This window comes from Crotalus tigris, unplaced genomic scaffold, assembly GCF_016545835.1.
Source record: "Crotalus tigris isolate CLP2741 ecotype Arizona unplaced genomic scaffold, ASM1654583v1 scf7180000023827.205595, whole genome shotgun sequence".
Classification (NCBI taxonomy): Eukaryota; Metazoa; Chordata; class Lepidosauria; order Squamata; family Viperidae; genus Crotalus; species Crotalus tigris.
Genome location: NW_024100212.1, coordinates 383 through 130,203, shown reverse-complemented (window position 1 = coordinate 130,203; position 129,821 = coordinate 383). Strand labels below are relative to the sequence as shown.

The 129,821-nt window shown below is 40.3% G+C and overlaps 5 protein-coding genes and 3 long non-coding RNA genes across 8 annotated transcripts; 2 read left to right on the top strand and 6 right to left on the bottom strand.

Moving 5' to 3' along the window:
* Nucleotides 1–10,372: 10,372 nt before the first annotated feature.
* Nucleotides 10,373–13,753, bottom strand: LOC120298253. Its single transcript, XM_039321769.1, has 9 exons — nt 13,712–13,753; nt 12,226–12,265; nt 11,957–12,120; nt 11,758–11,851; nt 11,561–11,646; nt 11,353–11,466; nt 11,211–11,257; nt 11,012–11,095; nt 10,373–10,481 (listed from the first exon to the last, which is right to left on the bottom strand). Exons 1-8 carry the CDS (start codon nt 13,751–13,753, stop codon nt 11,068–11,070), a joined length of 615 nt encoding a protein of 204 aa, XP_039177703.1. The 3' UTR covers nt 10,373–10,481; nt 11,012–11,067.
* Nucleotides 13,754–17,877: 4,124 nt separating this feature from the next.
* On the bottom strand, nt 17,878–19,460 carry LOC120298256. Its single transcript, XR_005554019.1, has 3 exons — nt 19,375–19,460; nt 19,176–19,259; nt 17,878–18,645 (listed from the first exon to the last, which is right to left on the bottom strand). It is a non-coding gene; the product is annotated as an uncharacterized LOC120298256 (long non-coding RNA).
* Nucleotides 19,461–19,470: 10 nt separating this feature from the next.
* Nucleotides 19,471–20,134, bottom strand: LOC120298255. The gene is made up of 3 exons (XR_005554018.1): nt 19,923–20,134; nt 19,725–19,810; nt 19,471–19,630 (listed from the first exon to the last, which is right to left on the bottom strand). It is a non-coding gene; the product is annotated as an uncharacterized LOC120298255 (long non-coding RNA).
* Nucleotides 20,135–26,439: 6,305 nt separating this feature from the next.
* On the bottom strand, nt 26,440–27,624 carry LOC120298257. Its single transcript, XR_005554020.1, has 3 exons — nt 27,539–27,624; nt 27,340–27,423; nt 26,440–26,809 (listed from the first exon to the last, which is right to left on the bottom strand). It is a non-coding gene; the product is annotated as an uncharacterized LOC120298257 (long non-coding RNA).
* A 5-nt stretch (nt 27,625–27,629) lies between these two features.
* Nucleotides 27,630–35,780, bottom strand: LOC120298252 (rho-associated protein kinase 2-like). Its single transcript, XM_039321768.1, has 6 exons — nt 35,707–35,780; nt 31,301–31,368; nt 28,285–28,358; nt 28,086–28,179; nt 27,889–27,974; nt 27,630–27,794 (listed from the first exon to the last, which is right to left on the bottom strand). Exons 1-6 carry the CDS (start codon nt 35,778–35,780, stop codon nt 27,630–27,632), a joined length of 561 nt encoding a protein of 186 aa, XP_039177702.1.
* Nucleotides 35,781–47,100: 11,320 nt separating this feature from the next.
* SERPINE3 (serpin family E member 3) lies at nt 47,101–88,705 on the bottom strand. The gene is made up of 9 exons (XM_039321764.1): nt 88,649–88,705; nt 59,915–60,208; nt 58,187–58,420; nt 56,874–57,065; nt 54,461–54,659; nt 53,862–53,962; nt 52,611–52,697; nt 50,604–50,687; nt 47,101–47,639 (listed from the first exon to the last, which is right to left on the bottom strand). Exons 2-9 carry the CDS (start codon nt 60,171–60,173, stop codon nt 47,596–47,598), a joined length of 1,200 nt encoding a protein of 399 aa, XP_039177698.1. The 5' UTR covers nt 60,174–60,208; nt 88,649–88,705; the 3' UTR covers nt 47,101–47,595.
* On the top strand, nt 67,208–72,256 carry CUNH13orf42 (chromosome unknown C13orf42 homolog). Its single transcript, XM_039321765.1, has 3 exons — nt 67,208–68,014; nt 69,682–69,826; nt 71,347–72,256. The coding sequence occupies exons 1-3, from the start codon at nt 67,601–67,603 to the stop codon at nt 71,589–71,591; spliced, it is 804 nt and encodes a 267-aa protein (XP_039177699.1). The 5' UTR covers nt 67,208–67,600; the 3' UTR covers nt 71,592–72,256.
* Nucleotides 75,387–98,231, top strand: LOC120298251 (guanylate cyclase soluble subunit beta-2-like). The gene is made up of 15 exons (XM_039321766.1): nt 75,387–75,470; nt 75,968–76,041; nt 76,643–76,737; nt 78,239–78,399; nt 79,394–79,490; nt 80,999–81,198; nt 81,341–81,434; nt 88,633–88,736; nt 89,829–90,045; nt 91,109–91,429; nt 92,202–92,350; nt 93,617–93,763; nt 94,966–95,120; nt 95,330–95,490; nt 98,113–98,231. The coding sequence occupies exons 1-15, from the start codon at nt 75,387–75,389 to the stop codon at nt 98,229–98,231; spliced, it is 2,178 nt and encodes a 725-aa protein (XP_039177700.1).
* The last annotated feature ends 31,590 nt before the right edge of the window (nt 98,232–129,821 follow it).

The window sequence follows — 129,821 nt, the reverse complement described above, 5'->3', positions numbered from 1 at the left end:
GCACCCAAAGCCTGTCAGAGATTTAAAAAGACTCCCGGTGTTTGGATCAAGGTATCACCAAGCGCTCAGTCCCAGACTCATCAGTCAAATATGGTCAGGCACAGATCATAGTTCAGATCACTCCACAAGTAACATGTCATGATACAGTATGTGCACCCTTAGGGATTGAAACAGTGTTGTTTGCGAAACATGCATTTCTTAAAATATTCTGTGGTACACTCACTGTTCAGAAGAAACAAACCAAACATGAAAGTAAAGTTTCATGCTGTGACACGAAACTAAAAATTAACCAAAACAAAAGTATATTTAAATATTTAAGCTATGAAATGCACTTTTAGATCCATTTATAGGTGTATGACGCTCCCGCTCATTACCTTCTTTTGTCAAAGTTGCTGGTGGCGTTTCTCTGCAAAAGCTGAACAAGGGCAGATTCTTCATGAATCCCCATCACTTCGATCCCTTTTGAGTCTTTGTGGAAAGACTTTGAGGGTAGTCCTTTTTCCTCCCAGTGTTTAAAAAGGGTTTTATTTCAAGAAGTCTGTGAGTCAGACATCCCTGCAAATTTTGAGTTTTGGTCTGTAGAGCAACAGTGTTGTTCACCAGAAGAAGTTAGATTTCACATACTGCCCAAAGATGGGCATGGGGTGTGTTAGAAAAAGGAACAAGCCAGGAGTATTACATTTTTCATGGCAACACAAAGATGTACATCTTTCTCTTACAAGAGAAGACAGCAGAAGGGAAAGGGGAGAAAAACACAGCAGACATCACATTAGCTCAGGCTCAATATAGCAACAAGAGAGAGTAGACAGTGTAATCAAACCCATGGTTTTTAATAAGTAGTTGGACATAACAAGAGACTTAGAGAATACAGAATAACAGAGTTGGAAGAGACCCTGGAGATCTTCCAGTCCGACCTACTGTTTGAGCAGAAGACCCTATAACAAATGGCTGTCCAATCTTTTGTTAAAAACCTCCAGGGATGGAGCCCAACAATTTCCAGAGGCAAGCCTTTCCACTGATTCATTGTTCTCACTATCAGGAAATTTCTCCATTCACTTGACTGTAGCCAATTCCAAAGTTGCAGCATTATGCCATTTGTTAAGAAGGTCACGTGCTCCTGCCCGATTTTACGAATGTGCAAAATGGTTTACAAGCCTGAAGAAGTTGCTTGGACCCAGTTTATTCATCCATTCATCCATTCATTCACTTTGTATAGCCTGTTGTTTCTCTGCATCATAGTTAAAAGGTCACCGATTGAAATTTGGGAGACAGCGCTGTACTCTTCCATCTGAACAGATTAAGGAATCGATGTGCCACTTGGAAAGCCATGGAAAGCAATATAGAGCTTCCTTTCTCAGCTGAGGTGCACTTGTAAGTGAGAACGTTCTGTTGAGTTGTATTTGCATATACTCTCATGATTCCGATAGATGAAACCCATCAAAAGAACTTCAAGGCAAGAATTCTTCCTTAAAGAACATTTTGTTCAGGAAACAAAGTATTGGCACTACATAGTTCAACCCAAAACCAGATTCCCTTCCCCCCGATACAACGTAACAAATTGCAATTCCCACCCCCATGAAGCAGTCATTAATCACATTCTCCAATTAGCCTGAGGCAAGCCTTTCCACTGATTCATTATTCTCACTATCAGGAAATTTATCCATCATTCTAGGTTGGATCCCTCCATGATGATTTTCAGTTGGTTACTTCTTATCCTGTTCCAGATGCTTTGGAGAATAGGCCATCCCCCTTTTCTCTCTGGCAGCCCCTCAACTATTGGCAGACAGCTATCATGACACTCCTACTCCTTTTCTTGGTTAGGCTAGACACGCCTAGTTCAATCGTCGTAAGACTTAGCCTCCAGATCCCGAATCATCTTTTACTTCATCATCAATGGATGGGTGGACATTTGGGCAGATGGAAGGTATCAACTTGGCTGGCAAGGCCATTGGCCAAAGCACGCTTGATGTCTTTCCCTTGGGCGCTCTTGAGGTGTTCTTTCTTAACATGCCAGGTACTCAGGGCAGAAACTTGCAGGGCACGATCATCCTGTGTGACATTCAAATTTCTGGAAGCATTTTCCTGACTTTGACCCCCAGACAAGAAATGGATGCCAAAAGCAATTTCTTCAGGAGCGTATTTGGTGGTGAAGGAGAATGTTCATAATACAGGTAGTCATCATGTTACGACTTCAGTTGGGACCAATTGCCATGGTCTTGGTTAAGGGAAGAGGTGTAAAAAGTGATGTATGTCACTTGACTGCATCTCTGAGCCACAGCTGGTCCTGGTTTTTCCTGGTTGAGTTAAGACGGGAGAAGAGGGAGTCCCAAAAAGAGGGACAGGTGTCTTTGAATTCACTGAAACAGATTAAAAACAAGTAGGTTAGAATGGAAGTCATGTTAGTGCAATCCTGTATTTGAAGATTGTATTTGAAGAAAAACCAGATCTTATTTTGAAACACAGATAAGAATTTCAATAAAAAATAACTAACACATTAAATTACACATCAAACAGCATTTTTGTCTAATGCAAACTAGCCAGTTGAAAGAGACAATAGTTAATCTGATGAATAACTTCTCAGCAAAAATTAGCAGGTAGAATATTAGCAAATTTTTAAATTACATTTGCCTTTGGAACAATGCAACCCAGCACATCAAGAAAAGCCATCTAAGCTCTATTTCTAATGGCATAAGAGAGGGCATTCTGTCTAAAATCTCCTAGTTCGTGGCTGAATGTTATAGCCTAACCTGAATGTGAAAATTTCAGGATAATTCATGGAAACATTCAAACAAAAAAATTCTTCTTTTTTTTTGCATGACTCCTACCGTATTTGCCCGAAAATATTGACCATATTCAGAATGAAACAGAAACATATCCGATCACTTACTCCATCTCTACTACAATCTGCGGTTGGGAACCCACATGTTCTTGACCGCGATAGAGTCATCTGTTTTCACTTGACCCCGAGCTACTGTAAAAAAATAAAAATTGTGTTGCAAAATTGATTTGATTTTTACTACCAAATGTTGTATGATAACTTTTCTATGGAAAAAAACATGTAATGTCTTAAAAATGGTGTCATTTACCTTCTTGACGCATTCAGATATTTTTTTCTGTTTGCTTCTTGCAGAGGCTGAAAATTGTTAAACAAATATTTTAGAATGGGGTAGAGAGTCATCAATTGAAATATGTCTATTTCTCTCCCAGAAGCAGAAGGACAAAGCTCACCGACAATCTTCTCTCCGAATAAGGGATAGACAGTAGCTGGGAGCAGATGGCATCGATTGCCCGGTCCCGCGCTCTCATGAGGTCTCTTCTCCTCTCCCTCTCTCTTGAGACCTCCTGTTAAAAGAAATTGAGCAAGTACAGTTAGTACATTATAAAATCTGGCTTACAGAGGTTGTTCTAATTTCTTACTATCATGTAAGATACTTACAGCGGTGAGTCGGCTGATTGCCTTCTGCTCCATTTCCAATTTTTTCTTCAATATTGCAACCTCCAACTCCTTTCTGTCAGCCTCTCCTGGCAAAAAAAAGTAACAAAAAATTAGAACTCGTACAGCCAAGATGAATAAATCACTTTTGTTTTTAAAATGAAAACAATTAAAATGTTCTTAAGTTAAAATAAGACTCACTTTCTGGATCAAGATTTGTTAAGTGCTTGAGTTCCTCATTCCGCTCTAAAAGATGGGCCAGTTCGCTGGCTAACGTCTTGTTCTCCTCTTCCAACTAAGATGCGGAAATTAAAGGAAGCATGCATCAGTCATCGGATATAGATACGCAGACAAAAAGAGGGGGCTTAAATCAGGATTGTGAGGGAAATGAATGACTTACAGCTCTTATGGTGGCATCTTTTTCTGCCAGCTCCTTCTCCTGTGAGGATGTCACCTAGTCTATCTGCTTCTGTTCTGTATTTTTATGGAAAAACACTTGTGTTGTTAAACAATATTCCCAAAAGACATTACGTATTAACCCGCCAACAAGACTAACATTTAAGACTGGTCATTAAATAGGAAGGGTCAGGTGTGGTGCAGAGGGAGGGTTGCCTTTGTATCCCCACTCCTGCCATAGGTTCCACACAAACAAAAGAGTTGGTTACTCACTTTGTTCTCTTTGGTGGTCTCTGTATTTCTGCAGACAGACCTGCCAAAAGAAGACATTTTGAACAGCTCAGGACAAATCAACTGGAGGAGGCGAATTTACTAAGTATTATAAATCATAGTGTGGATACAATCGCAGTAGCACATATCAATGCTTGGCCAATGTCGTGCTTCAGATTTTTTTCTTTTTTGAAAAAAATAGAAAAGAAAAAATGAATTTATGGGAAATTATACTTCCAAGGCTTTTTCTTCAGATGGTCTTTTGCTATTGGAGTCAAAGAAAGTCAACTCAGTCTGGAAAGAAGGGATCCTAGACTCAGAAGGCCAACTGGGTTTTTTAAAAAAATACAAATATGGTAGAACTTCCCACTTATGAAAAAGGATTAACAGGAACAAAAGTTCCACTGGATCCCGTATGCTAATTTTGTTTAGAGAGTTGGAGTGAATCAAATCAGCTAGTTCATCCTCCTGCCCCTCTAACCATAGCATGAAGACCCTCACTAGCCATTGTTAAGTAACAACCCTCATGGCATCACCTGAATTTCACCTCCAGCCAGCTGCAGGGACAGCTAAAGCTGCCCTTTAGTTGCTCTGCAGTTCAAGTGATGTTTTAATGGCCCTCTTCTTCCAATATAAACCTGGCTGTACAAACAATTGACAGTGCTGATGACAACATGGTCAGAAGCTAGGATCTTCCCATCTCTAGTTTAGTGTAGGGTGACTCTGGGCCTCGTGATTACTAGTTGTATGGATTTTAGGCAGCTGTTTGTAAATTGTGAAGAGTTGCTATGGAGTCATCCGTATAAAAATACTATTAAATCAGTCAGCCCGTGCCAGCTTTTCTCCATCTTTCCTCCGACCCAGTTCTGGGCTGATAATCAGAGAAGACATTGCTACATGTACTGTTCAGGTTCCACTGTTGTGTATAGTGAGGGAGCAGTCAGTGATATAAGCAAGTGGGTTGATTGTCATGGGAACAGGTATTTGGGGAAGGGGACCACATCCATGCATTGCAGCAGTTGTCTCCATCTGTCACAGCCAAACACAGTAGGAAGGGGTGGGGGGCTCTCTCCCCTCCCTCGTTACACCTGATGAATTGAAATAGGGATCAATGTCACTCTGAACCTTTCCCAGTGCTAAAAAGGGACAAGGGACAGGGTTAGGGTTAGGGTTAACCAGGACTAATGGCCAATGCAGTTTAGCACGCAGAAGACTAGAACACACACTATTTATTTGTTTATTTATCATATTTAAGAACTGCCCATTTCCCTCAGTCTAGGTACTATACAAATGCAATATTAAAAACACGAGCATCGTATATAAAATTTAAAAGAGGCAAGTGATGTTAAAAATTAATTAGAAGGAGGGATTTTATTATGATGATTATTATTTATGCTACATGTCATGCTACCTCTTTGAATCTTGAACTCATCCTAGAGTTACGCAGTTGACAAGTAAATAAATAAATAAACAAAAAAGAGGGCCTTACCTCAAACAGGAGTTTCCCTGCATAGTATAAGAATGTCTCCATCCTTAATGCCCTAAACTAAACTAATCCTAAACTAACTAAATATATTAAATATAATAAATAGATAAATAAATAAATAGATAAATAAATAAATTGAGAAATAAATAGATAAATAAATTGATAAATAGGTAAATAGATAAATAAATGAATAAATAAATAGATAAATAAACAGATAAATAAATAGAAATAAACAAATGTATTAAATAAGATAAATAATGCCTTAATGCCCTAAACTAAACTAATCCTAACCTAAATAAATAAATATATTAAATATAATAAATAGATAAATAGATATATAAATAGGTAAATAGATAAATAGATATAGATAAATAAATAGATAAATATGCAAATAGATAAATAAATGGATAAATAAATAAATAGATAAATAGATAAATAAATAGATAAATGAATAGATAAATATGCAAATAGATAAATAAATGGATAAATAAATAAATAGATAAATAGATAAATAAATAGATAAATGAATAGATAAATATGCAAATAGATAAATAAATAGATAAATAGGTAAATTATAAATAAATAGATAAATAAATGTAAATAAACAAATGTGATAAATAAACAAAGATAAATAAGCAGGAAAATAAATACCGAAAAAGAAACAAAAGCTAAGCTATTAAAACGCTGTGAAATAAAAGCAAAACCTGACTACGCCACCACTACTCAAAACCCACAAGAGCTTTCATTCAGCCCACCAGAAGTTTTATTTACTTCTCCTTTGTGAGCTCATCTACCTGTCGCCACCATCATGAAGCATGACCTCACAAAGGAAAAGCAAAGCAAAGTGATGGGCTGTTTGGATGCTACTCAGAGATTTATTCCTTTTTGCAATATTTCAGTATTTTTCAATATTGGGAAAAATGTAATTACAAAATCCCGTTGATGCGTTTGGTGGAATCAGAGGCTGAAGTAAGAAGAAAAACACCTTAGAAAAATTAGTGCCACTGAAGAAAGCAGGGAGATTGTTGGAGAAATATGCACAATTTAAACTGACAAAGTGGTGCAGAGGTGAGAGAGCAGAATTGGAGATATTCTTGCTCTTGCAAGAAGCAACTTTCCGTTTCTCCAACCCCCCTTTTCTCTAGCTATTAATTGTTACTTTTGTATTTTAATCCTACTTTGGACATTATTAACTCATATCTCTTTGGATCATGTTAATTGTTATTATTACTAGTAAAACAAGTTCCCCCGTACGCTTTTCCATTCATACAGAGTCAGTAATTGAAATCTGAGAATAAAGAATATTTTCCCCAAACTTCCGCCATTAGAGCTTGACATAGCAGCAGCTTTCCTCTCTCTCACCCACTTCCAGACCAGGTCAGGGCTACAAAAAATAATATGAAAATGTCGAATATAACACAGCAATTAAATTTGCAGCATATTGTCAACAATAACATCAGTGGGACTTCTTGATTTTGGTTTGGCTTTTTACTTCCTAATAGTCATCTCCCATAATTCTCTGGTTTCCAGAGTACAAGGTATCGGTCTGCTTCTCCTCAACTTTGAGGATGCAAAGAGAAGTCAGAGAAGTCTGTCATGCCCAGTTGCAAGTGTGCATGTGTAAAATTTCCCAGGCCTAACAAATACAATCCTCAGGCACCTGCTAGCCATTGTAATCACTGGTAAGAGATGGGAATGTCCACCGAGGGAGACGCTGCTGGCATTCCTGGGCTCTCAACTTCACCCCACTTTTCTGCCATGTTCTACCAGGAGCCTCAGTGATTTACCTATCCTTCACCTACACTCGTATGTGGCCCTTCGGTCATGGCTGGTGCTGTCTCGTGGTACCGGCAGTCTTCGGGAGGGATGGGGGTTTTCAGCATGTGTGGAAAAGTGGGACCGTGGCAGATATGGAGTTTGGCACTTCGAAATATGATGTCATTGTGATCGGGGGCCTTGGATGATGCTGCAGAAAGAGCCGTTCATCTTTCTCTGTGGTGCAAAGCCAACTTGCCCTCCTGCGATGCATCTTGGAGAGCGCACAAGCATTTCCTATAACAGGGCTGGTATCTTGGCAAGCGAAACTACTACTCTGCAATAGCATTGTGGTCTCCTGGCTACTGTAACAATGCCATATGATAACAACAACAACAACAACTAACCTTTCTGAGGGGATAGCCTGTTGCATGTCCTTCTGATTAGCTACAGTGCCTGGGACATACCTCCTTCCCCCCACCAGTTGGACACTTCTCTGGCAGCCAGGTTATCCTAAGCTCTTGTGTTTTGCGTTGGTCAGCAGCTGCCATTTTTTATTATCTTATGCATATAAATCTTGTGGTGGATAACGATAGCCCGTTAGACCAATGGCCCTGCATCAACCAATGTTTTATCACCTGCTCCAGAGGTTCAACCCGTACTTTTCCCTGGGGCCACCTTTTTAATTTCTCCCCAGGCTGGATGAAGCATGCTCCTATTGGTGTTTCTGATAAAGAATTATCTTTATGAGTATTTTGTAACTTGGTTTAAAAATAAATTATTCAGAATAAAATTTGGGTTAAGTTTGTGTAATATATTTCTCGGTTTTTAACAATTATTTTTGTAACTGTTTCTAATATCTCTTGTTGCATTGGGTACCAGTTTGTTTTCCGGTCCAATTTAAAATCCTTCATGGCACGGGATCAGTTTACTTAAGTAAGCGCCTTGTCCCAGGCCGTCCCATCCAGTTAGGCGGAAAGAGTATGTTACAGACCCTATCAGTTAAAGAATGTCCACTGGCGGGATCTAAGAAGAGACATTCTCTGCCATTGCCCCCCACCTCCTGGATCATCTTGCCTCCAGAGGTGAGATTGGTCCTCACTCTCCCGGCCTTCCAAAGAGCATGAAGACCTGGCTCTGCCAATTCATGTGGGGACCAAAGAGCAGCGTGCCATTTTGGGAGGGCCTGGTGTGAGCCTGAGAGAAAGTCCCTCCTCCTCATTCAGTTTTCATTCTGTTTCAATTCTTATCTTTTATTGCACTGAAGGGTCCTTTCTCCAAAAATATGGAAATCGTACTCATTGCAGTGTATTTTTGGCTGACCCTGAAATGCCTGAGATAGCTTCTTTGTTGGGTCTTCTGGCATTAATGTTGTTCCTCATAAGAGAAAATACTTAACACAGTTAAGGTCAGGCATTCCCAATGACACAAAAGTGAGGAATAAATGAACATATTAGCCGTATCCCTCTTAAATTAGATCCTGGGAGAGGGAGGGAGGGAGAGAATTTAAATAAGTCAGGGTTAAATTAGATTTTATAAAGGTGATGTAGGTTTGTCTTCTTATTTAGGGTTCATGAGTCTGTAGTATGTGCTATAAATCATGTAGTGCCTGTAAGTGCCCTCCTTTGCAGGCCATTGAATAAAAACGAATGAAGCATTAGATTACCTCTCCTGCTCTTTCAAAGATAGCTGTTTGAATATATTTCTTCATTAAATATAATATATTTTATTTTAAAATGTATTTTACTTCATGATCAATAATGGAGATGGAATGTTTTGTACAAGAAAACAAATACAGAAAATAAGGCTATAAAAATTATGTTCTGCATTAGGTTGACATTCATTATAATACAGGTAGTTCTCGATTTATGATTGTAGCCAATTCCAAAGTTGCAGCATTATGCCATTTGTTAAGCAGGTCACGTGCTGCTGCCCGATTTTACGAATGTGCAAAATGGTTTACAAGCCTGAAGAAATTGCTTGGACCCAGTTCATCCATTCATCCATTCATCCACTTTGTATAGCCTGTTGTTTCTCTGCATCATAGTTAAAAGGTCACCGATTGAAATTTGGGAGACAGCGCTGTACTCTTCCATCTGAACAGATTAAGGAATCGATGTGCCACTTGGAAAGCCATGGAAAGCAATATAGAGCTTCCTTTCTCAGCTGAGGTGCACTTGTAAGTGAGAACGTTCTGTTGAGTTGTATTTGCATATACTCTCATGATTCCGATAGATGAAACCCATCAAAAGAACTTCAAGGCAAGAATTCTTCCTTAAAGAACATTTTGTTCAGGAAACAAAGTATTGGCACTACATAGTTCAACCCAAAACCAGATTCCCTTCCCCCAGATACAACGTAACAAATTGCAATTCCCACCCCCATGAAGCAGTCATTAATCACATTCTCCAATTAGCCTGAGGCAAGCCTTTCCACTGATTCATTGTTCTCACTATCAGGAAATTTATCCATCATTCTAGCTTGGATCCCTCCATGATGATTTTCGGTTGGTTACTTCTTATCCTGTTCCAGATGCTTTGGAGAATAGGCCATCCCCCTTTTCTCTCTGGCAGCCCCTCAACTATTGGCAGACAGCTATCATGACACTCCTAATCCTTTTCTTGGTTAGGCTAGACACGCCTAGTTCAATCGTCGTAAGACTTAGCCTCCAGATCCCGAATCATCTTTTACTTCATCATCAATGGATGGGTGGACATTTGGGCAGATGGAAGGTATCAACTTGGCTGGCAAGGCCGTTGGCCAAAGCACGCTTGATGTCTTTCCCCTGGGCGCTCTTGAGGTGTTCTTTCTTAACATGCCAGGTACTCAGGGCAGAAACTTGCAGGGCACGATCATCCTGCGTGACATTCAAATTTCTGGAAGCATTTTCCTGACTTTGACCCCCAGACAAGAAATGGACGCCAAAAGCAATTTCTTCAGGAGCGTATTTGGTGGTGAAGGAGAATGTTCATAATACAGGTAGTCATCATGTTACGACTTCAGTTGGGTTGGGACCAATTGCCAAAGTGTGTATGTCACTTGACTGCATCTCTGAGCCACAGCTGGTCCTGGTTGTTCCTGGTTGAGTTAAGACGGGAGAAGAGGGAGTCCCAAAAAGAGGGACAGGTGTCTTTGAATTCACTGAAACAGATTAAAAACAAGTAGGTTAGAATGGAAGTCATGTTAGTGCAATCCTGTATTTGAAGATTGTATTTGAAGAAAAACCAGATCTTATTTTGAAACACAGATAAGAATTTCAATAAAAAATAACTAACACATTAAATTACACATCAAACAGCATTTTTGTCTAATGCAAACTAGCCAGTTGAAAGAGACAATAGTTAATCTGATGAATAACTTCTCAGCAAAAATTAGCAGGTAGAATATTAGCAAATTTTTAAATTACATTTGCCTTTGGAACAATGCAACCCAGCACATCAAGAAAAGCCATCTAAGCTCTATTTCTAATGGCATAAGAGAGGGCATTCTGTCTAAAATCTCCTATTTCGTGGCTGAATGTTATAGCCTAACCTGAATGTGAAAATTTCAGGATAATTCATGGAAACATTCAAACAAAAAAATTCTTCTTTTTTTTTGCATGACTCCTACCGTATTTGCCCGAAAATATTGACCATATTCAGAATGAAACAGAAACATATCCGATCACTTACTCCATCTCTACTACAATCTGCGGTTGGGAACCCACATGTTCTTGACCGCGATAGAGTCATCTGTTTTCACTTGACCCCGAGCTACTGTAAAAAAATAAAAATTGTGTTGCAAAATTGATTTGATTTTTACTACCAAATGTTGTATGATAACTTTTCTATGGAAAAAAACATGTAATGTCTTAAAAATGGTATCATTTACCTTCTTGACGCATTCAGATATTTTTTTCTATTTGCTTCTTGCAGAGGCTGAAAATTGTTAAACAAATATTTTAGAATGGGGTAGAGAGTCATCAATTGAAATATGTCTCTTTCTCTCCCAGAAGCAGAAGGACAAAGCTCACCGACAATCTTCTCTCCGAATAAGGGATAGACAGTAGCTGGGAGCAGATGGCATCGATTGCCCGGTCCCGCGCTCTCATGAGGTCTCTTCTCCTCTCCCTCTCTCTTGAGACCTCCTGTTAAAAGAAATTGAGCAAGTACAGTTAGTACATTATAAAATCTGGCTTACAGAGGTTGTTCTAATTTCTTACTATCATGTAAGATACTTACAGCGGTGAGTCGGCTGATTGCCTTCTGCTCCATTTCCAATTTTTTCTTCAATATTGCAACCTCCAACTCCTTTCTGTCAGCCTCTCCTGGCAAAAAAAGTAACAAAAAATTAGAACTCGTACAGCCAAGATGAATAAATCACTTTGGTTTTTAAAATGAAAACAATTAAAATGTTCTTAAGTTAAAATAAGACTCACTTTCTGGATCAAGATTTGTTAAGTGCTTGAGTTCCTCATTCCGCTCCAGAAGATGGGCCAGTTCGCTGGCTAACGTCTTGTTCTCCTCTTCCAACTAAGATGCGGAAATTAAAGGAAGCATGCATCAGTCATCGGATATAGATACGCAGACAAAAAGAGGGGGCTTAAATCAGGATTGTGAGGGAAATGAATGACTTACAGCTCTTATGGTGGCATCTTTTTCTGCCAGCTCCTTCTCCCGTGAGGATGTCACCTTGTCTATCTGCTTCTGTTCTGTATTTTTATGGAAAAACACTTGTGTTGTTAAACAATATTCCCAAAAGACATTACGTATTAACCCGCCAACAAGACTAACATTTAAGACTGGTCATTAAATAGGAAGAGTCAGGTGTGGTGCAGAGGGAGGGTTGCCTTTGTGTCCCCACTCCTGCCACAGGTTCCACACAAACAAAAGAGTTGGTTACTCACTTTGTTCTCTTTGGTGGTCTCTGTATTTCTGCAGACAGACCTGCCAAAAGAAGACATTTTGAACAGCTCAGGACAAATCAGCTGGAGGAGGCGAATTTACTAAGTATTATAAATCATAGTGTGGATACGATCGCAGTAGCACATATCAATGCTTGGCCAATGTCGTGCTTCAGATTTTTTTCTTTTTTGAAAAAAATAGAAAAGAAAAAATGAATTTATGGGAAATTATACTTCCAAGGCTTTTTCTTCAGATGGTCTTTTGCTATTGGAGTCAAAGAAAGTCAACTCAGTCTGGAAAGAAGGGATCCTAGACTCAGAAGGCCAACTGGGTTTTTTAAAAAAATACAAATATGGTAGAACTTCCCACTTATGAAAAAGGATTAACAGGAACAAAAGTTCCACTGGATCCCGTATGCTAATTTTGTTTAGAGAGTTGGAGTGAATCAAATCAGCTAGTTCATCCTCCTGCCCCTCTAACCATAGCATGAAGACCCTCACTAGCCATTGTTAAGTAACAACCCTCATGGCATCACCTGAATTTCACCTCCAGCCAGCTGCAGGGACAGCTAAAGCTGCCCTTTAGTTGCTCTGCAGTTAAAGTGATGTTTTAATGGCCCTCTTCTTCCAATATAAACCTGGCTGTACAAACAATTGACAGTGCTGATGACAACATGGTCAGAAGCTAGGATCTTCCCATCTCTAGTTTAGTGTAGGGTGACTCTGGGCCTCGTGATTACTAGTTGTATGGATTTTAGGCAGCTGTTTGTAAATTGTGAAGAGTTGCTATGGAGTCATCCGTATAAAAATACTATTAAATCAGTCAGCCCGTGCCAGCTTTTCTCCATCTTTCCTCCGACCCAGTTCTGGGCTGATAATCAGAGAAGACATTGCTACATGTACTGTTCAGGTTCCACTGTTGTGTATAGTGAGGGAGCAGTCAGTGATATAAGCAAGTGGGTTGATTGTCATGGGAACAGGTATTTGGGGAAGGGGACCACATCCATGCATTGCAGCAGTTGTCTCCATCTGTCACAGCCAAACACAGTAGGAAGGGGTGGGGGGCTCTCTCCCCTCCCTCGTTACACCTGATGAATTGAAATAGGGATCAATGTCACTCTGAACCTTTCCCAGTGCTAAAAAGGGACAAGGGACAGGGTTAGGGTTAGGGTTAACCAGGACTAATGGCCAATGCAGTTTAGCACGCAGAAGACTAGAACACACACTATTTATTTGTTTATTTATCATATTTAAGAACTGCCCATTTCCCTCAGTCTAGGTACTATACAAATGCAATATTAAAAACACGAGCATCGTATATAAAATTTAAAAGAGGCAAGTGATGTTAAAAATTAATTAGAAGGAGGGATTTTATTATGATGATTATTATTTATGCTACATGTCATGCTACCTCTTTGAATCTTGAACTCATCCTAGAGTTACGCAGTTGACAAGTAAATAAATAAATAAACAAAAAAGAGGGCCTTACCTCAAACAGGAGTTTCCCTGCATAGTATAAGAATGTCTCCATCCTTAATGCCCTAAACTAAACTAATCCTAAACTAACTAAATATATTAAATATAATAAATAGATAAATAAATAAATAGATAAATAAATAAATTGAGAAATAAATAGATAAATAAATTGATAAATAGGTAAATAGATAAATAAATGAATAAATAAATAGATAAATAAACAGATAAATAAATAGAAATAAACAAATGTATTAAATAAGATAAATAATGCCTTAATGCCCTAAACTAAACTAATCCTAACCTAAATAAATAAATATATTAAATATAATAAATAGATAAATAGATATATAAATAGGTAAATAGATAAATAGATATAGATAAATAAATAGATAAATAAATAGATAAATATGCAAATAGATAAATAAATGGATAAATAAATAAATAGATAAATAAATAGATAAATGAATAGATAAATATGCAAATAGATAAATAAATGGATAAATAAATAAATAGATAAATAGATAAATAAATAGATAAATGAATAGATAAATATGCAAATAGATAAATAAATAGATAAATAGGTAAATTATAAATAAATAGATAAATAAATGTAAATAAACAAATGTGATAAATAAACAAAGATAAATAAGCAGGAAAATAAATACCGAAAAAGAAACAAAAGCTAAGCTATTAAAACGCTGTGAAATAAAAGCAAAACCTGACTACGCCACCACTACTCAAAACCCACAAGAGCTTTCATTCAGCCCACCAGAAGTTTTATTTACTTCTCCTTTGTGAGCTCATCTACCTGTCGCCACCATCATGAAGCATGACCTCACAAAGGAAAAGCAAAGCAAAGTGATGGGCTGTTTGGATGCTACTCAGAGATTTATTCCTTTTTGCAATATTTCAGTATTTTTCAATATTGGGAAAAATGTAATTACAAAATCCCGTTGATGCGTTTGGTGGAATCAGAGGCTGAAGTAAGAAGAAAAACACCTTAGAAAAATTAGTGCCACTGAAGAAAGCAGGGAGATTGTTGGAGAAATATGCACAATTTAAACTGACAAAGTGGTGCAGAGGTGAGAGAGCAGAATTGGAGATATTCTTGCTCTTGCAAGAAGCACCTTTCCCTTTCTCCAACCCCCCTTTTCTCTAGCTATTAATTGTTACTTTTGTATTTTAATCCTACTTTGGACATTATTAACTCATATCTCTTTGGATCATGTTAATTGTTATTATTACTAGTAAAACAAGTTCCCCCGTACGCTTTTCCATTCATACAGAGTCAGTAATTGAAATCTGAGAATAAAGAATATTTTCCCCAAACTTCCGCCATTAGAGCTTGACATAGCAGCAGCTTTCCTCTCTCTCACCCACTTCCAGACCAGTTCAGGGCTACAAAAAATAATATGAAAATGTCGAATATAACACAGCAATTAAATTTGCAGCATATTGTCAACAATAACATCAGTGGGACTTCTTGATTTTGGTTTGGCTTTTTACTTCCTAATAGTCATCTCCCATAATTCTCTGGTTTCCAGAGTACAAGGTATCGGTCTGCTTCTCCTCAACTTTGAGGATGCAAAGAGAAGTCAGAGAAGTCTGTCATGCCCAGTTGCAAGTGTGCATGTGTAAAATTTCCCAGGCCTAACAAATACAATCCTCAGGCACCTGCTAGCCATTGTAATCACTGGTAAGAGATGGGAATGTCCACCGAGGGAGACGCTGCTGGCATTCCTGGGCTCTCAACTTCACCCCACTTTTCTGCCATGTTCTACCAGGAGCCTCAGTGATTTACCTATCCTTCACCTACACTCGGATGTGGCCCTTCGGTCATGGCTGGTGCTGCCTCGTGGTACCGGCAGTCTTCGGGAGGGATGGGGGTTTTCAGCATGTGTGGAAAAGTGGGACCGTGGCAGATATGGAGTTTGGCACTTCGAAATATGATGTCATTGTGATCGGGGGCCTTGGGTGATGCTGCAGAAAGAGCCGTTCATCTTTCTCTGTGGTGCAAAGCCAACTTGCCTCCTGCGATGCATCTTGGGAAGCGCACAAGCATTTCCTATAACAGGGCTGGTATCTTGGCAAGCGAAACTACTACTCTGCAATAGCATTGTGGTCTCCTGGCTACTGTAACAATGCCATATGATAACAACAACAACAACAACTAACCTTTCTGAGGGGATAGCCTGTTGCATGTCCTTCTGATTAGCTACAGTGCCTGGGACATACCTCCTTCCCCCCACCAGTTGGACACTTCTCTGGCAGCCAGGGTATCCTAAGCTCTTGTGTTTTGCGTTGGTCAGCAGCTGCCATTTTTTATTATCTTATGCATATAAATCTTGTGGTGGATAACGATAGCCCGTTAGACCAATGGCCCTGCATCAACCCATGTTTTATCACCTGCTCCAGAGGTTCAACCCGTACTTTTCCCTGGGGCCACCTTTTTAATTTCTCCCCAGGCTGGATGAAGCATGCTCCTATTGGGATTTCTGATAAAGAATTATCTTTATGAGTATTTTGTAACTTGGTTTAAAAATAAATTATTCAGAATAAAATTTGGGTTAAGTTTGTGTTATATATTTCTCGGTTTTTAAAAATTATTTTTGTAACTGTTTCTAATATCTCTTGTTGCATTGGGTGCCAGTTTGTTTTCCGGTCCAATTTAAAATCCTTCATGGCACGGGATCAGTTTACTTAAGTAAGCGCCTTGTCCCAGGCCGTCCCATCCAGTTAGGCAGAAAGAGTATGTTACAGACTCTATCAGTTAAAGAATGTCTACTGGCGGGATCTAAGAAGAGACATTCTCTGCCATTGCCCCCCACCTCCTGGATCATCTTGCCTCCAGAGGTGAGATTGGTCCTCACTCTCCCGGCCTTCCAAAGAGCATGAAGACCTGGCTCTGCCAATTCATGTGGGGACCAAAGAGCAGCATGCCATTTTGGGAGGGCCTGGTGTGAGCCTGAGAGAAAGTCCCTCCTCCTCATTCAGTTTTCATTCTGTTTCAATTCTTATCTTTTATTGCACGGAAGGGTCCTTTCTCCAAAAATATGGAAATCGTACTCATTGCAGTGTATTTTTGGCTGACCCTGAAATGCCTGAGATAGCTTCTTTGTTGGGTCTTCTGGCATTAACGTTGTTCCTCATAAGAGAAAATACTTAACACAGTTAAGGTCAGGCATTCCCAATGACACAAAAGTGAAGAATAAATGAACATATTAGCCATATCCCTCTTAGATTAGATCCTGGGAGAGGGAGGGAGGGAGGGAGGGAGGGAGAGAGAGAATTTAAATAAGTTAGGGTTAAATTAGATTTTATAAAGGTGATGTAGGTTTGTCTTCTTATGTAGGGTTCATGAGTCTGTAGTATGTGCTATAAATCATGTAGTGCCTGTAAGTACCCTCCTTTGCAGGCCATTGAATAAAAACGAATTAAGTATTAGATTACCTCTCCTGCTCTTTCAAAGATAGCTGTTTGAATATATTTCTTCATTAAATATAATATATTTTATTTTAAAATGTATTTTACTTCATGATCAATAATGGAGATGGAATGTTTTGTACAAGAAAACAAATACAGAAAATAAGGCTATAAAAATTATGTTCTGCATTAGGTTGACATTCATTATAATACAGGTAGTTCTCGATTTATGATTGTAGCCAATTCCAAAGTTGCAGCATTATGCCATTTGTTAAGCAGGTCACGTGCTGCTGCCCGATTTTACGAATGTGCAAAATGGTTTACAAGCCTGAAGAAATTGCTTGGACCCAGTTTCCATTCATCCATTCATCCACTTTGTATAGCCTGTTGTTTCTCTGCATCATAGTTAAAAGGTCACCGATTGAAATTTGGGAGACAGCGCTGTACTCTTCCATCTGAACAGATTAAGGAATCGATGTGCCACTTGGAAAGCCATGGAAAGCAATATAGAGCTTCCTTTCTCAGCTGAGGTGCACTTGTAAGTGAGAACGTTCTGTTGAGTTGTATTTGCATATACTCTCATGATTCCGATAGATGAAACCCATCAAAAGAACTTCAAGGCAAGAATTCTTCCTTAAAGAACATTTTGTTCAGGAAACAAAGTATTGGCACTACATAGTTCAACCCAAAACCAGATTCCCTTCCCCCAGATACAACGTAACAAATTGCAATTCCCACCCCCATGAAGCAGTCATTAATCACATTCTCCAATTAGCCTGAGGCAAGCCTTTCCACTGATTCATTGTTCTCACTATCAGGAAATTTATCCATCATTCTAGCTTGGATCCCTCCATGATGATTTTCGGTTGGTTACTTCTTATCCTGTTCCAGATGCTTTGGAGAATAGGCCATCCCCCTTTTCTCTCTGGCAGCCCCTCAACTATTGGCAGACAGCTATCATGACACTCCTAATCCTTTTCTTGGTTAGGCTAGACACGCCTAGTTCAATCGTCGTAAGACTTAGCCTCCAGATCCCGAATCATCTTTTACTTCATCATCAATGGATGGGTGGACATTTGGGCAGATGGAAGGTATCAACTTGGCTGGCAAGGCCGTTGGCCAAAGCACGCTTGATGTCTTTCCCCTGGGCGCTCTTGAGGTGTTCTTTCTTAACATGCCAGGTACTCAGGGCAGAAACTTGCAGGGCACGATCATCCTGCGTGACATTCAAATTTCTGGAAGCATTTTCCTGACTTTGACCCCCAGACAAGAAATGGACGCCAAAAGCAATTTCTTCAGGAGCGTATTTGGTGGTGAAGGAGAATGTTCATAATACAGGTAGTCATCATGTTACGACTTCAGTTGGGACCAATTGCCATGGTCTTGGTTAAGGGAAGAGGTGTAAAAAGTGATGTATGTCACTTGACTGCATCTCTGAGCCACAGCTGGTCCTGGTTTTTCCTGGTTGAGTTAAGACGGGAGAAGAGGGAGTCCCAAAAAGAGGGACAGGTGTCTTTGAATTCACTGAAACAGATTAAAAACAAGTAGGTTAGAATGGAAGTCATGTTAGTGCAATCCTGTATTTGAAGATTGTATTTGAAGAAAAACCAGATCTTATTTTGAAACACAGATAAGAATTTCAATAAAAAATAACTAACACATTAAATTACACATCAAACAGCATTTTTGTCTAATGCAAACTAGCCAGTTGAAAGAGACAATAGTTAATCTGATGAATAACTTCTCAGCAAAAATTAGCAGGTAGAATATTAGCAAATTTTTAAATTACATTTGCCTTTGGAACAATGCAACCCAGCACATCAAGAAAAGCCATCTAAGCTCTATTTCTAATGGCATAAGAGAGGGCATTCTGTCTAAAATCTCCTATTTCGTGGCTGAATGTTATAGCCTAACCTGAATGTGAAAATTTCAGGATAATTCATGGAAACATTCAAACAAAAAAATTCTTCTTTTTTTTTGCATGACTCCTACCGTATTTGCCCGAAAATATTGACCATATTCAGAATGAAACAGAAACATATCAGATCACTTACTCCATCTCTACTACAATCTGCGGTTGGGAACCCACATGTTCTTGACCGCGATAGAGTCATCTGTTTTCACTTGACCCCGAGCTACTGTAAAAAAATAAAAATTGTGTTGCAAAATTGATTTGATTTTTACTACCAAATGTTGTATGATAACTTTTCTATGGAAAAAAACATGTAATGTCTTAAAAATGGTATCATTTACCTTCTTGACGCATTCAGATATTTTTTTCTATTTGCTTCTTGCAGAGGCTGAAAATTGTTAAACAAATATTTTAGAATGGGGTAGAGAGTCATCAATTGAAATATGTCTCTTTCTCTCCCAGAAGCAGAAGGACAAAGCTCACCGACAATCTTCTCTCCGAATAAGGGATAGACAGTAGCTGGGAGCAGATGGCATCGATTGCCCGGTCCCGCGCTCTCATGAGGTCTCTTCTCCTCTCCCTCTCTCTTGAGACCTCCTGTTAAAAGAAATTGAGCAAGTACAGTTAGTACATTATAAAATCTGGCTTACAGAGGTTGTTCTAATTTCTTACTATCATGTAAGATACTTACAGCGGTGAGTCGGCTGATTGCCTTCTGCTCCATTTCCAATTTTTTCTTCAATATTGCAACCTCCAACTCCTTTCTGTCAGCCTCTCCTGGCAAAAAAAAGTAACAAAAAATTAGAACTCGTACAGCCAAGATGAATAAATCACTTTTGTTTTTAAAATGAAAACAATTAAAATGTTCTTAAGTTAAAATAAGACTCACTTTCTGGATCAAGATTTGTTAAGTGCTTGAGTTCCTCATTCCGCTCCAGAAGATGGGCCAGTTCGCTGGCTAACGTCTTGTTCTCCTCTTCCAACTAAGATGCGGAAATTAAAGGAAGCATGCATCAGTCATCGGATATAGATACGCAGACAAAAAGAGGGGGCTTAAATCAGGATTGTGAGGGAAATGAATGACTTACAGCTCTTATGGTGGCATCTTTTTCTGCCAGCTCCTTCTCCCGTGAGGATGTCACCTCGTCTGTCTGCTTCTGTTCTGTATTTTTATGGAAAAACACTTGTGTTGTTAAACAATATTCCCAAAAGACATTACGTATTAACCCGCCAACAAGACTAACATTTAAGACTGGTCATTAAATAGGAAGGGTCAGGTGTGGTGCAGAGGGAGGGTTGCCTTTGTATCCCCACTCCTGCCACAGGTTCCACACAAACAAAAGAGTTGGTTACTCACTTTGTTCTCTTTGGTGGTCTCTGTATTTCTGCAGACAGACCTGCCAAAAGAAGACATTTTGAACAGCTCAGGACAAATCAGCTGGAGGAGGCGAATTTACTAAGTATTATAAATCATAGTGTGGATACGATCGCAGTAGCACATATCAATGCTTGGCCAATGTCGTGCTTCAGATTTTTTTCTTTTTTGAAAAAAATAGAAAAGAAAAAATGAATTTATGGGAAATTATACTTCCAAGGCTTTTTCTTCAGATGGTCTTTTGCTATTGGAGTCAAAGAAAGTCAACTCAGTCTGGAAAGAAGGGATCCTAGACTCAGAAGGCCAACTGGGTTTTTTAAAAAAATACAAATATGGTAGAACTTCCCACTTATGAAAAAGGATTAACAGGAACAAAAGTTCCACTGGATCCCGTATGCTAATTTTGTTTAGAGAGTTGGAGTGAATCAAATCAGCTAGTTCATCCTCCTGCCCCTCTAACCATAGCATGAAGACCCTCACTAGCCATTGTTAAGTAACAACCCTCATGGCATCACCTGAATTTCACCTCCAGCCAGCTGCAGGGACAGCTAAAGCTGCCCTTTAGTTGCTCTGCAGTTAAAGTGATGTTTTAATGGCCCTCTTCTTCCAATATAAACCTGGCTGTACAAACAATTGACAGTGCTGATGACAACATGGTCAGAAGCTAGGATCTTCCCATCTCTAGTTTAGTGTAGGGTGACTCTGGGCCTCGTGATTACTAGTTGTGTGGATTTTAGGCAGCTGTTTGTAAATTGTGAAGAGTTGCTATGGAGTCATCCGTATAAAAATACTATTAAATCAGTCAGCCCGTGCCAGCTTTTCTCCATCTTTCCTCCGACACAGTTCTGGGCTGATAATCAGAGAAGACATTGCTACATGTACTGTTCAGGTTCCACTGTTGTGTATAGTGAGGGAGCAGTCAGTGATATAAGCAAGTGGGTTGATTGTCATGGGAACAGGTATTTGGGGAAGGGGACCACATCCATGCATTGCAGCAGTTGTCTCCATCTGTCACAGCCAAACACAGTAGGAAGGGGTGGGGGGCTCTCTCCCCTCCCTCGTTACACCTGATGAATTGAAATAGGGATCAATGTCACTCTGAACCTTTCCCAGTGCTAAAAAGGGACAAGGGACAGGGTTAGGGTTAGGGTTAACCAGGACTAATGGCCAATGCAGTTTAGCACGCAGAAGACTAGAACACACACTATTTATTTGTTTATTTATCATATTTAAGAACTGCCCATTTCCCTCAGTCTAGGTACTATACAAATGCAATATTAAAAACACGAGCATCGTATATAAAATTTAAAAGAGGCAAGCAATGTTAAAAATTAATTAGAAAGAGGGATTTTATTATTATGATTATTACTGTATTTATGCTACATGTCATGCTACCTCTTTGAATCTTGAACTCATCCTAGAGTTACGCAGTTGACAAGTAAATAAATAAATAAACAAAAAAGAGGGCCTTACCTGAAACAGGAGTTTCCCTGCATAGTATAAGAATGTCTCCATCCTTAATGCCCTAAGCTAAACTAATCCTAAACTAACTAAATATATTAAATATAATAAATAGATAAATAAATAAATAGATAAATAAATAAATTGAGAAATAAATAGATAAATAAATTGATAAATAGGTAAATAGATAAATAAATGAACAAATAAATAGATAAATAAACAGATAAATAAATAGAAATAAACAAATGTATTAAATAAGATAAATAATGCCTTAATGCCCTAAACTAAACTAATCCTAACCTAAATAAATAAATATATTAAATATAATAAATAGATAAATAGATATATAAATAGGTAAATAGATAAATAGATATAGATAAATAAATAGATAAATAAATAGATAAATATGCAAATAGATAAATAAATGGATAAATAAATAAATAGATAAATAGATAAATAAATAGATAAATGAATAGATAAATATGCAAATAGATAAATAAATGGATAAATAAATAAATAGATAAATAGATAAATAAATAGATAAATGAATAGATAAATATGCAAATAGATAAATAAATAGATAAATAGGTAAATTATAAATAAATAGATAAATAAATGTAAATAAACAAATGTGATAAATAAACAAAGATAAATAAGCAGGAAAATAAATACCGAAAAAGAAACAAAAGCTAAGCTATTAAAACGCTGTGAAATAAAAGCAAAACCTGACTACGCCACCACTACTCAAAACCCACAAGAGCTTTCATTCAGCCCACCAGAAGTTTTATTTACTTCTCCTTTGTGAGCTCATCTACCTGTCGCCACCATCATGAAGCATGACCTCACAAAGGAAAAGCAAAGCAAAGTGATGGGCTGTTTGGATGCTACTCAGAGATTTATTCCTTTTTGCAATATTTCAGTATTTTTCAATATTGGGAAAAATGTAATTACAAAATCCCGTTGATGCGTTTGGTGGAATCAGAGGCTGAAGTAAGAAGAAAAACACCTTAGAAAAATTAGTGCCACTGAAGAAAGCAGGGAGATTGTTGGAGAAATATGCACAATTTAAACTGACAAAGTGGTGCAGAGGTGAGAGAGCAGAATTGGAGATATTCTTGCTCTTGCAAGAAGCAACTTTCCGTTTCTCCAACCCCCCTTTTCTCTAGCTATTAATTGTTACTTTTGTATTTTAATCCTACTTTGGACATTATTAACTCATATCTCTTTGGATCATGTTAATTGTTATTATTACTAGTAAAACAAGTTCCCCCGTACGCTTTTCCATTCATACAGAGTCAGTAATTGAAATCTGAGAATAAAGAATATTTTCCCCAAACTTCCGCCATTAGAGCTTGACATAGCAGCAGCTTTCCTCTCTCTCACCCACTTCCAGACCAGTTCAGGGCTACAAAAAATAATATGAAAATGTCGAATATAACACAGCAATTAAATTTGCAGCATATTGTCAACAATAACATCAGTGGGACTTCTTGATTTTGGTTTGGCTTTTTACTTCCTAATAGTCATCTCCCATAATTCTCTGGTTTCCAGAGCACAAGGTATCGGTCTGCTTCTCCTCAATTTTGAGGATGCAAAGACGTCAGAGAAGTCTGTCATGCCCAGTTGCAAGTGTGCATGTGTAAAATTTCCCAGGCCTAACAAATATAATCCTCAGGCACCTGCTAGCCATTGGATGGGAATGTCCACCGAGGGAGACGCTGCTGGCATTCCTGGGCTCTCAACTTCACCCCACTTTTCTGCCATGTTCTACCAGGAGCCTCAGTGATTTACCTATCCTTCACCTACACTCGGATGTGGCCCTTCGGTCATGGCTGGTGCTGCCTCGTGGTACCGGCAGTCTTCGGGAGGGATGGGGGTTTTCAGCATGTGTGGAAAAGTGGGACCGTGGCAGATATGGAGTTTGGCACTTCGAAATATGATGTCATTGTGATCGGGGGCCTTGGGTGATGCTGCAGAAAGAGCCGCTCATCTTTCTCTGTGGTGCAAAGCCAACTTGCCCTCCTGCGATGCATCTTGGGAAGCGCACAAGCATTTCCTATAACAGGGCTGGTATCTTGGCAAGCGAAACTACTACTCTGCAATAGCATTGTGGTCTCCTGGCTACTGTAACAATGCCATATGATAACAACAACAACAACAACTAACCTTTCTGAGGGGATAGCCTGTTGCATGTCCTTCTGATTAGCTACAGTGCCTGGGACATACCTCCTTCCCCCCACCAGTTGGACACTTCTCTGGCAGCCAGGTTATCCTAAGCTCTTGTGTTTTGCGTTGGTCAGCAGCTGCCATTTTTTATTATCTTATGCATATAAATCTTGTGGTGGATAACGATAGCCCATTAGACCAATGGCCCTGCATCAACCAATGTTTTATCACCTGCTCCAGAGGTTCAACCCGTACTTTTCCCTGGGGCCACCTTTTTAATTTCTCCCCAGGCTGGATGAAGCATGCTCCTATTGGTGTTTCTGATAAAGAATTATCTTTATGAGTATTTTGTAACTTGGTTTAAAAATAAATTATTCAGAATAAAATTTGGGTTAAGTTTGTGTAATATATTTCTCGGTTTTTAAAAATTATTTTTGTAACTGTTTCTAATATCTCTTGTTGCATTGGGTGCCAGTTTGTTTTCCGGTCCAATTTAAAATCCTTCATGGCACGGGATCAGTTTACTTAAGTAAGCGCCTTGTCCCAGGCCGTCCCATCCAGTTAGGCGGAAAGAGTATGTTACAGACCCTATCAGTTAAAGAATGTCCACTGGCGGGATCTAAGAAGAGACATTCTCTGCCATTGCCCCCCACCTCCTGGATCATCTTGCCTCCAGAGGTGAGATTGGTCCTCACTCTCCCGGCCTTCCAAAGAGCATGAAGACCTGGCTCTGCCAATTCATGTGGGGACCAAAGAGCAGCGTGCCATTTTGGGAGGGCCTGGTGTGAGCCTGAGAGAAAGTCCCTCCTCCTCATTCAGTTTTCATTCTGTTTCAATTCTTATCTTTTATTGCACGGAAGGGTCCTTTCTCCAAAAATATGGAAATCGTACTCATTGCAGTGTATTTTTGGCTGACCCTGAAATGCCTGAGATAGCTTCTTTGTTGGGTCTTCTGGCATTAACGTTGTTCCTCATAAGAGAAAATACTTAACACAGTTAAGGTCAGGCATTCCCAATGACACAAAAGTGAAGAATAAATGAACATATTAGCCATATCCCTCTTAGATTAGATCCTGGGAGAGGGAGGGAGGGAGGGAGGGAGGGAGGGAGAGAGAGAATTTAAATAAGTTAGGGTTAAATTAGATTTTATAAAGGTGATGTAGGTTTGTCTTCTTATGTAGGGTTCATGAGTCTGTAGTATGTGCTATAAATCATGTAGTGCCTGTAAGTACCCTCCTTTGCAGGCCATTGAATAAAAACGAATGAAGCATTAGATTACCTCTCCTGCTCTTTCAAAGATAGCTGTTTGAATATATTTCTTCATTAAATATAATATATTTTATTTTAAAATGTATTTTACTTCATGATCAATAATGGAGATGGAATGTTTTGTACAAGAAAACAAATACAGAAAATAAGGCTATAAAAATTATGTTCTGCATTAGGTTGACATTCATTATAATACAGGTAGTTCTCGATTTATGATTGTAGCCAATTCCAAAGTTGCAGCATTATGCCATTTGTTAAGCAGGTCACGTGCTGCTGCCCGATTTTACGAATGTGCAAAATGGTTTACAAGCCTGAAGAAATTGCTTGGACCCAGTTTATTCATCCATTCATCCACTTTGTATAGCCTGTTGTTTCTCTGCATCATAGTTAAAAGGTCACCGATTGAAATTTGGGAGACAGCGCTGTACTCTTCCATCTGAACAGATTAAGGAATCGATGTGCCACTTGGAAAGCCATGGAAAGCAATATAGAGCTTCCTTTCTCAGCTGAGGTGCACTTGTAAGTGAGAACGTTCTGTTGAGTTGTATTTGCATATACTCTCATGATTCCGATAGATGAAACCCATCAAAAGAACTTCAAGGCAAGAATTCTTCCTTAAAGAACATTTTGTTCAGGAAACAAAGTATTGGCACTACATAGTTCAACCCAAAACCAGATTCCCTTCCCCCAGATACAACGTAACAAATTGCAATTCCCACCCCCATGAAGCAGTCATTAATCACATTCTCCAATTAGCCTGAGGCAAGCCTTTCCACTGATTCATTGTTCTCACTATCAGGAAATTTATCCATCATTCTAGCTTGGATCCCTCCATGATGATTTTCGGTTGGTTACTTCTTATCCTGTTCCAGATGCTTTGGAGAATAGGCCATCCCCCTTTTCTCTCTGGCAGCCCCTCAACTATTGGCAGACAGCTATCATGACACTCCTAATCCTTTTCTTGGTTAGGCTAGACACGCCTAGTTCAATCGTCGTAAGACTTAGCCTCCAGATCCCGAATCATCTTTTACTTCATCATCAATGGATGGGTGGATATTTGGGCAGATGGAAGGTATCAACTTGGCTGGCAAGGCCGTTGGCCAAAGCACGCTTGATGTCTTTCCCCTGGGCGCTCTTGAGGTGTTCTTTCTTAACATGCCAGGTACTCAGGGCAGAAACTTGCAGGGCACGATCATCCTGCGTGACATTCAAATTTCTGGAAGCATTTTCCTGACTTTGACCCCCAGACAAGAAATGGACGCCAAAAGCAATTTCTTCAGGAGCGTATTTGGTGGTGAAGGAGAATGTTCATAATACAGGTAGTCATCATGTTACGACTTCAGTTGGGACCAATTGCCATGGTCTTGGTTAAGGGAAGAGGTGTAAAAAGTGATGTATGTCACTTGACTGCATCTCTGAGCCACAGCTGGTCCTGGTTGTTCCTGGTTGAGTTAAGACGGGAGAAGAGGGAGTCCCAAAAAGAGGGACAGGTGTCTTTGAATTCACTGAAACAGATTAAAACCAAGTAGGTTAGAATGGAAGTCATGTTAGTGCAATCCTGTATTTGAAGATTGTATTTGAAGAAAAACCAGATCTTATTTTGAAACACAGATAAGAATTTCAATAAAAAATAACTAACACATTAAATTACACATCAAACAGCATTTTTGTCTAATGCAAACTAGCCAATTGAAAGAGACAATAGTTAATCTGATGAATAACTTCTCAGCAAAAATTAGCAGGTAGAATATTAGCAAATTTTTAAATTACATTTGCCTTTGGAACAATGCAACCCAGCACATCAAGAAAAGCCATCTAAGCTCTATTTCTAATGGCATAAGAGAGGGCATTCTGTCTAAAATCTCCTATTTCGTGGCTGAATGTTATAGCCTAACCTGAATGTGAAAATTTCAGGATAATTCATGGAAACATTCAAACAAAAAAATTCTTCTTTTTTTTTGCATGACTCCTACCGTATTTGCCCGAAAATATTGACCATATTCAGAATGAAACAGAAACATATCAGATCACTTACTCCATCTCTACTACAATCTGCGGTTGGGAACCCACATGTTCTTGACCGCGATAGAGTCATCTGTTTTCACTTGACCCCGAGCTACTGTAAAAAAATAAAAATTGTGTTGCAAAATTGATTTGATTTTTACTACCAAATGTTGTATGATAACTTTTCTATGGAAAAAAACATGTAATGTCTTAAAAATGGTATCATTTACCTTCTTGACGCATTCAGATATTTTTTTCTATTTGCTTCTTGCAGAGGCTGAAAATTGTTAAACAAATATTTTAGAATGGGGTAGAGAGTCATCAATTGAAATATGTCTCTTTCTCTCCCAGAAGCAGAAGGACAAAGCTCACCGACAATCTTCTCTCCGAATAAGGGATAGACAGTAGCTGGGAGCAGATGGCATCGATTGCCCGGTCCCGCGCTCTCATGAGGTCTCTTCTCCTCTCCCTCTCTCTTGAGACCTCCTGTTAAAAGAAATTGAGCAAGTACAGTTAGTACATTATAAAATCTGGCTTACAGAGGTTGTTCTAATTTCTTACTATCATGTAAGATACTTACAGCGGTGAGTCGGCTGATTGCCTTCTGCTCCATTTCCAATTTTTTCTTCAATATTGCAACCTCCAACTCCTTTCTGTCAGCCTCTCCTGGCAAAAAAAGTAACAAAAAATTAGAACTCGTACAGCCAAGATGAATAAATCACTTTGGTTTTTAAAATGAAAACAATTAAAATGTTCTTAAGTTAAAATAAGACTCACTTTCTGGATCAAGATTTGTTAAGTGCTTGAGTTCCTCATTCCGCTCCAGAAGATGGGCCAGTTCGCTGGCTAACGTCTTGTTCTCCTCTTCCAACTAAGATGCGGAAATTAAAGGAAGCATGCATCAGTCATCGGATATAGATACGCAGACAAAAAGAGGGGGCTTAAATCAGGATTGTGAGGGAAATGAATGACTTACAGCTCTTATGGTGGCATCTTTTTCTGCCAGCTCCTTCTCCTGTGAGGATGTCACCTCGTCTGTCTGCTTCTGTTCTGTATTTTTATGGAAAAACACTTGTGTTGTTAAACAATATTCCCAAAAGACATTACGTATTAACCCACCAACAACACTAACATTTAAGACTGGTCATTAAATAGGAAGAGTCAGGTGTGGTGCAGAGGGAGGGTTGCCTTTGTGTCCCCACTCCTGCCACAGGTTCCACACAAACAAAAGAGTTGGTTACTCACTTTGTTCTCTTTGGTGGTCTCTGTATTTCTGCAGACAGACCTGCCAAAAGAAGACATTTTGAACAGCTCAGGACAAATCAGCTGGAGGAGGCGAATTTACTAAGTATTATAAATCATAGTGTGGATACGATCGCAGTAGCACATATCAATGCTTGGCCAATGTCGTGCTTCAGATTTTTTTCTTTTTTGAAAAAAATAGAAAAGAAAAAATGAATTTATGGGAAATTATACTTCCAAGGCTTTTTCTTCAGATGGTCTTTTGCTATTGGAGTCAAAGAAAGTCAACTCAGTCTGGAAAGAAGGGATCCTAGACTCAGAAGGCCAACTGGGTTTTTTAAAAAAATACAAATATGGTAGAACTTCCCACTTATGAAAAAGGATTAACAGGAACAAAAGTTCCACTGGATCCCGTATGCTAATTTTGTTTAGAGAGTTGGAGTGAATCAAATCAGCTAGTTCATCCTCCTGCCCCTCTAACCATAGCATGAAGACCCTCACTAGCCATTGTTAAGTAACAACCCTCATGGCATCACCTGAATTTCACCTCCAGCCAGCTGCAGGGACAGCTAAAGCTGCCCTTTAGTTGCTCTGCAGTTAAAGTGATGTTTTAATGGCCCTCTTCTTCCAATATAAACCTGGCTGTACAAACAATTGACAGTGCTGATGACAACATGGTCAGAAGCTAGGATCTTCCCATCTCTAGTTTAGTGTAGGGTGACTCTGGGCCTCGTGATTACTAGTTGTGTGGATTTTAGGCAGCTATTTGTAAATTGTGAAGAGTTGCTATGGAGTCATCCGTATAAAAATACTATTAAATCAGTCAGCCCGTGCCAGCTTTTCTCCATCTTTCCTCCGACCCAGTTCTGGGCTGATAATCAGAGAAGACATTGCTACATGTACTGTTCAGGTTCCACTGTTGTGTATAGTGAGGGAGCAGTCAGTGATATAAGCAAGTGGGTTGATTGTCATGGGAACAGGTATTTGGGGAAGGGGACCACATCCATGCATTGCAGCAGTTGTCTCCATCTGTCACAGCCAAACACAGTAGGAAGGGGTGGGGGCTCTCTCCCCTCCCTCGTTACACCTGATGAATTGAAATAGGGATCAATGTCACTCTGAACCTTTCCCAGTGCTAAAAAGGGACAAGGGACAGGGTTAGGGTTAGGGTTAACCAGGACTAATGGCCAATGCAGTTTAGCACGCAGAAGACTAGAACACACACTATTTATTTGTTTATTTATCATATTTAAGAACTGCCCATTTCCCTCAGTCTAGGTACTATACAAATGCAATATTAAAAACACGAGCATCGTATATAAAATTTAAAAGAGGCAAGCAATGTTAAAAATTAATTAGAAAGAGGGATTTTATTATTATGATTATTACTGTATTTATGCTACATGTCATGCTACCTCTTTGAATATTGAACTCATCCTAGAGTTACGCAGTTGACAAGTAAATAAATAAATAAACAAAAAAGAGGGCCTTACCTGAAACAGGAGTTTCCCTGCATAGTATAAGAATGTCTCCATCCTTAATGCCCTAAGCTAAACTAATCCTAAACTAACTAAATATATTAAATATAATAAATAGATAAATAAATAAATAAATAAATAGATAAATAAATAAATTGAGAAATAAATAGATAAATAAATTGATAAATAGGTAAATAGATAAATAAATGAACAAATAAATAGATAAACAAACAGATAAATAAATAGAAATAAACAAATGTATTAAATAAGATAAATAATGCCTTAATGCCCTAAACTAAACTAATCCTAACCTAAATAAATAAATATATTAAATATAATAAATAGAGAAATAGATATATAAATAGGTAAATAGATAAATAGATATAGATAAATAAATAGATAAATAAATAGATAAATATGCAAATAGATAAATAAATGGATAAATAAATAAATAGATAAATAGATAAATAAATAGATAAATGAATAGATAAATATGGAAATAGATAAATAAATAGATAAATAGGTAAATTATAAATAAATAGATAAATAAATGTAAATAAACAAATGTGATAAATAAACAAAGATAAATAAGCAGGAAAATAAATACCGAAAAAGAAACAAAAGCTAAGCTATTAAAACGCTGTGAAATAAAAGCAAAACCTGACTACGCCACCACTACTCAAAACCCACAAGAGCTTTCATTCAGCCCACCAGAAGTTTTATTTACTTCTCCTTTGTGAGCTCATCTACCTGTCGCCACCATTATGAAGCATGACCTCAAAAAGGAAAAGCAAAGCAAAGTGATGGGCTGTTTGGATGCTACTCAGAGATTTATTCCTTTTTGCAATATTTCAGTATTTTTCAATATTGGGAAAAATGTAATTACAAAATCCCGTTGATGCGTTTGGTGGAATCAGAGGCTGAAGTAAGAAGAAAAACACCTTAGAAAAATTAGTGCCACTGAAGAAAGCAGGGAGATTGTTGGAGAAATATGCACAATTTAAACTGACAAAGTGGTGCAGAGGTGAGAGAGCAGAATTGGAGATATTCTTGCTCTTGCAAGAAGCAACTTTCCCTTTCTCCAACCCCCCTTTTCTCTAGCTATTAATTGTTACTTTTGTATTTTAATCCTACTTTGGACATTATTAACTCATATCTCTTTGGATCATGTTAATTGTTATTATTACTAGTAAAACAAGTTCCCCCGTACGCTTTTCCATTCATACAGAGTCAGTAATTGAAATCTGAGAATAAAGAATATTTTCCCCAAACTTCCGCCATTAGAGCTTGACATAGCAGCAGCTTTCCTCTCTCTCACCCACTTCCAGACCCGTTCAGGGCTACAAAAAATAATATGAAAATGTCGAATATAACACAGCAATTAAATTTGCAGCATATTGTCAACAATAACATCAGTGGGACTTCTTGATTTTGGTTTGGCTTTTTACTTCCTAATAGTCATCTCCCATAATTCTCTGGTTTCCAGAGCACAAGGTATCGGTCTACTTCTCCTCAATTTTGAGGATGCAAAGACGTCAGAGAAGTCTGTCATGCCCAGTTGCAAGTGTGCATGTGTAAAATTTCCCAGGCCTAACAAATATAATCCTCAGGCACCTGCTAGCCATTGGATGGGAATGTCCACCGAGGGAGACGCTGCTGGCATTCCTGGGCTCTCAACTTCACCCCACTTTTCTGCCATGTTCTACCAGGAGCCTCAGTGATTTACCTATCCTTCACCTACACTCGGATGTGGCCCTTCGGTCATGGCTGGTGCTGCCTCGTGGTACCGGCAGTCTTCGGGAGGGATGGGGGTTTTCAGCATGTGTAGAAAAGTGGGACCGTGGCAGATATGGAGTTTGGCACTTCGAAATATGATGTCATTGTGATCGGGGGCCTTGGGTGATGCTGCAGAAAGAGCCGCTCATCTTTCTCTGTGGTGCAAAGCCAACTTGTCCTCCTGCGATGCATCTTGGGAAACGCACAAGCATTTCCTATAACAGGGCTGGTATCTTGGCAAGCGAAACTACTACTCTGCAATAGCATTGTGGTCTTCTGGCTACTGTAACAATGCCATATGATAACAACAACAACAACAACAACAACAACTAATCTTTCTGAGGGGATAGCCTGTTGCATGTCCTTCTGATTAGCTACAGTGCCTGGGACATACCTCCTTCCCCCCACCAGTTGGACACTTCTCTGGCAGCCAGGTTATCCTAACCTCTTGTGTTTTGTGTTGGTCAGCAGCTGCCATTTTTTATTATCTTATGCATATAAATCTTGTGGTGGATAACGATAGCCCGTTAGACCAATGGCCCTGCATCAACCAATGTTTTATCACCTGCTCCAGAGGTTCAACCCGTACTTTTCCCTGGGGCCACCTTTTTAATTTCTCCCCAGGCTGGATGAAGCATGCTCCTATTGGTGTTTCTGATAAAGAATTATCTTTATGAGTATTTTGTAACTTGGTTTAAAAATAAATTATTCAGAATAAAATTTGGGTTAAGTTTGTGTTATATATTTCTCGGTTTTTAAAAATTATTTTTGTAACTGTTTCTAATATCTCTTGTTGCATTGGGTGCCAGTTTGTTTTCCGGTCCAATTTAAAATCCTTCATGGCACGGGATCAGTTTACTTAAGTAAGCGCCTTGTCCCAGGCCGTCCCATCCAGTTAGGCGGAAAGAGTATGTTACAGACCCTATCAGTTAAAGAATGTCTACTGGCGGGATCTAAGAAGAGACATTCTCTGCCATTGCCCCCCACCTCCTGGATCATCTTGCCTCCAGAGGTGAGATTGGTCCTCACTCTCCCGGCCTTCCAAAGAGCATGAAGACCTGGCTCTGCCAATTCATGTGGGGACCAAAGAGCAGCATGCCATTTTGGGAGGGCCTGGTGTGAGCCTGAGAGAAAGTCCCTCCTCCTCATTCAGTTTTCATTCTGTTTCAATTCTTATCTTTTATTGCACGGAAGGGTCCTTTCTCCAAAAATATGGAAATCGTACTCATTGCAGTGTATTTTTGGCTGACCCTGAAATGCCTGAGATAGCTTCTTTGTTGGGTCTTCTGGCATTAATGTTGTTCCTCATAAGAGAAAATACTTAACACAGTTAAGGTCAGGCATTCCCAATGACACAAAAGTGAAGAATAAATGAACATATTAGCCGTATCCCTCTTAGATTAGATCCTGGGAGAGGGAGGGAGGGAGGGAGGGAGGGAGGGAGGGAGAGAATTTCAATAAGTCAGGGTTAAATTAGATTTTATAAAGGTGATGTAGGTTTGTCTTCTTATGTAGGGTTCATGAGTCTGTAGTATGTGCTATAAATCATGTAGTGCCTGTAAGTGCCCTCCTTTGCAGGCCATTGAATAAAAACGAATGAAGCATTAGATTACCTCTCCTGCTCTTTCAAAGATAGCTGTTTGAATATATTTCTTCATTAAATATAATATATTTTATTTTAAAATGTATTTTACTTCATGATCAATAATGGAGATGGAATGTTTTGTACAAGAAAACAAATACAGAAAATAAGGCTATAAAAATTATGTTCTGCATTAAGTTGACATTCATTATAATACAGGTAGTCCTCGATTTATGACTGTAGCCAATTCCAAAGTTGCAGCCTTATGCCATTTGTTAAGCAGGTCACGTGCTCCTGCCTGATTTTACGAATGTGCAAAATGGTTTACAAGCCTGAAGAAATTGCTTGGACCCAGTTTCTTCATCCATTCATCCATTCATCCACTTTGTATAGCCTGTTGTTTCTCTGCATCATAGTTAAAAGGTCACCGATTGAAATTTGGGAGACAGCGCTGTACTCTTCCATCTGAACAGATTAAGGAATCGATGTGCCACTTGGAAAGCCATGGAAAGCAATATAGAGCTTCCTTTCTCAGCTGAGGTGCACTTGTAAGTGAGAACGTTCTGTTGAGTTGTATTTGCATATACTCTCATGATTCCGATAGATGAAACCCATCAAAAGAACTTCAAGGCAAGAATTCTTCCTTAAAGAACATTTTGTTCAGGAAACAAAGTATTGGCACTACATAGTTCAACCCAAAACCAGATTCCCTTCCCCCAGATACAACGTAACAAATTGCAATTCCCACCCCCATGAAGCAGTCATTAATCACATTCTCCAATTAGCCTGAGGCAAGCCTTTCCACTGATTCATTGTTCTTACTATCAGGATATTTATCCATCATTCTAGCTTGGATCCCTCCATGATGATTTTCGGTTGGTTACTTCTTATCCTGTTCCAGATGCTTTGGAGAACAGGCCATCCCCCTTTTCTCTCTGGCAGCCCCTCAACTATTGGCAGACAGCTATCATGACACTCCTAATCCTTTTCTTGGTTAGGCTAGACACGCCTAGTTCAATCGTCGTAAGACTTAGCCTCCAGATCCCGAATCATCTTTTACTTCATCATCAATGGATGGGTGGACATTTGGGCAGATGGAAGGTATCAACTTGGCTGGCAACTTGATGTCTTTCCCCTGGGCGCTCTTGAGGTGTTCTTTCTTAACATGTCAGGTACTCAGGCATTCCCAATGACACAAAAGTGCAGAATAAATGAACATATTAGCCATATCCCTCTTAGATTAGATTGTGGGAGAGGGAGGGAGGGAGGGAGGGAGGGAGGGAGGGAGGGAGGGAGGGAGGGAGAGAGAGAATTTAAATAAGTTAGGGTTAAATTAGATTTTATAAAGTTGATGTAGGTTTGTCTGTATTGGCACTACATAGTTCAACCCAAAACTAGATTCCCTTCCCCCAGATACAACATAACAAATTGCAATTCCCACCCCCATGAAGCAGTCATTAATCACATTCTCCAATTAGCCTGAAGTGTGGGCTCTTTCCCCAACTCCTCAGCCCACCAAAACGTTATCAATTCGTGTCCTTGAGTTCCCATGGAGCTGCATTATTATTATTATGGCTAGCTGAGTTCAAGAGTTCACCCCATCCCCCCTTCTACATCTAATTTTTAAACAGAAGAAAAAGTATATTAAAAGCAAAGCAAAAATGGCTGCAATTTCCATCAGTTGTCAGAGCGGGAACATCCATTGTTACAGCATTGACATCTACTGTAGCTGACGTATAAACTGGAGCAGGCATTTATTTACGTTTTTCATGCTACGCTTTGTTAAAAAAGGAATCCAGTCATCTTCAAGATCAACACAGTCTGCAATAGATCCCCTTGGGTTTATTGGAATTTCTTTCAGGCACGCATTGCAAGCAGCACTCCTGAGGTTCTGAAGACAATCACTAGTTTTCCCTAAGATTAAAACTCTCCTTGCAGCTGCTCTTGCACCCAAAGCCTGTCAGAGATTTAAAAAGACTCCCGGTGTTTGGATCAAGGTATCACCAAGCGCTCAGTCCGAGACTCATCAGTCAAATATGGTCAGGCACAGATCATAGTTCAGATCACCCCACAAGTAACATGTCATGATACAGTATGTGCACCCTTAGGGATTGAAACAGTGTTGTTTGCAAAACATGCATTTCTTAAAATATTCTGTGGTACACTCACTGTTCAGAAGAAGCAAACCAAACATGAAAGTAAAGTTTCATGCTGTGACACGAAACTAAAAATTAACCAAAACAAACGTATATTTAAATATTTAAGCTATGAAATGCACTTTTAGATCCATTTATAGGTGTATGACGCTCCCACTCATTACCTTCTTTTGTCAAAGTTGCTGGTGGCGTTTCTCTGCAAAAGCTGAACAAGGGCAGATTCTTCATGAATCCCCATCACTTCGATCCCTTTTGAGTCTTTGTGGAAAGACTTTGATGGTAGTCCTTTTTCCTCCCAGTGTTTAAAAAGGGTTTTATTTCAAGAATTCTGTGAGTCAGACATGCCTGCAAATTTTGAGCTTTGGGCCGTAGAGCAAGAGTGTTGTTCACCAGAAGAGGTTAGATTTCACATACTACCCAAAGATGGGCATGGGGTGTGTTAGAAAAAGGAACAAGCCAGGACTATTACGTTTTTCATGGCAACACAAAGATGTACATCTTTCTCTTACAAGAGAAGACAGCAGAAGGGAAAGGGGAGAAAAAGACAGCAGACATCACATTAGCTCAGGCTCAATAGAGCAACAAGAGAGAGTAGACAATGTAATCAAACCCATGGTGTTTAATAAGTAGTTGGACATAACAAGAGACTTAGAGAATACAGAATAACAGAGTTGGAAGAGACCCTGGAGATCTTCCAGTTCAACCTAGTGAGTAGAACACACACTATTTATTTGTTTATTTATCATATTTAAGAACTGCCCATCTCCCTCAGTCTAGGTACTATACAAATGCAATATTAAAAACACGAGCATCGTATATAAAATTTAAAAGAGGCAAGCGATGTTAAAAATTAATTAGAAAGAGGGATTTTATTATTATGATTATTACTGTATTTATGCTACATGTCATGCTACCTCTTTGAATCTTGAACTCATCCTAGAGTTACGCAGTTGACAAGTAAATAAATAAATAAACAAAAAAGAGGACCTTACCTCAAACAGGAGTTTCCCTGCATAGTATAAGAATGTCTCCATCCCTGAACCTGCATCAACCAATGTTTTATCACCTGCTCCAGAAGTTCAACCCACACTTTTCCCTGGGGCTACCTTTTTAATTTCTCCCCAGGCGGGATGAAGCATGCTCCTATTGGTGTTTCTGATAAAGAATTATCTTTATTGAGCATTTTGTAATTTGGTTTAAAAATAAATTGTTCAGAATAAAATTTGGGTTAAGATTGTATAATGTATTTCTCGTTTTTTTTAAAAATATATTTTATTAGATTTTATATGGGTAGGGAAAAGTAGGATCAGTGCGGGTACAGGAAAATTGGGATAAAAGGGACAGTTTGTGGATAAATACAGTAATAAGTAATTCAGCAAACAAGCTGTCTTCCGGGTCTTCATAATAAGTATTATTGCTTATATAATACTAGACAGTTATAAGAATAAATCAGTATAGTTACAACTGACATTTGGTAAAACACTAATATTCCTTTAAATAATTAACATAGTTGGTAGCATAACAACTATTTCCAATCATCAACCTTAATGCTTAATATAATAAAACTCTAAAACCTCTTCTTATTCTAATGTGTTTCAACCCACTGATAAAATTTTCCCCAAGTTTTCTAAAAGATTGAGTCTTCTTTCTCCTTCATCTCTAACGTTAATTTGTCCATTTCTGCACAATCTAAGATTTTCAAAATTATAATCTGGTCTGATGGTAGATTTTCATTTTTCCAAAATTGGGCAAATACTATTCTTACAGTTGTTAATACATGTAATATTAAATAATCATTTTCTTTACCATAGTTAGGTCTTAATATTCCTAAGAGAAACAGTTCCAGTTTAAATTCTATCTGCATTTTCGTCATCTTTTCTAACCATCTATGAATCTTAGACCAATATGTTTTTGCGACAGAGCATGTCCAACAAGCATGATAATAAGTACCCGGTTTTTGCTTACATTTCCAACATGTATCCGATAAATTTTTAAACATTTTCACTAATCGAACTGGTGTCATATGCCATTTATAAAACATTTTATATAAATTTTCTTTGTATGTTACTGCTTTAGTAAGTTTAATATTTTTATCCCACAGTTTTTGCCAGTCTTCTAATTCTATAGAATATCCATACTATCATTGTCTCTTTTACATGTTCTTCTTCCATCTTCCAATTTAATAAGTATTTATAAAGTTTGTTAATCAAATGTTCATTTGTTTTGAAAAGTATTTTATCAAGTGGAGTCAGTTCTTTGTAAAATCCCATTATTTTTATGTCTTTTTCATATCTTGTTTGAATTTGCAAATAGGACCACCATGTTAAGTCAATACCTTGTTGTTGAAGGGCTTGCCTGTCTTTGAGTTTTCCGTCCTTGTCCAAAATGTCTTTGTAACTAACAAGTTTATCATAATTAATCAAATTTGGGTAAGCAAATGCTTCCATCGTTGAAAGCCACTCAGGAATTTTCATATACATTTTGTGTCTAACTTTCTCCCATTCAGTAAGTAAAACATTTCTTATAGTATGGTTTTGAAAATACTTATGTGTTTTAGCTTTCTCATACCATAAAAAGGCATGCCAGCTTAGTTGAAGGTCATATCCCTCTAAATAGAGAATTTGCTTATTTCTCAGAGTAATCCATTTTTTAAGCCAAAGCAAAATAGCTGCTTGATAATAAAGTCTCCAATCCGGAAGTCCAAAACCCCCTCTCTCTTTCGAGTCTTGTAGAAGTTTACATTTATTTCTCGGTTTTTTAAAATTATTTTTGTAACTGTTTTTAATATCTCTTGTTGCATGGGGTAATTTTTAAGTTTTACTCCTATGCTATTAATACTTTGCAAGAGTGAATTCAGCAATTGTGATTTATTTAACAGATTGCAGTAAAATGTGAACTGCATTGGGTGCCAGTTTGTTTACCGGTCCAATTCAATGTGCTGGTTATCACCTTTAAAATCCTTCATAGCACGGGATCATTTTACATAAGGAAGCGCTTTGTCCCAGCCCGTCCCACCCAGTTAGGCGGAAAGGGTATGTTACGGACGCTGTCAGTTAAAGAATTCCTACTGGTGGGATCTAAGAAGAGAGCATTCTCTGCCATTGCCCCACACCCCCTGGATCATCTTGCCTCCAGAGGTGAGGTTGGCCCCCACTCTCCCGGCCTTCCAAAGAGCATGAAGACCTGGCTCTGCCAATCCGTATGGGGATCAAAGAACAGTGTGCCATTTTAGGAGGGCCTGGTGTGAGCCTGAGAGAAAGTCCCTCCTTCTCATTCAGTTTTCATTCTGTTTCAATTCTTATCTTTTATACTGTATGATTTTATGACTTTTTATCTGTAAACTGCCCAGAGTCACTTAGATGGGCAATGTTTAAATTTGATAAATAAAATGTTAAATTAAGTAATAAATAGTTATTAAATAAAAAATATCATATTGTCATACTTCTGTGAATTTGTCCACAGCATCCCTTTCCAGCTCACCCAACAGATATAAAAGCCGTACTAAATTCTTGTTATATTGTTGAAATGGTAAATACTTTAGTCTTAAAGTAATGGACAGATGGCAAAGTTACACACATATGATGAAACAAATCACCACTTAATATTAGGGGATGGATGTTCGATACATATCTACAAAAAGCTGCCATGAGATTCTTATGTTAATGATGTTTATTGTGTTAGAAGCTCCTTTGGCAATAAGGGTAGGAATAGCCTGCAGTATATTTTTGACAACATCTTAATTTAAAAAGTCTGTAAGCCTCTAACGATTCAAAAGCTGGGGAGAAATTTCCATAATTGCAGTTGTACGTAGAAACTTGCATATAGACTTGGCAACTCTTCCATTAACAGCCCACTCACACAGGCTCTATTTACATTGCTTTTTTTCTCTCTCTCTTGCAGAGAACCGAGCCAAAAAGGGACTGGTGAGAAACATTTTCCCTACCAAAGCTGATTATCTCAGCAGATAATATTGCCAAACTGCCATCATTAGCAGAAGAAAAACACCATGTATTTGTGTTTTATATGGTTTCCAGGAGTGAATGTGCTCCCAAGTTTACTAATAATTTTTCTCATCAAGAGGGGGTCCTGTGAACATTTTTTTGGCAAAACCCCACCAATCCCACATAGATTTAAATGTGAATACAAGTGAGAAGCTTTGCTATTTTATCCCACAATGGGCTTTGCCCGGCTATCTCAAATCCACTAGAGTGCATGGAGCTGAAATTTACTGTGAACAAAGCAGTCTAAAAGATGACATCTGTACCCAAAATAATCCTTCCTGCTGGCCCAGTTACATGCATGCATGATCGTCATATAGATTACAAGGTGGTTATTTTGATATAGGAAGGAAGGAAGGAAGGAAGGAAGGAAGGAAGGAAGGAAGGAAGGAAGGAAGGAAGGAAGGAAGGAAGGAAGGAAGAGTGGTTTTCTGTTAATAACAATAGTAAAGACTGTTAACTAAGAGCTCGGATCAGTCTCCTTGGAGTACAGCATTATCTCCATCCAATTCAGTATTCGGAGTTTGACTGGGAATATCACAGACATTGGTGTTTCACAAAAAGCTATTTTTTATCTGCTATGTGAAATCTTATTTCAGCAAGTACCATTACAATATCAGGTAACTTTGCAATATATAATGCTATTATAACCTTATAGTCCTATTACAATATCACAATATTCCACACTGGACAGATATTTTATCTCATAAAGTAAATTGAGATTCATCACAATTCTTGTTAATATGAATCTACAATAGTTTGCAGAATTAATAATGTTAATTTTAATGTTGGTCTTGTATTCTTCTCATCTTTGGAGCAGTCTAATCAGAACCAGAAGCAGAGGTTTATGGATAAGCTACTGAAAATGCCACTTGTGAGGATATGATCTGGGCTTCTTTGCTCAGTTGTGTTTTATGGTTCGAAAAAACCCCTACTGGCGATAGGAAAGGAAGGTCAGAAACCCCTTCCGGCTGATTGTTTGGCTGGATTCCTTCAACAATCAGCAAAACAGCTAAGAGGGCACATAGTTATTTTTTTAAAAAACCACCACAATTTAGCAAGCAAGCACGCCAACTTTGAGTTACAAAGAAATCACTGACAGAATGCTGAGGTCAGTCCAACTCTTAAATATTTTATTCAGAAGTAGTTCTGTTGAGTTCAATGGATTCCCCCCCCCCAAATAAACAGCAATAAGATATCAGAATTATTACAAACTCACATTGGCCCAATCAGGGTAACTCAAAAATAAGTCTATAATGCACTATCATCAAAATCTGTTCAAATAGTAGACTTTATATACAAATACCAGCAGTAACAATCCATATAATACAAACATTTGAGAGTAAACCTGTAGCTAGGAGTATGAAACTTTTTTTTCCAAATAGACAACAACATTTCCTCTTCAACAAATACTGGCAGCCTCACTCCATAAGAACCATACAGAGCCACAAAGGTCCCAAAAAAAAAAAAAACTCCGAATGAAAACCCATCACCAACTCTTTCCTTAAAAAACTTCTACAAATCTACCCCTAAAAATAGTTTTTAGCCATGACTCCAATTAGACCTAACCCTAGATTCATTTTCATTGGCAATGGGAGTTTCTCATGTGTTTTACTGGGGCTAACAAATAACTCCAAAGGAAAAACTGTCAGCATCCTTTTTCTTAGAAAAATCTCTGTGACTCTATTCTTAGCATTCATTTTTGGCTATGAAAATGGATAGATTCAGACCAAACCAAAATTGTCCTGAATATACATATTTAGTTAAAAATAATCAAATGCAATTATTACTTCCAATGCTTTGTCCTAACTTCATACATTTACAATGTGGTAGAAACTTTGGGGAAAATTCTGTATTTTATGTCCAAGTTTTGGAGATGCAGACTTTAGAGATATCAAATACCTAGCATATGTTTCTTCAACTCTATGCCTTCTGCATCTGTGGAATTGTTCCTGCTGTTTGACTGAGATACAATCTCAAGACAGTAAAAGCTGTTCCCCCCCCCCCCAGTGGTTCTTCCTCAGCATTGTACCACCAAATGCATAGTGGCTGAAATGATGTGTGTGTGTGTGTGTGTGTGTGTGTGTGTGTGTGTGAGAGAGAGAGAGAGAGAGAGAGAGAGAGAGAGAAGACACCTGGCTGAGAAGTAGTGGCCCAGCCATTACTATATCTAATACCTGTACTTCAGTTTTTCCTCACTCACACTGTTATGTCCCGAGCCTTGCAAACGGCTTGGGCGTTTGCAGGCAGTCCCGGGCAGGTGCAAAGCTGCCCGGGACCAGACAGGCTGTCGCCAGCGCCGTGCGCATGCGCGGGTGCTGGCGCGGGGAAAGTAACCCATTTACCCGGGAGTTGCCTATATAAGAGGCTGCGAGGCGTTTGGGCGAAGCTGAAGCCATCTTCCTGTAAGCTGAACGCTGAATAAATGAAACTGAGAACTCCAGCTGCTTCTCGTGTCTGTTTTCCCGCCACGGACTCAACACTGGCGACGAGGATGGGATGCCTTGCACTACCTGGAAAGGAAGAAGTGTAAGCTTACCCAAGGAGTCCTGAGCGGCGAAAGAGGAACGGCGTCGACTCGGCAGCTGCCCGCCAATCCGGTGCGCATTCGGGGGTAGGCTGGCTGATAGACCCGTCTCCTGAAGATCCGAAGATGGCGAAAATCGGAAGGCTTTCGGAATTCGACGTCTCACATCCAGAGCGGTGGGAGTCCTACGTATCCAGAATGGAGAACTACTTCAAGGCAAACCAAGTGAGGGAAGATAGCTTGAAGGCGGCCACCCTGCTTTGCGTTTGCGGCCAAGACGCCTTCGAAATCGCAGAAAACCTTGCAGCACCTGTCCCAGTAGAGTCTGTAAGCTACGCAGACCTGAAGAAGCTGCTGAAGGAGCACTTCCACCCCAAGGTGTCCGTTATCTCATGGCGCCACACCTTCGAACAAAGGGATCAACGGTCCGGTGAGTCAGCCAAGGAATACATCGCCGCGTTACGGAAGGCCGCCAAGCCCTGCGAGTTCAAGGACCTCGAGGAACGACTGAGGGACCGATTCGTGTGCGGGTTAAGGCATCGCGAGCTACAACAGAGACTTTTCGCAAAGGAAGAATTATCCTTCCAAGACGCCTTAAGGGAAGTCACCGCAGAAGAAGCAGCAGGCGGCGCCGTCAAAAACATGCGGCCGATCAGAAACAGTGCAGAGGGTGCGTCCGTGCACCAGGAAGACGTCCGACGAAACTCCGAGGAGGATCCGGACGAGGAAGTCGACCGTCTACACCCCGCGAAGGAAGAGAACCAGAAGGGAAGCTCTTCGGCTCCGCTCAAGTGCATCGGCTGTGGAGGTCGCTACAGGAGAACCGACTGCAAGTTCCGCTCCGCTACCTGCCGGGCATGCGGTAAACAAGGGCACATTGCAGCTGTGTGCCTGGGCCGACGAAAGGCACAACCCCAAGAAGAATGCCTGAAGGGTACCAGATTCCCCAGCCAGAATAGGGTAGGTTTTTGCGCTTCGCGAAGAAGCATCTGTAGAACAGGCACACACAAGCCCATGAAGAAAAAGCTGTCACTCAACGTGAAGCTACAAGGGGTTCCATTATCTATGGAACTAGACACAGGGTCTGCCCTGTCCATCATTTCATTGCATACATTTAGGAAGATTTGTTCCAGAAGTGGGTCTAAGGCCAAGTTAAGGCCTTCTGATATTGTATTAACAGATTTTCAGAACTCAAGAGTGTGTGTTAAGGGGGAGGCCACCCTTAACGTGCAATACAAGAGTTTTGAAGGTCCACTAGACTTATTAGTAGTAGGGGGTGAACGAACGAGTCTCATAGGACTCGATTGGTTTGAGGCCCTGGGGATACACGTCACAGGACTCAATAGCTTACAAACACTCGACCTACAGGAAGTCTGCAAAGAATTTGCAGATGTTTTCAGCCCCCAGCTGGGCACATTCAAAGGACCACCTGTGTCCTTAAAGCTAGACCCCACTGTCACTCCCATTAGGATTAAAGCAAGAAGGGTCCCTTTTGCTTTAAAAAGTAAGATTGACACTGAACTAGACAAACTAATCCAACAGGGAATCCTAGAACCTGTTGATTCCAGCCCGTGGGAGACCCCCATTGTCACGCCTCTAAAGGCAAATGGGGACATTCGCATTTGTGCTGATTACAAATGCACACTCAATAAGGCATTGCAGCAACATGCCTATCCTGTTCCTGTGGTCAGTCACATCCTGGCCTCTCTCAAGGGGGGGCGTGTTTTTGCAAAGCTTGACCTAGCTCAAGCATATCAACAGCTGCCTGTTGATGATGATGCTGCCATAGCTCAGACCATTGTGACCCACAGGGGAGCCTTTAAAGTAAAAAGGCTACAGTTTGGAGTGAATGTCGCTCCTGGGATTTTCCAAAGCGTTATGGAAAACACACTACGAGGTATACCAGGGGTCTGCCCCTACTTTGACGATGTCTTGATTGCAGGAGACTCCACACACATTCTAGCTGAAAGGCTTAGGGCTGTCCTGTTAAGATTCAGGAAATCAGGCCTCAAGCTCAGAAAAGACAAATGCCAGATTGGGGTGCCTTCTACTGAATTTCTGGGATTCAAAATTGATGCTGCTGGGATTCATCCTGCTGAATCCAAACTAACTGCTATTTTAGATGCACCCAGGCCAAAGTCTAAGGCCGAACTTCAGGCCTTCCTAGGCCTCCTGAATTTCTACAATTCTTTTCTTCCACATAAAGCTAGTGTAGCTGAGCCTCTTCACAGGCTACTAGACAAACAGGCTGTGTGGCTGTGGTCACAAGCGCATGAGGCTTGCTTTAAAGAAGTCAAGGCCTTGCTCACTTCTAACAGTGTTCTTGCACATTTCAACGAGTCTCTCCCTGTGTGCATCGCTTGTGATGCGTCCCCCTACGGGGTTGGAGCTGTCCTGAGTCACCTCAGGTCTGATGGAACTCAGGTTCCTATTGCATACTACTCCAGAACACTGTCTTCTGCCGAGCGCAACTACGCTCAGATAGACAGGGAGGCTCTGGCTGTTGTTGCTGGAATTAAAAAATTCCACGATTTTCTATATGGCAGGCATTTCACGGTCTTCACTGACCATAAGCCTCTGCTGGGACTGTTTACCACACGTAAGCAGACTCCCCACATCATTTCCCTAGAATGCTTAGGTGGTCTATTTTCTTGTCTGCATATGATTTTTCATTACTCCACAAGCCTGGGAAAGAAATGGGCCATGCTGATGGCCTCAGTAGGTTGCCTCTGCCAGTAGTAGAAGCTGACCCCGCGCCAGCTGTCAACATTCTATCAATCCAAGCCTTGCCCGAGCTCCCTCTTAGTGCCAGGGATGTTACCGCTGAAACGGGTACAGATCACACACTTTCACGTGTCCGCTCCTGGGTCCTGTCCGGGTGGCCTGAGCACTGCCCTAGTCCTGAGTTTCAGAGTTTCTGGTCCAAAAGGAACGAACTGTCCCTTTCTCAGGGTTGTCTGCTTTGGGGAAACAGAGTTGTCATTCCCACCTCAATGAGGACTAGGGTCTTAGAATCCCTCCACGAGGGTCATCCTGGCATTGTTCGTATGAAGGCTCTTGCACGCAGCCACTTGTGGTGGCCTGGTTTAGATAAAGATATTGAGGCTAAGGTACACGCATGCCACCTGTGCCAACGATCTCGCCCAGAGATGCCCCAAGCTCCTGTGCATAGATGGGAGGAAACACAGTCCCCATGGTCTAGGGTGCACATTGACTACGCTGGGCCCTTTCAGGGCCAGTTCTTCTTGGTCCTTGTTGACAGCCATTCAAAATGGCTTGAGGTTGTGCCTGTCTCATCCACCACCACTGCAAAGACTATTCAGGTACTGAGGGGGATTTTTGCTGCACACGGGCTGCCAGATGTCATTGTGTCCGACAACGGCCCTCAATTCACCTCCTCCGAATTCCAAGCTTTCTTACAGGCAAACCTGATTCGTCATGCCACATCTGCACCTTTTCACCCATCCACCAACGGTATGGCTGAACGCATGGTGCGCATCGCAAAGGACGCCTTGAAGAGACTCACCTACGGGGACTGGCATCACAGGTTGGCTGACTTTCTCCTTTCTTATCGCACCACACCGTCCACTTCTACAGGGAGAAGTCCAGCTGAACTTCGTTGGGGGCGCCAACTTACTACTAGACTTGACCGGTTGCATCCGGACAGACTGCCTTCATCTACCTCACATCCTAGGGCACCTAGACAACTACTTGTGGGTGCCCCGGTTTGGGCTCGCAATTACGGGCCTGGTCATACATGGGTCCCCGCTTCTGTGTCCAGGATCACAGGTCCTCTCTCCTACGAGGTTGCCCTGGACAACGGTCGTGTCCTGCGTCGGCACATCGACCAACTTCGCTCTAGGCGAGACTTTTCTGCTGAGACTCCTGGGTCTTTTCCAGGGGGGGAGGGGGACCCTTTGGAGCAAAGGGAAGGGCAAGAGCTACTGCCCATCTCCACTGAGGGAGCCACAAACGGCTCGTCCCAAGGTTCTGCAATTGCTCCGAAAAGAAAGTCATGGAGCTTACCCACACAACAGGCACTCACGCCTACTCCAGCCAGGGAGTCACCCCGGGGGCATACTCACTTTCCACACACATCACACAGCACTCCAGCAACGGAGGATACCCGGGGGCATCCCAACAAATCATTCCCCGCAAGAGAGCTGGCACACAATTCCCAAGGTTGGCCTGACCTTACCCCAAATCCCCAAACATACACAGAGTTAGTCGAGGAACCAAGTCCCGACTACAACAACCCTAGCACAAATCAGGGAACACCTGAGTTTTGGGAAAGTACAGAAACCCACACGAGCCCGAACACAGAATGGGGTTCAGGGAATGGACAGCCTCCTGACAGGTCTTGGACTGACCTAGGAGGTTCTACAGAGACGCCCAGCAGCGGCTATCACTTCAAGGGGCCTGAGGGTCTACAGCTAGGTAGGTCAACCAGGTCACAAAGCAACAGAAGCCCTGGCCTGACGAGCCCGGTGGGCAAGCAAGCAGGCCAGGCATCGGGGCACAGTCCTTGGAAGACACCAGGGCACAATAGAGAGAACAGGCTCACGCCTCCCTCCAGTCAGGGGACTTATGCCAGTAACCCAGAGCTAAGAAGGTCACAGAGAGCAAAGAAATCTCCTAAGTATCTAGAAGATTACATAACATTGCTGGCAAGGCAAAAGCCAGTAATCAGTGGGAGCACTGGGGAGCAAAATGTCATATAAAATAAATGTTGTATGTTGGTAGTAGTTTTAGCCCGGGGGAAAGGGGTGTTATGTCCCGAGCCTTGCAAACGGCTCGGGCGTTTGCAGGCAGTCCCGGGCAGGTGCAAAGCTGCCCGGGACCAGACAGGCTGTCGCCAGCGCCGTGCGCATGCGCGGGTGCTGGCGCGGGAAAAGTAACCCATTTACCCGGGAGTTGCCTATATAAGAGGCTGCGAGGCGTTTGGGCGAAGCTGAAGCCATCTTCCTGTAAGCTGAACGCTGAATAAATGAAACTGAGAACTCCAGCTGCTTCTCGTGTCTGTTTTCCCGCCACGGACTCAACACACACCATTTATTTAATATGTTTGAATTAAAGTTGGTAGCATCACAGGTCATCTTTTCCTTATTTTCTTGGACACTGAAGCTAGCTACCTCCTTCCACTCCCCCACAAAAAATCTACTACCAGTATGATTTATAGTTCCCATAATTTCCTCTGGATATTCCAAGGTGAAATGTGAGCGGTGGTGGCCTAGAAGTGGAGCCCTTGTCTCAAAATCAGGAGACTGTGCCGTTTGATCCTAGGTAGCTGTAGGTATTTCTCTCTGGGCCCAGTGAGTAATTGTCTGCTGTGAACTTTGCATAGGCGTCAGGAAGGGCATCTGGCCAGAATATGCTCAAGCTCTGTTCAATCACCCCGATTCCACTCTGATGGATTACAGGGTCATTAAAAGAGAAAAATGATCCCAGATCAAATGTGCTACTTAGATATGTATAGTAATGCCTCAGTGCTTTGGAAAAGTAGACAAGTAGATGGATTAATTTTAAGTTTACTGTGTAGGATTTGTAAATTTTCCTATGAACAGAATTGAACCTGTAAAAAAAAAAAAAGATTCAGTTCAGCCTCAGTTTAGACATATTACTTATAGCAGAAGTCCTCAACCTTTCTGGTGCTGTGGACTGGCAGTGGTGGGGAGGGAGGAGGGTTCATGCATAAGTCTGCTACTTGTGCAAATGGAGCTTCACTGCCCGGTTCCCAATGGGCCATGGACTGGGGATTGGGACCCCTGGCTTATAGTAAAGTAAGAACTTTAATGGTTCTTCTATAGTCTTCTATAGTCTTTGCTAACTTGTTGGCTTGGTTAAGCAATATAGCCCCAACATCTGTGGAAGACAGCAAGTTGAGAAAGGCCTTTGGATAAAACAGAATGATCTTGTCTAAGCAATTAGGCAACCTTAGCAACTGCCTGGAGAATTCTGGGAGTTGAGAACCATGTATCTTAAAAGTTCCTATGGTTGAGAAACAGCAAATTAGGGAGCCACATACACCGCAAGCTGTTGGAAATTAATAATATTGGAAGTTGAAAAATAAGATGTCTACAACTTTGATAAATGAATGCTATTCTAACACAGCTAAAAGAAAACAACCACCAGGCAAGGTAGGAGAAAGAGAGAGGGGGGGGGGGAAACAAGGCACTTCAAAAATGAAATGAAATTTTAAAATATCTCAGATTTGTTATCCCAGGCACTAAGATACTTTATCTGGCCTTGAATAGGGTGAACCATTTGTTTTGGAGCATAAGATACACAGTTTTGGATAATTGTGGCTAAAAGCAACATTCTGAATGTGAACATTTTGATTGAGAAACCTGTAATGTAAGAGAAAGCAATCTGCAGATTCTGTTTCTGATATACCACTGTATTGATTTTAAAAGACTCAATTTAACATTCTGCTGATAAACATTCATGCTTAGCTGTGTAATACCTTCTATATTTATAACATAATGTCACAGAGCAAAGGTGTGGGTTTTATCACATGTATATAGCATATGCAATTAGCATGCCATTTCAGCTGTGGAAGAACAGAAAGAGGATATGGCCATATGAAAAAGTCACTTTTGCTTGAGGACTGTTTGGGCTTTTTTTTTAAAGCAGGCGGTTGCAAAGATGTATTTGCGAGGACCTAAATAACTTCTAAAACCATTTTGCTGACAATCAAAATAGCTCAAAAAGCCAAGCGCAAGCAGGAAGGAGTGGTCTGGTTGCCCTGCAAAGCAACTGCCACATCCCCTGCTTCCCGGCAGCTGAGGCCATTGTCTGCCCCATCTGGCGTCCTCTCTGTATGTCACATCCATGGAAAGGCAGAAGCCCACCCCTTGGTGCATGAATTGGCTGCCAGGATGCGTAGCTAGTTGTCCTACATGGTGAATCAGTCATGGCAATTTGTCTCATGTCAAATTGCCTGGGGTGAGACAGTGTGGGAGGAGCGGAAGGGGAGGAATGGCAGGGAAGAGATGCCCACAGTGGATTGGCTGGGATGGGGGGCAGGGTGAAGGGGGGCAGGGCCAGGCAGCCATGGCCAATTGTCTCTTTCTGCCCCACACACTTCTGCTTAAGTCTTAAACTGTGCAGAGATGAAAGTTTGTTCAAAACTGCACAGTTACAGAGTGTGTAAAAATAGATAGTATTTTTTCTTCTTGCAGATCCCTTCCCTCTGCTTGAGGTCAATGGGGGAAAATGGGAGTCATGTTGCAAAGCAAGTTCTGAAATTTGAAACACTTACAAGGGTTTGAATGGAACAGTCAGAACTCACAATTACTAAAAAAAAAAAAAAGTCATAAAAATATCCTGAGGGGAAAAAACGCAATGCAGAGGAAGGAATGTCAGAAAAATGTGTGCCGTATGGATGAGCTAGACATCATAATAACAAAGACAAATTCTGATTTTGTTTGGCCTTTGATCTTTGGTGTACTGATATTTTCAACAGAACTGTTCTTTCCATTCATCCCCTTGTAGTAAAGGTTCACTGAGAAGACAGTGGCAAGTACCTTTCTGATGGTATGAAGCAAATCTCAAGCACTTTACTTAATTAGAAGGCAATGCATGAGTAATATTGCAGTAGAAAGTATAGCCCCCTTGTATCTGTTTCCTTTCTAACTGAATCATGTCAGTGCCATTTTAAGAAAATAACACCTCATTGTCTATGAATTGGTGCATCTCAACAGAATGAATAAGGTGAAAGTGCTTGGATGCCTATAGATTAAAAGTAAAATAATGGAATTCAGGTAAGCATGCTAAAAAATACAATGACCACTAGGTATCTGTAAAGAAAACAATAAAAAATTGTATTGTTGTCATTCCCTAGTGGTCATTTGCAGTTTTGCCATCCAAATTGATAAACTTAATGCATTAAAATTAGCCTAAATCAGGGGTGTCCAATCTTGACAACTTTAAGACCTATGGACTTCAACTCCCATGCTGGTGGGGATTCTGGGAATTGAAGTCCACAGGTCTTAAAGTTGCTAAGGTTGGATACTCATGGTTTAGATGCTGCTTCTCTAAGGTTTTGGGACCCATCAGCGAGAGAGTGCCATCAGTGGGACCCAGGAAGAGAGCTGTTCCTCACAAACGAAGGCAAATTTGTGAGACAGAGCTGTTTCTGTCATGGCAGCTGTTCTCTGGAACATCATCTCCCTGCAAATCAAACTCACCCTACCCTGCTAGCTTTTTGCAAGACCGTCACAACCTTTTTTCACCATTAATCCTGAGGTCCTGGAAGTACAGGTGAACCCATTTCATGGTTACATTGATTGGAGATGACTATTAGTGTTGATGCTCAGCTGCTCTTTTATTTATAATTTTGCTGACTGTTTTTATTTTGTTTTTAATTGTTAGTTGCCCAGAACCAAATATTTAAGATGAGCCCATATAAATTTAACAAATACATTAAAAAAAGAGATCTTTGCTTTATGAAATGTCAAACTACTAACCTATCAAAAAAGCAGCAATATTTTGCGATCATAATAATGTTTTTATGGCTAAAATAACCCATGTTTACCTGTTTTGGCTTGGCTTAGAATGAAATTAAAAGGTCTGTCAGCTTTGAAGACAGGAGCTCTGGATCTTTTTAACAACAACATAGCTGTGATATAAAACAGTTGGTGAATATCTGGCATTATTTACATTTGTTCAATTTCAAATATCTCATAGAAAGTAAAACTAAATGCAGATAGTCCTCAACCTATGGCCACCATTGAGCACAAAATGTATGTTGCTAAGTGAGACATTTGTTAAGTGAGTTTTGCCCCATTTTACGATCTTTCTTGCCACAGTTGTCAAGTGAATCATTGCAATTGTTAAGTCAGTAACACTTGTTCTTAAGTGAGTCTGGTTTACCCATTAACTTTGCTTGTCAGAAGGTTGCAAAAGATGATCATATGATCCCAGGACACTGCATATTCATCATAAATAGGAACCAGTTGCTAAGCACCTCAGTTTTGATCATGTGACCAGGGAGATGTTGCAACAGTCATAAGTGTGAAAAATGGTCATAAGTCTCTTTTTTCAGTGCCATTGTAACTTTGAACAGTCACTAAATGACCTGTTGTAAGTCGAGGACTACCTTTACTACAGAATTGGAATATCTCAGTAATGGAATGTTGCAACCCAAGACATCCTTATTGATCTTTCCAAGCCAGACCCTACATCACCCTGCCTCCCATTCCACCCATCTAATTTCACTCCAGGACTTCTTACAGCACATGCTAAATCATGGTTGGATTAATTTGAGGGTTTCCTCCCCCCTCCATACATACACCATTTTGTCTTATCTGGTCTTCCCACAAACATTGTTTTCCCAAATCCTGCTGATAGGGTTTGAGAAACTGTCATGAGCATGAATGGCCATATCCTAGCAATATATTATGAGGAATAACGCTGAAACACAAATAGTATTTAGAATTATAAGATACAATATAACACTATATCTTGTTAAGTCTGTCCATATCCATTTTTTAAAATTAGTTTTATGTCTGTCCACATGCATTGCTCCTTTTTATAATCATAAAGATACAAAGTCACACCACTGAATGTGAATTGCTCCCTTTAGAAGGTCATACTGTAGGAAGGAATAATAGTGGCTTGTACAATCTTACTCTTCTCCCTATAGCCTTCTGATTTCCCTGCTTTTTTGCCCCCAGAGCATTGTAGCAATCCTACAAATGAAGGAGTTGAATTGGAGCCAAGAGAAGATGCTAGAAAAGTGTATTGCACAACTAGCCAAGAACTGTTTTGGAAACAATTAGATGACTGTTAGCCAATAAATACTATTACTGGTCCTTTTTGGTTCAAATGTCAATAGTATATATAATGAGGTCAGAATAAGTGTCACTGGTGATCTCCCAATCTATTGGATTGGGATTTGCTGCAGCCCATTTCTGAATGATTGAAATTATTAGGTGCAACCTTTAACATGGTTTTCCCCATTTTGCTTCCCTCCAGAGTACAACTTCCTGAAATCCGCAAATTTGACCATGCTGACTGGGAATTCTTTTCTTGTTCTTCTTGGAATTGTTATAATTATGTCTATATTGTTTCTTACTGTAGAAATTCTGAAGTGTACATCACAGCAATTATTCAAACAACATTATAAAATTATAGCAGATAAAACAACAGAAAAGGTTAATGCCTAGGGAAAGTCAACATGAAAAATATTTTTTTTTAAAGAGGTCCCATACTTGTCAGAGATGAAATTTGATGTAAGAGGGGAAGCTTTTCTGTAGGGCTGAAAGCTTGCTTCCTGTTTGCCGCCAGGCAGCAAACTGCAAACCATGATATGACATGGAAAACCGGATTTGTTCTCAATATCATAGGTGCATGGTTGATAATAACATTTGATGGGGCTCCAATTGGGTTAAGCTGTTTTAAAACGTGGGCAAACAGATTGCCCCAAGGAGCTGTATTTATTGAATTATATAAAAAAGATATTTGTGTTAGAAGTGCTGTTTAAATAATAAACCATTTGTTTGTTTTCCAGATTCATCATTTCCAATTCTCTCTAGTTTACCTGTAATGCCTGAGGCTCTTGTACCATCTTCTGTCACTTCAATCTTTGCTTTATGAAAGACCTCTGAGATATAAAGACCTCCTTGTTCTAGCAAACAAAAGCAGTTATTATTTGCCAGCGTAAAGCCAAAAGAACTTATTCAAAGAAAAACTGCTCAGGAGAGAGTTTCTTCCAGAAATTATAAAATTAATTTACTAAGTATCCTCAATGAAGTGGAGACATCCATTAATGAACACACGAATTGCAATGAGAACTGAGTCAACATTTTCACCCCTAACTCTTCTAACATCAAATATGACTGAAAAAGTCCCCTGGTACAAAACTATCCTTATTAAAAAGTTCATCCTTACCCTTACCTTATCCTTACCCCCCCCCCAAAAAAAGATCTTTATCCAAAATACCTTTGTCTATTTTACTTATTCTTTCTCTTTATATTAAAGATCTACCTAGGGCTTTTCAACTGAAGGATTTTCATTTTAGCAGCAATATTGTAGCTTTTGAATGAGCAGCATGATGGCCTAGAAGTGAAGACACTTGCCTCACACTCGTACACTTTCAAGAGTTCAGTTCTAGGCAGTGGCAGATGTTTCTCTATTAGGGCACAATGAGAACATATCTGCTGCAACTCTGAGTAGGCATCAGAAAGGCATCCGGTCAGTAAATGCTCAGCTCCATTCAATCACCCCAAATCTACCCTGATAAAAAGGGATTATAGGGTTGTAAAAACAAAAAAAATGTAGCTTTTGAGTACTTCTAGCATAAGTTAGCCATGATAAATGAACTGATTTGTAAGCTTCATGGTGAAACATATTAAGTGACAGAGGCTCAAATTAAGCATTGTGTGAAATGGACAGAGTACAAGGTACATTCTTGCTCCTGAAATAATCAATGTCCACCCGTGATTAGAAAGCTTACTGTTTTATAGACCCAAAACTTCAATTAGAAGATCTTTTGTGATGAATCACTGCCACAGAGCAGAATTTATAATCTGAGTCCTTAGTTCAATATAATGTACATATGGTTCCTAAGATCTTCCAAAAGTTTCCATTGAATTGTAATTTACAATATCACAGAAGAGGGAAAACTTTAAATATATAAGAGATTGTTGTATTATATTATTTCACTTTAAATTAAATTTAGGTGCTTTTTCCTTTCTTTATTCTGATCCTGTCTACTTTTTAGACTGTGGCTCCTAAGCCCTCAAAGTTGCATATGGCATTTGTCCTGAAAAAGTTGTATAGGCTAGCTTACCTGAAATGCCTTTAAAATTAGCTTCAGTTTGGTCAAACATGTCTGTAATTCCTAATGCGGGTAAAATCCACTTTAAATCCAAATGATTTTGAATTTTGAACCTGGAAAGTTGATAGATGAACACTATAAATATACTATGTTGGTTTTTCAGTGTAATTCCTCTATGGGCAAGGTGACATATGGCCTCTCCGGGGCTTAGTGAACTTCACCTCCCAACAGCCTACTTAGCAAGGAAAAGAATGAGATACGACTGGAATTGCAATCCAGCAATATTTCAAGAGCACACAATCCATCCTGCATATTGCATATTTATCAGAAGAAGTTGTGTGTTCTCATTCTGTGTTTCTAGGGCTTAAAGCATGCACTTGTAATCATTTCTGTATAGTTTTTCCAAGGTCTTATCCTTGGATTTCTACACTTAAGATTTTAGGCAGCACAGGTGCAAGATGCTATAGCTGTGCCCTCTCCTCTTTCCAACCATATTTCATATCCATAATCCTGGCCTTTTGTCCACAGTCAAGTTTGTACCTTTTACACATGCAGCAAACATGAGCAGAGATCCAAATGTTGAAGCAACTGAATGTACATTGATTCTTTACCTAGGGAGAACGATATCCATTGCTGTTCTTCTCAAGGTGCTGGACCATAGAGATAAGGTTTGAGCAGAGAAGTAAGTCTCAATCCTGGCTAGAGAGGTTCTCCTGTTGGATGGAAGCACCACAAACATGCTAACCTTCTCCTCCAGATAAGGTATTTCAACCACACTGATCTTATCCAGAGAGCTCAGTAGAAATTCACCTGCAAGTCAAAAAAACCAGTTGTATACTATTAACAAACATACCAGGATTTTCAGTAATTGCAGTAAGACCTTTTGAGAGGTGATACTTCAGCTCCATAACACTATTCACCAAGGACCTAATGAGCTCTACTTGTTTAGTTCTGAGCATTTGGAAAAGCCTTTTTTTTTGCCAGATCCTTGATAAATAATTACATCTAGGTTATCAAGCAGACTGAAAGCCTTTCCCTCAAATCTTTCTTGTCATTGACCATTATTTGCATATTTTATAGCATTTTAAAATAATACTTCATATATTTGATCCATCTGAAAAAAAATATTTATTTTGCATTTTATGTTTATGGACATATACCAAACAGAAATGTGCTGGGTGATAATCTTTAAAAAGCATCAGCTATATTTAATTGGATGGCACTTTTTGCACTAGCAGTAAAATATTGCTGTATTGTAGTAGTAAAAAATCCTGATTAGAGTCCTATAAATTCAGTAAAAATATTTCCCCTATTGCAAAGGGAATGAATTGAAAGAGAGTGATATATCAAAGGTGGCCAACTGAATTCACAGTAGAAATGAAGCTGGAATCAAGAACTTTCTGCTTTACAGCACAATTTCTTAATCACTATGTTACACTAATTTAGGTTTTAGGTAGTGCCAATCATAGATGTTGCATACATGAATATATTAAATAAAATACCTCAGAGGACCACTCAAAGGCAAATCTGATCTAAGCAGGATTTTGGATATGTTTTCACTTCTACAGAAGGTTTAAGGGCAGGATGAAAATCAGAACGCACATCAAACTTATAATTTCCACCACACAACTGTGTCTTCTCCTGCACTATATTATTATTATTATTATTATTAATAATAATAATAATAATAATAATAAAAAAATTGGAAGGGACCTTGGAGGTCATAGAGTCCAACTCCCTGCTCAGGCAGGAACCCTACACCATTTCAGACAAATGGCTATCCCGTCTCTTCTTAAAAACTTCCAGTGTTGGAGCATTCACCACTTCTGGAGTCAGGTTGTTCCACTGGTTAATTGTTCTAACTGTCAGGAAGTTTCTCCTTAGTTCTAAGTTGCTTCTCTCCTTGACCAGTTTCCCTCCATTGCTTCTCGTCCTGCCTTCAGGCGCCTTGGAGAATAGCTTGACTCCCTCTTTTTGGGGCAGCCCCTGAGATATTGGAACACTGCTATCATGTCCCCCCTTGTCCTTCTCTTCGTTAAACTAGACATAACCAATTCCAGCAACCGTTCCTCATATGTTTTAGCTTCCAGTCCCCTAATCATCTTTGTTGTTTGTTTGTTTGAAGTCTGTGGAACACACTCTCATGGTGCTCATTGTATCAGTGTTTAGATCAGTTTTTCTCAACCTCAGCAACTTTTAAGCTCTGCTGACATCAACTTCCAGAATTCCCCAGCCAGAATTCTGATAGTTGAAATCCACACATCTTAAAGTTGTTGTGGTTGAGAAACATTGGTTTAAATAATCTGTAAAAATATATTTTGATTCGCCAAGGTTTTAATAGTTAACTGGATTTACCATCTATTTAATATTTTTGTGTTTTATTTTACAATGTCATTGGTCACCCCGAGTGCTCTGATGAGCAGAATGTGGGAGATGATTGTCAGCTATTCACTAAAAATGTGTTAAAGGGCAACTGGCAAGAGAAGACTGGAAGCTATACAAAAAGTGCTGACGAGCAAGGCTGTGGGCTGTACGCCTCTTTGAAAACAGAAAACACTATGCCACTCTCCACTTTTTCTTACAGGACATTTTAACAGTTTAGGACTATTTCACTAGCTGCAAATATAGTTGCTAGGCTCCCCTTTCCAAGCGCAGAGAATTCAGACATCGGAGTCATTTCTTTGACTACTGCATATTCTCTGAGGTTCCTTGTTTACTCGTCTTTATGTTTGTTGGATTTATAACGTGCATTCTTTCAGGAGTTTGAAGCAGTGAACACAATGCTTCCTCTCCCATCATTCCACGGAACAACAACCTAGTGAGTTTGGTTGGGCTGAGAGAGAGAGTGACTGGCTCAAAATCACCTAGTGAGCTTCCTTGATTGTGGGTGGACTTGAACCTGAGTCTTCCTTGTTCCTTAATACTATGCTGGTTCTCTTTTTCTTCTAGTTTCTTTCTCTCTGTCGGTGCAGGAATAGATGGAAACTTGTCTGCATAGAAAAAGTCCATTCCTATTATCCTTACCGTAATTGACTTCCGCTCTGAGATACATGGCAGGCACTTTCAAGGTGATGCCATCTGGAGTGGTAAAGGACAAAGCTTGTGTATGCGTGAAACTGAATTTCCTTTGCCATGTGCTTCTGAAGTGTATGGTGCTTACCACGGCTATCTGGTTAAGGGGAGACTCAATCGTGTCCAAGGATAGGCAGCTTGTTTCTGTATTGTTGAAGGACAGAAAACAAAAGAGTGAAATCTACTAACAGAGATGAGTGTAACACATTTGTTCTCTGTTTGAAACGTTAACTCGGAAACAGTAACAACTTCATCTGCTTTTAGGACTTAACAAAGAAGAATTTGATGGCAAATTAATGGCATCTTAGTTGCAATCTGGGGGAAAAAAACCCCTTACTATTCAGATGCACTGGACTGCTGGTACTGTAAGTGCAAAATCTAGCAGAACCAAGCAAAGTCATGAAGTCAGATAGCAGAAAAAGAATCTAATCTTTATCTTGATATTTCTGGAGAGCTGTCAAACCCCCGATTCTTCTATAATCAATTCTCCAAAGAGAAGGTTCAGCAAACAATTAGGTTTATATAGGATGCTCTATCTCATAATTTTCTCCAGATGTTTTTAGCTGAAGATAGCAGGGACCAGACCTGAAGTGCTGTGTATATATATTTATATACCATCACTGATTTAGTTTTGGAAGCAATCCCGGTCATCAGGTCCAGGACATAAGTGATGTTGGCCCTGAGGAAATGTACAATAAATAAGGGACAATGTTCTTCTTGTTTTCCAAACATAAATGGAATATTGTACTGGAAATTAGGACCAATCGGTATCATTTGTGCTCCTGCCTGGCAGTCTGGGGCTGAAACAACTCTATGATAATCCCACTTTGTGAGCCACGTACTTCACTTTAGACTGTATTGAAGCTAGTTCTCATTGGAAACCTTGCTTGACTTGGATGTTACTACCTTGTCTGTGAAGTTCAGCTACCAGCTGAATTATATGAACCCAGGCTGCAGAGAAGATCACACTGTTGCTTGCAGAATTTATGGCCTGCACATTTTGAGTTTCTTGGTTCAGAATGAGACACCCAGGGCACAGCAATAGAATCTTTTGATACCTTTCTTTCCTAGGGCTCATGCCAGTCTTTGCTAGCCTCAGCAGGTTACATCCCAAAGAGATCATGGGAGACAGTTGGCAAGCAAACTCAAACGTTGCTTGCTTACACATTGCTACACTGTGCTTGAGTAAAGTCTCAAAAGAGCTGGTGCAAATTAGGTGTATTGCAAAGGGACAAAAGAGAACAATAGGGTTACCAAATGCTTACCTCCTGTATTCTGGGTAATCCATTCCCTAATTTGTGCTTTGGTCCTGTTAGGATCACTGAAGTTACTTTGCTGCACTGTGTTATTTCCCCACCATGCAGCCTGCTGAACAAATTGAGGTGAAAGCTGTATCCCAGCTTGAACAAAAAGGGTACATGCCAAGTGCACTATAATACTTTGGTTGGAATTAATTCCTTCTTTGTAGGCTGTGTGCAAGAAGTTCTGGACGTTCTCATCTAAGAACAAGAGATGTCCTTGTATTAATGTAGTCAAGGGGGAGAAATCATAATGATACAAAGTCACACCACTGAATGTGAATTGCCCCCTCCATGATCTTTAGAAGGTCATACTGTAGGAGGGAATAATAGTGGCTTGTACAGTCTTCCTCTTCTCCCTGTAGCCTTCTGACTTCCCTGCTTTTTTTGCCCTCAAAGCATTGTAGCAATCCTACAAATGAAGGAGTTGAACTGGAACCAAGAGAAGATACTAAAAACATTCACTGCACAACCAGCCAAGAACTGTTTTGCTAGCATTTAGATGACTCTGTTAGAGAGCCAATAAATATTATTTCTGGTCTTATCTCATATTGCCCCCAGTTCATACACAAGGGCCACATTGGATAACTGCTCCTTCAACAATCTTCCTCTGGTTCTTCGCTCTAAAGTGCACTCTCACAATTTCCCCCAGAACAAATGGGGGAGAGGTGGAGAGCATAAATGGAGGTTGAAAAAGAGAAGGCTGAATCTATTCCCCTAGCATTCATCATACCCTTTTGCACTACCTTGATCAATGAGTTGCCAACCACTCCATCTCTGAATATTTGTTTTAGTCTTTGAAGTTTCCTTGACTAAGAAGTTGAAAAGAATAAGGAGATGCAGATTTACTTGTTATTTGCTTTGAGGAGGAAATATTTAAGGAGAAAATCTCTTGCATTTGGCATGGGAAAAATAGCATTTATTGCAAGTCACATTTAATTGACTTTGAAACCAAATTAGTATCAGAAATTATGAGCTTTTGGAAACACTCTCAAAGCTGCTAATTAACATCAATCTTGTCATTTCTTTCCTCCTTAACAGTAGGTTGAGTCAAACCATTAGAACAACAGTTAAAAGCTTGGTGTTCTTGTGGATCAAAGCAAACATTTGTGCTAGTTGCATTTCAAAAGGAGCTGTATCTTTAAGATACTACCCTGACTTTCTATTTATTTCCCTACCTCATTAGTTGCAAAGCAATTGCATTTAAAATTATGTCGATGTACACACATGCCAAATCTCTTTTTATTTGTGATCCTATATAATAATTCTGTGTCCTCCTAGCTAGTACTCTTGGCTCTTCTGGGTGCAAGAGACCAGTGACTCTCTGCATTCTACTAAATTTAAACGATCCTCTCCAGATGTTGGAAGTTCTTGGGTAAGTTTCCCATCAAAGGTTTAAATGGCATGTTTCTATAGGGAAAGCTCTTTTTAATAATTTAACGAGAGTGAGGAAAAAAATCTGTACTGCAACAAAAGCAGAACGTTTAAAAAGTAACACTTTCATACTGGCTAATTTTGAACAGACAAAAAACAAAGTCATGCCTATCAGATAAAAACTAACATATTCATAGGTTGAAAGGGCACTCAGTTTTGCTTAATATGATTTTGGCAGTGTAGAAAAATGAAAATTCTCGGATAGGCTTTATAATGACACGCAGCGTTCATTAAATACTAAGGTCTCGGAAGATTCCTTACCGTGAATGTTGTATCCCAAAGCATGTTTCAGTTGTCCAAGCGTATTTCCCTGAGCTCCAAATTGCAGAAGTCCCAACGAAAAAGAAATGCTTGCTGGTGAGATGACAAGATTCGTTCTATTATGGCGTTCGGCTAACTTTTGGTAAAGAGTGAGGGCAAACTCTGTTTCCAGGTTTTTCAGATCATTATAGTTCTCACAGCTTCCAATATTCAAAACACAAAATAACAGAAGAAAGGAAGCGATGGAAAGAGACAGCATGAAGGCAGAAGGCTGGACTACCAAGGTAGCCTTTCCTGCAACGAGCAATAGGAATAGTCCATTTCAGAAATAATGACAACTGGACTATATTCTAATGTAAGGTTTAGAATAGCAAAATTCCTCATGTACCTGTTAGGGGAACTACCTGTATGAGAGAGGTGTTGCAGAACAGGTGGGCACTCTCACTATACACATTGGCAAGATAATAACTGTGGATTTATTTGGTGATTTGAGTCCTTGCATGGGCTGCATTTTTTTCTTTTCCTTCCTCATCCCCTTTTCATTTATCATAATTTTTAAAAACTCACAAGTCTGAGGCCAGGGGCTGTCTCATTTATACTAATCTATAAATCTGTCTGAAAGACTTTCAAGTGAAAGAATTGAACATATTTATTAATAATTACCATTTAGAAAAGAAATGAAAGGTAATATCATGGCTAGTCCTTGGTAAAGCAGGTGATAAAATAGACCAGCCTCTACAATGTATAAAAATCTATAATAAGGAAAACGCAAATAAGGCCTTTTTTAAGCCAGAGAATGTTGCAGCATAGCTCAAATATTAATGTGTATTATTATTAAATCTTTTAGGCTGAAAGCAAAACATACTATGGAATTCTATGATTCTATGTTACAAAACTCCTACGGTTTACTTACTGTCAGCTAGAGTTGAGTGTGTCCTTCTGTCGTGCTTAAGTTAGACCTATGCCCGTTGTAGGTCTAACCTCTTCTACAATATATAACCAGGTGGGGTCTTATGACTAAGACCCCTGCTGCAAAAGACTACCAATGACTGTTGACTCTCCTGGCGATGTCTGTACCACTCTGACCAAATTCCTGTAGGCTCTGTAGGGAGCCAGGCAAAGAGGTACAGCAAATCCCAGAGAGGTACTGAGGGAGCCAACAAGCACCATTCAAGCCTCAGGAGACGTGTGACCTGCTTCAGCTCAGAAAGGTATCACCTGCCAGCATCACTTCCATTCCTCCCCCAAATTTTACACATTCCACAGATTTGCTAATGGGAGCAGAAAGGGTGGCAGGTGTGTACCAGGCACAGCGTTGATCTTAATCCAGACAGTGTGAGGTATTAAGGAGGAGAAGAAGAAGGTCTGACCATGCTGGACAAAATTAATTCCATGATTCCTTACTCCATCCAAACCTTTTGTCATACCAATTACGGAACCCTGAAAAGAGATCCATTTGATTGGGTGTTTCTCCTGCTGTTCTTTAATTACAACTCTCTTTAAAAAGAAAGAAAGAAAGAAAGAAAGAAAGAAAGAAAGAAAGAAAGAAAGAACTTGAAAAAATATGTACACAACAGTAGGTGAGCTGTATAAAAGGATGAAAACAATTGTGGATAGTTGACATCAAGGTGTTCCAGTACACTGACAGGTTTGGAGAATAGTAGTGTAGAGAAGAATTGGAAGAACGAAGGGACCCAATTCTTTTCTTCCTCTACCAACTTTTAAGAATTGTCCCATGGCTTTGTCTGAAGTCAAATAATGTAGTAATCTTGTTCTAACTACACCATTTCAAAATTTAGTTGCTTTTTGGCAAAAAAACAAACAAAAACAAAACAAAAAACCACAACCCCATTGTGGTAGCATACAAGTTCAGCAGAACATTCAGATAGCATCTGAAGAGAATACTGTAAATAAATAAGGTATACTCAGAAGCTTGTTCTCTAATGCCTGAGACCTGGCATTTGTTTATAAGATCTGGCTTAAATCTCTGATATTAAGCTACTGTAATTGTACTACAGGATAAATTTATAGAGTGGCCTTAGTCTTTTAAAAGTGGAAAGCTGGATAATTAAAATTAGAAACACTACAAATAGTGGATAATAGCAGAAAAATGCCATTACTGTTCAGATGGAAATCAAATACCCAAATCTGTGCATTAGCTATAAGGAGGTAAAAAGATGCAGTTCAGAAAGTCTAATGAACTGAGTCAGCCTCTCCCAACGTAGTGCCCAGAATTCTTGTGATTCTAAAGCAGCAAGAATCACTAAACAGACTCTTTGACTTTCTTGGAAATCAGTGGCAAAGGAAGTGAACACAAATTTGGACCTGAAAGACTTTAAAAAGCCTGTCTTCTTGTGAGTAGGGAATGATATATCACAGACCTACCTCTGTTACATTTTTCTAAGCATCTTGTGATCTTGTTTTGTTTTCATTGTTTTGAATTGTTGTGTTTTTTTCTCTTATTTATTTATTTATGAGACTTATATACCGCTTTAAGTGCAAGCACTCTCTAAGCGGTGTACACCAGTAAGCAATGTATATATATATTTACATTGCCCCCAACAATCTTGGTCCTCATTTTACCTACCCCGAAAGGATGGAAGGCTGAGTCAACCTTGAACCGGTGAGATTTGAACCACTGATCTGCTGAACACAGTCAGCTAAAGTGGCCTGCAGTACTGCACTCTAACTGCTGCACCACCTCGGCTCTTTTCTTTTGCAGTTTGTAAAATAAAGTGCAAATGATACAAATCGAAACACTTTCTTAGAAAAAAAATCACAAAACAAAATCAATAAAATTTAGATGGTCATGTTTTATATTTCTGTCTGAAATATACAATATTTGTATGGATTGATGTAAATTATAATGGGGAAAATGGTCAAATGTTAGTAAAGCAGTACTTAGCGAAAGACTTTTTCAAGACATTTTTCCTCTGATGCTATTCTACATAATTTGCCATTGACCAAAAAGAAACAAATTTTTTCCACTTCCAAAGTTTCTTTAAAAGTGGAGCCAATGATTCCTGGAAATGAAGAGCCAGCAAATAGACCCCCCTCATTGTAATTCCTTTTCAAACAAGGAAGGTTTGGTGACCTGACTTAAGGATGACTTTTTATCACCCACAAGTGGTCCAGACAGTTGCTCCTAAACCCAATGGATTTAGAGCTCTGGGAGACAAAAAAAATACCCATCATGCTTAAATCATGGTCTCTGCTTTAAGGACATTAGGTTCACATGCTTCCTTTTCTAGTTACTTTTGGAAATCGTTTGTTAACTGCTTTTTAACTATTAGAAGACTTTGGATCAACAAGTCTGAAAACATTGGGTGAGTTTAATTCAATTTTTAGCAAAAGTTTTATTTTTAAAAAACATATATTAATAAACAACAAAAGGGTAATTGGAATTTTGATTTTGGAAAGTTAAAAATGGATTAAGATGATTTGAAATAAGAGTTTGGAATTAATTATAAGAATCCTTCCTATGGGAAAAGTTTTGAACTGAAGAAATATGATCGGATGAGACTTTGAAAGTTGAGACTTTGACACTAGAGGGAACAGAAGAAAACTAAAAAGTATAATTGAAGCAGAACCTTTAAACATTTACTAATATAGAATGACTCAAAATACTGAAGGATTTTTTAATGGTGGACTGAGAAGTTAAGAGTGTCTGTTTCTATAATTAGGCTGTGTTTAAAATGTTATGGGAGAGAAACAAATTTTACCTGTCAAACTTGAGATTAATCTTAAAGTGGATTTAAAAATGACAGGCTACAGGAATGATATCTCAAAAAAGATGCTATCCTGAACATACAAAAGAAACCAGCTGATGTTTAGAAATTAAAAATGATATAGAAATAACCCAAGAGAGTAACCTGGATAATTTTCCTATATTGGATTTCAAAGAGGGTTGTTTAAACTTTGAAGAAATTTATGAGATGGGACAAAGAAAAAATAAAAAGAAATCGAGTTCCAGGACATTGTTTGAAGGGACTAACAATCAAGATACGTAAAAGTAAGAATATAAAGTTGGCTTACTTGGTTAAAGTTAAAATAGATACATTGTTATCTCTGGTAACTCTTAATAGACTTTTGCTGATCAGGACTAAAATGATGAAGCTTTAAGGATTGGTTTATAGATAAGAGAATGAAAATGGGCCGGAAAGTTCATTTGTTTTATTTTAAGAGAAGTGATAAATTACTAAAATTGTTTATACTTTCTTTAGTATATTTTTTTATTTTCTATTTTTCTTTCTTTTTTAAATGTGCACCTATTTCTATTCTTTTTTACATAGTTTTCTATTGGTTTTTATCTTTGCACTTGTAATTTTCAATGAAATCAATATTAAAAATCTCTAAAATTTCCTTTTTTGTTGTTGTAGCTCTTAATAATCTTACAGATTTGATATAATCTTAAATTGTTACCCAACACTGGTCTCATTGTATGCCTTCCAAAAAATAGAAATGCAAGCTGGACTAAAAGTAGTTGGTAACAATATCAATAGACTCATTGATCTGAAAGGGATTTTAGAAGTAATCTACTCCAATCTTTTGCTCTGCAGGAGCCATAGAGCATCTCTGACAGATGATTATCTAGCTTTTATCTGAAGTACTTCAGTGAAGGAGAAATCACCACTTCACATGGTAGCCTACACTACTGGCTGGCAGTCAGGAAGTTACTTCTGATGCCTTACCTGTTTCTCTATACTAGTATGCCCTTTGTACTATGTGAAAACTAGGCTACAGGATGAATGTGCCAGATGATTCCAGATCAGAAAGCGGAAGTGCCCAGTGACAGACAACCAACTCATGCACTGAAGGTGAGTGTTATGCCAGCAGTTTGTGGGCACAGTCACTTCCCATTTAAAATGAAAGCATTTTCTCCTGAAATGTGAGAGCAATATTCTATTAAAAAGTTATAATTTTAATTCAAGCTTCACTTGAATGGAATGGAATGGAATTGAGCTTCTGTCCAAGCTTCTTCTTAATTTTTGGAGTAGAGTACAGCTTCCATCAAAAACCAAATGTTCCCAATATTCCTTGAAAAGTTGCATGCCCGAAGGAATCCATGCAACTGAGATTACAATTGTCCTGTAATTTCTTACATTTATATGCCACTTTCTTCCAGGAGCCTCAACTATCTTGATAAATAGATTTGTCTGAGACATTATGATTGGTCTGAAATCACCCATTGAGCATTAAGGACTGAATGAGCCTTGTATTAGGTTTTTTTTCCTAATCCCTTTTTAATACATTACACCCAGAGACTAGTCATCCTTCGGTCTAATTCTGAGCTCACCAAATAGAAAATTCTTCAGGAGCAGCCTGGCTCTGGCACCACTATACCACAAAGTTATAATTAGCAATGATTGTTCTGCATAGCTAGAGTGATTAAGTTCAGTGGTACTGAATGACTTCACAATTGCCCCTTAATTCGTTTGCTTACACAAAGGTCATCCATCTCTGGTAGCTTTTAACATTATGCAAGGAGACATTTAAAGTACTTAGTACTTTCTGACCCCTAAGGCCCTATTTGCACACAGAGAGGCAGTCAGCTTGAATTAATCCTGTTCTAATTAAAGCACAGGCTTTTGATGTCTGCTCACTGTAGCACAGAGAACCACCAGGTACACAGAGGTAAATTGAGCTGGATTAATTGTGGATGTGTGCGATTCCCAGAGAAAAGTCAGCTTTCATGAATTTCTGGGGCACTTGGTCCAACATAGAATTTGTACGCAACCATAGTCCTAGATAACTATGGAATGCCTGTCTACAGACCTAAATCATCTGGGATTTATTTATACAAAGCAAAGAACAACAGTACTCAAAACCTATGGGTTGCTAATCTGACAGCTTTACAATAAAACCACAATTGAAGCAATGTTAGTTTTTGAACTTCCAACATTCAAAGTGGAAAAAATTAAAATATTCAAACTAATAATTTGGAATTTAAAAAAAAACACTAAACCACACAACTAAGATATTACATCTCTTTCTAAGCATGTGTATTAATAATGGATGTGTCATATAAATCAAACCTTTGCTAAAACTTCTTTAAAACACCACAAGATGGCACCAGCTGTGCTTTCAGAACAGTTAGAACTCAAAGCAGAGGAAGTCAGAATTTTTCCACACATAGTATGCACCAATTTTAAGCAACACATGGAGATGCCAAGTAGAAATGATGTTGCTTTTGATCTTCCAGCAACAGCCTCAACAGTAAAGCAGTTTATGATACCGTATGGTGGTGTAATACTGTATATATTTATGAATAGATCAGTGTTTCTCAAATTTGATAACTTTAAGACATATGGACTTAACACACAGGATTCCCCAGGCAGCACGCTGGCTAGGGAATTCTGGGAGCTGAAGTCCACACATCTTAAAATGGTTAAGTTTGAGGAACAGTGGGACAGATTTTTGGTAAGCAATCCTGCAGGTTTTCACCTCTTTCCACCTGGCTCTTCTCTTCTTTGCCGGCATCCTCTAGGCTGCAGTTCAGATGGGTTTTGGAGGCAGAAGATGATGGAAGGATGAGTACCACATCTTTCCACTATTGAGACAGGTGCAGGCTGTTGGGGATGAGTCTGTGCTGTCTGCATCTCAAACTGAAGCACTCCACACACATTTGCACTGCTCAGGTGATAAACTTCCAAATGGCCCCAAAGACTCTCTAAAACAGGGGTTTCAAACTGCCAGCCCGTGGGCCGGTTGCATCATATGGAGGCCGTGCCCACCCCAGCTCTGGCAATGCAAAAAAAGTCATGATATGTAGCAACATGTCACGTGACGTGGCGAATTTGACACCCGTGCTCTAAAAGAATGCAAATGACCAGATGTTTGCAAGGAATATAATCCTTCCATTCCCCACCATCCAGTCAGAGCTGAAGAAGTTTCTTGGGTGAGAAGCAAAATGTTTTCAAAGAAAAAACAAGAAAGTCCAGTTGCCTTCTGAAAAAGCACCTTTGGGACATCCATGACCTGAATGACTGAGAATCTCCATAGACATTAATTCTATCAAGTATAGCACTAGATTCTATCAAGTAGAGCCTATAGTCATCAACAATAATCAGCTCAGATTATTAGATGTGTTTGGAACTCGATTTTATTTGAAGGCCAGTCTTCCATGCTTAGTGTAATGGATCTTAGCCTGCTTTATTCTCAACACTCTGTGTGTTATCAGATAGCAGTAACCATGCTTCGGTTGCCATAGCAGAGAAAACAAAATCCCTTCTACCTGCCTGCTTCTGCAGGATATTTATCTACTATTGATTAGAAATGCAGGGGATGCTGGTGTGTTAGCATCTTTTATGTAGCCTTCTGATATATTCAGAAGCACTAAATATTTTTCATTAACTTTTTGCAACTTTTTTTTTAAAGCTGTTATTCTTTACAAGACTATTTCAGCACCATGGTCAGCATGAGGAAGCAAATAAGAGCTACTGCAACCTTTAGGAGGTGAACCCATGTGCAGACATGATAAAGAAAAGATTGTGTTTCTTCATCTTTGACAAAGTTTGGAAAAGAAATGAAGAGATGGGCCAAAAGAAGTCTGAAGCTGGAGAAAGCCTGATCACATTCATAATCAACACATGCAATCTTTTTCTGTATTGGCAAGAAATGTCCATTAGAAGACAATCTGGAAAGAGATTTAATGTTAGATGGAATAGTTGAAGAAGGATCTACGCTATGTTCAGGAAAATACACTCCATATTTAATCCCAACTCCAGCAGGAGTAGTTTATCTGATGGGATCCCAGCTTGTGATGGTTCTGCGGTTCGTTTGCTCCGTAGCACCTCTATGTACGCTCTCAGAGATGAGGATCATACATTCACTGAACCTCTGAAAAAAAGCAAAAGTACCACCAGCCTTAATTCAGTTGCCTGCCTTCAGCTGAAAGAAGAAAAGGCATGGATGTACTCAAAGACACAAGACTGTTTGCAATACTTACAAGATTTATTAGCTCTGAGGAAAAAATACATTGAGGGTATCAAGGATTTGAAAGCCTTGGGCAGAGTGCCTGGAATTTCCCCTTTGCCTACAAAATCTCCAGCAACAACAACAAAAATCCAAGCCCCTCCTCCTCCCAAACAGACTTCTAAGGTAGGATATGTTACTCCCATTTTCATAATAGGATATGTTGCAACCCCTGTCTTTGGAGAATTGAAATAAGAATGAAATAAAATTGAGAGGATATGAGGAGATGAACTATGAGTGTGGGAATGTGATGAGTTTATGTTTTGTAATACAGTAATCTATAGAGTTGGATTCTATATAGTCAATTATACTCACATAGCCTGTTCAGATACAGTATTCAGAGTAAGGACATTTATTTTTCAGGCTTTGTGCATTTTCACCAACCATAAACAAGCTTAAAAGCTATCACCGATTGGGATAGAATTGCTTCTCACACCAGAAAAATAAAGCAATTAAAACACACACACACACACAGACACACACAAACTATGAGCAGTTTGAAAACGAAGACCTCCTAGTGGCTAAAGCCATGACTGGAGGGTTCTAATTTCAAGAAACTGAAGCTCAAGCTTCAACCTTTGGGAAGGGACAAGAGGATTTTGTTTCCTTTCGATGAATGTTTATGTCATTCTCTTTTAATAAACAGAGGGTTGACACTTTTTCTGCAAACATTTGTCTTCTATGCATTAAGCCACATGTCTATTTATGGCCGTGATAACTGCTCACCACAATTAGTCAGATTCTACTTAAAAAAAATAAATAATGTAAATAAATGTATTGTTTACTAGCCCACAACTTTTGTTATGCTAATATGAATGACAATTTAAAGTGCTAGCAAAAGTGGGGGGGATGTATCACCCTGAAGATGTTACTGGTCATTCAGTAATTCTCTCCAGACCTGTATTACAACTTTACCAGCATCCATTCCCTGTAACAGAGATGCTAAGATTTTAATTTCTGGCAATAAGGGAGATACCTTGATATCAAGTGACATTAGAATTCTTTAAAGACTCCAAATGGTTCAAGTGAGAGAGCTAATGAATAGAGCTTTTGTGACACAGAATAAAAAAAGACTTAGGAATAGGCAACCTATTTTTTCCCCATATATTCTGAAGAATAGCTTTCTTCATTTCTTGCTTTGCTAACTGTGGCTCATGGAGTAGAATTTCAAAATATATGAAGGCCTACTTCAGTAAAAGGAAAGCCAAGATTCAACATTATTTTGATCAAATTTGGCTTCCTGGAGTTTCTTCTGAATGTTTTTAGTGAACTGTTTTTCTCATTTGCTTGCTTTTTCCTGTTTGTTATAAGTTGAGACCAGCTTGATCCAAAAGAATCATAAGGCCAATAATGATTGCATCAAGATTAGTTTTATATTATTATTTGGAACACACACACACACACACACACACACACACACACACACCTGGAAAATGACTTTTTTTTTGCATACCTACCTATATATGCACACACCCAGAGGCATACAACACTAAAAATAATCCACATATATTTTAAAAAGCAGCATAATAGTTACCAGTATTTCCGGCGTATAAGACAACTCGGCGTATAAGACGACCCCCGTCTTTGGCGCCGATTTCAGCGCTCGCGGAAGTCGCCTTATACGCCGGCATTTATGGTAATTTAAATGGAACCCAAGATAAATTAGCAAAAAAGATTCTTAGCATCTTATTGGTTTGTTTTCTGAATGTCTACATTTTGTATCCTTGAAAGTTGGAGGGGGGAGGTTGCAATCATAAGGTTTGTTTATTCTAATTAAATCATTCTCACAACAGATCTCAGTGGACAGAAAAGGCTCGCAACTCAGTTCAGATGTAACTGAAGCAATCACTTATTTTGATTCAATTATTGCAAAACTGGAGGCAGAAAGACATCACAAAGTTGTGAGGAATCATCCACATGTTGATGTAGATTTTGATAGTAAGTACATATATATATGCCAATAGTATTAATAATATTTGCATGTGCAAAATAGCGTCCATCAGATTTGAATTTCCAAAGTGTTAAATGACCATAATAGTTCTCACCCACTGATACCCTTGCCTGTTACATTTGTACTAGCAACAGTTTGGGGGTTTTCTTCAGGGGCAGCCTGAAGTAACTTATAATGTGTAGTGATGAGAATGCTATCGGGATTATTCAGACCAGAAAAGGCCTCAGCTGGTACATCATCCTAAATTCATTTAAAACACAACACGTAATTGTGAGAGCAAATAATAGATACATCAAAGTTTTCCCAAAAGGTAGTATATATATATTTTTGCTGGACAATATTCCATCTCCGCTGTTCTTCCAAACAAAGACATTCAGGAATGGGTTTCCATATTTTTGCTTGGAAGATTGATGGATAATATACTGATTGACCTAATAAATAATTAGTATGACATGTCTGTTACCTATTGATTTTACAGTATTTGGCTAGCTATTTTTGGAATACTGCATCTTTTCCTCCTCCTCCTCCTCCTCCTCCTTCTCCCTGCAACCCTGTTCCAGATTCTTGGTTTTTGAATGCATAAGGAATTTTAGGATAACTTTAGACGCATAAAGGAGAATAATTAAATAGGTGCTGTCCCATCCCAGCACTTTAATGCTGAGCAAAGGGAGACTATTCCACTTGGAATAACCCATAAAAAAACTAGTATTGTCTATTCAAGGTCTAGGTCTGCCTATGTGATCCTTTGCTTTTTTTTAGTCCACAGGGCTTCAGATTTATTTATCTGTGGCTTCTATCACTTCATCCCTCATAAATCTACTTTATGAATTGTCCCCCATCTAATTTTCCCCTATTCATAATATCAGATACAGTATCGGTCCTGTATACTGCATGTTTGTCATGTACCAATTTAAATAATTAGTTAAAATGTTTGATAGCAAACATTATTAGCATCAAAAATTATCTGTGTGAATTTAGCTAGAACTTGAACTAGAAATTAATAGTGAAAATAGTTATGTTGGGTGACTAGATTATATAAACACCCCAGAAAATAGTTTCATAAAGTACCTACAATACTATGGATTTGGAAGCTGCAAATGGTTTAAAGGTGGAAATGTTTTTTTTTTCCTCACTGAAGTTGGGCATACTCATTTCTACTCTTAATTTGACATCTTAACAAACAGTCATTCAGTCATATTAACACTAAATTTCGGTGACCCAATCTTGGAGTGCTTTGGGGGACCTAGAGCATAGTGAGGGAGTTGGATCCTGACCTAGTTAGCCTATCCCTAGTTCAGAAAAATGAAAAGCAGTTTTCTCTTGAGTCAGACCTTTGATCCTTCTAGCCATGTTTTATTAGCAGCAGATTTCTTAAATCTCTTTCCAAAAATACTGGAGACTGAACTTGGAGCCTTCTGTGTGCAGAACCTAAGCAGTACCTACCTATTCTGTACCCTCATCCTTGTTGTAAAGATACATTTATACTAAGTCTGGTTCTATGTTTCAGTTGTTTCTAGTTCAAGGGAACATAGCCTGCATTCCAACTGGATCCTTCGTGCCCCTCGGATATATTCCCAAGATACCAGCCAAGTAGAAGTGATCACAAGCCAATCCAAAGGAAAAAGCCAAGGAAGAACATTCAGTTCCAGAAAGAAACTGCAAAGATATCCAATGTATCTACCTAAAGCTGTGGAGGGAGCATTTAACACAATGAAATTTAAACCCAAAACGGGCCTCAAAGAACAGCACTGACATGAAAATCCTTACTGTCTGCGTAGGCAGACCGAGAGTCTTTCTTCAGAAGCAGGTGGTCGGGATATTATTATGCAATAAGTTAGCAATTGCAGTTATTCGATGTATACAGCTGACCAGACTTGACTTTACATTCTGCCTAACATTAGGATCACTTTGTAGTTATGTGGACATAACACACTTAACTAAAGCCTTGTCAATGTATTTAAGCTAGTTGGTAAGCTTAGCTAGGTTAAAGCTGATGGCACAGCGTGTTGTTCAATCTGTTTGATTAGTTTATAATTTGGTGTATTGTGTGAACTCAGAAAATATGTTCATTCAGTGACTAGGTAAGCTGCAACATTGTGTACACTGAAAATTACCTCATTCAGTCCTCCCTCCCTCCCCACAGCATATCTAATGTTGATTATCCATACCATATAGAAAATGGTAGCATGAATGCCATGATCACTTGGGGACGTTTTCTGTTATTCTGTGAAAAGTTAGATTATAAACACCTCTATGCTATGCAGTTTTGGTGAATGTAATTTCTACATTAATTTTTAAAAATGTTCTTTGTTTGTTAGGCTGGATTCAGGTTAACACTGCAATGTAGGAATGTGCATCCAGATGTGTGTTTCTAATGAAAAAAAAAATGTGATTCTTCTAAATAAATAAAGCCTGACTATTTTAACATACAATTTTAAACAACTGCCCTCATTTATAATCTGGATGCCCTGCTCTTGTCTCAAGGAGAATACCTAAAAGCCACAGCATTCGTTATATTTGGAGGGCAGGAAACAGAAACCAAAGAAAAACATGATTTTTGTACCCACCTCCACTTTTAAAATACTCACAGGTTACTTTTTCATCTTCCCCAGAAGCCAGAAGGCAATATATGGAGTGAAAAACACACAGTGAGGTGGGCTGTTGTGAAAACTGTTGAGGTTCTGGAGGGAAAAAAGGTATGTAGCAGATTTCTGAAATCTGCTCACTTACCAAATGATTCTCTTAATTTACAGGGTAAAAAGCAATAAAAGCACACATTGCATTAAAAATCTGACCAGGCTGAGGAGGAAAATCAGTCCTAGGCACTACACATACCCACTGATTACTTCAGTGGTATCCCTTCCTAGTCCAGAGTGTGTGAGAAGAACCAGATCTTGAGCATGTTCCTAAAAGCCAGCAGGATTGGTGCTGAAGGGATATTGGGAGACTTTCTTTACCTCTGTTCTCAGTGCCTGCCACCATTCTGAACCTTTAGCTCTCTACTCTTTTTTTATATGCTTTCTTTCCTCCTACTATTAAAATGGCACTGGCATTTCATTATAGCATTTTCTTTAACTATTATCAGAGCTTAAATGTATTGCATTCAAGGTTCTACCCCCCCCCCAAAATAACCAATCTGCTGGATTTTGGGGACCCATATTCCTGTGCTCTATGGGACCTTCGTTTGTTCCTGAGAATCCAGTCGTAATGTCCCCACTACATTAAGATATAAAAAACATTAAATAGGCCATTATCCAATCAAAGGGTTCTAGAATTTTTTTTCTTGCCTACCTGCTGCTGTTTTTAAAATGGAGGTAGATTTAAAAACTAGTTGATGATGTAACTGCTGATGCCCAGTAGTTAGAAGACTCTAATCTAAGTGGATTATGGCTATAGCCAAATAATATTGTAGTTGGTTTGTTAGTTTGTTTTTTATCTTGTAAAACTTGTACTAAGCTTAAATTTCATGCTCTTACAAATGATCATGTCAGGAAAACTGCAGTTGCTGAGTGATACAATCTCTCTCTCTCTCTCTCTCTCTCTCTCTCTCTCCCTCTCTCCCTCCCTCCCTCCCTCCCTCCCTCCCTCCCTCTCTCTCTCTCTCTTACACACACACACCAACAACACTATTAATATTAAGATCAGCACTGATCCCCAGTGTTTTGTAGAAGCTATACCCAGATGTCCCATTTACTGTAGGAACAAAGCCTTATATAGATTTCCCCAAAGATGATCGATAATTTGATTTCAAGGAAAAAAAAATGACCTGAGAGGGATTTAAAGTGCCATAGCTTTCACCTCCTTGAAAGAAAACAAACTAGAAATAAACAATTAAGTACAGCATACTTATTTTATCTCCTTCAATTTCTGGGTTGTGCAAATTGACCCTCATGAATCCCCCAAATAATTTGCTTTATGTCATCAAGTTCAAGTTGCCAAGCTTTTTGAACTGCTGAACAGTCCTGGGAATTTCCAAACCTATTGTGAGTGCTCTTACAAAATGTTTGGGGGTGGGGGACTTTTTCATCCACATAATCTCTCCAAAGGCAGACAGAATCAGTATCGGCACCGAGATATCAGAATGCTCCCTATCACCTCTCTGGCCTGTTCCCCATTCCTGCAAGATGTTCCGTGCTGCTCCTGCTTAACTTTTCCCTTTCTCTGAACTGGTGAGTATCATTCTGAAACACCAGCCTGCAGCCATCTGGCTGATCTGTTCCATGCAGGGTCCAGATGTAAGGTTAAAACTGTCTATTGAAAATGACAATTATACTGGAGATGGATGTTTTGCTTTGCATAGCATACCAGCTTTTTGCGGGTGGGGAATAGCTTGGCAAGTGATAAGGAGGACCATAACTTCTATTCTTCAACTTCTCTCAAAGCCTGGGGCAGTGAATGACTGAAAAGATAGGAAATCTGATGGTAGCTTTGAAGGCGTGCCCTAGAATTTGCTGAGAACTCTAGAACAGAATAGAGCTAGAAGGGACCCTGGAGGTCTTCTAGTCCAACCCCCTGCTCAATCAGGAGACTGTATACCATTTCAGACAAGTGGCTGTCCAGTCTCTTCTTGAAAACCCCCAATGATGAAGCACCCACAAGGTCTGAAGGCAAGCTGTTCCACTGGTTAATTGTCCTCACTGTTAGAAAGTTTCTCCTTAATTCCAGGTTGCTTCTCTCCTTGAGTGGTTTCCATCCATTGTTTTGATATGGAAAAGAGGCAGTAAATAAAATGGTTCTTTCAGCTTGCCATTTTCTGAAAGAGAACACACAAGGAAAGGTAGGAAAACACAAAGGAAAAAGATTGACAGAGGGGGGAAAATAGGATTGGTCAGATCATCAGAGACCAAGAGGTCAGAATTATGACTGTGTTGTGTCCCCAAGCTGTGTCCCCCAGTTATGATGAAGAATGCCACACCACTAAAATACCAGTCCAGATGGCTTCAGTGTGAAGAACTATGTTGTCCTTTGCTGCAGCACACTCTCTGGGACTGGACTATAGGACGCCTGAGAGAAAGACCACCAGGGTGAATGAGCAGAAAGGAAAGCTTAAGTTGACTCCAGAGAAGTTAAAATGTGCATGTTAATTTTACAACAGCAGACACAACATTTTATCCATTAGTATTTCTTGCACAATTTCACTCTGTTATTAACAAATGTCTATGGAGGTTCTCACTCATTTGGGTCATGGTTGTTCCAAAGGTGCTTTTTCAGGAAGCAACTGGACTTCCTTGTTTTTCTTTGAAGACATTTCTCTTCTCATCCAAGAAGCTTCTTCAGCTCTGACTGGATGGTGGGGAATGGGAGGATATATATTCCTTGTAGATAGCTGGTCATTTGCATTCTTTTAGAGAGTCATTGAAGCCATTTGGAGGTTTACCTGTGTCCTCAAAGTCACCTGAGTAGTACAAATGTGCGTAGAGCGTTCTAGGCTGCAGGATGTTTTCTGCCCTGTGACCCTTCACTGTTGAAGACAAGCACGGGCTGTTGGGGATGACTCTGTTTTATCTGCATCTCATATTGAAGCACAAAAGGTTCCTGTAGTCTGCAATGTTTTCTGGAAATCTGGTTTTTAAGAAATGTTCCGTGATTTCTGTGCTGAATTATCGTAACAAGAACAGCAAAGCTAAACAAGTAAACATATTTTGATTTCAAAATATGCTTCAATACTCATGGGAATTCGATTCGCTCAGTTTCCCCAACCATGGCCATTCAAAGTCTCTACTGAAATTTAACAGGCAGAAGTCAACACAGCCTTCCCTATGGACCCTCCTCTCTACATTCACCCGATATTTAAATACTGAGTCCTCAAACTCTTATAAGGAGTAAGTCACCTGCACCAAGAAGAACAGTCCTGCCTAATGTGACATAACAGTGCCATGGTAAGTCTTCTTTCCAAGTCTTCTCTTTGGGTAATGGCACATGGCTGCAAGGATAGCAGGATACTTTATAAAATTAAGTAACTGGGGGGGGGGGAATGGTCAGAAGGAAGCTCCTTCTCACATAATATTAGTACTCCACATAAAATAACACAGCTTGGTGGAAAGTAAGCATATGCAATGTTATGTTTATACAGGACATTCATGAGAATTTCTCTGCCCTTTCCTTTTTTTTTCTTTCTCTCTCTCTAGTATGGGTTTATTAACTCCTGCCTGAAGTCCCTCCTGGTAGAGAAATTTGGTGAAGAAACATGGGAAAAGCTCAAGTAAATATTTATACCCCCACAGCCTTATCACTAGAAAAGCAAGAACATGGAACCAAGGAGATACAGTACCTGTATTCCAGAGAATGGGTTGGGTGCATTCAGGACAAGAGTCTGTGCTTCGGGTTAAGAGCAGGGTACAATCCACATTCATTTCTGCCACAACCCATTTATTATGTATTGCTACAAGTCTCTTTGATGTTAATGTATAAACTGACTTTGTAATTGCCCCACTAGATTCCAAAATGTAGCAGGCCATAACATTGCTTTTGGCTAAGGCGTTTAACTTTTAAAAAAAATGGCATTCAGACATCTCTACCCAGTTAATTGAGTAAACTATTTGGAGTCAATGGAATCTTGCACTCTAAATATCTGTAAAATGTTTTGCTTTAGCCCAGGGGTAGTCAACCTTGGCTCTTTTATGACTCGTGGACTTCAACTCCCAGAATTCCTGAGCCAGCTCAGGAATTCTGGGAGTTGAAGTCCACGAGTCATAAAAGAGCCAAGGTTGACTACCCCTGCTTTAGCCAAATGGCACAAACCAGGTGGCAAATTGTGTTCCTTATTCATTTTATATTCGATCTTCTCTTTGGTATTTTCACAGAGCCCAGGTTGGAATTGAAGACACCTTTATGACATATACGGTGTATGATGATTCTTTGACTGTGAAGTTGGTCCAAGAAGCCTGCAACATGCTAAGTACTGAAATAATTACAAGTTTTAATTTACTGTTTGCCAAGAAATAGTGTTATTCCCGCTTATGGATGTGATAGGAAGAATTCTGAAGCTATCATCATTTTAAGGCTGTATAATGTTAAGCGATCCCAGATAAATTTATACATCTACTTGCACATCTTCCTACAATTATCTCTTAAAACTTAATAATGATTGGATTAGAATTAAAGTATTTTATACTGCTTTATTTTGTATTTTAACACATTTGTAATCATTTGTCTAACAGCTCTAGCAACCTAGAAAATTAGTTTTGTGTCTTTTAGATTTCACGTAATGCCTTATTTTATTTCTACAGTTTAATTCATTTTATTCTAATTACCTTATATAATTGCATATAGTTCTGGTCATTGACTATAACAAAGATATTTATTTCCTTTCTTACAGGTTTTAGTAATTATTTTCATTTTTTAAAAAATCCTTTTTCATTTTATATTTTAACTACATTTTAAAATATTTTCTCTTCTGTTTAATTTGATTCATTTTGAGCTGAATTGTTTCCTACAGTATATTTCTGTTCCGTCATGGCATCATTTTAAATCTCAAGAATCCTGCAGTTCAGTCCTTTGTTTCCACAAAATTAATTGTCTGAGTTCAATACTATTAAACAAATTAATTTAAAGGAGTTTAAATGATTGCAGTCTGTGCTGCTCTCATATTACACTAAATTGTAATGTGTAATTCTTCCTTTTCATATTAGTAACATATAAGAAAAGGACTAGCAGATAAACTATGATTTGTTTTCAAGTACTATCTTGCAATTTGAAACTATGGGTTGCACTTGGTTTACTAATTGTAATATTTGGTTGTTATGTCGATTAACACATGAAAAGTTCCTGGATTATTTATTTTTGTTTTGTGCCCAGCTGTGCCATCACAATTGTCTTAATAGAGCTGCCTACCAGGTTATGTAAAGTTTCAATGCCACTATTAAATTCAAAGATGATTTTATCAAATTGAATCTCTGAAATCATTCCAAGAATCAGTGGACATTGTGCACGTATGCACATATATTTTGCTGAACAGATAGACTTTTTACATTATGTGACTTCTCTCCTTGAATCAAGTTAATAGTTGCTGGAGACTTTAACTCAGTTTGGATCCATTATCAGACTAGATGCTAGCTCAGGAATTCTGGGAGTTGAAGTCCATAAGTCATAAAAGAGCCAAGGTTGCCTACCCCTGGATTAGAATAAGGCTTCAAAAAAGAAAAGAAGTCCTTAGTCAACTCTTAAGAGCCCTTGAATCAAATTGTAAATGTGAATCACTTCTTAGGCTAGTCAGGCACTTGTGTCGCAGATTATATTAATGAATGGAGGAACTGAATGAAGTCTTGAAGTTGTGGTACTACCAAGGATGGTATCATGGAAAGAGAAAGCAAAGCAGCTTCGTGAGAAAAGGAACATACTTTCTGCTGTGCCATTATATATATGCCATTATTCTAGAATCTGCTTTTTTTCCCATGCAGAAATGCCAGAGGAGGCAGTGCTGAAGCTTTTTGGGCAATATTTTTTTAATTTCTGCAAAACATCAGGATATGATAAAATGTTACGGACACTAGGAGGAAATTTGATGGAGTTTATTGAGAATCTGGATTCCTTACACAGCTACCTTGCTTTGTCCTATCAGGTACCTGTTTTTTGTATTTTGGTGTGACAGAATAGACAGTTTCAAACTATTGTAGAACAAGAACAGAAAAACAGTTTTGTGATACCAAACAAGTGAGTAGCAGCTTCCCCATTAAACCAAAACTCAGTTAAAAGTTCAAAGGTGATAGGTTGGTCCTGCTATAATAAACTCACTGAAAAGATACACATGTCTATTTTCCAAAATTTTGTAACCTATCCTCTTTCTTATTGCAATAAGCTTACTCTGCCTTCATAGAGCTACCTGTAGGACATGAAATATAATGCCTAGACTAAAACACTCAGAATTCCCAGTGGGCCGTGCATGTTTTCTAGGAATTTGGGGAATTATAATCAGAGGAAGGCTGAGTTACTGTTTTCATTATAATTGTATGTGTCTTGCATTAATACTGAAATGAAGCAATTGTAGCCAAGGGAATTACATGAAAAATGTTTCTTTCTGCCACTGAATTATTTTAAAATAGAAATTAATTACCTTTCAATTCATGTCATAGTCATTCTCAACTGTGACAAATAATTTTTACAGGCACTACTATGCCTCAGCAGTGGGCGTATTTAAGAAAAAGTATGAGAAAATGAACAGAAGGAGAGAGCTTTTTGTGTATAACTCATTGTGAAAAGAAAATTGGAATAAAATGGCATATAACACGAACAGGTCCAAACAGTTATGAATCAGAGTTTGATTCTGTTACTGAAATATGAGACATTCTCCAATGTTTCCAGTACTATGAACAAATCTCAGATACAAATTGTCAAGTTGTTATTCACCAACAGAAAATCATTCCCCATGCCTTTGTCATTCTGCAATTTGCATCCCTTCCTTTGCTATTCCTCTACGTTGGCCTTTGGATTATATATACTGAATGGAAAGAAAATTGTGCAGCAAAGATAAAATTGAATTTTTAATGCGGGTGGGTATTAGAATAGGCTCTAAGGAGTTTTGGAAGAAAATGAAACAGATTTTTGTCCTTTCCTAGAAAATGAATGCACCATCATTTCGAGTGGAAAGGAAAGATGGGATAATGCTCCTCCACTATTACTCAGACAGGAAAGGCTTGTGTCACATTGTCCCAGGTACCAAGGCACCATTTTCACAATGGAATGTATATTATACAACTCTCAAACTGAGTGGGAACCTTTCCATAAGTATACTGAGCACTGGAATTGACTACTTGGGCCAGGGTGGGTGGGTTGGATGGGATTTCTTTACTTAGCTCAATAACCTCCGTGACCTTGACATAGTTGTTCCACCCCTCCCCTTTATTCCAAGTCTTATGCCTTTGCATAAAGGGCCCCCTATTTGTGCCATCAATTTTTTAAATGTTTTAGAATATAATTTGGTGTAAATGTGATCATTCATAATTATTCATTCTAATAGATACTTTTTAGAGGATGATACATTTGTCTGTCTTAGGGCACACAGTTAAAATGAAGTAACAAAGGCGAAGTATCTGCCCAACTGTTGCCTAGAAGAGAGAAAGGAGCACTTTAGAAAGCTTGAGATGACCTTGACTTGCAGAGAAGAAAGCTGCTGAGATATTTAAGAAGGGAGAGGTCTTGGAATGTGTTGGATCACAAAGGCCATCATCAAAGACCAGAACAGATTGGAATGGAAGTTACGTAGATTATATAACACATCTGGATGACACCAAATTGGAGAAAGATAAACAATAGTCTGCGCCAGAAATCTCCAAATCTTTGGACCAATGAACACATTTGGAAGAAGTAGGGAGAATTTCAGCCAGCTTCAGCTTCAGTTTCACTTATCTTATCTTTTCTTTTTATTAAACAGGAATACGTGCTTCCCGACAAAGCACTTGAGTCAAGTCATCTACTATTTTTATTTTCCAATAAGGTCTTTGGATAAGGCTAAGGGTTGTGTTCTACTTTATAGTTTGCCAGCTTCTCATTTGCAATGATACTAATTGGAGGGAGGGAAGTCAGATGGAGAGTGGGATGTTCAGATATTTACAAAGCAAAGCTGAAATCAGATTAAGTCACCTGCAACCAATTGTTTGATCAGCAACCTTGGTACTAGGTCTAAGAAAAAAGCTCTAGAACAGGGGTGTCAAACTGCCGGCCCACGGGCCGGATGCGTCACACGGAAACTATGCCCACCCCATTGCCGGCAATGGCAAAACAGTCCCGATACATTGCATGACGTCATGTGATGTCGTGAGTTTGACATGTCTGCCCTAGAATGATTAGTTTGTTTGTGTGTGTGTGTGTTATAATTAAAACTATTATATGCTGGGTTTCCAATTAGTTAAATTCTATCTCATCCTGCTAGAAATCCTCCCTGAATCCTAAGAAAGATTCCTATTTCTTTCTTGTGTTTTTGGACTTCACTGCAAAGCTTGTTAAGAGGTTTGAATAATTTTCTTGAGCAATGAAAAAGAACTTTGGAAGAACAGTGATGGGGGAGAAAATTGCTCTAAACCTGAAAAGCTTTTAAAAGCTATGTGGCTGCTACTGAGAGAAAGGGATAAGAAACTTTCATGAAGTTTCTTAAGAGCTGAGCCACTTTGGAAGGGTTTCACATATTGCCCTAAAATAGGTTGTTAATTTTTTTTCTTACATAGGAATTATTGAAGCAGTAGCCAGAGATTTCTTTGATTGTGAAGTGTCCCTGGAGATCCTTGAACAAAATGTAGAAGAGGAGCGCACTGGGAAGAAGGAGCACGTGGTGTTTTTTATTTTACAGACAAATGGGACAGTGAAGCCCAACGTCGAGGAACAAGCAATTTCTGTATGTGAAGATGGGTCTCAGAAAGACAAAGAGGTGATGATATTTCATTCTATAGAAAGAACAGAGGAGCTGATACAGAGCAGAGGAAATAGGGACATTTCTAAATTATGGGCTGTGTTCACAAATCATAGGAAAACTCTTTTGGAGATGATTTAATATATCATTTTCCTTTCAGCAACGGGATGCGGTTTTTCAAAAAGGAACGGAAAAAACTGCTGAGCGGGAGGTTTTCTGTGAGGTTTTGAGACTTGCGGTTAATTCTAAGGCAGGTAAGTTAGTAAATAAGTGATGGATGAAATCTGGATCTCAAGAATACAAGCAAGAGTCTTGAGTTTGCTGAATATGTGCAGTATTACAGAAAAAGATCAGATGAGAGGATGTGGCTGATTCACAAGACAAGAGTTGCATAGTTTTCGATAGAATACATCCTCAGTTTTACGGTACCATTTATAATCGCTCTATGTAGCAACAAATTACGGCTGGGATGGTCCAGGAGAAGGGCCTTCTCTGCCCTGGCTCCTGCCCTTTGGAACATCTTGGCTTCCACCCATCTGACCTTCTGTAAGGGCCTGGAGACCTGGCTCTGCCAGATGGTTTGGGTCCCCAATGGGGGAGCATCACAGTGGAGGTGAGTGATGAATTAAGGGGTAATCCCTGCTCCCCCTGCTTCCTGAGCATCCGGATCCCTCTTTCTCTGTCTTGTGACAATGATTTTATCTTGATTGGGAGTTTTATTTTTATTCTTTAAAAGATATTTATGTGTTAAGTGTTGAGTCCTCAGCTTAATGGCGAATAAGCACAGAACATCTCGTAGTGTCAAGAAGCCTTTATTGTTGTTTCTTCAGCTCCATTACAGTTCTGAGGCATGCAGGCCTTTCTGCTTCTCTTAAGAAGGCTTCCCCTGGCCAAATGGCAACATTTGGCGCGCAAAGCCGGCGCCAGCCAGTCTGGTCCCAGGCAGCTTGCAACTGCCCGGGACCATTGCAACGTCCTGAGCCTGCCTTTGCAGGCTCAGGACACAACACCCCTTCCCCCCCCCCGGCTAAGACTAATAAACTATATGAATAGTTACACGCGACCTCGACACGAGTGTGGTGTGCCAACCCATGCTCCAAATGGTACCGGGCTATTATTCTGGGGATTAATACCCAATGCCCGTATTTCCATTGTTCCCAACAACAGACACCCTCTCACTGTTTCTGCTTTTCCAGCAGAGTTACAAAGTCTTCAAGGTACTTAGGAGATCTCTTGACTCTCTGTGATCTCCTTAGACCCTGATAATCCCCAATTTTTCATTTTGCCTAGAGGATGACATGAAGTTGCCCCCTCTTTCAGACCCTGGTGGTCCCCATGGACTGTGCCCTGTTGCCTGGTCTGCTTGCTTGCCCACCGGGCTCGTCAGACCAGGACTTTGTTCTCCCAATAACCTGGTTGACCTGCCTAGTTGCAGGCTCTCTGGCCCTTCTATAAAACTGCAACTGTTAGGCAACTCTGTAGGGCAGCGGTTCTCAACGTTTGTGTGACGGCGACCCCCGTCACACAAACGTTCTGCGCATGCGCAGCGTGCATGCGCGGCGGTGCCCCCTGAGGGGAGAAAATGGCGGATCGCCTTCTTTGGCGACCCCCGGAAAATGGTCGATCGACCCCAAATGGGGTCGTGACCCATAGGTTGAGAACCGCTGCTGTAGGGCCTCCCAGGCCCACATTGGACCTATCAAGGGGCTGCATTCCTTTGCTTCCCAGTCCCGTAACGGGACTGTCTGGGGTTTCAGTATTTCCCCAAAACTCAGTTGCCCCCCCCCATCTGTGCCAGAGGTGTCAGAATTGGGATTTGCCTCCCCGACCACCTCCCTGTGTGAATGCCTCCTTCTGGAAACAGCAGCAGTATTGGGCCAACTAGACTGTTTATGTGCCAGCTCTCTTGCAATGTTTGAGTTATTAGGATGCTCCGGGTTATTCTCCCTGACTGGAGTACTAAATGGTATTTGTGAATGATTAGTATGCCCCCTGGGTGACTCCCTGGCTGGAGTAGGCACTGGTGCCTGTGTGCTTCCTAGTTCCCATGGATTCCTGTTCGGAACACTTGCGGAATCTTGGAATAGGCCATCTGTGGCCTCTCTGTTTGGGTCCGGCTGCTGCCAACACCCATCCCTTTGCCCATAGTGGTCCCCCTCCCCCCCCTGGAAAAGACCCAGGAGTTTCTGAGGGTAAGTCCAGTCTTGTACGCAGCTGGTCGATATGCCGCTGAAGGATACGACCGTCATCCAACGAGACCTCGTATGACAAAGGACCAGTAACCTTGCATACTACAGCAGGAGCCCACAAGTGACCTGGCCCGTAATTACGGGTCCATACCGGGGCACCCACTTGCAGATATCTCGGTGCCCTGGGTTGTGTAGCCTTAGGAGGCAGTCTGTCCGGGTGCAACCGGTCAAGTTTAGTAATCAGTTTGCACCCCCAGCGAAGTTCAGCTGGGCTTTTCCCAGTAGAAGTAGAAGGTGTGGTGCGGTGCAAGAAGAAAGTCTGCCAACCTGTGGTGTCAGTCCCCATAGGTCAGTTTCTTTAAAGCATCCTTGGTGATGCGGACCATCCGTTCAGCCATACCGTTGGTGGAAGGGTGGAAAGGTGCAGAGGTGGCATGACGAATCATGTTGGCCTGTAAGAAAGCTTGGAATTCGGAAGAGGTGAATTGAGGGCCATTGTCAGACACCAAAACATCCGGAAGCCCATGTGCAGCAAAAATCCCCCTCACTACTTGAATGGTCTTGGCAGCGGTGGTTGAAGAGACAGGTACAACCTCAAGCCACTTTGAATAGCTATCAACAATAACCAAGAAGAATTGACCCTGAAAGGACCCAGCGTAATCAATGTGCACCCTGGACCAAGGTGACTGTGTGTCCTCCCATCTATGTACAGGAGCCTGGGGCATTTCTGGGAGTGAGTGCTGACAAAGGTGGCATGCATGCACCTTAGCCTCAATTTCCTTGTCTAACCCACAAATGGCTGCGCGCAAGCGCCTTCATTCTTACAATGCCAGGATGGCCCTCATGAAGGGAACCTAAGACCCTAGATCTCATTGAGGTAGGAATAACAACTCTGCTGCCCCACAGCAGACAACCCTGGAAAGTGGATAACTCATGTTTCTTAAGCCAGAAACTCTGAAACTCAGTACCTGGACAACTCTCTGGCCATCCAGACAAAACCCAGGATAATACGCGAGAGAGTGTGAGATCTGTGGCTGACTCAGCAGCCACATCCCTGGCATTTAAAGGTGACTCAGGCAGCACCTGAATGGAAAGGATGTTGATGGCAGGGGCCGGATCAGCCTCTACTACTTGTAAGGGTAATCTACTGAGGCCATCAGCATGGCCCATTTCTTTGCCAGGTTTGTGAACTAAAGAAAAATCATAGGCTGACAGAAAGATGGACCATCTCAGCATCCTGGGGGAGATGATATGGGGGGTTTGTTTGTTTGTTTGTAGTAAACAACCCCAATAAAGGCTTATGGTCAGTGTAGACTGTGAAATGTCTGCCATATAAAAAATCATGGAATTTTTTAATTCCAGCAACAACAGCTAAGGCCTCCCTGTCTATCTGGGTGTAGTTTCGCTCAGCAGAAGACAAGGTTCTGGAGTAATAGGCAACAGGAACCTGAGTTCCATCAGGTCTTAGATGGCTAAGTACTGCTCCCACCCCATAAGGGGAGGCATCACAAGCAATGCACACAGGAAGAGTTTCATTAAAATGTGCAAGCACATTATTGGATGTAAGTAATGCCTTAACCTCATTGAAGCTTGCTTCATATGCTTGTGACCACTGCCACACTGCCTGTTTGTCCAGAAGCCTATGAAGTGGTTCAGCTACATTAGCTTTGTTAGGAATGAAAGCATTATAGAAATTCAAGAGGCCCAGAAAAGCTTGTAGTTCAGCTTTGGACTTAGGCCTAGGAGCTTGCATGATGGCTTTTAATTTGGAGTCAGCAGGATGAATCCCATTGGCATCAATTTTGAATCCCAGAAAATCTGTAGAAGGCACCCCAATTTTACATTTGTCCTTTTTGAGTTTGAGGCCCATTTTCTGGAACTGCAGCAAGACAGCCCTCAATCTCTCAGCTAAATTTTGAGTGGAATCTCCAGCAATTAAAACATCATCAAAATAGGGGCAAACCCCTGGTATACCTCTCAAGGTATTTTCCATTATGCTTTGGAAAATTCCAGAAGCCACGTTTACTCCAAATTGTAGTCTTTTGACTCTGAATGCCCCCCTGTGTGTTACAATGGTTTGTGCTACAGCAGCAGCTTCATCAACAGGTAACTGTTGATAAGCCTGTGCTAAATCTAGCTTTGCAAAAACACGCCCCCCCCCCTTGAGGGAGGCCAGAATATGGCTGACTACAGGTACAGGATACGCATGTTGTTGCAATGCCTTGTTTAGAGTGCATTTGTAATCTGCACAGATGTAAATGTCCCCATTAGCCTTAAGAGGCATGACTATGGGGGTTTCCCAAGGACTGGAGTCAACAGGTTCTAAGACTCCTTGCTGAATCAATTTGTCCAATTCAGCATCAATTTTTCCTTTTAAAGCAAAAGGTACTCTCCTTGCTTTTACTCTTATAGGAGTGACAGTGGGGTCCAACTTTAAGGAAACTGGGGGCCCTCTGTATGTTCCCAGCTGCGGGCTGAAGACATCTGCAAATTCTTTGCAGACTTCTCGTAGACCTACTGTTTGCAAACTGTTAAGTCCTGTAACTTGTATTCCCAAGGCCTCAAACCAATCGGGTCCTATGAGACTCGTGCACTCACCGCCAACTATCAATACATCTAATGGACCTTCAAAATCCTTATATTGTACATTAAGGGTGGCCTCCCCCTTAACACACACCTTGGAGTTTTGAAAGTCTGTTAGAACTATATTGGATGGCTTAAGCTTGGCCTGGAATCCACTGCTAGAGCAAATCTTCCTGAATGTGTGAATGGAAATAATTGAAAGTGCAGACCCAGTGTCTAGTTCCATGACCAATGGAACTCCTTGCAACTTCACCTTAAGTGACAGTTTCTTTTTTAGTGGCTTGTGTATGCCTGTCCTATAAATGCTTCTTCGTGATGCACAGAAACCCACCCTGTTTTGGCTGGGGACCCTGGTACCTTTCAGGCGCAATTCTTCTCGGGGTTGTACCTTCTGATGGCCCAGACACACAGCTGCTATGTGGCCTTGCTTTCCACATGCTCTACAGATTGCAGAACGGAACCTGCAGTCGGTCCTCCTATGGCGACCTCCACACCCGAAGCACTTGGGTACAGCTGAAGACTTTTCTTTGCCTTCCTTCTGCTTCCTTTCTTTGGCTGGGTAGAGATGATCCACCTCATCTTCAGGATCCTCTTCCGAGCTCTCCTGGACTCTCTCATGGTGCACGGAAAAAGCTTATGGAGTGCTTCAGATAGGCCTCATATTTTTGATTGCCCCACCTGCTGCCTCTTCTGCAGTAACCTCTCTCAGGGCATCTTGGAATGATATATCTTCCTTTGCAAAAAGTCTCTGCTGCAAGTCTCTGTTCCTAAGCCCACATACAAATCTGTCTCTCAGCCTTTCTTCTAAGTCTTTAAACTCACAAGGCTTAGCTGCTCTTCTCAAAGCTGCAATGTATTCTTTAGCTGTTTCACCAGCCCATTGATCCCTCTGTTCAAAAGTATGTCTCCATGCAATAACAGACAACTTGGGCTGAAAATGTTCTTTTAGTAATTTTTTTAAATCTGTGTAGGTGACAGATTCAAGAGGCGCAGGGGCTGCTAAGTTTTCAGCAATTTCAAATGCATCTTGACCACAAACACACAGCAAGGTAGCGGCCTTTAAGCCATCTTCTCTAACTTGGTTTACTCTAAAGTAGTTTTCTACTCTGGCCACATAAGACTCCCATCTTTCTGGGTGCGTGACATCAAATTCAGAGAGCCTTCCTATCTTCGCCATTTTTCTCTTTTGTAAGGAAAGGGTCTATCAGCCAGCTTACCTCCAATGCTGCTGTATTGGCAGGCAGGTGCTGAATTTAACGCCGTCTTCCTAGATGCTCTCAGGACTCCTGGGTAAGCTTACAATTCTTCTTAATTGATTGTAAGACATCCCACCTTCGTTGCCAGTGTTAAGTCCTCAGCTTCATGACGAATAAGCACAGAACATCTCGTAGCGTCAAGAAGCCTTTATTGTTGTTTCTTCAGCTCTGTTACAGTTCTGAGGCACGCAGGCCTCTCTGCTTCTCTTAAGAAGGCTTCCCCGGGCCAAATGGCAATATTTGGTGCGCTCTGCACTTCGCGCATGTGCGCAAAGCCGGCGCCAGCCAGTCTGGTGCCGGGCAGCTTGCAACTGCCCGGGACCATTGCAACGTCCCAAGCCTGCCTTTGCAGGCTCAGGACACAACATTAAGATTTTAAGGTTTTAATGCTGGTAGCCACCCAGACTTGACCACTGACTACGAGATGGGTGGCAAATAAATTCAATAAATCAGTAAATAAATGTCTCCATAGAATTGACAATAGTAAAAGATGATATTTTTATGTCATAGAAAGGGCTAGCCTATCTAGCACACTTATCAAGTCTGTCATGTGATTTTAAATACTTGGGAATCTGAATACTCAGGAATATCATGTTTCTTTAAAAAAAAAAAAAACACTCTGTTATTCCATTTTTAAAGCTGCCAAAATCATGCAGTTCATTTCTGCAGAAAACTCAACCGATTCAAGGTCAAGCTCCAATTTATGTAGGCTAGCTTTGTCTTCTTCCATGTAACCAAAATAACAACGATCCAAGTAAAGCAGCCGTCCCCAACCTTTTGGCTTGGTAGCCGGGGGGGGGGGGAGAGGGGATGGTTTTGTGCGAGTGACAGGCGTGGGCACCTGCTGCTTTCACAAATGGAGCTTCATGTACAAGTGCGAGCACCCGCCGCTTCTGCAAGTGAAGCTGCATACACAAGCACACTCGCCCACCATTCACACAGCCTGGTTCTGAACAGGCTGAGGCCTGGTAGTCAGCCGCAGCCCGGGAGTTGGGGATCCCTGAACTAAAGGGAGGCTACCTTTGCTCTCAATAGAATCATAGGAACTACGGATGCCAGTCCATGTCAAGTGAAATTTATCATATTTAGAGTGATAATTAAGGAAATTCTGTTTGAATGATTGGGAAAAATATTAATTCAGGGAATTAACTTTACATGCGAAAGGGACAGCCACTGGTGCTCCATTTTGTTAAAACAGAGATCTTGCACCACACTGACCTCAGTGCAGTTCTTTGACAAAATGATAGCATTATTTCAATTGATCACTGAAGAGAAAGATAAGCGAACATAAAGTGGAAAATAATCCAGAAATTGTCCGCAAGACCTTCCCAAACGGATGTCTTCTGTTAGTCGTGCTGGCTGGGAGGGGGATCAGGTGGGAGAAGGAAGCAAACTCCAGAAAAAAATCTGTTTCTTTTCTACAGGAAACCTTCTACATACCTTTGAGCCATTGTTCCCTGAGAGGCTTTGGCTTGACGAGAGAACCTTCTGCCACGCATTTCCTTTCCACCTCGTGTTTGATGAAACAGTAAGGAAACTTTGGGATGGATTCTTTGGACTTAACCATTCAGCTAGAGCAGTGATGGTGACCTTTTAGAGACCAAGTGCCCCAAAACCGGCCCTCTCCGCCACCCCTCCCCACCCTTGCTCCGCCCCCTGCCCCTACCCACTCTGCCCCAGCTCCGCCCCCACCCACAGGGCCATCCACTGCCTCTATGGTCTGCCGCAGATCACCCAGGTGGCCCAGCAGTGCTATGGCAGCTACGCCTTCCACCTGCGCCCCACAGTATTAACTGCGCGCAATACAGAGCAGGGGTGGTGTCATGTCCCTGCTGCCTGGCTGCCATGTCCTTGGATGTACTGATCCGCGCAGGCCATGATTGAGGGTGACTCTCCGGGGGGGCTGCTGGTGAGGAGGAGGCCGTGGGGGGAGGCGGGCTGGGGTGATGGTGTGCGTGCCCACAGAGAGGGCTCTGAATGCCGCCTCTGGCACCCGTGCCATAGATTTGCCACCATTGAGCTAGAGGGTGGGCTGGTGTGGGCATGCTTAGTCGTTTCTATTAGACCAACACTTGCTGCAACAGTACATAAATTATTAAAATTAGTAAAAATATGTAAAGTCAAGGCAGGATAGTCATGCAGGTGAGGATTAGGTTTGGAAAAAATGGCTATCATAGCTTGCAAGGTGTGAGACAGTGATATGGAGTTGTTACTAGAGGAACTGGTTGGGAGCAAGGTTTTTTTTAAAAAATATATACATAAAATAGATATTGTAAGAATGAAAGGCTTAATGCATTAATTTATTTACCATTTCCTTTCATCAAAAAAGTGAGAACTCATATAGTTATTTTCACTGGTACGCTAATCATATATCAGCATTATAGAAGATGCCTACAACCATTAAAAAGGAGGCTGGGATTGTATGCAAGTGGGAAGTTACTGACTGTTGTGTGGGCCCTTACAGAATCCAGTCTTAAACCCAGTTTTACAGTGATATGAAAAACATGTTTCAAGTGGCTCCACTTTAATTTTCCGGTAATGTTTTGTTACCCATTGTTTCTGAAGAAGGTTTAAAAAGTCTTTTTTAGTTGTTGAAATTACCTTTTGGTTCTGTCCTTAGCTGAAAATCAAACAGGCCGGTGTAAATATTCAGAAATTTGTACCTGGATTGCAAATAAATGGAACCAGATTAGATGAGTATTTTTCTATTATTCATCCACAAGTCACCTTCACTATTTCCTGCATGAAAAAGTTTATCAACAGCCAGTTTGTTCTCAAGATAAGGAGAGAAATTATGTCCAAGTCAGTGAAGAAACGGCCTGCGCTGAAGCTCAGAGGTACACATTTTCTGTAAACTTTTGAAATTTAAGAAAAATAGAAGAAGGAATAAAATTAGCATACAGTAATCATTTTCTGGTAGAGTCAGGTAGCCAGTAGTAAATTAAATTAACTGCTCAGTGATGGCAAAGGCCTACCTATCTGTCATGATATTTCCTTTGGGGACAAGCAACATTATGCTGAGTGCAGAAAAGAAATAAGGAGTGAAAGCCATTGGATTAGAAAAGGAAAGGAAACATGGCTGAAAGTAATTTATACTAGTCACATTCATTGTAACCTCAATATCTTTCTATATTTACGAAGCAAGCTGCCTTCCACCATGTCCATAACTAACACAGTCTTTTGTTCTTGAGACAATTTGTTTTTGAGGATCCCACCCTATCATGATCTTTCTAGGATTTTCCTTTACTCTTCATCCATTCACCCTTTCCTCATAGATTTATTTTACAGTTTGATTCATTGTTTTATGTGACCAACCCACCTTAATGTACTTCTTTCATACTGATCATTCACTTCTGTACCCACTCCTCATTCATTTAGCATTTCTTATTCTCGATCTCATGTGTACATTTTTTTTACCTATAAAGTTCTTAATCCCTGTTGTAGAACTTGCAAAAAAAAAAAAATCAGCTGAGTTTCTTTCATTTTCCATCTAAATTGAGAGGGAATAATGCTGTCCTAATTCAGATGTTTACCACCAAATTCTGATAGCACAATTTTAGAGGAATTTTGGAGATACCAAAGGGGGAAAGACTTGAAGATTACAATAATTTGTAAGAAGTTGCCAATCTTGATGTTATTGCACTGTGTGAACTTGATCGATCTGTTGCCTTTAACTCTTTCAAGACCTTACACAGGAATGAAAGATCCTAGATCCTAAATTCTAAACCCAAAATAAAAGAGGGTATTGAAGCATTTGCAAAACCTGTGAAATCTAGACATTAGGCCCACAGAATTTACAATCTTCACATTCAGTTTACTGACACTTATTTAGATAAGATACAGATAATTCATAGGTTAAGCCTAATGGAAAGCATTGTATAATGTGTTTATTTGGAAAAGGACAAATGATCTGGATGGACTGCATTCACAGCATGATTTACTTGTGCTCACCAAAGCTCCGCAGTTTAGATGAGTTAGAAGAACAAGAAATGCACCTTTCTGACATTGCCCAGCATGACCCAACAAGAGACCTCATCCTCTTCAACCAGCAGCGGCTGGCAGAGATAGAACTATCCAACCAACTAGAAAGAAAAAAGGAAGAGCTCAGGATTCTCTCTAAGAACCTAGAGATAGAAAAGAAGAAATCGGAAACTTTACTCTATGCCATGTTACCAAAACATGTGGCTAATCAGCTGAAGGAAGGCAAAAAAGTCAAAGCAGGTATGGCAATTTTATTGTCTTTGATTATCAAATAGAAAATGGCATGTCCTGGAAGGGTAAGGACTTCAACTGAATATCTGGAAATACTCCTTTCGAAGCTAAGATTTTGTGTGCTTGGACTTGGTTTGCATAGAGATGTGGTTTCCTGGGAACCAAGTGAAAACAGGACATATATTTAGCACACAGGTATTTTCCACAATCTTTACTTTACAGATAAGTACAAAACTAAACTATATGCAGTCTCCATAATTTTAACAACAATGATAATGGCCATTGGTTTGGCATACACCTTGTTGCTTCAAGAGGGTGGACATGCAAACATGACTTTTTTCAAGATCATCCATCTGTTGTCTAGGGATTTGCATGCTATTACTTACATTGTTGGACCAATTGTGTGTGTTTCTAAACTTTGTTGTAAACTAGATTTTAGAAAGTGTAAAGGAGAGGCTTTCAGACTCGTGTGTTCTGAAATGACACAAGAATTTGTTTCTTTGTCAATCAACTTATTTCAATAAAGCCTAGCATCTAAACCACTAGGGTCAATCCATCAATATGCACACCTTTATAATATATTAATGAGTGAGAGGTCACATACGCTGCGATTTGTTTTCCAGCTTTTAGTAGGATTCAGGCAAGTGGCGACAATAGTTAAAGATCATTTTCCATTAACCATTTTTTTGATTGAGTATTTTATTCTTGCCGTATTAAAAACCAAAAACAGAGAAACTGTTGCTTCTGAAAATTGACTATTCTTTTTTTGTTTATTCCCCAGGAGATTTTAGCTGCTGCACAATACTTTTCAGTGACGTAGTGACTTTCACAAACATCTGTTCTGTCTGTGAACCTATTCAGATCGTGAACATGCTTAATTTAATGTATTCCAAGTTTGATCGACTGACTAGCATCCATGGAGTTTATAAAGTAAATGTTGCTGATGTTTATAACATTTGCTGCTGTCTTTTGCAGCCCAAGGGCATATGATGAATGGATGAATAATTTTAGATTGGCAGCAAGAAGGGAGAATGAATCCTGAAAATCATGAGCTTCCTACACCAACTTCAAGACTAGACATTGCTTAGTATAATTTAGCAATTTTCTGGCTTGCAACCATTCCCTCCACTTTTCCCTTCCTGCAAAGAGATTGATCTGCTCTCACAGCCATCCCCAACATTTTGATTGGAACTCCCAGAATTTCCAGCAATTGGCCATACTAGCTGTTTAACAAGATATTTTTGGTTTGAATTGAATTACTTGATTTTAACAAATGTTGGCAACAGTTTTTTAATTTAAAAAAGCCGTGGTGGCTCAGTGCTTAGAATGGAGTATTGCAGGCAAACTCTGCCCACAGCCTGGAGTTCGATCCTGACCAGTTCAAATTTGACTCAGCCTTCCATCCTTCCAAGGTTGGATCCAGATTCTGGGGACAATATGCTGACTCTGTAAACTGATTAGATAATGCTATAAAGTCCTAGGGGCAGTTTATAAGTCTAAGTACTATTGCTACTGCTATTAATGTTATTGCAATCACATGTGAATGGAAAATATCGGATTGGAAAAGACATGGATAACTACTGTATATACAGTAATGTATTTTTATTGATTAGCCAGGGCAATCCAATGTCTCAACCATTGTTTGCTTAGTGGTAAATGAAATATACCTGTCTAGCTGCATCAGTCAGCGTTCTCATATTTTTAATGTACTTGAGTTTTTATAGTTAATTTCTCATCAACAATATATTGAGCATTAACTGTACAATCTCAGTAATCCACTTACTGAATATTATATTTCTCCATCAATTTTCCCCATGTTTTCTTTTCTTTCACTTGTTCATTTGTCCTTTTTTCTTTTAGAAATTATTAATAAAATATTTTTTTTAAAACAAGAAAGCATTGCAGTAAGTAAAATGAAGGATTCCCCAAGTAAAATGAAAGAAATAGAAGTAATCTGCCTAGATTATTCCCACAGTGACATAGGCAGCAAATACATTTATTAAATAAAATAAATGAATAAGGAGATATGATTGCTATGTTCATTTACAAAACTTTTGGAAATTTAGTTCCCATTAGCTCCAACTAGCAGTGGAATGTAAGAGTTGCAATCCAAATATCTGGCAGGCACCAGCATGCCAGCCTAGGCAAATGGTTGTGGGTATCCATGCGTACTTCACTATGCATCTTGCTTTATAGGTGGAAACCATTGGTGATGCCTACATGGTTGTAGGAGGAGTTCCAGTCCCAGTTGCCAGTCATGCGGAAAGGGTGGCTAATTTTGCCCTTGGCATGAGAATTGCTGCAAGAGAAGTTATGAACCCTATTACCACTAGACCTATACAGGTAATTCATAGTTTTAAGACTTAAACAAAAGAAAAAGATCAAGCCATCTCACTTGCAGCAGAGAGAAGAGACAGAATTAAAACAGAATGATTATAGCAGGCACCAATTGTTTTCTTCTTCCTTTCCTGAAATGTCTCCTTTTATATGGCTACTCTCTCTGCTAAATGTTGATGTATCATATAAGGCAGAGTTCTCCAATCTTTCTTGGTTGGTGGGCCGGAGGGAAAAGGAGGGAGAAGCATTTTATGTACCTGCACGCACAAATGTGACGCAAACGGGGCGGTGCTAGCACCCACATGACGCTCACTAGCACCACCCAATTTTTGCCACATGGGCTAGTGCCACCCCATTTTTGCTGTGTGGCGCCCCATTTTTGCTGTGCAGCACCCCGCTTTTGCCATGTGGTGCCCCATTTTTGCTACAGGGCGTACTGTTTTCACTGTGCAGCACCTTGTTTGCGTGGCAGCAGCCTGAGCACAATGGGGTGAGTGCGCACACTAGCCAGCCTGTCCTGTGGCCCAGTGGCCAGTAGGCCACAGCCTGGTAGTGGGCTGTGCCCATAAGTTGAGGCCCCCTGATATAAGGAACAAGTCTCTGGATTTGTTTGTTTTCATCCCTCAGTTCCCCTTCCCTCCTACAGGCATTTCTTAAATCAGGAGCCTGCTGAGTGGGGATTTTATTTTTAATTTTTCTAAACTTGAATAGAAACTACTCCCAATAAATAAATAAATAACTGCCAAGACAACTTCTGTTCAACCAATTAAAATCACTAAATATAAGCAAGGCAACCTTTTCATTTCTTCAAAATTATTTAAAATATTTATTTGAAATATCTCTGTGGTGTTTTTAACGATAAACCCCTTCTAAGGTGGTTGAGATACATAAAAAAGAAAGAAAACATTAATAAAACCCCAAATTATGAACCATATGTAACAAATCTTAAAATACAAAATCAATCCCGGTTTCAAATGAGGGCCCTGATGGGACAATTGCAAGGGAAAGATTATTTATATAAATGGATCTCTGGCATCTTCTTCATGAGAAATGGTAAGAAACACACACACACACACACACACACACACACACACACACACAAAGAGTTAAAAGAATAATTTAGATTTCTTCCAGAACTCACTAAAGGAATATATTTCCACAAGAACCTCTTCCACATTGTGTCTTGCATATTGTGTTTCTCTCAACAGATTAGAATTGGGATACACACCGGACCAGTGTTGGCTGGTGTAGTCGGGGAGAAAATGCCCAGATACTGTTTATTTGGTGATACTGTCAATACAGCTTCCAGGATGGAAAGCCATGGATTGCCAGACAAAATCCATATCGGCTCCACAACATTCAAGTAAGTAAGGGCTTGCAATGAAACACCAAATCCATCAGACGGGAACTTGACTGTGCCAGGATTAAATCTCATAATCTGCTCTGCATATTGTGCTAAGCCAAAATATGGTTTGTTTGCTTATAACTTTTTGCGGTGCTAGCCAGCTATGGCCAGTTAGCAATAAGTCATGAACTCTATATGTTGTTCTTGTTGTTTCTTGCACTGCACAGAGCACTTCCTCCTCAAGTGTTTGAGATAGCAGAAAGGGGAAACATAAAGGTGAAAGGCAAAGGGAAAATGTCAACCTATTTCCTGAAACAAAATCTCAATGCTACTGAGGATGAAATAATGGGACGGCTTGAAGAGACTTCTAGGAATGTTCCTAGCAATGGTATGTAATATAATGTGTGTGTATGTATGTGTGTGTGTGCTTGCATACATGTGTGCATGTGTGCGTGCCTGTGTGTGTGTATACAGATAGTCCTCCACTTACAACTTACAATTTACAATGGCACTGAATAAAGTGACTTATGGCCATTTTTCATACATGACACTATCCTCATGGTCCCGTGGATCTACATTTGGATGCTCGACAATTGACTCATATTTATGACGATTGCATTGTCCTCGCGTTATGTGATCACCTTTTACAACCTTCTGACAAGCAAAGTCAATGGAGAAGCCAGATTCACTTAACAGCCCTGTTACTAATTTAACAATTGCAGTGATTTACTTAGCAAACGTGGAGAGAAAAGTCGTAAAATCGAACAAAATTCACTCAACAAATTTCTCACTTAGCAACAGAAATTTTGGGCTCAACCGTGGTCATACGTTGAGGACTACCCATACATATATATCAGAAATGTCCATACTATGAGTGTCTTCCTCAACCTGTTGTAATGAGATTTTAAATTTCAACTGCCAGACTTCTTAGCCAGCTATGATCAATGGGAATACTGCAGTGGTAGTCCCACCATAGTTGGAGGATTTAGCAAAAAATTGTATATCCCCCAATGTCTTTCACTGTAATTCCGAGGCTCAACTACCACTGACATTCTGAAAAGTCAGTCCCGTCTCATAATTCTACAATTGCATGTCAGAAAATTAGAGGCCCATTTACAGTACACTGACAGGACTGTACTGTATGTACTAGTCTAGAAGTTTCCATCTCAACAATCAGATATGATTACAGTTTTGAAGAAAATCTGTCAAGTCTCTTATCTACCTTACCTGTTCTATTCCTTGCCCTGGTAACCATTCTTTTTGCTTCTGATACTATTCAGTGTCATTATAAATATATAGCAGAGAGAAATGAGCTGATCCATGGTGGCGCAGTGGTTAGAATGCAGTATTGCAGACTAATTCTGCCGACTGCCAGGTGTTTAATAATAATAAAAATAAAGTTGGAAGGGACCTTGGAGATCATCTAGTCCAACCCCCTGCTCAGCCAGGAAACCCTATACCATTTCGGACAAATGGCTGTCCAGTCTCTTCTTAAAAACTTCCAGTTTTGAAGCATTCACCGCTTCTGGAGGCAGGTTGTTCCATTGGTTAATTGTTCTAACTGTCAGGAAGTTTCTCCTTAGTTCTAAGTTGCTTCCCTCCTTGATCAGTTTCCATCCATTGCTTCTCGTCCTTCCTTCAGGCGCCTTGGAGAATAGCTTGACTCCCTCTTCTTTGTGGCAGCCCCGGAGATATTGGAACACTGCTATCATGTCCCCCCTTGTCCTTCTCTTCGTTAAACTAGACATACCCAATTCCAGCAACCGTTCCTTATATGTTTTAGCCTCCAGTCCCCTAATCATCTTTGTTGCTCTTCTCTGTACTCTTTCTAGAGTCTCTACATCTTTTTTACATAGTGGTGACCAAAACTGGATGCAGTATTCCAAGTGTGGCCTTACCAAGGCATTGTAAAATGGTATTAATACTTCACGTGATCTTGATTCTATCCCTCTGTTAATGCAGCCCAGCACTGTGTTGGCTTTTTTGGCAGCTGCAGCACACTGCTAGCTCAAGGTTGGCTTATAGTGGAATGTGATTGGCAAAAACTGACTTGCTGGAAGGCCTCCATTTATTATAGATACTATGTCTAATTATTACATATTTAAAAACTTTTTTTCTGAACCAACTAGATAAAGTAATCCCTCAGATTTGATGACAGAATTCCCAGTAGCATTCTTCAGTAGTATCTCATGAAAACATGTATAGTATGCTCACTATATGCAGATGGGGGAGGGGTTAGGCATTGGTTACATGGTGGTACACTTTGATCAGATTCCCTATGATTTTTACACTGTGCATCTGTCTTATTTACTCAGGAGCCATTTTAGGCCTGCTGCTGCTTATCATAGTTCCATAGTTTGGAGAAGGAATCACAAAGAACATGTGGTCTTTTCCAGCATTATACCTGTAGCAGCATTAATCTAGGAATGAGGAAATTTAGAACCTGGGGATTGATTGCATCTGAATGAACCTCCCCTCACTCAGTCTAACTCACCTCATTGGGGAACTGGCAAAATATTGGTGGAAAAGTAGAAACAAGCTGTCCAGCAGCACTTAAATCACGGTTATGAGCAAATTGAAAATTATTTCTAAGAATTTCTAAGTTACAAAGAACATCAATTTCATGGGACTCCCTACTTCTTACGATCCTATATTCTACAATCAATTATTAAGGAACAGAGAGAACTATTCTTTTCTCTTGGCATGAAGTATAACATGGATATAACCGTTGGGTTGTTTACATATTTGAGTTTTGTAAGTTGTTTTTTTTTTTGTTTAGATACACACACTTGCAGGTTTGAGAGGAAAGAACTGAACTTGGTCAAGCAGTTACATGAACTTTACTATTATTGTTTATGAAAATAGCAATTCTCACCTATGAAAACTGACAAGGAATTAGCAGGGGGCGATCCATAGAATGGCTGACAAACTGGTTCTGGCCACAGCTCAAACTTTAATGAGAATATTCCAAATTGTTTTTCTCACACCTTTGTTCTCCCTCTGCCCCCAGATAACCTATCAGAAGCTGAAAGTTGTCATGGAGAACAATCACAAGAGGAAAAAGAATCATTGCTTTCAAAACATCTTAGCAATAACCACACTCCTTCAGCACTTTGCATTCTCTTTTAGAAAAGTTCCGCCATTACACTATGGACTTTCTGCGAGTTCTTGTAATTTTCTCACTTTACTCACACTTAAAAAGTGATTTATATAATTGGTACTGGACCCCAGATAGATTAGCAAAAATGTATCAAGGGATTTTTAATAAATGCTGGAAATAAAGTCAAAATCCAGTTCATTTTATTGTACGTCTTGCAAATATGTGAACACACACTGGATATACTTGTAAAAGGGTAGACTTACTGCTTTTTCTTTTTTTTTTTTCAGCAGCCAGGGTAGATCCTAAATATTAAAACGGACGTCAGAATGAGATTAGGGATTAAATTTCATGCTTAAAAATGGTGATTTTTGTTGTTTTTAAAGATTGAGCCGTTTTGATGTCCAGGGAAGGAAATTCCTGATGTCGGAGTCAGGGATTTTTGTGCTCCGGAGGTGAAATTTTTTTTTGAGCCAAATTTGAAAACGGACATCAGAATTGGATTCGGGGTTAAATTTCATGCTTAAAAATGGTGCTTTTGTAGTTTTTAAGAATTGAGCTGTTTTGGTGTCCGGGGAAGGAAATTCCTGATGCCGGGTCAGAGATTTTTGTGCTTCAGAGGTGAAAAAAATTTTTTGACCCAAATGTAAAAACGGACATCATAATAGGATTCGGGGTTAAATTTCATGCTTAAAAATGGTGCTTTTTGCAGTTTTTAAAAATTGAGCTGTTTTGGTGTCCGGGGAAGGAAAATCCTGATTTTTGTGCTCCGGAAGTGAATTTTTTTTTGACCCAAATGGAAAAACGGACGTCATAATGGTATTCAGGGTTAAATTTCATGCTTAAAAAGGGTGTGTTTTGTAGACTTTAAAAATTGAGCCATTTTGGTGTCCGGGGAAGGAAATTCCTGATGCCGGGGTCAGGGAATTTTGTGCTCCGGAGATGAATTTTGTTTGACCTAAATGTGAAAACTGACATCAGAATGAGATTCGGGGTTAATTTTCATGCTTAAAAATGGTGCGTCTGGTAGTTTCTAAAAACTGAGCTGTTTTGGTGTCTGGGGAAGGAAATTCCTGATGCCGGGTCAGAGATTTTTGTGCTTCAGAGGTGAAAAATTTTGTAACCCAAATGTAAAAACGGACATCATAATGGGATTCAGGGTTAAATTTCATGCTTAAAAATGATGCTTTTTGAAGTTTTTAAAAATTGAGCCGTTTTGGTGTCTGAGGAAGGAAATTCTTGATGCAGGGGTCAGGGATTTTTGTGCTTCAGAGGTGAAAAATTTTTTTTGACCCAAATGTAAAAACGGACATCATAATAGGATTCGGGGTTAAATTTCATGCTTAAAAATGGTGCTTTTTGCAGTTTTTAAAAATTGAGCCGTTTTGGTGTCTGAGGAAGGAAATTCTTGATGCAGGGGTCAGGGATTTTTGTGCTTCAGAGGTGAAAAATTTTTTTTGACCCAAATGTAAAAACGGACATCATAATAGGATTCGGGGTTAAATTTCATGCTTAAAAATGGTGCTTTTTGCAGTTTTTAAAAATTGAGCTGTTTTGGTGTCCGGGGAAGGAAAATCCTGATTTTTGTGCTCCGGAGGTGAATTTTTTTTTGACCCAAATGGAAAAACGGACGTCATAATGGTATTCAGGGTTAAATTTCATGCTTAAAAATGGTGCTTTTTGCAGTTTTTAAAAATTGAGCTGTTTTGGTGTCCGGGGAAGGAAAATCCTGATTTTTGTGCTCCGGAGGTGAATTTTTTTTTGACCCAAATGAAAAAATGGACGTCAGAATGGGATTCTGTCTGGGGAAGGAAATTCCTGATTCCGGGTCAGAGATTACTTTGCTTAAGAGGTGAAAAAATTTTTTTGACCCAAATGTGAAAACGGACATTATAATGGGATTCAGGGTTAAATTTCATGCTTAAAAATGATGCTTTTTGTAGTTTTTTAAAATTGAACCATTCTGGTGTCTGGGGAAGGAAATTTCAGATGCCGGGGTCTGGGATTTTTGTGCTCCGGAGATGAAATTTTTTTTTGACCCAAATGTGAAAACGGACATCAGAATGGGATTCGGGGTTAAATTTCATGCTTAAAAATGGTGCTTTTGTAGTTTTTAAGAATTGAGCTGTTTTGGTGTCTGGGGAAGGAAATTCCTGATGCCGGGTCAGAGATTTTTGTGCTTCAGAGGTGAAAAATGTTTTGTAACCCAAATGTAAAAACGGACATCAGAATGGGATTCGGGGTTAAATTTCATGCTTACAAATGGTGCGTCTTGTAGTTTTTAAAAACTGAGCCGTTTTGGTGTCCCGAGAAGGAAATTCCTGATGCCGGGGTTAGGGATTTTTGTGCTCCGGAGATGAATTTTGTTTGACCTAAATGTGAAAACTGACATCAGAATGAGATTCGGGGTTAATTTTCATGCTTAAAAATGGTGCGTCTGGTAGTTTCTAAAAACTGAGCTGTTTTGGTGTCTGGGGAAGGAAATTCCTGATGCCGGGTCAGAGATTTTTGTGCTTCAGAGGTGAAAAATGTTTTGTAACCCAAATGTAAAAACGGACATCATAATGGGATTCGGGGTTAAATTTCATGCTTAAAAATGATGCTTTTTGAAGTTTTTAAAAATTGACCCGTTTTGGTGTCTGAGGAAGGAAATTCTTGATGCAGGGGTCAGGGATTTTTGTGCTTCAGAGGTGAAAATATTTTTTTGACCCAAATGTAAAAACGGACATCATAATAGGATTCGGGGTTAAATTTCATGCTTAAAAATGGTGCTTTTTGCAGTTTTTAAAAATTGAGCTGTTTTGGTGTCCGGGGAAGGAAAATCCTGATTTTTGTGCTCCGGAAGTGAATTTTTTTTTGACCCAAATGGAAAAACGGACGTCATAATGGTATTCAGGGTTAAATTTCATGCTTAAAAAGGGTGTGTTTTGTAGACTTTAAAAATTGAGCCATTTTGGTGTCCGGGGAAGGAAATTCCTGATGCCGGGGTCAGGGAATTTTGTGCTCCGGAGATGAATTTTGTTTGACCTAAATGTGAAAACTGACATCAGAATGAGATTCGGGGTTAAATTTCATGCTTAAAAATGGTGCGTCTGGTAGTTTCTAAAAACTGAGCTGTTTTGGTGTCTGGGGAAGGAAATTCCTGATGCCGGGTCAGAGATTTTTGTGCTTCAGAGGTGAAAAATGTTTTGTAACCCAAATGTAAAAACGGACATCATAATGGGATTCGGGGTTAAATTTCATGCTTAAAAATGATGCTTTTTGAAGTTTTTAAAAATTGATCCGTTTTGGTGTCTGAGGAAGGAAATTCTTGATGCAGGGGTCAGGGATTTTTGTGCTTCAGAGGTGAAAATATTTTTTTGACCCAAATGTAAAAACGGACATCATAATAGGATTCGGGGTTAAATTTCATGCTTAAAAATGGTGCTTTTTGCAGTTTTTTAAAATTGAGCTGTTTTGGTGTCCGGGGAAGGAAAATCCTGATTTTTGTGCTCCGGAGGTGAATTTTTTTTTGACCCAAATGGAAAAACGGACGTCATAATGGATTCAGGGTTAAATTTCATGCTTAAAAATGGTGCTTTTTGCAGTTTTTAAAAATTGAGCTGTTTTGGTGTCCGGGGAAGGAAAATCCTGATTTTTGTGCTCCGGAGGTGAATTTTTTTTTGACCCAAATGAAAAAATGGACATCAGAATGGGATTCTGTCTGGGGAAGGAAATTCCTGATTCCGGGTCAGAGATTACTTTGCTTAAGAGGTGAAAAAAAATTTTTGACCCAAATGTGAAAACGGACATTATAATGGGATTCAGGGTTAAATTTCATGCTTAAAAATGATGCTTTTTGTAGTTTTTTAAAATTGAACCATTCTGGTGTCTGGGGAAGGAAATTTCAGATGCCGGGGTCTGGGATTTTTGTGCTCCGGAGATGAAATTTTTTTTTGACCCAAATGTGAAAACGGACATCAGAATGGGATTCGGGGTTAAATTTCATGCTTAAAAATGGTGCTTTTGTAGTTTTTAAGAATTGAGCTGTTTTGGTGTCTGGGGAAGGAAATTCCTGATGCCGGGTCAGAGATTTTTGTGCTTCAGAGGTGAAAAATGTTTTGTAACCCAAATGTAAAAACGGACATCAGAATGGGATTCGGGGTTAAATTTCATGCTTACAAATGGTGCGTCTTGTAGTTTTTAAAAACTGAGCCGTTTTTGTGTCCCGAGAAGGAAATTCCTAATGCCAGGGTTAGGGATTTTTGTGCTCCGGAGATGAATTTTGTTTGACCTAAATGTGAAAACTGACATCAGAATGAGATTCGGGGTTAATTTTCATGCTTAAAAATGGTGCGTCTGGTAGTTTCTAAAAACTGAGCTGTTTTGGTGTCTGGGGAAGGAAATTCCTGATGCCGGGTCAGAGATTTTTGTGCTTCAGAGGTGAAAAATGTTTTGTAACCCAAATGTAAAAACGGACATCATAATGGGATTCGGGGTTAAATTTCATGCTTAAAAATGATGCTTTTTGAAGTTTTTAAAAATTGATCCGTTTTGGTGTCTGAGGAAGGAAATTCTTGATGCAGGGGTCAGGGATTTTTGTGCTTCAGAGGTGAAAATATTTTTTTGATCCAAATGTAAAAACGGACATCATAATAGGATTCGGGGTTAAATTTCATGCTTAAAAATGGTGCTTTTTGCAATTTTTAAAAATTGAGCTGTTTTGGTGTCCGGGGAAGGAAAATCCTGATTTTTGTGCTCCGGAGGTGAATTTTTTTTTTGACCCAAATGGAAAAACGGACGTCATAATGGGATTCAGGGTTAAATTTCATGCTTAAAAAGGGTGTGTTTTGTAGTCTTTAAAAATTGAGCCATTTTGGTGTCCGGGGAAGGAAATTCCTGATGCCGGGGTCAGGGAATTTTGTGCTCCGGAGATGAATTTTGTTTGACCTAAATGTGAAAACTGACATCAGAATGAGATTCGGGGTTAATTTTCATGCTTAAAAATGGTGCGTCTGGTAGTTTCTAAAAACTGAGCTGTTTTGGTGTCTGGGGAAGGAAATTCCTGATTTTTGTGCTCCGGAGGTGAATTTTTTTTTGACCCAAATGGAAAAACGGACGTCATAATGGTATTCAGGGTTAAATTTCATGCTTAAAAATGGTGCTTTTTGCAGTTTTTAAAAATTGAGCTGTTTTGGTGTCCGGGGAAGGAAAATCCTGATTTTTGTGCTCCGGAGGTGAATTTTTTTTTGACCCAAATGGAAAAACGGACGTCATAATGGTATTCAGGGTTAAATTTCATGCTTAAAAATGGTGCTTTTTGCAGTTTTTAAAAATTGAGCTGTTTTGGTGTCCGGGGAAGGAAAATCCTGATTTTTGTGCTCCGGAGGTGAATTTTTTTTTGACCCAAATGAAAAAATGGACGTCAGAATGGGATTCTGTCTGGGGAAGGAAATTCCTGATTCCGGGTCAGAGATTACTTTGCTTAAGAGGTGAAAAATTTTTTTTGACCCAAATGTGAAAACGGACATTATAATGGGATTCAGGGTTAAATTTCATGCTTAAAAATGATGCTTTTTGTAGTTTTTTAAAATTGAACCATTCTGGTGTCTGGGGAAGGAAATTCCTGATGCCGGGGTCAGGGAATTTTGTGCTCCGGAGATGAATTTTGGTTGACCTAAATGTGAAAACTGACATCAGAATGAGATTCGGGGTTAATTTTCATGCTTAAAAATGGTGCGTCTGGTAGTTTCTAAAAACTGAGCTGTTTTGGTGTCTGGGGAAGGAAATTCCTGATGCCGGGTCAGAGATTTTTGTGCTTCAGAGGTGAAAAATGTTTTGTAACCCAAATGTAAAAATGGACATCATAATGGGATTCAGGGTTAAATTTCATGCTTAAAAATGATGCTTTTTGAAGTTTTTAAAAATTGAGCCGTTTTGGTGTCTGAGGAAGGAAATTCTTGATGCAGGGGTCAGGGATTTTTGTGCTTCAGAGGTGAAAATTTTTTTTTGACCCAAATGTAAAAACGGACATCATAATAGGATTCGGGGTTAAATTTCATGCTTAAAAATGGTGCTTTTTGCAGTTTTTAAAAATTGAGCTGTTTTGGTGTCCGGGGAAGGAAAATCCTGATTTTTGTGCTCCGGAGGTGAATTTTTTTTTGACCCAAATGGAAAAACGGACGTCATAATGGTATTCAGGGTTAAATTTCATGCTTAAAAAGGGTGTGTTTTGTAGTCTTTAAAAACTGAGCTGTTTTGGTGTCTGGGGAAGGAAATTCCTGATGCCGGGTCAGAGATTTTTGTGCTTCAGAGGTGAAAAATGTTTTGTAACCCAAATGTAAAAACGGACATCATAATGGGATTCAGGGTTAAATTTCATGCTTAAAAATGATGCTTTTTGAAGTTTTTAAAAATTGAGCCGTTTTGGTGTCTGAGGAAGGAAATTCTTGATGCAGGGGTCAGGGATTTTTGTGCTTCAGAGGGGAAAATATTTTTTTGACCCAAATGTAAAAACGGACATCATAATAGGATTCGGGGTTAAATTTCATGCTTAAAAATGGTGCTTTTTGCAGTTTTTAAAAATTGAGCTGTTTTGGTGTCCGGGGAAGGAAAATCCTGATTTTTGTGCTCCGGAGGTGAATTTTTTTTTGACCCAAATGGAAAAACGGACGTCATAATGGGATTCAGGGTTAAATTTCATGCTTAAAAAGGGTGTGTTTTGTAGTCTTTAAAAATTGAGCCATTTTGGTGTCTGGGGAAGGAAATTCCTGATGCCGGGTCAGAGATTTTTGTGCTTCAGAGGTGAAAAATGTTTTGTAACCCAAATGTAAAAACGGACATCAGAATGGGATTTGGGGTTAAATTTCATGCTTACAAATGGTGCGTCTTGTAGTTTTTAAAAACTGAGCCGTTTTGGTGTCCCGAGAAGGAAATTCCTGATGCCGGTGTTAGGGATTTTTGTGCTCCGGAGATGAATTTTGTTTGACCTAAATGTGAAAACTGACATCAGAATGAGATTCGGGGTTAATTTTCAAGCTTAAAAATGGTGCGTCTGGTAGTTTCTAAAAACTGAGCTGTTTTGGTGTCTGGGGAAGAAAATTCCTGATGCCGGGTCAGAGATTTTTGTGCTTCAGAGGTGAAAAATGTTTTGTAACCCAAATGTAAAAACGGACATCATAATGGGATTCAGGGTTAAATTTCATGCTTAAAAATGATGCTTTTTGAAGTTTTTAAAAATTGAGCCGTTTTGGTGTCTGAGGAAGGAAATTCTTGATGCAGGGGTCAGGGATTTTTGTGCTTCAGAGGTGAAAATTTTTTTTGACCCAAATGTAAAAACGGACATCATAATAGGATTCGGGGTTAAATTTCATGCTTAAAAATGGTGCTTTTTGCAGTTTTTAAAAATTGAGCTGTTTTGGTGTCCGGGGAAGGAAAATCCTGATTTTTGTGCTCCGGAGGTGAATTTTTTTTTGACCCAAATGGAAAAACGGACGTCATAATGGTATTCAGGGTTAAATTTCATGCTTAAAAATGGTGCTTTTTGCAGTTTTTAAAAATTGAGCTGTTTTGGTGTCCGGGGAAGGAAAATCCTGATTTTTGTGCTCCGGAGGTGAATTTTTTTTTGACCCAAATGGAAAAACGGACGTCATAATGGGATTCTGTCTGGGGAAGGAAATTCCTGATTCCGGGTCAGAGATTACTTTGCTTAAGAGGTGAAAAAAATTTTTTGACCCAAATGTGAAAACGGACATTATAATGGGATTCAGGGTTAAATTTCATGCTTAAAAATGATGCTTTTTGTAGTTTTTTAAAATTGAACCATTCTGGTGTCTGGGGAAGGAAATTTCAGATGCCGGGGTCAGGGATTTTTGTGCTCCGGAGATGAAATTTTTTTTTGACCCAAATGTGAAAACGGACATCAGCATGGGATTCAGGGTTAAATTTCATGCTTAAAAATGGTGCTTTTGTAGTTTTTAAGAATTGAGCTGTTTTGGTGTCTGGGGAAGGAAATTCCTGATGCCGGGTCAGAGATTTTTGTGCTTCAGAGGTGAAAAATGTTTTGTAACCCAAATGTAAAAACGGACATCATAATGGGATTCAGGGTTAAATTTCATGCTTAAAAATGATGCTTTTTGAAGTTTTTAAAAATTGATCCGTTTTGGTGTCTGAGGAAGGAAATTCTTGATGCAGGGGTCAGGGATTTTTGTGCTTCAGAGGTGAAAATATTTTTTTGATCCAAATGTAAAAACGGACATCATAATAGGATTCGGGGTTAAATTTCATGCTTAAAAATGGTGCTTTTTGCAATTTTTAAAAATTGAGCTGTTTTGGTGTCCGGGGAAGGAAAATCCTGATTTTTGTGCTCCGGAGGTGAATTTTTTTTTTGACCCAAATGGAAAAACGGACGTCATAATGGGATTCAGGGTTAAATTTCATGCTTAAAAAGGGTGTGTTTTGTAGTCTTTAAAAATTGAGCCATTTTGGTGTCCGGGGAAGGAAATTCCTGATGCCGGGGTCAGGGAATTTTGTGCTCCGGAGATGAATTTTGTTTGACCTAAATGTGAAAACTGACATCAGAATGAGATTCGGGGTTAATTTTCATGCTTAAAAATGGTGCGTCTGGTAGTTTCTAAAAACTGAGCTGTTTTGGTGTCTGGGGACGGAAATTCCTGATGCCGGGTCAGAGATTTTTGTGCTTCAGAGGTGAAAAATGTTTTGTAACCCAAATGTAAAAACGGACATCATAATGGGATTCAGGGTTAAATTTCATGCTTAAAAATGATGCTTTTTGAAGTTTTTAAAAATTGAGCTGTTTTGGTGTCCGGGGAAGGAAAATCCTGATTTTTGTGCTCCGGAGGTGAATTTTTTTTTGACCCAAATGGAAAAACGGACGTCATAATGGTATTCAGGGTTAAATTTCATGCTTAAAAATGGTGCTTTTTGCAGTTTTTAAAAATTGAGCTGTTTTGGTGTCCGGGGAAGGAAAATCCTGATTTTTGTGCTCCGGAGGTGAATTTTTTTTTGACCCAAATGAAAAAATGGACATCAGAATGGGATTCTGTCTGGGGAAGGAAATTCCTGATTCCGGGTCAGAGATTACTTTGCTTAAGAGGTGAAAAAAAATTTTTGACCCAAATGTGAAAACGGACATTATAATGGGATTCAGGGTTAAATTTCATGCTTAAAAATGATGCTTTTTGTAGTTTTTTAAAATTGAACCATTCTGGTGTCTGGGGAAGGAAATTTCAGATGCCGGGGTCAGGGATTTTTGTGCTCCGGAGATGAAATTTTTTTTTGACCCAAATGTAAATACGGACATCAGAATGGGATTCGGGGTTAAATTTCATGCTTACAAATGGTGCGTCTTGTAGTTTTTAAAAACTGAGCCGTTTTGGTGTCCCGAGAAGGAAATTCCTGATGCCGGGGTTAGGGATTTTTGTGCTCCGGAGATGAATTTTGTTTGACCTAAATGTGAAAACTGACATCAGAATGAGATTCGGGGTTAATTTTCATGCTTAAAAATGGTGCGTCTGGTAGTTTCTAAAAACTGAGCTGTTTTGGTGTCTGGGGAAGAAAATTCCTGATGCCGGGTCAGAGATTTTTGTGCTTCAGAGGTGAAAAATGTTTTGTAACCCAAATGTAAAAACGGACATCATAATGGGATTCAGGGTTAAATTTCATGCTTAAAAATGATGCTTTTTGAAGTTTTTAAAAATTGAGCCGTTTTGGTGTCTGAGGAAGGAAATTCTTGATGCAGGGGTCAGGGATTTTTGTGCTTCAGAGGTGAAAATATTTTTTTGACCCAAATGTAAAAACGGACATCATAATAGGATTCGGGGTTAAATTTCATGCTTAAAAATGGTGCTTTTTGCAGTTTTTTAAAATTGAGCTGTTTTGGTGTCCGGGGAAGGAAAATCCTGATTTTTGTGCTCCGGAGGTGAATTTTTTTTTGACCCAAATGGAAAAACGGACGTCATAATGGGATTCAGGGTTAAATTTCATGCTTAAAAATGGTGCTTTTTGCAGTTTTTAAAAATTGAGCTGTTTTGGTGTCCGGGGAAGGAAAATCCTGATTGTTGTGCTCCGGAGGTGAATTTTTTTTTGACCCAAATGAAAAAATGGACGTCAGAATGGGATTCTGTCTGGGGAAGGAAATTCCTGATTCCGGGTCAGAGATTACTTTGCTTAAGAGGTGAAAAAAATTTTTTGACCCAAATGTGAAAACGGACATTATAATGGGATTCAGGGTTAAATTTCATGCTTAAAAATGATGCTTTTTGTAGTTTTTTAAAATTGAACCATTCTGGTGTCTGGGGAAGGAAATTTCAGATGCCGGGTTCTGGGATTTTTGTGCTCCGGAGATGAAATTTTTTTTTGACCCAAATGTGAAAACGGACATCAGAATGGGATTCGGGGTTAAATTTCATGCTTAAAAATGGTGCTTTTGTAGTTTTTAAGAATTGAGCTGTTTTGGTGTCTGGGGAAGGAAATTCCTGATGCCGGGTCAGAGATTTTTGTGCTTCAGAGGTGAAAAATGTTTTGTAACCCAAATGTAAAAACAGACATCAGAATGGGATTCGGGGTTAAATTTCATGCTTACAAATGGTGCGTCTTGTAGTTTTTAAAAACTGAGCCGTTTTGGTGTCCCGAGAAGGAAATTCCTGATGCCGGGGTTAGGGATTTTTGTGCTCCGGAGATGAATTTTGTTTGACCTAAATGTGAAAACTGACATCAGAATGAGATTCGGGGTTAATTTTCATGCTTAAAAATGGTGCGTCTGGTAGTTTCTAAAAATTGAGCCGTTTTGGTGTCTGAGGAAGGAAATTCTTGATGCAGGGGTGAGGGATTTTTGTGCTTCAGAGGTGAAAAAATTTTTTTGACCCAAATGTAAAAACGGACATCATAATAGGATTCGGGGTTAAATTTCATGCTTAAAAATGGTGCTTTTTGCAGTTTTTAAAAATTGAGCTGTTTTGGTGTCCGGGGAAGGAAAATCCTGATTTTTGTGCTCCGGAGGTGAATTTTTTTTTGACCCAAATGAAAAAATGGACGTCAGAATGGGATTCTGTCTGGGGAAGGAAATTCCTGATTCCGGGTCAGAGATTACTTTGCTTAAGAGGTGAAAAAATTTTTTTGACCCAAATGTGAAAACGGACATTATAATGGGATTCAGGGTTAAATTTCATGCTTAAAAATGATGCTTTTTGTAGTTTTTTAAAATTGAACCATTCTGGTGTCTGGGGAAGGAAATTTCAGATGCCGGGGTCAGGGATTTTTGTGCTCCGGAGATGAAATTTTTTTTTGACCCAAATGTGAAAACGGACATCAGAATGGGATTCAGGGTTAAATTTCATGCTTAAAAATGGTGCTTTTGTAGTTTTTAAGAATTGAGCTGTTTTGGTGTCTGGAGAAGGAAATTCCTGATGCCGGGTCAGAGATTTTTGTGCTTCAGAGGTGAAAAATGTTTTGTAACCCAAATGTAAAAACGGACATCAGAATGGGATTCGGGGTTAAATTTCATGCTTACAAATGGTGCGTCTTGTAGTTTTTAAAAACTGAGCCGTTTTGGTGTCCCGAGAAGGAAATTCCTGATGCCGGGGTTAGGGATTTTTGTGCTCCGGAGATGAATTTTGTTTGACCTAAATGTGAAAACTGACATCAGAATGAGATTCGGGGTTAATTTTCATGCTTAAAAATGGTGCGTCTGGTAGTTTCTAAAAACTGAGCTGTTTTGGTGTCTGGGGAAGGAAATTCCTGATGCCGGGTCAGAGATTTTTGTGCTTCAGAGGTGAAAAATGTTTTGTAACCCAAATGTAAAAACGGACATCATAATGGGATTCGGGGTTAAATTTCATGCTTAAAAATGATGCTTTTTGAAGTTTTTAAAAATTGATCCGTTTTGGTGTCTGAGGAAGGAAATTCTTGATGCAGGGGTCAGGGATTTTTGTGCTTCAGAGGTGAAAATATTTTTTTGACCCAAATGTAAAAACGGACATCATAATAGGATTCGGGGTTAAATTTCATGCTTAAAAATGGTGCTTTTTGCAGTTTTTAAAAATTGAGCTGTTTTGGTGTCCGGGGAAGGAAAATCCTGATTTTTGTGCTCCGGAGGTGAATTTTTTTTTGACCCAAATGGAAAAACGGACGTCATAATGGGATTCAGGGTTAAATTTCATGCTTAAAAAGGGTGTGTTTTGTAGTCTTTAAAAATTGAGCCATTTTGGTGTCCGGGGAAGGAAATTCCTGATGCCGGGGTCAGGGAATTTTGTGCTCCGGAGATGAATTTTGTTTGACCTAAATGTGAAAACTGACATCAGAATGAGATTCGGGGTTAATTTTCATGCTTAAAAATGGTGCGTCTGGTAGTTTCTAAAAACTGAGCTGTTTTGGTGTCTGGGGAAGGAAATTCCTGATGCCGGGTCAGAGATTTTTGTGCTTCAGAGGTGAAAAATGTTTTGTAACCCAAATGTAAAAACGGACATCATAATGGGATTCAGGGTTAAATTTCATGCTTAAAAATGATGCTTTTTGAAGTTTTTAAAAATTGAGCCGTTTTGGTGTCTGAGGAAGGAAATTCTTGATGCAGGGGTGAGGGATTTTTGTCCTTCAGAGGTGAAAAATTTTTTTTGACCCAAATGTAAAAACGGACATCATCATAGGATTCGGGGTTAAATTTCATGCTTAAAAATGGTGCTTTTTGCAGTTTTTAAAAATTGAGCCGTTTTGGTGTCTGAGGAAGGAAATTCTTGATGCAGGGGTCAGGGATTTTTGTGCTTCAGAGGTGAAAAATTTTTTTTGACCCAAATGTAAAAACGGACATCATAATAGGATTCGGGGTTAAATTTCATGCTTAAAAATGGTGCTTTTTGCAGTTTTTAAAAATTGAGCTGTTTTGGTGTCCGGGGAAGGAAAATCCTGATTTTTGTGCTCCGGAGGTGAATTTTTTTTTGACCCAAATGGAAAAACGGACATCATAATGGTATTCAGGGTTAAATTTCATGCTTAAAAATGGTGCTTTTTGCAGTTTTTAAAAATTGAGCTGTTTTGGTGTCCGGGGAAGGAAAATCCTGATTTTTGTGCTCCGGAGGTGAATTTTTTTTTGACCCAAATGGAAAAACGGACGTCATAATGGGATTCAGGGTTAAATTTCATGCTTAAAAATGGTGCTTTTTGTAATTTTTAAAAATTGACCCGTTTTGGTGTCAAGGGAAGCAAATTCCTGATGCCCGGTTGAGGGAATTTGGTGCTCCGGAGGTGAAAATGTTTTTTGACCCAAATGTAAAAATGGACGTCAGAATGGGAATGGGGTTAAATTTCATACTTAAAAATGGTGCTTTTTGTAGTTTTTAAAAATTGAGCCATTTTGGTGTCCGGGGAAGGAAATTCCTGATGCCGGGGTCAGGGATTTTTGTGCTCCGGAGGTGAAAATATGTTTTGACCCAACTGTAAAAAGGGACATCAGAATGGGATTTGGGGTTAAATTTCATGCTTAAAAATGGTTCTTTTTGTAGTTTTGGTGTTCGGGGGAGGAAATTCCTGATGCCGGGTCAGGGATTTTTGTGCTCTGGAGGTGAAATTTTTTGGGGACCCAAATATAAACAAGGACGTCAGAATGGGATTTGGGGTTAAATTTCATGCTTAAAAATGGTGCTTTTGTAGTTTTTAAGAATTGAGCTGTTTTGGTGTCTGGGGAAGGAAATTCCTGATGCCGGGTCAGAGATTTTTGTGCTTCAGAGGTGAAAAATGTTTTGTAACCCAAATGTAAAAACGGACATCAGAATGGGATTCGGGGTTAAATTTCATGCTTACAAATGGTGCGTCTTGTAGTTTTTAAAAACTGAACCATTTTGGTGTCCCGAGAAGGAAATTCCCGATGCCGGGGTTAGGGATTTTTGTGCTCCGGAGATGAATTTTGTTTGACCTAAATGTGAAAACTGACATCAGAATGAGATTCGGGGTTAATTTTCATGCTTAAAAATGGTGCGTCTTGTAGTTTCTAAAAACTAAGCCGTTTTGGTGTCCCGAGAAGGAAATTCCCGATGCCGGGGTTAGGGATTTTTGTACTCTGGAGGTGAAATTTTTTTTTGACCCAAATGTAAAAACGGACATCAGAATGAGGTTTGGGGTTAAATTTCATGCTTAAAAATGGTGCTTTTTGTAGTTTTTAAGAATTGAGCCGTTTTGGTGTCCGGGGAAGGAAATTCCTGATGCCAGGGTCAGGGATTTTTGTGTTCCAGAGGTAAAAAATTTTTTTTGACCCAAATGAAAAAATGGACGTCAGAATGGGATTCTATCCGGGGAAGGAAATTCCTGATGCCGGGTCAGAGATTTTTGTGCTTCAGAGGTGAAAAATTTTTTTTGACCAAAATGTAAAAATGGATATCATAATGGGATTCAGGGTTAAATTTCATGCTTAAAAATGATGCTTTTTGAAGTTTTTAAAAATTGAGCCGTTTTGGTGTCTGAGGAAGGAAATTCTTGATGCAGGGGTCAGGGATTTTTGTGCTTCAGAGGTGAAAATTTTTTTTTGACCCAAATGTAAAAACGGACATCATAATAGGATTCGGGGTTAAATTTCATGCTTAAAAATGGTGCTTTTTGCAGTTTTTAAAAATTGAGCTGTTTTGGTGTCCGGGGAAGGAAAATCCTGATTTTTGTGCTCCGGAGGTGAATTTTTTTTTGACCCAAATGGAAAAACGGACGTCATAATGGTATTCAGGGTTAAATTTCATGCTTAAAAATGGTGCTTTTTGCAGTTTTTAAAAATTGAGCTGTTTTGGTGTCCGGGGAAGGAAAATCCTGATTTTTGTGCTCCGGAGGTGAATTTTTTTTTGACCCAAATGGAAAAACGGACGTCATAATGGGATTCAGGGTTAAATTTCATGCTTAAAAAGGGTGTGTTTTGTAGTCTTTAAAAATTAAGCCATTTTGGTGTCCGGGGAAGGAAATTCCTGATGCCGAGGTCAGGGAATTTTGTGCTCCGGAGATGAAATTTTTTTTGACCCAAATGTAAAAAAAGACATCAGAATGGGATTCGGGGTTAAATTTCATGCTTACAAATGGTGCGTCTTGTAGTTTTTAAAAACTGAACCGTTTTGGTGTCCCGAGAAGGAAATTCCCGATGCCGGGGTTAGGGATTTTTGTGCTCCAGAGATGAATTTTGTTTGACCTAAATGTGAAAACTGACATCAGAATGAGATTCGGGGTTAATTTTCATGCTTAAAAATGGTGCTTTTTGTAGTTTTTAAAAATTGAGCTGTTTTGGTGTCCGGGGGAGAAAATTCCTGATGCCGGGGTCAGGGATTTTTGTGCTTCGGAGCTGAAAATTTTTTTTTTGACCCAAATGTAAAAGCAGACGTCATAATGGGATTCAGGGGTAAAAAAATTTTTTTGACCCAAATGAAAAAACAGACTCAGAATGGGATTCTGTCCGGGGAAAGAAATTCCTGATGCCGGAGTCAGGGATTTTTGTGCTCCAGAGGTGAAGCATGAAATTTAACCCCAAATCCCATTCTGACTGTCTGTATTTACATTTGGGTCCAAAAAAGAATTCACTTCTCGAGCACAAAAATCCCTGACCTCGGCATCAGGAATTTCCTTCCCCGGAAACCAAAACGGCTCAATTCTTAAAAATTACAAAAGCACCATTTTTAAGCATGAAATTTAACCCCAAATCCCATTCTGATGTCCGTAATAATGGACGTCAGAATGGGATTTGGGGTTAAATTTCATGCTTAAAAATGGTGCTTTTTGTAATTTTTAAAAATTGACCCGTTTTGGTGTCAAGGGAAGCAAATTCCTGATGCCCGGTTGAGGGAATTTGGTGCTCCGGAGGTGAAAATGTTTTTTGACCCAAATGTAAAAATGGACGTCAGAATGGGAATGGGGTTAAATTTCATACTTAAAAATGGTGCTTTTTGTAGTTTTTAAAAATTGAGCCATTTTGGTGTCCGGGGAAGGAAATTCCTGATGCCGGGGTCAGGGATTTTTGTGCTCCGGAGGTGAAAATATGTTTTGACCCAACTGTAAAAAGGGACATCAGAATGGGATTTGGGGTTAAATTTCATGCTTAAAAATGGTTCTTTTTGTAGTTTTGGTGTTCGGGGGAGGAAATTCCTGATGCCGGGTCAGGGATTTTTGTGCTCTGGAGGTGAAATTTTTTGGGGACCCAAATATAAACAAGGACGTCAGAATGGGATTTGGGGTTAAATTTCATGCTTAAAAATGGTGCTTTTGTAGTTTTTAAGAATTGAGCTGTTTTGGTGTCTGGGGAAGGAAATTCCTGATGCCGGGTCAGAGATTTTTGTGCTTCAGAGGTGAAAAATGTTTTGTAACCCAAATGTAAAAACGGACATCAGAATGGGATTCGGGGTTAAATTTCATGCTTACAAATGGTGCGTCTTGTAGTTTTTAAAAACTGAACCATTTTGGTGTCCCGAGAAGGAAATTCCCGATGCCGGGGTTAGGGATTTTTGTGCTCCGGAGATGAATTTTGTTTGACCTAAATGTGAAAACTGACATCAGAATGAGATTCGGGGTTAATTTTCATGCTTAAAAATGGTGCGTCTTGTAGTTTCTAAAAACTAAGCCGTTTTGGTGTCCCGAGAAGGAAATTCCCGATGCCGGGGTTAGGGATTTTTGTACTCTGGAGGTGAAATTTTTTTTTGACCCAAATGTAAAAACGGACATCAGAATGAGGTTTGGGGTTAAATTTCATGCTTAAAAATGGTGCTTTTTGTAGTTTTTAAGAATTGAGCCGTTTTGGTGTCCGGGGAAGGAAATTCCTGATGCCAGGGTCAGGGATTTTTGTGTTCCAGAGGTAAAAAATTTTTTTTGACCCAAATGAAAAAATGGACGTCAGAATGGGATTCTATCCGGGGAAGGAAATTCCTGATGCCGGGTCAGAGATTTTTGTGCTTCAGAGGTGAAAAATTTTTTTTGACCAAAATGTAAAAATGGATATCATAATGGGATTCAGGGTTAAATTTCATGCTTAAAAATGATGCTTTTTGAAGTTTTTAAAAATTGAGCCGTTTTGGTGTCTGAGGAAGGAAATTCTTGATGCAGGGGTCAGGGATTTTTGTGCTTCAGAGGTGAAAATTTTTTTTGACCCAAATGTAAAAACGGACATCATAATAGGATTCGGGGTTAAATTTCATGCTTAAAAATGGTGCTTTTTGCAGTTTTTAAAAATTGAGCTGTTTTGGTGTCCGGGGAAGGAAAATCCTGATTTTTGTGCTCCGGAGGTGAATTTTTTTTTGACCCAAATGGAAAAACGGACGTCATAATGGTATTCAGGGTTAAATTTCATGCTTAAAAATGGTGCTTTTTGCAGTTTTTAAAAATTGAGCTGTTTTGGTGTCCGGGGAAGGAAAATCCTGATTTTTGTGCTCCGGAGGTGAATTTTTTTTTGACCCAAATGGAAAAACGGACGTCATAATGGGATTCAGGGTTAAATTTCATGCTTAAAAAGGGTGTGTTTTGTAGTCTTTAAAAATTAAGCCATTTTGGTGTCCGGGGAAGGAAATTCCTGATGCCGGGTCAGGGAATTTTGTGCTCCGGAGATGAAATTTTTTTTGACCCAAATGTAAAAAAAGACATCAGAATGGGATTCGGGGTTAAATTTCATGCTTACAAATGGTGCGTCTTGTAGTTTTTAAAAACTGAACCGTTTTGGTGTCCCGAGAAGGAAATTCCCGATGCCGGGGTTAGGGATTTTTGTGCTCCAGAGATGAATTTTGTTTGACCTAAATGTGAAAACTGACATCAGAATGAAATTCGGGGTTAATTTTCATGCTTAAAAATGGTGCTTTTTGTAGTTTTTAAAAATTGAGCCGTTTTGGTGTCCGGGGAAGGAAATTCCTGATGCCAGGGTCAGGGATTTTTGTGTTCCAGAGGTAAAAAATTTTTTTTGACCCAAATGAAAAAATGGACGTCAGAATGGGAGTCTATCCGGGGAAGGAAATTCCTGATGCCGGGTCAGAGATTTTTGTGCTTCAGAGGTGAAAAATTTTTTTTGACCAAAATGTAAAAATGGATATCATAATGGGATTCAGGGTTAAATTTCATGCTTAAAAATGATGCTTTTTGAAGTTTTTAAAAATTGAGCCGTTTTGGTGTCTGAGGAAGGAAATTCTTGATGCAGGGGTCAGGGATTTTTGTGCTTCAGAGGTGAAAATTTTTTTTTGACCCAAATGTAAAAACGGACATCATAATAGGATTCGGGGTTAAATTTCATGCTTAAAAATGGTGCTTTTTGCAGTTTTTAAAAATTGAGCTGTTTTGGTGTCCGGGGAAGGAAAATCCTGATTTTTGTGCTCCGGGGGTGAATTTTTTTTTGACCCAAATGGAAAAACGGACGTCATAATGGGATTCAGGGTTAAATTTCATGCTTAAAAAGGGTGTGTTTTGTAGTCTTTAAAAATTGAGCCATTTTGGTGTCCAGGGAAGGAAATTCCTGATGCCGGGGTCAGGGAATATTGTGCTCCGGAGATGAAATTTTTTTTCACCCAAATGTAAAAAACGACATCAGAATGGGATTTGGGGTTAAATTTCATGCTTACAAATGGTGCGTCTTGTAGTTTTTAAAAACTGAGCCGTTTTGGTGTCCCGAGAAGGAAATTTCCGATGCCGGGGTTAGGGATTTTTGTACTCTGGAGGTGAAATTTTTTTTTGACCCAAATGTAAAAACGGACATCAGAATGAGGTTTGCGGTTAAATTTCATGCTTAAAAATGGTGCTTTTTATAGGTTTTAAGAATTGAGCCGTTTTGGTGTCCGGGGAAGGAAATTCCTGATGCCAGGGTCAGGGATTTTTGTGCTTCAGAGGTGAAAAATTTTTTTTGACCAAAATGTAAAAATGGATATCATAATGGGATTCAGGATTAAATTTCATGCTTAAAAATGATGCTTTTTGAAGTTTTTAAAAATTGAGCCGTTTTGGTGTCTGAGGAAGGAAATTCTTGATGCAGGGGTCAGGGATTTTTGTGCTTCAGAGGTGAAAATTTTTTTTTGACCCAAATGAAAAAATGGACATCATAATAGGATTCGGGGTTAAATTTCATGCTTAAAAATGGTGCTTTTTGCAGTTTTTAAAAATTGAGCTGTTTTGGTGTCCGGGGAAGGAAAATCCTGATTTTTGTGCTCCGTGTCGGCGTATCCAAAATCGTCTGTAGCACGAAGCAAAGAAGACCGGCACATGCTGACACCCAACAAGCTTTTTATTGTGCAAGTGAGACAAAGTCAGCACTGGGGATACATTCTTTCCACTGCAATATATCGGCGTGCTCCACCCTGTGGCCCCGCCCCCCATCCCAAACCAACATCCGTTTGAGATGGATAAATGTTACGCTCCTTCCCTGTGCTTTCCCTTTCCCCGACGAAGCTCCGCCCCCACGCCCCGCTGCCCGTGTGTCCGATCCGCGCGTCCGTTGCCCGCCGCTACTCTCGCCCTGCCGAACTTCCTGGTGGCTAGGAAGCAAACCCCTACCCTCCCGCCGAAGTGCATTCCCCTTAGCTCGAGGCGGTCCGCCCGTCACTGTTCGTTCTGCAGGCTGTAGGAGACCCTCGGGAACTCCTACTAATATCCCAAGTTTCGTTGGCGTCCATTGTGCATCTCGTGGAGACGTTCGCACAGAGGAGGTTCGCCCGGCGCGGCTGTGGGGTGTGGCGGTGCACCGTTCAGCTGCAATTCGCCCCGGTGGGTTGGTGTTCGTGCTCCCCCTGTCCCCGTTCGTATGGCAAGCCTTTGGGCTTGCCATACGAACAGTGTTACACTTGTGTTACACTTGTTCCGCCCTGGCTTATCCGGGTCCTTACGGTGGAACGCCCGGATTAGGTCGGGTGCCTTTATGTCCTCCTCTCCCACCCAGGTTGCGTCCGATAACGGGTAGCCTTTCCACCGGAGGAGGTATTGGGTTTTACCATACCGCTTTCGTGAATCTAGGATCTCCTGCACTTCATAATGGGACCCAGAGACCGGTCCTGGTGCCCCGTCAGCGTAGGGATCCCTATGCGCTGGTTTGAGTAGTCTACTATGGAACACGGGGTGAACCTTGCCTAGAGAGGCGGGTAGCCGTAGCTGAACCGTAACTGGGTTAACCACTTTGAGGATCCGGAAGGGGCCCACATATTTCGGGCCCAGCTTTTTGCATGGCACTTGCAGGCGTAGATATTTGGTGGCTAAATACACCCAGTCTCCCACCTTGAATGGTTTATGCTCGGCCCGTTTTTTGTCGGCTTGGGTTTTGGCAGCAGCTTCGGCTTTCCTTCGTGCTACCTTCACCTGGTCCCACAACCCTGTAATTTTGGAGTACCATGTTTGAGGGGTTTGGCCGCTGGCCACCTCTGGTGACAATTCGGGAATGGGGTTAAACTCCATACCATACACTATTTTAAATGGGGTATACCCCGTACTGTTGTGGACGGTGTTATTATATGCCACTTCAGCAAACGGCAACAGATCCACCCAATCCGTTTGCTGGAATGACACATAACTCCGGAGGTACCTTTCCACCATGGTGTTTGCCCTTTCCGCCGCCCCGTTGGTGCTTGGGTGATATGCTGAACTCAACGCCTGTGAGGACCCTAGTGAACGAACGAACTCCCTCCAGAATTTTGCGGTGAATTGAACCCCTCTATCTGACACTATTCTCCTAGGTACGCCGTGGAGCCGATAGATGTGTTGAATAAACAACCGCGACAATCGTCGCGCTGATGGCAGGCCTCTGCATGGGATAAAATGCGCCTGTTTGGAGAAGAGATCTATCACGGTCCATATCACGCTGTAGCCCCGGTTATCGGGTAATTCTACAATAAAATCCATGGCGATCTCTTCCCACGGCCGAGACGGATCGGCCACCGTCTGCAATAACCCCATGGGCTTCCCCACCCGGGGCTTCGCGCTGGCGCACACGTGGCACCCTTTTACATGCTGTTCCACATCTACTTTCAGTTTGGGCCACCAGAACTGTCGTCGTACTAAATGCAGGGTCTTTAAAAATCCAAAATGGCCCGCTTGTTTAGCGTCATGACACCTTCTGAGCACGGAGGGCCGTAGGCTCTCGGGCACATACATCCTATCCCCTTTCCATGCCACACCGTCCCGATTAGTCAACCATTCCGAATGCTCATTCGCCCACGCATCTGACAACAAGGCAGTCCTAATTGTGTCTAATTCGCTTACCTGAGACCTGTGACTTACGGTCTCAGCGGCCTCACGCCGATAAGGAGGCATCAGTGCCTGTATTACCTCCTCCCGTTTACTATGGTACTGCGGCATCCGTGATAATGCGTCGGCCAGAAAGTTCTTCCCGCCCGGCACATACCTCAGTGTGAACTTAAACCGGTTGAAGTATTGGGCCCATCGGACATGTTTGGGGGCCAGGCACCTCGGGGTCTGTAGCGCCTCCATGTTCTTATGGTCTGTCCACACCTCAAAAGGTAGTTTGGCCCCTTCTAACAAATGCCGCCATGTTGCCAGAGCCCAGCGGATCGCGAAGGCCTCCTTCTCCCAGACGGTCCAGCTACGTTCGGCCGTCGTGAATTTACGCGACGTATAGGCACACGGCTGCAACGCTCCCCCATGGTTCTTCTGCAACAGCACCACCCCCACCGCCACATCGCTGGCATCCACCTGGACCACAAAAGGGGTACTCTGGTCCGGGTGGCGTAACACGGGCTCCTTAGCGAATAACGTTTTCAACGACTCAAACGCTTTTTGACAACTTACGGTCCACTCTAGCCGTTGGCTCGGGCGCGGCCTCGCTGCAAGGTGTTTCGTCCGCAGCAGTTCCGTGAGGGGATGCACCACGGTTGCAAACGATGGAATGAACTGGCGGTAAAAATTCGCGAACCCGAGAAAACTTTGCAGCTGGCGTCTAGTCTGGGGCGCTTGCCATTCCTGTACCGCTTGCACCTTGCTCAGATCCATTTCCACCCCGCTCCCTGAGATGCGGTAGCCCAGATAATCTAGACGCTCCCGGTGAAACTCGCACTTCGATAATTTCACATAAAGCTGGGCCTCCAGCAACTTCTGCAGTACTTGCCGCACCAGGCTGACATGCTCCTCCCTTGTTGCGGTATATATTAGAATGTCATCTAGGTACACAAGTACCCCGCGGTATAGGTGTTCATGCAACACCTGATTGATTAACTGCATGAATACCGCGGGTGCCCCCCGTAACCCGAACGGCATGACTCGAAACTGGAAACTGCCTAACGGACAGTTGAACGCCGTTTTCCACTCGTCGCCAGCCTTAATTCGTACTCTATAGTACGCCTCTCGTAGGTCCAACTTGGTAAATATGCGGCCCGTTCCCAAGTGTGCCAATAATTCCTTCATTAGGGGTAGGGGGTATACATGCTCAACACATACGGCATTCAACCCCCGGAAGTCGACACATAAGCGTAAGGAACCATCCTTCTTTTCTTGGAAAAGGACGGGAGCCGCTATCCGGGACCTAGCAGGCTGAATGAACCCTCGCGCCAAGTTCTGGTCAATGTATCTACGGAGTTCCTGCACCTCCGGTGATGTCATAGCGTACATCCGGGGTTTCGGGAGCTTGACCCCCGGCAATAGCTCTATAGCGCAATCCGTCGGCCGGTGAGGGGGCAGGTGATTACACTCCTCCTCGCTGAAGACCGCCGCTAAATCCCTGTATTCCTCGGGATATGGCACTTCTCTCCCCAACTCCTGGAGTTGCGCCGCTACCCCCGGGCACTTGGGAACCTGGCCCTCGTTACCACCTGTCTCTGGTATTGGACCCACCCCAAGACGCACTTTACGGTAACCCCCATCCCACCATATAGTTGGGGTCCATTTGTCCAACCAGGACAACCCCAATATGACCGTCTCTGTCTGGATGGGCACCACGATGAACCGCAACACCTCCCAATGGTCTCCTAGGTCCATGCGTACCCGTTCCGTCACATGGGTCGCGGGGACTCCCCCCAACAATGACCCGTCCACTTGTTCGAACCGTATGGGTTGTGGCAATGGATATATCCGGAACCCACTATCCACCGCTACCTTTCTATTCATCAGACATCGTGTACACCCGGTGTCGATCAAGGCCTGACATGCCCTCCGTACACCCATCACCGGACTCGTGAGGACTATAGGGAGGATGAATGGACTAATGGGATCACTCACCATTGGGTCGGCCATTCCCTCATCAGGGCTGTCCTCCTCGTCCCCCGGCTGGTAGCGTGCCACGGCTGTAGGCTCAGGCATGACTGGAGACCCTGTTTTCGCCCCTGGAGATGGCTGCTGGATAACCGCCCTCGAACTCTCCGTGGCTTTCTCCATGGGCGTGGCTCTACCGACTGATACGCCCTTACGGGGGCTGGGTGCTGGACAGTTGGCTGCGTGGTGGCCCGGCTGGTCGCAGCGGAAACATCGAAAGCCGGCTGCTCCTGACGCCCCCGATGGTTTTGGTGTTGCCCGTTGTTGGTCCTGACTTCCCTCGCGAGACCTATCCCCGGGATGCCGCGGCCGCGGACCGTCCCCGTACCCTCGATGTACCTCTTTCAGGCCTGCCTCAAGTTCGACCACTACTCTGAACCAGTCTCTCAGTCTGTTGGGCACACCCCGATATACGCAGGCTTGCCGTAGGTCGTGGTCTAGGCCTGCTCTAAATTGATGTACTAACATCCGCTCCGGCCATGAGGACTGCAACCGTCCGGCTAACTTCCGAAACTCCCGCATGTACTCGATGGCCGGGCGTTTCCCCTGTTGGAGCGCTAGCAGGTCTGTCTCGGCCCTCTGTGCCCGGGTGGGGTCATCAAACCTCCCATGCAGAGCGTCCAAAAACAGCCCCGCACTCCCCAACTCCCGGGCATGGTCACTGTACAGGTCGGCCGCCCATGCGGCCGCCTCTCCGCGCAAGGCGGCAGTAATGGCGCCGACCATAGCCCATTGGGAGACATATAGCTGTGCAAACTGGTCCAGGTGGCTTATGGCCTGTCCCATAAACATTGCCAATTGGTCGGGGTCGCCATCAAATGTAACCGGAATAGGGGGAACCCCCCCACAGATATCCTGGCCCCCACAGCCCCTGGGGTTGGCCTGGCACAATGTTTGGATGTCCGACCGCAAAGCTCTGCCGTTCCATACCTCCTGTCTTCGTCGGACCTCTTGCCACGTTCCCGAGCCCACCCGGCTGGGTTGGGTGTGTCTGACCCGGCGGCCCGCTCGAAGGGAGCCCCATAACGCCCGGCCCACCTGAGGGGTTAGGCAACCGCAGCCGCGGACTGCTTAGGCGGAACCTGGACGAGGGGGTACGCCCCGCAGCCTCCCCCTCCGATTGCCACATATTGGCGGCACCCTTGTAACTTGCTTCGCCAAACCGATGGCGCAAGATATCCATGGTCTCCTGGCCCGGAGCCGTGGAATAGCTCCAGTCTTCGTCGTCCTCTATGGTGGCACGTCTTTCTCTCCACCCCGAATGACTGAGCTTCAGCTTTGGCGTTAGGAGATGTTCGGGCTGCAGTCCAATCACTGCCGGGCTTTGCCACCACTCCTCCTGTGGCTTAGCGGCCCCTGTCTCTCCCACGTCGAGTCCCGAGGTTGCAGGCTGTAGTAGTTTCGGCCGCACCACTGGCTGGGCCAGCGCTGGCTCCGGCGCCGGGACAGCGTCCGCAACCCCATTGGCCGCCATCTCCCCCTCAACCAAGGCGGCCCCCTGTGTTCCCTCCGCCATACTGTAGCCGACCACCGCACGTGGGAGCTGGAGGCTGGAGAGTTGTGAGTGCTGACTTTATATCGGCGTATCCAAAATCGTCTGTAGCACGAAGCAAAGAAGACCGGCACACGCTGACACCCAACAAGCTTTTTATTGTGCAAGTGAGACAAAGTCAGCACTGGGGATACATTCTTTCCACTGCAATATATCGGCGTGCTCCACCCTGTGGCCCCGCCCCCCATCCCAAACCCACATCCGTTTGAGATGGATAAATGTTACGCCCCTTCCCTGTGCTTTCCCTTTCCCCGACGAAGCTCCGCCCCCACGCCCCGCTGCCCGTGTGTCCGATCCGCGCGTCCGTTGCCCGCCGCTACTCTCGCCCTGCCGAACTTCCTGGTGGCTAGGAAGCAAACCCCTACCCTCCCGCCGAAGTGCATTCCCCTTAGCTCGAGGCGGTCCGCCCGTCACTGTTCGTTCTGCAGGCTATAGGAGACCCTCGGGAACTCCTACTAATATCCCAAGTTTCGTTGGCGTCCGTTGTGCATCTCGTGGAGACGTTCGCACAGAGGAGGTTCGCCTGGCGCGGCTGTGGGGTGTGACGGTGCACCGTTCAGCTGCAATTCGCCCTGGTGGGTTGGTGTTCGTGCTCCCCCTGTCCCCGTTCGTATGGCAAGCCTTTGGGGCTTGACACTCCGGAGGTGAATTTTTTTTTGACCCAAATGGAAAAACGGACGTCATAATGGGATTCAGGGTTAAATTTCATGCTTAAAAAGGGTGTGTTTTGTAGTCTTTAAAAATTGAGCCATTTTGGTGTCCAGGGAAGGAAATTCCTGATGCCGGGGTCAGGGAATATTGTGCTCCGGAGATGAAATTTTTTTTGACCCAAATGTAAAAACGGACATCAGAATGGGATTTGGGGTTAAATTTCATGCTTACAAATGGTGCGTCTTGTAGTTTTTAAAAACTGAGCCGTTTTGGTGTCCCGAGAAGGAAATTCCCGATGCCGGGGTTAGGGATTTTTGTGCTCCGGAGATGAATTTTGTTTGACCTAAATGTGAAAACTGACATCAGAATGAGATTCGGGATTAATTTTCATGCTTAAAAATGGTGCGTCTTGTAGTTTCTAAAAATTAAGCCGTTTTGGTGTCCCAAGAAGGAAATTCCCGATGCCGGGGTTAGGGATTTTTGTACTCTGGAGGTGAAATTTTTTTTTGACCCAAATGTAAAAACGGACATCAGAATGAGGTTTGGGGTTAAATTTCATACTTAAAAATGGTGCTTTTTGTAGTTTTTAAGAATTGAGCCGTTTTGGTGTCCGGGGAAGGAAATTCCTGATGCCAGGGTCAGGGATTTTTGTGTTCCGGAGGTAAAAAAATTTTTTTGACCCAAATGAAAAAATGGACGTCAGAATGGGATTCTGTCCGGGGAAGGAAATTCCTGATGCCGGGTCAGAGATTTTTGTGCTTCAGAGGTGAAAAATTTTTTTTGACCAAAATGTAAAAAATGGATATCATAATGGGATTCAGGGTTAAATTTCATGCTTAAAAATGATGCTTTTTGAAGTTTTTAAAAATTGAGCCGTTTTGGTGTCTGAGGAAGGAAATTCTTGATGCAGGGGTCAGGGATTTTTGTGCTTCAGAGGTGAAAAATTTTTTTTGACCCAAATGTAAAAACGGACATCATAATAGGATTCGGGGTTAAATTTCATGTTTAAAAATGGTGCTTTTTGCAGTTTTTAAAAATTGAGCTGTTTTGGTGTCCGGGGAAGGAAAATCCTGATTTTTGTGCTCCGGAGGTTAATTTTTTTTTGACCCAAATGTAAAAACGGACATCATAATGGGATTCAGGGTTAAATTTCATGCTTAAAAATGATGCTTTTTGAAGTTTTTAAAAATTGAGCTGTTTTGGTGTCTGAGGAAGGAAATTCTTGATGCAGGGATCAGGGATTTTTGTGCTTCAGAGGTGAATTTTGTTTGACCTAAATGTGAAAACTGACATCAGAATGAGATTCGGGGTTAAAGCATGAAATTTAACCCCGAATCCCATTCTGACCGTCTGTATTTACATTTGGGTCCAAAAAAAAATTCACTTCTCGAGCACAAAAATCCCTGACCTCGGCATCAGGAATTTCCTTCCCTGGAAACCAAAACGGCTCAATTCTTAAAAATTACAAAAGCACCATTTTTAAGCATGAAATTTAACCCCAAATCCCATTCTGATGTCCGTAATAAAGGACGTCAGAATGGGATTTGGGGTTAAATTTCATGCTTAAAAATGGTGCTTTTTGTAATTTTTAAAAATTGACCCGTTTTGGTGTCAAGGGAAGCAAATTCCTGATGCCCGGTTGAGGGAATTTGGTGCTACGGAGGTGAAAATGTTTTTTGACCCAAATGTAAAAATGGACGGCAGAATGGGAACGGGGTTAAATTTCATACTTAAAAATGGTGCTTTTTGTAGTTTTTAAAAATTGAGCCATTTTGGTGTCCGGGGAAGGAAATTCCTGATGCCGGGGTCAGGGATTTTTGTGCTCCGGAGGTGAAAATATGTTTTGACCCAACTGTAAAAGTGGACATCAGAATGGGATTTGGGGTTAAATTTCATGCTTAAAAATGGTTCTTTTTGTAGTTTTGGTGTTCGGGGGAGGAAATTCCTGATGCCGGGGTCAGGGATTTTTGTGCTCTGGAGGTGAAAAATTTTTTGTAACCCAAATGTAAAAACGGACCTCAGAATGGGATTCGGGGTTAAATTTCATGCTTACAAATGGTGCGTCTTGTAGTTTTTAAAAACTGAGCCGTTTTGGTGTCCCGAGAAGGAAATTCCCGATGCCGGGGGTTGGGATTTTTGTGCTCCAGAGATGAATTTTGTTTGACCTAAATGTGAAAACTGACATCAGAATGAGATTCGGGGTTAATTTTCATGCTGAAAAATGGTGCGTCTTGTAGTTTCTAAAAACTAAGCCGTTTTGGTGTCCCGAGAAGGAAATTCCCGATGCCGGGGTTATGGATTTTTGTACTCTTGAGGTGAAATTTTTTTTTGACCCAAATGTGAAAACGGACGTTATAATGGGATTCAGGGTTAAATTTCATGCTTAAAAATGATGCTTTTTGTAGTTTTTTAAAATTGAACCATTCTGGTGTCTGGGGAAGGAAATTTCAGGTGCCGGGGTCAGGGATTTTTGTGCTTCAGAGGTGAAAATATTTTTTTGACCCAAAATGTAAAAACGGACATCATAATAGGATTCGGGGTTAAATTTCATGCTTAAAAATAATGCTTTTTGAAGTTTTTAAAAATTGAGCCGTTTTGGTGTCTGAGGAAGGAAATTCTTGATGCAGGGGTCAGGGATTTTTGTGCTTCAGAGGTGAAAATATTTTTTTGACCCAAATGTAAAAACGGACATCATAATAGGATTCGGGGTTAAATTTCATGCTTAAAAATGGTGCTTTTTGCAGTTTTTAAGAATTGAGCTGTTTTGGTGTCTGGGGAAGGAAATTCCTGATGCCGGGTCAGAGATTTTTGTGCTTCAGAGGTGAAAAATGTTTTGTAACCCAAATGTAAAAACGGACATCATAATGGGATTCAGGGTTAAATTTCATGCTTAAAAATGATGCTTTTTGAAGTTTTTAAAAATTGAGCCGTTTTGGTGTCTGAGGAAGGAAATTCTTGATGCAGGGGTCAGGGATTTTTGTGCTTCAGAGGTGAAAATATTTTTTTGACCCAAATGTAAAAACGGACATCATAATAGGATTCGGGGTTAAATTTCATGCTTAAAAATGGTGCTTTTTGCAGTTTTTAAAAATTGAGCTGTTTTGGTGTCCGGGGAAGGAAAATCCTGATTTTTGTGCTCCGGAGGTGAATTTTGTTTTGACCCAAATGGAAAAACGGACGTCATAATGGGATTCAGGGTTAAATTTCATGCTTAAAAAGGGTGTGTTTTGTAGTCTTTAAAAATTGTGCCATTTTGGTGTCTGGGGAAGGAAATTCCTGATGCCGGGGTCAGGGATTTTTGTGCTCCGGAGATGAAATTTTTTTTGACCCAAATGTGAAAACGGACATCATAATAGGATTCGGGGTTAAATTTCATGCTTAAAAATGGTGCTTTTGTAGTTTTTAAGAATTGAGCTGTTTTGGTGTCTGGGGAAGGAAATTCCTGATGCCGGGTCAGAGATTTTTGTGCTTCAGAGGTGAAAAATGTTTTGTAACCCAAATGTAAAAACGGACATCAGAATGGGATTCGGGGTTAAATTTCATGCTTACAAATGGTGCGTCTTGTAGTTTTTAAAAACTGAGCCGTTTTGGTGTCCCGAGAAGGAAATTCCTGATGCCGGGGTTAGGGATTTTTGTGCTCCGGAGATGAATTTTGTTTGACCTAAATGTGAAAACTGACATCAGAATGAGATTCGGGGTTTATTTTCATGCTTAAAAATGGTGCGTCTGGTAGTTTCTAAAAACTGAGCTGTTTTGGTGTCTGGGGAAGGAAATTCCTGGTGCCAGGGTCAGGGATTTTTGTGTTCCGGAGGTAAAAAATTTTTTTTGACCCAAATGAAAAAACGGACGTCAGAATTGGATTCTGTCCAGGGAAAGAAATTCCTGATGCCGGAGTCAGGGATTTTTCTGCTCCAGAGGTGAAAATTTTTTTTTGACCCAAATGTAAAAATGGACGTCAGAATGGCATTCGGGGTTAAATTTCTTACTTAAAAATGGTACTTTTGTAGTTTTTAAAAATTGAGCCGTTTTGGTGTTCGGGGAAGCACATTCCTGATGCCGGGGTCAGGGATTTAATGTAAAAGCAGAACGTCATAAGGGGATTCAGGGTTACATTTGATGGCTTAAAAATGTTGTTTTGTAATTTTTAAAAATTGAGCCGTTTGGTGTCCGGGGAAGGAAATTTTCGATGCCGGGGTAGGGATTTTTGTGCTCCGGAGATGAATTTTTTTTGACCCAAATGTGAAAACTGACATCAGAATGAGATTCGGGGGTAATTTTCATGCTTAAAAATGTTGCTTTTTATAATTTTTAAAAATTAAGCCGTTTTGGTGTAAGGGGAAGGAAATTCTTGATGGCAGGGTCAGGGATTTTTGTGCTCTGGAGGTGAAATTTTTTTTTGACCCAAATGTAAAAACGGACATCAGAATGAGGTTCGGGGTTAAATTTCATGCTTAAAAATTGTGCTTTTTGTAGTTTTTAAGAATTGAGCCGTTTTGGTGTCCGGGGAAGGAAATTCCTGATGCCAGGGTCAGGGATTTTTGTGTTCCGGAGGTAAAAATTTTTTTTGACCCAAATGAAAAAATGGACGTCAGAATGGGATTCTGTCGAGGGAAAGAAATTCCTCATGCCGGAGTCAGGGATTTTTCTGCTCCAGAGGTGAAATTTTTTTTTTGACCCAAATGTAAAAATGGACGTCAGAATGGCATTCGGGGTTAAATTTCTTAGTTAAAAATGGCACTTTTGTAGTTTTTAAAAATTGAGCCGTTTTGGTGTCCGGGGAAGAAAATTCCTGATGCCGGGGTCAGGGATTTCTGTGCTTCGGAGTTGAAAATTTTTTTTTGACCCAGATGTAAAACCAGACGTCATAATGGGATTCAGGGTTACATTTGATGCTTAAAAATGTTGCTTTTTGTAATTTTTAAAAATTGAGCCGTTTTGGTGTCCGGGGAAGGAAATTCTTGATGGCAGGGTCAGGGATTTTTGTGCTCTGGAGGTGAAATTTTTTTTTGACCCAAATGTAAAAACGGACATCAGAATGAGGTTCGGGGTTAAATTTCATGCTTAAAAATTGTGCTTTTTGTAGTTTTTAAGAATTGAGCCGTTTTGGTGTCCGGAGAAGGAAATTCCTGATGCCAGGGTCAGGGATTTTTGTGTTCCAGAGGTAAAAAATTTTTTTGACCCAAATGAAAAAACGGACGTCAGAATGGGATTCTGTCCGGGGAAAGAAATTCCTGATGCCGGAGTCAGGGATTTTTGTGATCCAGAGGTGAAAATTTTTTTTTGACCCAAATGTAAAATTGGACGTCAGAATGGCATTCGGGGTTAAATTTCTTACTTAAAAATGGTACTTTTGTAGTTTTTAAAAATTGAACCGTTTTGGTGTTCGGGGAAGCAAATTCCTGATGCCGGGGTCAGGGATTTTTGTACTCTAGAGGTGAAATTTTTCTTGGACCCAAATGTAAACATGGACGTCAGAATGGGATTTGGGGTTAAATTTCATGCTTAAAAATGGTTCTTTTTGTAGTTTTTAAAAATTGAGCCGTTTTGGTGTTCGGGGAAGCAAATTCCTGATGCCGGGGTCAGGGATTTTTGTACTCTAGAGGTGAAATTTTTCTTGGACCCAAATGTAAACAAGGACGTCAGAATGGGATTTGGGGTTAAATTTCATGCCTAAAAATGGTTCTTTTTGTAGTTTTTTAAAATTGAACCATTCTGGTGTTTGGGGAAGGAAATTTCAAATGCCGGGGTCAGGGATTTTTGTGCTCCGGAGATGAAATTTTTTTTGACCCAAATGTGAAAACGGACATCAGAATGGGATTTGGGGTTAAATTTCATGCTTAAAAATGGTGCTTGTTGAAGTTTTTAAAAATTGAGCTGTTTTGGTGTCCGGGAAAGAAAATTCCTGATGCCGGGGTCAGGGATTTTTGTGCTTCTGAGCTGAAAATTTTTTTTTGACCTAAATGTAAAAGCAGACGTCATAATAGGATTCAGGGTTACATTTGATGCTTAAAAATATTTCATTTTGTAATTTTTAAAAATTGAGCTGTTTTGGTGTCCGGGGAAGGAAATTCCTGGTGCCAGGGTCAGGGATTTTTGTGTTCCGGAGGTAAAAAATTTTTTTTGACCCAAATGAAAAAACTGACGTCAGAATGGGATTCTGTCCAGGGAAAGAAATTCCTGATGCCGGAGTCAGGGATTTTTCTGCTCCAGAGGTGAAAATTTTTTTTTGACCCAAATGTAAAAATGGACGTCA

Coding starts and splice junctions, on each gene's coding strand:
- LOC120298253 (XM_039321769.1), bottom strand. CDS start 13,753: ATGGAGACATTCTTATACTATGCAGGGAAACTCCTGTTTGAG. Junction 11,647..11,757: donor AACAAATCTTGATCCAGAAA/GTGAGTCTTATT, acceptor TTTTTTTGCCAG/GAGAGGCTGACAGAAAGGAG. Junction 11,258..11,352: donor ATTCGGAGAGAAGATTGTCG/GTGAGCTTTGTC, acceptor AACAATTTTCAG/CCTCTGCAAGAAGCAAATAG.
- LOC120298252 (XM_039321768.1), bottom strand. CDS start 35,780: ATGGGGATTCATGAAGAATCTGCCCTTGTTCAGCTTTTGCAGAGAAAC. Junction 31,369..35,706: donor AGCAACTTTGACAAAAGAAG/GTAATGAGTGGG, acceptor TATTTTTTGTAG/CCCTGAACGGGTCTGGAAGT. Junction 27,975..28,085: donor AACAAATCTTGATCCAGAAA/GTGAGTCTTATT, acceptor TTTTTTTGCCAG/GAGAGGCTGACAGAAAGGAG.
- SERPINE3 (XM_039321764.1), bottom strand. CDS start 60,173: ATGCTGTCTCTTTCCATCGCTTCCTTTCTTCTGTTATTTTGTGTTTTG. Junction 57,066..58,186: donor GATTACCCAGAATACAGGAG/GTAAGCATTTGG, acceptor TCAACAATACAG/AAACAAGCTGCCTATCCTTG. Junction 47,640..50,603: donor TCTAAGCCAAGCCAAAACAG/GTAAACATGGGT, acceptor TTTTTTTTACAG/GTTCAATTCTGTTCATAGGA.
- CUNH13orf42 (XM_039321765.1), top strand. CDS start 67,601: ATGTTCAGGAAAATACACTCCATATTTAATCCCAACTCCAGCAGGAGT. Junction 68,015..69,681: donor CTCCCAAACAGACTTCTAAG/GTAGGATATGTT, acceptor TTCTCACAACAG/ATCTCAGTGGACAGAAAAGG. Junction 69,827..71,346: donor TGTTGATGTAGATTTTGATA/GTAAGTACATAT, acceptor TCTATGTTTCAG/TTGTTTCTAGTTCAAGGGAA.
- LOC120298251 (XM_039321766.1), top strand. CDS start 75,387: ATGTTTTCTGGAAATCTGGTTTTTAAGAAATGTTCCGTGATTTCTGTG. Junction 76,738..78,238: donor AGAAGCCTGCAACATGCTAA/GTACTGAAATAA, acceptor TTTCCCATGCAG/AAATGCCAGAGGAGGCAGTG. Junction 78,400..79,393: donor ACCTTGCTTTGTCCTATCAG/GTACCTGTTTTT, acceptor GTCCTTTCCTAG/AAAATGAATGCACCATCATT.